Below are 139,832 nucleotides of genomic sequence, written 5' to 3'. Positions count from 1 at the left end.
CCACATGAGAGACCAGGAAGAAGCCCCTGGCTTCTGGCTTCGGATTGGTGCAGCTCCAGCTGTTGAGGCCATTTAGGGAATGAACCAACAGATGGAAGACCTCTCTCTCTGTCTCTGCCTCTCACTGTCTGTAACTCTACCTCTCAAATAAAAATAAATAAAATCTTAAAAAAAAAAAAAAAAGGAGCACACAGGAACCTGAAATAGTCTTTCCTTTTCAATATCTCTCTGGCGCCCTCTACTGACACAACCTTATTGTCACCAGCAAAGGAAAAATACTATTACAGGGCCCAGAATTACCTTTCACAGAGCATTCAAAAAGGGTGAGTTTGGAACTGAGGCAGTCCATTGGTAACTGGCACGTGAAGTTTATAAGTAAAAAGATTTATTGCAGGATTATTTGAAGTGGCTAAGATTTAGAAACAACTTGGGTGCTCTCAAAGGAGAATAATTGATTAAAACCATGGCACACCCATTCCGTGGGATATTGTGGGAAGTACTTTAATCTCTATCCACTGCTCTAGTGAGATTTCCTTTTTTATTTTTTTTAAGATTTATTTATTTATTTGAGAGGCCGAGTTGCAGAGAGAGGAAGAGACAGAGAGGTCTTCCATCCGCTGGTTTAATCCCCAAATGACCGCAGTGGTCACAGCTGGGCCGATCCAAAGCCAGGAGCCAGGAGCTTCTTCCGAATCTCCCACATGGGTGCAGGGGTCCAAAGACTTGGACCATCTTCCACTGCTTTCCCAGGCCACAAACAGTGACCCAGATTGGGAGTGGAGCAGCGGGGACTGGAACTGGTGCTCATACGGGATGCCAGCACCACAGGCTTTACCCACTATGCCACCACACTGGCCCTTGGAGGGATTTCTATGTGTTGGCCATATGAGATAAGAAAATTTTAGAGAAAACCATATAATTCTACTTGAGTAATGTGAGTGAGAATTAAATCCTTATGATTGATAGACGTGTTTGAGTATGGGGGAATGCACAAATGTAAAGGTGGTAGAAAGGAAAGGCACAATGTTAAAAAAAAGTTTCCAGGGGCCGGTGCTGTGGTGTGCCAGGTTAGGCCGCTGCCTGCAGTGCTGGCATCTCATATGGGTGCCGGTTTGAGACCGATGCTCCACTTCCGATCCAGCTCTCTGCTATGGTCTGGGAAAGCAGTAGAAGATGGCCCAAGTCCTTGGGCCCCTGCGCCCGCATGGGAGACTCAGAGGAAGATCCTGGCTCCTGGCTTTGGATTGGCGCAGCTCCGGCCGTTGCGGCCAATTGAGGAATGAACCAGCGGATGGAAGACCTCTCTCTCTGCCTCTCTTCTCTCTGCGTAATTCTTTCAAATAAATACATAAATATTAAAAAAAAGTTTCCAATGGAAGTACCGGTAGAAAATAATAGGAAACTAGTGCAAAAGTGAATTAAGCAAACCTGTTGCCAAGTGCTGCTTGTACTGGCAGGAAAATAGTTAACCTAAATGTTTAGCTACAAAGGGTTGATTGACTTAATTACAGCATGCATATGTGATGGATACTGAATAGTCACTGACAATGATGCAGCACAGTATACAGTGTTTAAGATATATATATATATTATATATATATGTATAGATAGATACATGAAAAAAGATGACAAGTGCAAAAACCAGAGCGTAAGTTCAGCTATGTGTTTATGTGCAGAAAATTACCCACAGGGATCCTGGAGATCGATAATGGCAGTTTATGATCATGAGATCATGGGTGTTAATCCCTCCCACTTTTTGACTTTCCACTCATTTTCTAATTGGAGTAAAACATACAGAAATGTGAACCAATGGTGGGGCACAATCGAGCGAACTTTCAGCACCTCAATGGGCTCTGGTGGGCGGGTCAAGAAGGAGCATTACCAGTGCCCTCGGGAACCCCTTCTGGAAACACCCTATCCCCCCCGGGAAATGATCCACAGCAGCGCAGCATGCATACTGTGGCCTGTTTCTGAAGTTCATGTACATGGAACCACAGGCTGTGTGCTTGTGTGTGATTTGTCTTGCTCAGTATTATGTTTGTGAGAGCTGCCCATATTTCTCTGTACAGTTGCAGCTTATTTAGTCTCAGTGGTGTGTGCTGTCCATTGCACGGATGTATCACAATTTATTCTCTGTTGGTGGACATTTGGGGCGTTTCTAGTCTGGAGCTATTATGAGTTGTGCTGTTATGAATCTTCTTGACACGTGTCTTGGTGACTATTTGTACATGTTTTTTGAGTATATTTCCTTATCTATTTAAGAGGTAAGGCGTTAGAGACAGATCGACACAGATGGACAGAGCACTCATCCACTGGTTCATTCCTCAAATGCCCTCAACAGCTAGGGCTGGCCCAGGGCTCAAGCCAGGAGCTGGGAATTCAATCCATGGCAGAAATGTTCCCATGGCAGAAACCCAATTGCTTGAGTCATTACCACTGCAGAAGCTGCAACAAAGTATAGAACACAAATACTGCCTTTTTTTTTTTTTTTTAAAGGATTTATTTTTGAAAGGCAGAGATATATAGATCAATCTTCTGTCCATTGATTCACTCCCCAATGGCCACAGCTGCCAGGCCCAGCTGAAGCCAGGAGACAAGAACTTCTTCAGGGTCTCCCACATGGGTGGCAGGGGTCCAAGGACTTGGGCCATCTTTTGCTGCTTTTCCAGGCACATTGGCAGGGAGCTGGATCACAAGTGAAGCAGCTGGGAGCTGAGCCAGAACTCATATGGTTCAAGCCGCCCCAAGAGACACGGCTGTCTTAACTGCTAGGCCAAACACCTGCCTCTCCTCCTTTGTTTTTAATGAGAGCAAACGTTTATTGAGTGTCTGCCATGGGTAACTACAGAACAGAAGGTTCTAAGAGCATTACATTTTAGTTTAATTCTTGTGATTCACGAGACTGGAGTTATTTCTCTCCATTTTGCAGTTAAGAAAATTAAGGCACAGAGAGATTCAACAACTGACTCAAAGTCACACAGCTGTATGACTCCAAACTGGGAATACTTAACTGCAATGTTGCAATTTACAGACCTGGGAGGGTTTTTAATCATTAAAACACTGGCCCCGGCACATCCCAAATATTTGATGACTAAAATACTGCCTGTATCCCATGTTGGAGTGCCTGGGTTTGAATCCTGCTCTGCTTCTGATTCCAGTTTCCTTCAGTGGTAATGACTCAAGTCCTTGGGTCCCTGCCACCCACATGGGAGACCCAGATTGAGTCCCTGGCTTCTGGCCCCGTACTGGGTATTGGGGCATATGGGGAGTGAAAGTGATGGAAGAGGCCGGCGCTACGGCTCACTAGGCTAATCCTCCACCTGCAGAGCCGGCACCCTGGGTTCTAGTCCCGGTTGGGGCGCCGGATTCTGTCCCGGTTGCTCCTCTTCCAGTCCAGCTCTCTGCTGTGGCCCGGGAAGGCAGTGGAGGATGGCCCAAGTGCTTGGGCCCTGCACCCGCATGGGAGACCAGGATAAGCACCTGGCTCCTGGCTTCGGATCAGCACAGCGCGTCGGCCATAGTTGCCATTTGGGGGGTGAACCAACAGAAAAGGGAAGACCTTTCTCTCTGTCTCTTTCTCATTGTCTAACTCTGCCTGTCAAAAAAAAAAAAAAAAAAAAAAGTGATGGAAGATCTCTCTGTCTTTTTCTGTGTTTCTCTGCCTTTCAAAACAGAGACTACACTGTCATCATCTTACCATCTATAAAGCTGTGCTTTTTCCCTTTAAGGAAGAAAAAGGCTAAAGCAAAAGGCCTTAATTCTGTTGTCTCCTAGAACTTCTTGACCCGAATTTAACTATGGACACGAACTGACTTTAGGGGAAAGTCCCTCCAGCCTGAGAAGAAGAGTGCTTGGGGTTTTACAGCAAGAATCACAGACGTTTGGGTTTAAAGGATACTGGGAAGCCGTGCTATGTGATCCCTTGGCCCCTGTGTCCCAAGGCCTCTGGGGATGGAGTTTCCTGCTCTAACCACTGAAAAACTGGACTTCGCGGCTTCCTTCTGTCCCCTCCCTGCTCCCAGAGCTGTGCTGCTCCCTCTTCCTTCTCATCCCCTCCAGTCTCTATCGGTCTTCTCACCGCCCCAGCCCCTAGAATGAAGCTATGAAGATTGGCTTTGAAGCCGCGACCACAGAAAGGGGCGTGCTGTTCCCAAAGCAGCACACTTCTGATCTGTGTGACGCCTGGCATGGGAGCAGAGCAGACGGAAGACCCCTCTCTGTATCCCTCCCGCTCGCTCTCTGTAACTCTGCCTTTCACACAAATAAAAAACAGTTAAAAAACAAGAAAGAGAAAGATTCAATCTTTAAAAATATGAACTAAAGAGAAATAAGTAATTAAGTAGTACAGATGATAAGGGGGAATGGCAAGAAGCATACAGTATTTTTTCTCTCTCTTTTTAAAAAGATTTATTTATTTATTTGAAACTCAGAGTTACACAGAGAGGAGAGGCAGAGAGATAGAGAGAGGTCTTCCGTCCGATGGTTCACTCCCAAATGTGCTAATCGGAAGCCAGGAGCCAGGAGCTTCTACCAGGTCTCCCACACAGGTGCAGGGACCCAAGGACTTGGACCATCTTCTACTGCTTTCCCAGGCCACAGCAGAGAGCTGGATTGAAAGCGGAGCAGCCAGGACTTGAACAGGCGCCCATATGGGATGCTGGCACTGCAGGCGGCGGCTTTTCCCACCATGCCACAGCACCAGCCTCATTTTTATCTCTCTTTTTAAAATTGATTTGAAAGGCAGAGTTATATAGAGAAATAGAGACACAAAAGAGGGAGAGAGAGAAATATCTTCCATCCACTGGTTTACTCCTTAGATGGCCACAATGGCCAGGACTGGGCAAGCTGAAGTCAGGAGCCAGGAGCTGCATCTGGGTCTCCCACGTGGGTACAGAGGCCATTTCTGCAGCTTTCCCAGGTGTATTAGCAGAGAGCTGGATCAGAAGTGAAGCAGCCATGACTTGGACCAGCGCCCATATGGGATGCCAGCACTGCAGGCAGCAGTTTAACTTATGCCACAACATCGGCCCCAAGTTCAAATCTTAAGAAATCTGGAAGTTCAGTATCATTTGACATAAATGTAAGAACAAATGTAATAAAATGAGCAACTTCTGACTAGATATGGCTTTAAAACATAAGCACCTTAATAAGTGTGGAAGCAATATTAGCAGAAACTACGATTTCCTTTTTTTTTTTTATCTTTTATTTAATGAATATAAATTTCCAAAGTACGACTCATGGGTTACAATGGCTTCCCCCCCCACACCGTCCCTCCCACCCACAACCCTCCCCTTTCCCACTCCCTCTCCCCTTCCATTCACATCAAGATTCATTTTCGATTATCTTAATATACAGAAGATCAGCTTAGTATACATTAAGTAAGGATTTCAACAGTTTGCTCCCACACAGAAACATAAAGTGAAAAATAATAGATGATTTTTGTAAATGATGATGAAATCAGATCAGACCTATTGTCATGTTTAATCCCAGTGAGAGTCAAGTTACGATTTCCTTTTGATGATTCCTCTTTTGAAAGGGATTTTTTTTTTTTTTTTTTGACAGGCAGAGTGGACAGTGAGAGAGAGAGACAGAGAGAGAAAGGTCTTCCTTTGCCGTTGGTTCACCCTCCAATGGCCGCCGCTGCAGCCAGCGCACCGCGCTGATCCGATGGCAGGAGCCAGGATCCAGGTGCTTTTCCTGGTCTCCCATGGGGTGCAGGGCCCAAGCACCTGGGCCATCCTCCACTGCACTCCCTGGCCATAGCAGAGAGCTGGCCTGGAAGAGGGGCAACCGGGACAGAATCCGGCGCCCCGACCGGGACTAGAACCCGGTGTGCCGGCGCCGCAAGGTGGAGGATTAGCCTATTGAGCCACGGCGCCGGCTTTGAAAGGGATTTTTTAGACCTCTCACAACATGAATGATAACAACAGGAATTGGCATGTGCTCAGTGCTCACTAGACAGCAGCTTTAGCTGTGGGAGCTGCGGGGCAGCAGGTAAAGCTGCCATTTGGGGCACCCGCATCCCTTCTTAGAGTGCTCAGAACATCTGCTCCCATCTTGGAGTGCCTGGGATCCAGCCTGGCTCTCCCACTTCCCATCCAGTTTCTTGCTAATGTGCCTGGAAGACAGCAGATGATGGCTCAAGTGCTTGGCTTCCTGTCATCCAGATTCCAGGTTTGGCCTGGTCCAGCCCCAACTGTGGGCATTTGGGGGAGTGAACCAGCAGTTGGAAGATCTCTTTTCTCAATTTTTTTTCCCTCTCTCTGTTTCTCTGCTTTCCAGACCAACCAACCAAACACACAAGATCCTAATGAAGTAACTGGATGTATTCCTATTTTCCTGATGAGGAAGCAGAGGTGGCAGATAAGGTGTTACTTCATGAGCTATCACATATTTAAGTGTTGGAGTCAGGATTCAAACCCAGAGCCTAGGTCCTGCGCACAGGGATTCATGTACCAGCCATAGCTACTGCTGTGATGGCCACCAGGGTGGCAGGGATTGTGCTAGGACCAGTAGAGAGCAAAGGGGCAGGGTGAGCCCGAGCGGGGTGGGGCTGGAATTCAGCCAGGAACCTGGAGCTAGGATTACCAGTTACAGCACAGCCATTACACTGGGATTTCAGTTAAACATCTACACACTTGAGTGAAAGCATGTCTCAAGCAAAACGCTGGTTCTCTGACATGCAAACTTGTGGAGTTCTGCATTTTGATTTGCCAAGCCCAGCAATCCCTATTTAGGAATCCAGGCTCTGATTCCAGCAGGGAAATTTACCCCGGGGCTGGGTAGGCCATCAGTTTCAGCGAGGGCCTGTGGTAAATCCAACCCCTGCCACTAGGCGGCAGTAGAGGACAGAGCAGAGCCCAGGGGTGGGAGGAAGAGGGGGAAGCGGTTCATGGTGTGTGTGTGGGGGGAGAGAAAAGCAGATCTGAAAAGTGCTTTAGATCCTCTTGCAGAATCTCGAATCACATCAGCAAAAGACAGGAACAGGCAGCTCCCAGAAAAAAGAGCAGTTTATAGATGACAAACAGACATGAAAAGATGCTTGGTTCTGCTGACTAAAAATAAAATGTCATTTTCTCTCTCTCAAATTGGCACATTTTATAGTATCAAAAAAGATTAATAATAATCGGTGTTGTGAAAAGTAGGAGAAATTGCTATGTAAGTGCAGACTGGTGCATCTTTGGATTAATCATCTTTGGATTATTATCAAAATAAGAAATACATATTGGGGGCCGGTATTCTAGCATTGCGGGTTAAGCCACTGCAACACCAGCATCCTATACTGGAGCGCTGGTTGAGACTGGCTGCTCCACTTCCTATCCCGTTGCCTGCTAGTGTGCCCATGGGAAAGCAGTGGTAGATGGCCCATGTGCTTGGGCCTTTGCCACCCATGTGGGAGACCCTGACTGGAGTTTCTGACTCCTGGCTTTGGCCTGGCCCAACCCTCGCTGTTGTGAGCATCTGGGAAGTAAACCAGCAGATTGAAGACTTCTTTCTCTCTATCTCTCCCTTTCTGTCTGTTACTCCGTCTTTCAAATAACCAATCAATCCATCAATCAACCTTTGGGGCCCACATGGCGGCAGGGCAGGTTAAGCTGCTGCCTGCACTGCCAGCATCCCATGTGAAACCTGTTTCAAGTCCCGACTGCTTCACTTCCAATCTAACTCCCTGCTAATGCGCCTGGCAAAGCAGTGGAAGATGGCCCAAGTATTTGGATCCCTGCCAGCCACATGAGAGACCTGAATGGATTCAGGGCTCCTGGCTCTGACCTGACCCAGCCCAGGCCATTGTGGCCATTTGGGGTGTGAACCAGTAGATGGAAGACGTCTCTGTCTCTGTCTGTCTTTCCCTCTCTCTCTTAACTCATCCATATCCAATAATAAAATAAATACGTTTTTAAGAAAAGACTTCATCCGTGATTCACCAGATTTACTTTCCCTTATATATGGACACATATGAAGATGTTTATTTGGTAAAAACAAAACAAATGGCCTTAAGGGAACTGCTTAAATAAATAACACCCAAGTATCTGGTTTTTGATGGCTACTTCGGTACTAAATGAGCATGCAGCCCTGGGGTGGGGGGGATGGGAACTCCAGTTCTAACTAGGTTAAGAAATAGTAGGCAGTGGAGTAGCTGTCCTCCAAGATGGCGCCTGATGGCTCCTTCCTGCTTCCTGTCGCGATGCCCCGTGGAGTTTTCCACCGCTTTGTGCAGGGTTGTTTTTGCACGGCCAACCGCACATGGCAGAAGTGAAGGAATGTCACTTGTTTATACACATTCTTGGAGCTTTCATTCTGGGAAAGCAAGTTGCTGTATTGTGTGTAGCCCTGTGGAGATGCAACGTGGCAAGGAACAGAAGCTTCCCCCAGCTAGGAACTGAAGCTTGCCACCAGCCACCAAGTGAGCTTGCAAGCCACCCCAATAGCGCTATGACGTGGCTGCAGCCCCAGGCGCCCAGCTGACAGTTTGCAGCCCTGGGAGAGACCCTGATCCAGAACCACCTGTTCTAATACACTTCTGGATTTCTGATCCAGAGAGAGAGAGAGAGAGAGAGAGAGAGAGAGAGAGAGAACTAAGCCTGCTTCTTAAGCTGCTAAATTTAGGAGTAATTTGAGATAGATATCATAAGTACCACTGGGTGAAATCTTACTCTGTACCTAAGCCTCCCTTCCAAGTGTTCAACACACTCTGTCCCATGAGAATTTTATGACACATTTATGAGGCAAGAACTATTAGTCCTGTTACCAGAGAAGCAAAGGGTCCTTGTCTTCGCCTAGAAAGAACTCAGGCATGAGACAGAGAGCAGTGGAAAGCAAAATAGCAAGGTTTATTAGGGTAGGGACATACGTAAGAATGGATGGGCACCTCTCCAGAAGGACCTGAGAGAGAGTGCACAGTTCACATTTAGGCTGGGGCTTTTAAGGGGATGGGTCTTGCCTTCCCTTTTCTTCTCTCCCCCTCTCCTTCTTCTCCTCCTGAACAAAGGACTTGTTGGATGTAAATACGAAAAATTCCTTTCTGAGTTTTTCCCATTGAAGTTGTCAGACAGGGGAAGCCTGACTGGCATCTCCGCACCTTAGAGGAAGGATGTTTATCAGGCCTGGTAGAAGGGTCAGGACCCCCTGGAAGGTCATCAGGATCTGGGTGGGACTTCGGAGTGCAGATACTGGGCTGCACCTGGAAGGTTATGGGGTGTCTTTGAGATGCAGATGCTGGACCGCTGTAGATGTCAATTCCTTAGGCCTTTGTCATACACACAAGCTCATTTCTGACTTCCTACCTAACAGTCCCATTTAACAGGGGAAGAAACCAAAGTTTAGTGAGAGTCCTGGAACACCACCATTCTGCAGAAAAAGCTCAGAAGAAGCACATCTGAAGTGTTAAGTAAAAGTATTACGAACTAGGTCTTTTAATCATAAATAATGTTTTTTTTTTAACTAAAACTGCTTTGGTATAATTATTAGAAACAATAATTTTATATGTCTTCAAAAAACGTACTCCTGAATGCACTCACAGTAGTTGTTGTAGTTAGCCATTCACGATAATACTTTCCATTTCAATTCTGGAGACTTTTTGCCAAAAATGACATTTTAAAATTTAGGCATGAATCGGCCGCGGCGGCCACTGGAGAGTGAACCAATGGCAAAGGAAGACCTTTCTCTCTGTCTTTCTCTCTTACTGTCCACTCTGCCTGTCAAAAAAAATTTTTTTGGCATGATTAAGCCAAGGTAGACTTTCTGGTAATGAATCGGCACTTTTCCTGTGTGTTTGTTTAAGTTTGTGGCAGCAGAATCACACCATCAGCAAGAACAAAAGAAAGGAAGAGGAAAGGTTGAGAGATTAAGCCCCTGTGAAGGCTCTCACAGTGTTCGGTTGACTTGCTGACCCAGGAGTGTGGCCTTGGCCTCTGGGCTCCTGGAATGGGGTCACTCTTATCTATGGCTTGAGGCTTTCTGACTTTACATTATGAAATGTCGTTGTCATCTCTATGGGCCCCAAGTAGGTACAAGGTGGATCTGGGTTGCTAACCCTGAAGGCACCTTGGCTATTAGTGTTGACTCTGTGATATGTCACTTGACCAGTGAGAGGAGAGAGCTCTCCTGGAGGGAGCAAAAATGATCTACACCCCTGCCCTGTCTTCTTCCTGTGCCCCTCTCTACTGTTACAAGAAGTAGCAGTAGCGAAAACATGGATTTTTAGAACCATCCAGACCTGATGTCAAATCCGGGCTTTGCCACTTCTCTGCTGTGGGGCTCTGTCCTCATAACTCATCTCCGTGTACCTCAGCTCCTTGTTTTCATTCCTTCAATCGCTCATGTATTCAAAACTATTTCTTGAAAACTTGTCAGGCACTGGAATTCCATGGTGAACAAGACAATGTCTCTTATCTCTGAGGGCTTTCAAGCAAGGAGAGTTGTTGGGAAACAGACAATAACTAGGAAAACTAATAAATAACGTCCCTGGGCAATGGTAGTAGGTCCACACAGACAATGAAACAGGGTAAAGTGAGAGAGCAGCCAGGCGTGCTGCTTATGTGGAGAAGGAGGTGGCAAGCTCAGGTTGACGATGCATAGGAAGCACTTAGCACTGTGCCAACTCAGAGAATGAATTATGGTAACAATTACCGAGTCCTTGCCATGTGCAAGACACAGCTCAGATATTAAGTCAGGTAATGACCCAGTCTTATAAAGACACAGAGGTACAGGTAGGTTGAATTTTTTGTCTAAAGCCTAGATTTCCCAAATGATAGAAGTGGGACCTTCTAGCCTCAGAGCCCATGCATTCTCTCTCTCTCTCTCTCTCTCTCTCTCTCTCTCTCTCTGTCTCTGCCTTCCATATCTTGGTTTCTGGAAGTTGAAGGGTCCCAGAGGAGGATAGTTTCGATTCCGTTGGAGGTCCGTGGGGATGGAGAGCAGTTGGAGCTACAGCAGCTTGCAGAGAAATGCTAGGGTGAGTCACCAGGTCACCTGCTGATGCCAGCACATGACAGAGTGGAGGATAATGGAGTCACGAGAGAATGGTGGGACGAGGGTGTCCTTGTAAGCTCAGACAGCCACAACAAAATAACCAAGACAGGGTAGCTATTTTCCTATAATTCCCGAAGCTGGAAGCCCTGGATCACGGTGCCAGCGTAACTGAGTTCTGGTGAGGGCTCTCTTCCTCACGCAGTATGTACCCGGGGCAGACTGCAAGCTCTCCCGTGTCCCTTCTTCCCTTGGCACTGCAGTCATGACCTCATCTGATTCTAATCACTCCCAAAGGATCATTTCTAAATATCAAACATTGAGGGTAAGGGCTTCAATACGTGAATTTTGGAAGGACCCAATTCAGCCCACAGCAGAGGGGATGGACAAGATCTATGGAATTTAGTCCCAGAATCTAGATGCACAAAGATTTCCCTGGGCCGGAGTCTAACAGAAATGAAACACAATAGGAAAAAAAACAAAACAAAACAAAACAAAACAACTCAATTCCTGAATTTAGATCCAAACAACTGTAAAGTCCAGGATAGAAGAACTGCAACCTCACTGAGGCAGTGGGACACAGTGGTCACAGAAAGAGCTGCCTCCGCTCTGGTCAAATGCAAACACTCTTATGACAACATTACATTTGTGTATCCCTCATAACGTAACTCTAAGATGCCTTAGGAAGCTTGTGTGGGGAACTCTACTCACTGCCACCATAAAGCAAATCCTGTCATCTGTGATCCTCTTCCCCAAGTATTTTCGGGCTGGTTTAGTTGTCTTGTTTTTTTTTTGTGGATTTTATAAAGCATTTATTATATATATATAAATTTTAGTTTTTTAAAAGATTTTTTCTATTTATTTGAAAGGCAGAGTAGCAGAAAGAGAAAGGGAGAGACATGCAGAGAGAACTTCCATCCACTAGCTCATTCCCCAAATGGCTGCAAATGATGGCGCTGGGCCAGGCCAAAGCTGGGAGCCAGGAGCTTCCTCCAGGCCTCCCATGTGGGTGCAGCTGCTTTCCCTGGTGTATCATTGGGAAGCTGGATGGAAACTGCAGCAGCCAGGACTCTAACTGGTGCCCATATGGGATGCTGGCATTGCAGGCATGGGCTTAACCCATTATGCTGCATCACTGACTCCCATTTTTACTTATTGATTACATAACTTGTCAGTGTATTTTGAAGGTCTTTGAATAGATATCAAGTGTCAAAGGGCCCAGAAAATCTATGAAGCAAAAATTCAAGATTGACAAAGTTAAAATTAGAACAGCCCTATGATGATTTTCTTTTAGACATTAAGGAATGATTGGGGACTGGTGCTGTGGTGCAGTAGTTAAGCCTCTGCCTGTGGAGCTGGCATCCCATTTGGGCACCTGTTCAGTCTCAGCTGCTCTGCTTCCCATCCAGCTACCTGCCAATGTGCCTGGGAAAGCAGTAGAAGATGGCTCAAGTCCTTGGGCCCCTGCACCCATGTGGGAGATCCAGAAGAAGCTCCTGGCTCCTGGCTTTGGATCAGTCCAGCTCCAGCTGCTGTGGAACCAGTGGATGGAAGACGTCTCTCTCTGTCTCTCCCTCTCTCTATCTGTAACTCTGTCTCTCAAATAAATAAATAAATCTTAAAAAAAACCAAAGGAATGATTGAATGATTGAAGCTCCGTGGAATATGGTTTGAGAACCACTGTCTTACCACACGACCTTCTCCGTTCTTATCCCCCTAACTGCTCCAACATGAGTTAGCTTTTCCCTTCTGGTCACAACATCCAGTTCTCCCAGCTCTCCTTCCTCCTTCCTCAACGGAGCCCCTGCTGGCTGGATGGCACTACAGCCAGAGTTCATCCATTGAGTTATTCACCAGGTATTTACTGATGCTTACTCTGGCTGGGCTCTCCGTGAAACACTACTGATACAATGGTGATCAGACACAAGCACAATTTCACCTCTTTTTTTATTTTAAAGATTTATTTATTTTGTTTGAAAGGCAGAGTTACAAAGAGAGGGAGAGGCAGAAAGAGATTTTCCATCCACTGATTCACTTCCCAATTGACTGCAACTGCTGGAGCTGCACTGATCCAAAGCCAGGAGTTTCTTCCAGGTCTCCCACGTGGGTGCAGGGACCTAAGGGCTTGGGCTGTCTTCCATTGCTTTCCCATGCGCACTAGCAGGGAGCTGGATCAGAAGTGGAGCAGCCGGGATTGATCCGGAGCCCATGTGGGATGTAGGCAGCGGCTTAACCTGCTACGCCATAGCGCCATCCTCGGGTTACACCTCGTATGAAGTTTATAATCTAGTGTGTGTGAAATAATAACATCATCTAATTAATTGAGCTCACAATTCCAAGTTGAGATGGCATCTAAGGGAGAACAAATTGTACAGGCACTAGGAGAGTAAATATTGAAGGCAGTGACTGTGGTGCTGTTATAAACAACAAGTGACGTCAACTTGATGAAGTCCAGAAAGTCATAGGAAGTTAATGAGTATAAGCTCTTATGATAAATACGTATATAAGGAAGTTAATGAGCATAACCTCTTATGATAAATATAGTCAAAATGCCAGTTTCCTACCACACACATCTCAAAAGAAGAAATTCTCTATGAAAACACGTATGGTCTTCCCCAGGTGGTCAGGCAATGGTCCTTGAAACCATTAAAGCTGACCTGTCATGTGATAGGGAAGTCCTTTGCTATTCTCAGTAAACAGACTTAGAAACTTCCTGGTCAGCTGCCCTAACAGATGGTGTGGCTTAAAGACATCTATTTTCTCATAGTTTGGGGGGCTGGAGGTGAGATCAGGTCCTGTGAGGGCCTCCTTCCTCGCTGTTTCTGGCACAGCGGGAGAAACAGCTCTGATCTCTCTTCCCTGTGAGCCCACACGTATCATTTTGGGCATTCCACCCTCAGGACCGCATTTCAGCTTCTTCTCCCAAAGGCCCCTTCTACATTGTCACACTGGGAGTCAGGGCTTCAACGGGGGGTAGAGGGGGACACAGACATTTGGTCCACTCAACTTTACACAGGATACCGAATCCATACAGGTTTGGCATACATTTAATGGGAACTGACATATCAATAGCCTCTATTGTTATCTGTCCAAGATATAACAGCCAGGTGACACTCTGTCACCTGCAAGCACCTGTGTTCTCCTTTCAAGCTTCCTCATTTAATGGGAAAATAAGGTGTGGAGCCTCAGGCTTCAGATACGATTTATGACCAAGGCTGATGAAGTAATTATTGGGGATTTATTATTATTTGTTTCCTCATATGTGACCTAGGGCACGTGTTGTGAGAACTAGAAGAGATAATACAGGTAGAGCATCCGGCACAGGGGCTGACATATGGCAAACACTAGAAAATATTTACTATTATGTTTTATCATTTTTAAAGATTTATTTTTTTATTTGAAAGGCAGAGTTACATAGAGAGAGAGATAAGATCTTCCACCCGCTGGTTCACTCCCCGAATGGCCACAATGGATGGAGCTGGGCTGATCCGAAGCCGGGAGGCAGGAGATTCTTCCAGGTCTTCCACATGGGTGCAGGGCCCCAAACACCTGGGCCATCTTCCACTGCTTTCCCAGGTGCATTAGCACGGAACTGGATCGGAAAGTGGAGCAGCTGTGACTCAAACTGGTGCCCATAGGGGACGCTGGCATCGCAGGTGTTGGCTTTACCTGCTATGCCACAAGGCCGGCCCCAATATTTGCTATTATTAACATAGCAAGCACAGGCGGAACTTGTAGGAAATTGAGACAGAAACGTGATCTTCATTTACATGGTTACTTGTCAGATGAACTAATAGTCTTGACAGTCGTCACCAAAGCAGGAATTCTTCTTGGAGGATGATTTGGCAATTTAATTGGAGAGTAAATTTATGACTCATAAGCATAATAATTCCCTTTGGTTTAATCATCATATTTCTAACAATTTGTTGTAAGAAAATAAAGGTGTGTACAAAGATTTGTGAGGAGGAGCTGGCATTGTGGTATGACCACTAAGCTGCCTCTTCTGATGCCCGCATGCCCCATGGGAGTGCTCATTAGAGTCCAGGTTGCTCCGCTTCTGATCCAGCTTCCTGCTAGTGCACCTGGGAAGGCAGCAGGCAATGCCTTCCCATGTGGGAGCTGGGGATGGAGCACTTGGCTCCCAGCTTTGTCCTGGTATAGCCCCGGCTGTTGCAGGCATTTAGGGGGTGAGCCAGAAGATGGAAGATCTCTCTGTCTGTCTGCCTCCCTGTCTTAGCCTGTGTCTGTTACTGTGCCTTTCAAATAAATAAATATTTTTAAACAGATGTATGTAGAGGATGTTTATGATAGCATTATTTATAACAGGAAAATAACTTGGATCTTTTGAAAAATGGTAAGATTAAGTAAATTATGACAAATTTACATTTTAAAATCTGAAACATGTCTTTAAAATAACTGGAAAGAAATATACCAAAACATCCAACTGTGACTACCTGTGGATTGGGGCACTGTAGTAATTCTTATTATATTATTTATGCTTTTCTACATATCCCAAAATTTTCATAACAAATATGTGTTCTATTCACAATCAAAAAGGGCTTTGATGGTCTCCCTGTCAAAAGTTTTCCCCTTAAGCTCTGAAAACGACGACCTTGGGACGACAAGATCCCGATAGCAAAAGGATCTACCTAAAACTTGTTTGAACTGGCCTCATGCCACCCTTTCACACTCCACTGCCACTACTCCACCTTGGATCTCCTCCAGCCTGCTCGGGGACTATTGCAACAGCTCCCTAATTGCTCTCCTTGCCCCAGGCCTGGACTGTGCCACCCCGGTTCTCCACTTCGGTGGCTGCCAGAACCATCTTTCTGTAGGCAAAATCTGATTGCACATCTCCCATCTGCACCCCTTCCAGGCCCGCGCGGACTTTACAACATCGAAACTCCTTGGCAGGGCAGGTCGGTCACCAGCTAGTCCTGAAACGCACACACCTCTTCCGGCTTCATTTCTCACGCTCTCCCCGGGGGACCCTGAGCTCCAGGCACACCCAGTCTGCCACGCCTCTAAGCCTTCGCACACACGTGCACCACCCTGGCGGCGGCGGCGGCTATGCGTTAGACGCCCCCTCCCCCACAAAGCCGTCTCCGACACCCACTCTGCAGGTGACAGGGTTCCCCCTGAGTACCTTTTTCTAGGCACGCACGTCATTTAATATTGACTCACAGGGCCTCTTCCCTCATCCGACGCCCCTCCTTCAAGGCTATTAGTTGCCAGCTGTTTACTAAGTGCTCACTGAGTGGCAGGCCGTGTTGGAGGCATAGTGTTTCCAGCGGCAGGCTGTTTTCTTCTTTGCCCCTGCGCACCGCAGCTGCTGCGTGCTGATTGGATGAGTGGCTCCATGAGTTATCTCTGCACAAAGGTTCTCAGACTTCACGTGCATATGAATCACCTGAGGAGCTTGTTAACTAACATTCAGCTCTCAGGGTCTCACCCTGAAGCGCCTGAACCATGCGCTCCTGGGTGACTTCAGGTATGCAGAGTGTTTAATAAGCTTCTCCAGTGGTTCTGACATACTCCAGAGTGTGTGAATGTGAGAAACTCCACTCCACTCTAGAAAACACCATTCTCCGTCATTCCAGGTATATATGACGTCACCCTGAATTTCAATTTCCTCAAAAGAAGAAAATCAGAGGCCGGCACAGAGGGTTAAGCTGCTGCCTGCAGAGCTGGCATCCTGTCCTGGAGCGCTGGTTCGAGTCCTGGCTTTGCCAATTCTGATCCAGCTCCTTGCTAATGCACCTGATAAAGCCCCAGGAGATGGGCCAAGTACCTGGACCCCTGCCACCCGCGTGGGAGACCTGGATGGAGCTCTGGGCTCCTGGTTTCAGCCTGGAAGAGGAACAGTGCAGGCATTTGGGGGAGTGAGCCAGTGGATGGAAGACATCTCCCTGCATCTGTCTGTCTCTGTAACTGGCTTTTAAGTAAACAAATTAAAAAAAAAAGAAAGGAAGAGAATCAGTATTTTCTCAATACTTGCTCAGTATCAGGTTCCTAGTAACTAGGTACCTTAAGTGCTTACATGATTTTCTCATTTAATTTTCATAAAAGTTCTCCGAGGGAACTACTTGTCTTCTCATTTATTTATTTATTTTTTAAATGGAGGCCCAGAAAGATTCTGTCACTTGCCCAGGAGAAACTGTTGTTGCTGGGAACCGAATCAGGAACTCAAGACCTCTGAAGCTGTTCGGTGACACCGGGCTGCCTCTTCGCACCTGCCACAGCAGGTGCCTCTCTCTGTGTGTCTCATTTCTCTCTCTGTGTGTGCGGGTGCCCACCTGCACCCTGGCGCTGGTCCCTGATCGTGGTTTCCCCAAGCTTAGGAGAACTGGGGCAAATGAAAGCCACGCAACTCCTGGGGAAGCTGTTTGTTCTTTGTGGATTGAGTTGCTGGCTCCTAGTTGCAGTCTGGCCCAGCTCTGGATGTTGTGGGCGTTCAGGGAGTGAGTCAGAGGCTGGGAGCTCTGTCTGTCTCTCTGCCCTTTCAGTTAAAAAAAATCAATGCAACTCTCTTCAATACAGTCTATTTAATTCATCGACCTCAGTTCTGAGATTATCATCCTCATTTTTAGGATTAAAGTGTCATTTTTTAAAGTAAATAAGTAGTGATGGATTTGATAGTTTGTTCCATCTTGAAATAGCCTTACTTGGGAAAATAAAAATACAGGCAATCCTAGTTCAATATCCAAGTTTTTTTTTTTTTAATTTAATTGGTTCTAGAATCCCAAAATATGGTAACAGCTGCTTTCACCACAATCCTGCTCCACAGCCCGAGCCTCTTTCCCAGGCTGGCATGCCCCGTGGCAGGTAGAGGTCCACCAGAACCCTTCTGCATGAAAAGGAGGCTCAGACGCTTGTACAGGGTACAGGGTGAGGGGTGTGTGTGTATTAGCTTTCATCACCACAATGAAACACTTCAGAGGGACGAACTTCACGAAGAGAAAAGTTCATTTCGGCTCATGTGTTTGGGGTTCCCAGTGCAAGATCATGTGGGCCCTGTGAGTTCAAGTTCTCTGGTGAGGCCAGAAGATGGCAATGGCAGTGTCAATGGCAAGGCAAGTGTGGAGAAGGAGCACATGGACAGCCAGGAGGCTGAGACAGAGGGTGGCCGGCGGGGGTTTTGTAACCAGCCTTCTCTCAAGAACTACCTTCTGGGAGCACCCCCTGGTGACCTGAGGGCCTCCCACTAGGCCCACCTCCTAAACGCCATAGATTGTTTCCACCTTCTTAGTATCATCAACGTGTGACTCAGGGTTTATCTGAATGAGTTCAGAGGCCACATCCCATTCAAGCCACAGCAGAGTGTGTGTGTGTGTATGTGTGTGTGATAATAACAGGTGGATTTTTTCAATCCTTGGGGAGAGAGGGATGGTGAACCTGCTGGGAGCCATCAGGACCAGGGACCAGGAGAGGAGTAGGGCCACAGTTCCAGCTCTTTTTCATTTGCGATTTAAACCCTAATGTAACCCACGAGTATTACATACTCCCAAAGCCCTCTGTTCTCAGATAGGAGGCAGGAAGTTGACCTGAAATAGGAAAACATTTGCAGAGGGCCAATGATGCAACACAAGGAATTTTTGCAACCTCTGCACAGGGTGGCTTAGCCTCACTCCTCAAAGGCCCAGCCAGCTCTTGCTGACTCGGTCTTCCTGGCCTTGGGAGGTATGAGGAAAGGTAGGCAAGGTGGTGGTGGGAGGCTGACACTGTCATTCTGTTGGCTGTCTGACAGGGAAGTTCTCTTTTACGTCCATGTCCAAGACACAGCCTGGCCCATGGGTGCCACTTAGTAGACACCATTTCCAGGGATGAGTCATGATGTCTGCCCAGAGCAAGGGTCTGAGCAGGGACATTATATGTCTGGGAAGACGGGTCTCTGTGGAGAAGGGCTAGGATGGTCTTCTCCCTCCTGGTGTCCCAAGACTGGTCCCCGGAGGCTGACATTAATGAGAGAAGTCCTGGGGCTTGAGTGCTACCTTCTAGGTGTGTCCTTCCTTCCTCCCTCCCTCCCTCCCTCTCTCTTTCTCTCTCTTTCTCTCTCTCTCTCTCTTTCTCTCTCTCTTTCTTTCTTTCTTTCTTTCTTTCTTTCTTTCTTTCTTTCTTTCTTTCTTTCTTTCTTTCTTTCTTTCTTTCTTTCTTTCTTTCTTTCTTTCTTTCTTTCTTTCTTTCTTTCTTTCTTTCACAGGCAGAGTGGATAGTGAGAGAGAGACAGAGAGAAAGGTCTTCCTTTGCTGTTGGTTCACCCTCCAATGGCCACCGCGGCCGGTGCACTGCAGCCGGCACACCGTGCTGATCTGAAGCCAGGAGCCAGGTGCTTCTCCTGGTCTCTCATGCGGTGCAGGGCCCAAGCACTTGGGCCACAGCAGAGAGCTGGACTGGAAGAGGAGCAACTGGGACAGAATCCAGTGCCCCAAACCGGGACTAGAACCTGGTGTGCCGGTGCCGCAAGGTGGAGGATTAGCCTAGTGAGCCGCGGTGCTGGCTGTGATTTTTCTTGAAAGCCATGCTGCTGCCCAACCCTAGACACTTATCCTGCCTGGCTTCTCCTGACTCCTACAAACTTCCTAACACAGAGATAGGAGCTACTCAAAGGCCTACTACCTCTGAGAGCTTTGGGTCTGGACAGGGTGGGAGGGCTGAATTGGATGACCATGGAGCCAGGACCCCTGGAAGCTTGGGTGTTGCGGGGTGGGGGTCACATAACTCTTCCTGTGGGAGACCACACCCCCTTAAAGGGATCCCTCCTGAACCATCTCTGGCATTGAGCCCCTTTAAGAGACTCATAGCTTGACAGCTTTATGGTTAGAGAAATCACTTGTTTTTGAGGCCTGAAGATGCGCTCATCAGCAGAAAAAAGAAGGCAGGCATCTCGTGGTGGGGGCTGGGGGCATTGTGCAGGACACCGCATGTGTGTTAACAAACTACATTTCACATTCACTGCTGTGGGGTATTTTATAGAAAATGAAACCAAGGCCCAGAAAGGTTAAACAACTCTCCAAGGCCACAAAGGAGATGAAGAGCTTGGAGTTACACCCAGGACCCAAGCCTAGAGGCTAACCGAGGAGCCCAGCATGTTCTTAGGGGCACGGGTCCACTTAGTATTTCAGGAAAGCCTAAGATGGAGCCCCAGCTGAGGATCTGGCAAGATGAGTTCTGAGAAAGCCTTTGTCTTTTGTTGTTGTTTTTAAGATTTATGTATTTGAAAGGCAGAGCATGGTAGGGAGAGGTCGGTGGAGAAAGAGAGAGAGAGAATGAGTGAGCAAGCTTCTATCAGCTGGTTCACTCCCTCAAGTGGCTGCAATAGCCAGAGTTGGGCCAGGCCAAAGCCAGGAGCCAGGAACTCTCTATTGGGTCTCTCACATGAGTGGCAGGGGCCCGAGTGCCTGGGCCATTGTCCACTGCCTTTGCAGGTGAATTAGCAAGAAGCTGGACTGGATGCAGAGCAGGTGGGACTCAAACTGGTGTTCTGAAAGGGCGTGCTGGCTTCACAAGCAGTGGCGTGACTCGCTGCACCACAATGCCAGCCCCTGTCATTTTCTCCAGTGTCCCTGGGAACAGACTGCATCAGTGGCCACGGTGGCTACTCCAGGGCTCACCTTACTGATCCAAGTGGGCTGCAGCACAGCAGACGCATTCTGGAATGAATGTCTTCAGGGGATGGATGACCTAGGAGTTGAAATTCCTGGGTGGACTCCTGGAAGCAGGAAGGGCAGGAGTTGACGAGGTCGAGCTGCACACAGATGTGGGCCATGGAATTGGCAGTCAGCAATGGACACTGGTCATGAGCCTCTGTTTTCAAAGCTTCTGACCCCCCGACATGGGGAAGCAGGATGGCTGTCAGTCACCCATTCTAGAAGGAGGGACAAAATCACAAAGCCACAGATGACCAGTGTGCTTGTCTACTGCTCTGGATGTGTCTGAGTCTTTCCTAGGGAGGATACTCGTGTCTGGACAAACCCAGGTGTGCCAGAGGCATCCTTAACATTTCTGTTTACCTGTGCGTCTGCCTCCTCCCTTGCTGTCTCCCCAGGGCTTGGTCTCATTCTTCTCCACTCCCTCACATATCTTACCCAGGTTATCTCTGGTTAATCACGTCTACTTGGCTTTCAGGATGGCTGTTGACTTCCAAGGTTCCCTTCTGGGCCTGAGCTCTAGATTGGTATCTAGCTCCTCTCCAATACCTTGACTTGGCTGACGCACATTCAGGTCACGTTTAACAACTCCACTTTCTCCCTGACACTGCTGTCAGGACAACGACTTTGTCACACTCTCTTCAGCATTTCTGGCTTCCTCTCCAGATAGAGGGTGAGGTGGGAGGGAATGAGAAGTGGAAGGGCTTGGGAGAGCTGGTTAGAAGTATTGTAGGGGTCTGGAACAGACATAGAGAAATTACCCAAGACCCAGCATCAGGTCAGGGATCAGGTAGACAGTTCAGAGCTGTTTGACAACTCCAAGTGGGATAAACAAGTGAGAGAAAGTATCCTATGGCAGAGCCATGGGGGTTGGGGGTGAGGGCAGTCACCGGCTGAGAAGCAGCAAGGCAAGATCGGAGTGAGGGTCGGTCACCATCTCTAACGTGTACTGCCCATGCCTTGGCAGGTAAGAGCCAGGAGTAATCAATCAGGGAAGGAAGAGAAGACAACTGACCTACTGTTGTCCTCTAGGTCAAGTCTAAATCCTTGGTAGAACATTCAAGACCTTCCCTGACCTGGCTCATGCTTCCTTTCCAGTTTGTTTTTCCTCTCCCTAGCTCACTCGAGCACTACAGATACCGCTCTCAATTCAGTGCACGCCCGCACACACACAACTCCCTCTGCCTTCATAATCCCCGATGTGTGCTCAGCGCTGACCAGCTCATGCTCCTAGATTTAGCCCCTGCTTCTTCAGCTGCTCCAGGTGCACTTAATGATTCTGATGTCTTTCGGATGTCATCTGTGATGTGCCCTCATAACTGAATTATTTCAGTTGCACAACTTGTTTACATGCCTGCCTCAGGGGAACTGTGAGCTCCATGAGGGCAGAGCTTACATAACATATATATATATATATATATATATATATACACACACACACACACACACACACTTATATAACATATATATACTTACATAACATATATATATACTTACATAACATATATATATACTTACATAACATATATATACTTATATAACATATTTATATGTTTTAAAACATTTACTTGGAGGGGTGGGGAAGAGAGAGAGAGAGAGAGTGAGCGAGCTCCATTGGGGTTCATCCCCAAATGCCTGCAATGGCCAAGGCTGGGTTGAACTGAAGCCAAGAGTCAGAAACTAAATCCAGGTTTCCCATAGGAGAGGCAGGAATTACACTGAATTTTGGCATCACTGATGTCACTCACGGTCTGCATTAGCAGGAAGCTGGAGTCAGGAGTTGGAAGTGGGTATTAAACTCAGGTACCGTGATACAACACGGGCATCTTAACCAGAATCTCACTTGTTAGGTTAAACACCCACCGCTATTCAACATTTTAAACTCCAACACCTAACACGGTGGCGCACACGTAGTAAGTGCACAGTGAACATTTGTTGGGTGAATGAATGTGTGACTGGGTTCACATTTGTACCGAGGAGACAGAAAGTATACAGAGAACACAATTATGTGACAAGGACCATAATAACAGGTCATTTTGGGTACAGAAAGGAAGGAATGCCATTTCTCAGGCAGCACAATTCTGTAATGTGCGATTCAAAATAAAAACAGAACAGTAAATAAAAATGTAGTTTTTGAGCAAACAAAAATTCTTACCCTTCTGGATGAAAATAGGATAAGCCTTTTCTTTTCGGAAGGGGGCAGTGCCTGAATCTGTCAGAGCACTGGCACACTCAAGATTTTAACTGAGAACTCAACGATGATTCAATGCATTGACTCTTGGGCAGGGCTAAAGAAGCCAGGTGTGGGTGAAGAGGCACCGAAAGACCAGCAATAGCAGGTGGAGTGGCTGCAACCCCAGGCCTGCAGGCAGAGGGATGGAGCCTGGAGCTGCAGTCACGGCGGATCCCAGCCAATCTCAGCCTGGCCCAGCAGGCTTCATCCGTGCTCTCCCATCCTCATTACAGCTTTGGCTCTCACTGGCTGAACTCAACCCAAAGCTGGAGCCCTGGTGATACAGTCCATAGAACTCCGGCTCCTAGGCAAGGTGGGGAAGGGCCAAGAAGGGATCTGGGCAGTGAGAGGGTAATGGGATGAGAACCAGGGTGCAGGGAGGATGCTTCAGTTTTGTGGTTGACCTATGTAGATACAGGGTTCTTCAAAAACTTCACAGAAAATATGTATCATGAAAAAATATGCATGGATTTCGATATTTTTGTAGCCAAAAAAATCTATCTTTTAACTCAGGTTTTTAATGAACTTTTTGAAATACCCTGATATGATTAGCTTGTCCATTGATTAAGCAAGCACTGGCTTGAACTCTGTGAAAGAAAATTCTAGGACCCATGTTTGTACATTTAGGCTTTTGTGTATGTAAGCTTATTAACATCTGTGCCACTGTACTGATAGGTCCAGGGTGAGGCTCCAGGCATATAGGTGTTCAGAAAGCTTCCCAAGTGAACATGAAGGCCCCACTGATACAGTCTGCATTTGCATTCCCATAGGTAGGCAACAACAAGGCCCAGAGAAATTAGCAATGGCATGGCACAGTCACTCAGGTGACCTCAGAGGGTGTGACTGGAAAACTGAATGGCTGTACCTGTCTTCTAGTCCAATTCCTGCATTTTCCTGATGAGGAAACTGAGGCTGTAAACATGGAGTGACGTGCCCAAGTATGCAATCACCAACTCATGGAGGAGGAGGCGTTAGTACCAAGCACAGAATAATTCTCTGGGCCGGTGCTGTGGCACAGCAGGTTAAGTTGCTGTCTGTGATGCCAGCATCCCATATGGGCGCCGGTTCAAGTCCTGGCTGCTCCACTTCTGGTGCAGCTCCCTGCTGATGCACAGGGGAAAGCAGCGGAAGATGGTCCAAGTGCTTGGGCCCCTGACCCCCATGTGGGAGACACAGATGAAGCTCTTGGCTTCGGTCTGGCCCATCCTCAGCCATCACAGCCATCTTGAAAGTGTAACAACTGAAGGAAGATCTCTCTCTTTTTTTTTCTTGTCTGTTTCTCTCTCTCTCTCTCTCTCTCTCTCTATAACTTAAATAAATAAATCTTTAATAAAAAAGGCACAGAATAATTCTCAATCCAGTGTTCTTCTGGGGCAGCACACTTTGTAGTGTGTGTGTGTGTGTGTGTGTGTGCGCGCGCACGTGCATGACAAAGCCCTGGGTACCTGAAACTCCTGGAGACCGCTAATTAGGGCTGGTCATCAGCTACCGCCCCGCTATTCCCATCACAGACCACTCACCCAACCTTTGGGATGTATCAGAAATCTCTGTCTCCAGGAAGCTCGGGAGGCTGAAATGCCCTGGAATCAGCAGCCCTTCCCTTTTCGCCATCCCACAAGACACGTCAGGGGTGGGCGGAGCCTCAGAGCTCACCCACTCACAGTACTCAGTGTCAGAGAGGGGAAGAGATTCAGCCACTCTCGGGGGATGCAAGTGGCAAGGCTGGGACGACATTCCAGTCTGGTTGGCTGCCTACCAGTCCACCCACCTTGTGTTTGGGAATACGCACGGCTTCAGAGGTGCTTATGCACCTTTAGTCTACTTAACGTCAACATTAAATCCTCAGGGCTGGTGCTGTGCTGTGGAGGGTAGAGCGACTGCCTGCAGCGCCGGCATCCCATATGGGTACCAGTTCAAGTCCTGGCTGCCCCTCTTCCGATCTAGCTCTCTGCTATGGCCTGGGGAGGCAGTGGGGGGTGGCTCGGGTGCTTGGGACCCTGGACCTGCATGGGAGGCCCAGAGGAGGCTCCTGGATCCTGGCTTCAGATCAACCTGGTCCTGGCCATTGTGGCCATTTGGGGAGGGAACCAGTGGATAGAGGGCCTCTTTCTCTCTGCCTCTGCCTCTCTGTAGCTCTGCCTTCCAAATAAATATTCCTGAAGTCGTACTTATGAAATGCATGAAGTTTGCATTCTTTAAATAAAAGGTTTCTTTGGGGGGCAGGGAAGGCCAGGCAATAAAGAGATTGAAGAAAAAAAAATCTTTAGAAAAATCATTAAACTCTCTTGATGTTTCTTCGGCAAAGTTACTCACACTTCTTGGGGTCCTTAAGGGTGCTCAGGTCTGCCTGTCACTCCTGTTTTGGTGTGTGTTACAGTTGTCTTCGAGTTGTGAAACGTATGTGCCTGAGGCCAACTGACTGTGTTTGTTTCTATATTAGGGTTCTGGGTCTACAGGCTGAGGCTTGCCCATACACGTGTCTGTTCTCACACTGAGGGTGTATGTCAACCGGCAGGTGTTGGTTTTCTGGCTGCGTCCTTAAGGTGACTGTGACACTGGACAGTCTTGTGTATGTGTGGATCTACAGGCCTCGTTTCACGTCCAAGGCTGTGTGCTTGCATCCAGTGAAAGCTGGGTGTAACTGCAATTGTGCCTCCAAGAACGGTATGTTCAAAAACTGAACGGGATGTTTTTGAATTTTGTTCCTGGGTATGAGAACATGTGTGCAACCGTGCATCCATGGCAGAAATATGTGTCTCCGCCAAGCCTGGTCCTCACCCAGGCATGGGGTCACGGTCACGTTCTGGGATGCCTCGGTACGGCCTCCCTCCCCGGAGGAGCTGGGCCTCGCGGCCCCGCCTGCTGGCCCCAGGGCACTCCTTCCCCTCTCGGGCTGCAGCCGGACCAGCCGGGCCGGCGTCGGCAGCCGGGCCCCGCCCCCCGGCGCCAGGCCCCGCCCCCCGAGCTCCGGCTCGCTGATTGGCCGAGGCGCGGGTGACGCCGCGGGGTTCATAGAACCCCGAGCGCCCGGCGCGCGGGAGGTATTGTCCACTACCCCGGCTTTGTTACGTCGTCTGCTGCTCACCTGGCCGCGGGCGCGTGCTGGCCGTGGCAGTTCGGAGCAGGGTCCCCGCCAGCCGCCGCCGCCGCTGCCGCCGCCGCCATGGTGTCCCCGGTCACTGTGGTGAGTGAGCGGGCGAGCGAGCCGGCGTCCCGGGCGGCCAGAGCCCACCCGCTTGGCTGTAGCGCTGTGACGGGCCACGCCGCTGGGGCCTTGACGGGGCAGGGGCCCTGCGGCGGCCGACGGCCCCTGGTGGGGCGGCGGGCGCTGGCACTGCCCCGGCCGCCGGACCCGCGGCGCCCCGCCCCCGCGCGCCCCCCGCCCGCGGGACGGCGGAAAACAGAGCACACGTGACTCGGAAGCGTGACTTTGTTGATCTCTGCGCGTCTGGCGCGGGGCGCGGGGTCGCGCGGGGGAGGCCCGGAGGGGTGGCAGACTTGGTCCTCCCGAGACTCCTGTTCTGACTTCGTGTCCGCCCCTTCTTCGTCTTAGAAACAGGTCAGGCTGTGGAGGGGCGGCCCCGAGTCTCAGCAGCGCTGCTAACGCGCTGGGGGAAGCAGGGTCCTTGTCTGTGGACACCCCCTCCTTTCCAGGCTGTCTCAACTCCAGCTTTTGTCTTGCCTCCCTGCCCTTTTTTAGAGCCGGGTTCCCTGGGACTGTCCAGACCTCCCAAGCTACTTCCTGCCTGTCGGTTTCTCTTGCTAGGACATAATGGGGCTAGGAGGGGCATGGAACCAACGTCAGTGCCCCCGAGTGCCGGCAGGTGGATGCAGAGGGAGCGGGGGCTGGGTCTCTGACCTGCCAACCTTGATGGTGGTGGTGGTGGGGGATTTCCATGGGAGGGGGAAGGCGCCTCTTCTCTGGCAGAACTAGGACAAGTGTCCACCCCAACCCCCCTCCTCAGGGTCTGATCCGGGAGTCCGGGTGTGTCCCCAGAGCACTGTGCCAGACAGCTCATCAGTCAAAGACACAGTCACTTTGGGGGCGGTGTGGGTATACAGGGGGACCCTCAGCTGCTCTGGTCCCCCAGAAAGGAGCTACAGGGGATCACAAATTCAGAATATCTGCAGCCATCCCCTCCTCCAGCTTGGACTGTGCCTGCAGTGCCCTGGAGTGAAACCTTCCTTTAGCTGCCCTCCCCCCTAATCCCGGCTGAGACCAAGTCAGCTGCTTTAACTTCCCCCTCTGAGTTCCCCACGGCCTCCCAGCCTGTCTGCTGGCTCCAGATCAGAAGCTGGACAGAGAGCCCTCCCCTCTTCCTGCCTCCTTGTTGACTAACTGGCCCTCCCCTTCTCCCCAACCCTGAAATATCTGAGTTTAGGGATGGTTTTGTTGCTCCCAATTTGTGAGTCTGTTTCTCGCCCCAGCATCTGAACACCTCTGCTTTCCTTTGATGCCTCTGGTCCAGGCGGGGGCAGGTGGAGTGGAGGCTGAGCAGCACAGGGGCAGAGGAGCGAGCCTGCAGCGTGGAGGTGGTTGTCACTGCCCACCCTCCCACATTCCTGGCGCTTACCTAGTGTTGCCAGAGGCCTAAGCCTGTGCCCTGGCCCCACTACTGAGGATCAGAAGTTGGCCACTCAGGGCGGCTCTGTGGTTTCCCGCTGAGTCCACTCCATTCCAGACAGCTGGAGGCTGACGCTGGCAGAGAGAGGGGCTAAAGGGACCCTGAGGAGGGGAGGGAGGGCATGGGAAGGGAGAAGCATCCTAAGGGCTGTTTTCTGCCGAGTGAGTGATCATTCCAGTTTAGCCCAAGAGAGGACATGGATAACAACAACAGTGGGGCCCTTCTCCTGCCTGACGAATTGAGCCTCAGGGTGGTTGATGGGTTTGCTCACACCCTGCGGGCTGGTTGGGGCAGGTGAGGCTGGGCTTTCTGTGTCAATACTGCTTCCCCGGGGTGGGGTGTGTGTGTGTGTGTGTGTGTGTGTGGTGTGTGCTGGGGTAGGCCCACCTCTGGGGTGGACACCTAGGCTGAGGGTGCTGGCTCTGAGCCCCACTACGGGCCTCTGAGCTGCCAAAGCTCTGAGTGCTGCCCATATCCCGTGTCCTCCAGGTGAAGAGTGAGGGACCCAAGCTGATGCCCTTCTTCAAGGCCACCTGCGTGTATTTTGTGCTGTGGCTGCCCTCATCCAGCCCGTCGTGGGTCAGCGCCCTCATCAAGTGCCTGCCCATCTTCTGCCTCTGGCTCTTCCTTCTGGCTCATGGCCTTGGGTTCCTGCTGGCCCATCCCAGCGCCACGCGCATCCTAGTGGGACTCGTCTTCTCTGCCCTAGGTGATGCCTTCCTCATCTGGCAGGACCAGGGCTACTTTGTGCACGGTGAGTGGCCCCAGTAGCTGCCTGGCCGGGGTCCTGGGGCTGGGGGCCAGAGGGTTTAGGGGGAGGGTCAAGGATTTGGAAGTGGGGGCTTTGACCCGGAAGGAGTCTGAGAGTTTCTGAGGTCGGGGACCATGGAAGCCCCTGTTGGAGGATGCCCTTGCATGTGATCTGGAGTCCTTGAGGGGAGTGGGGAGGTGTGGTCTTTACCCAGGCACCTTTCCCACCCTGTTACTCCCACAGTGAAGCCTCTGGGCAAACACTTGTTTACCAAGCCCGCCCTCAGCATCCCTCATCCCTTCTCCCAGGTCTGCTGATGTTTGCTGTGACCCACGTACTCTACGCCTCAGCCTTTGGCATGCGGCCACTGGCTCTTCGGACAGGTCTGGTGATGGCAGTGCTGTCAGGCCTGTGTTATGCTATCCTCTACCCGGGCCTCTCGGGTGCCTTCACGTACCTGGTGGGGGTCTACGTGGCCCTCGTCAGCTTTATGGGCTGGCGAGCTATGGCAGGGCTGCGGCTGATGGGGGCAGCCTGGCGTTGGACTGAGCTGGCGGCTGGCAGTGGCGCACTGCTGTTCATTGTCTCAGACCTGACCATCGCCCTCAACAAGTTCTGCTTTCCTGTGCCCTACTCGCGGGCTCTCATCATGTCCACCTACTATGCAGCCCAGATGCTCATCGCTCTGTCCGCAGTGGAGAGCCGGGAGCCTGTGGAAGACTACAGACTGAGCAAGGCCAACTGAGGCACCAGGGTCTGCTCACCCATTCCCCTGGGGCTGGACTCCAGACCCTGGGAACCTGCAGGAGCTGGATCAGGATGGCTGCAATGCCAGCCTGGGGCAGCAGGTACCACTTGGGGAACTTGCGAGTTTGAGGGGTAAGCCAGCAAAGGATCTCCCAAGCAAAGCTAGTGGTACAGGACAGTGCTGAGAGCTAAGAGGGAGCCTCACGCCCTTGCTGGCGCCAGAAGTAGACATCTCCTCGCCTCTGTCCCATCAGGATTGTCGGAGCCCCTGGAGGGTGCTGGTGCTTCTTAAGCCCCTCTTGCCCTACTGGGTGGAAGAGGCTGACTCCATCTCTTATGCCCAGGGCCAGTGGCAAGGCTGGGATCACCCCCTCCCACCATTTCTGGTCTGCACAGAGTTAAGGGAAAGATGAGGGAAACCTGGGCTGAGATGACTTGGGCCAATGGCACGAGTCCTTCTCACAGGTCCCTAACTGGGAAGAGTGGGTGAGGGTGGAGGCTCCCTTTTCCTGTCTATCCCTGTTACTTGAACAATCTCAGTCTCTAAGTAGGGTAGGTGGGAAGGTGAACTGGTGTCTGTCCCCGGTAGGTAGAAGAGGGAACTTCTTTGGTCTGGGAGCTTGGGGTCCCAGGGATTCAAGTTGTCCCCATCTCTCTGACAGGCCAGCCCAGAGCTCAGGCCCCACACCACCCCTTCAGACTTTATCCCTAGGGCTAGAGTGAACCATGCCAAAGGAAGGGGCCAGCCTGCGCGCGCGCGTGTGTGTGTGTGTGTGTGTGTGGTCTCCTGGCCTTCCTGTGTCTTTCTCTGCCTATGTTTCTGTCCTGCTGTCTGTCTGAGTCTCATAGGGAGAGGGCCTCAGGGAGCTGCTGAGCCTGGCTCAGAGAGCTGGGGTCCCTCCCCACAATGCTTACACTCTCAGTGCTTCCCTCTCTGTCCCTCCTGCACTGGGAGCAAGAGGAGGGGCTTCAATGACACTCTGGGTCTTAAGACTAGAGGCACAGTCAATGCAAGGGGAGCAAGGATGGGGCAAGCCCATCCTCTACTTCCCGTGTGAATAAAAATAAAAACTGAGGGCCGTTGGCTGCCTTGCTTGTCTGCCTGTGTGGCATGTGCCTGTTCTGGAGACGGGGTGGCGGCCCAGTGTGTCCTCACAGCCTGGGTCACGGTCCTGGCCAGTGCGTCTTGCTTGGCACCAGGCTGGCTCCCTGGCTCTGGTGACACTGTGATGGCTGGCGTGGGTCTCGCTTCCCTGCTCACATACATGGGTGAGGGTATGGTTCGGGAGGACGGGAGATGGGTAGCATTTGCCGTGATCCACGTTCGGCCTTAGGCATAGCCGTCCGACATGCTTGGTGATCCTCAGGTACCCAGTGTCCTCGACTGATGCCCGTCTTCTCCCTTCCCCTCCCCAGACCTGCCACCTGCTCTAAAGTGGGCCAGATTCCCTCCAGCCATCTCCTGGGACTCTGGGCTTAGTTGAACAGCTGGCCGGGAGGAGTGGGATTAGATGAGCTGATTCATACTTAAGCTTTGAAGCCCTGGCAAAAGAATGAGCTACCTCCATTTTTTTTTTTTTAAAATAAACAGGTAATACCCCAACCCAGAGGTAGAAAGTCTTGGGTGGCGGTGAACTTGCCATTAGTATAGGTGTTGCACATTTGTAGGGGAATGTGATAGTAGGAGACTCAACTTTCATACAGGCATTGGATGAAGCAGTGCTTTTCAAACCCTAGTTTTTATAGAGATTGCTGGTGGGGGCCAGCAAAAGAATAAGGAGAGGAGGAAGGCAAAAGAATAAGGAGAGGAGGAAGGCTCAAAAGATCCCTTGTCTTTGTTCCAAGTTTGGTAGCTTTGTCAAAATTTTTTAAAGGAAGGACTGTGGTACACAACTTAGTTTGAAACTTAGGGGACTGGTTGATGAATCATTCCCAGCTCTGCGAGTGGGAACCCCAGACATGAAAGAGGGAAAGTGCTGATCTTTTCAAACCCCAGAACTCTTGAACACAGAGCCTACTGGAGAAGAACTGTGAGGGAGCAGCATGGAGAGAAGTGTGAAGTCAGCAAGATTTGCTCCCGTCCCCGGAGGATGTCGGGAGGTGCCGTGTGGCTGTGGGGGAGGGGAAGGCAAGCCAAGGGCAGGCGACGGGGCTGCTCACTCCCCTGTGAATGGGTTTTTGGACCAGGATCTTGGGGCCAGGCCAGGGAATCCCCCTCCTACTGTGTCCGTCCCCTTGGTTCTTGCTGGCCAGCACCCACAGTAACAGGACAGGGTGAGCTCAGTTTATTGTCCTACCCTTCACTGAATGTTTATATTGACAGGGAGGAAAGTGGCCTCCCTGTACTGGGGCCATGCAGGGGCCAGGCCACTAAGCTCCACATCCTATCAGCTTCCGGATGCCTGGGCTGGGCTGGAGGCCACGTAAGGTGCTTTGATTTCTTCTGCAGACTCTGTTAATGGGTGCCAGGGTTGTCTTGTCATTTTTGTCTGAAAGAGCAAAGCAAGTATTCGTTAGTGTTAGGAAAACGCCAAAGTGCTAGTCTTGGAGTTACTCCCCAGGAAACAGACTGGACCTGGGACCCTCAGTCCTGGGATGGCCTAGGATTTGCCATTTTCAGCACTGAATGTTTGCCAGGCATCGTGCCAGACGCACTCCCATGTGCTGTCTAATTCAAGCCTCAGGGCCTCAAGGAACAGATGAGGGAACCGCCTCAGAGAGGTGGTCTGTGGAGATCCCGTGGCTTGTCAGTTTTGGAGCCAGGGCCCTGGGGCCACGTGCATCCAGTCAGGCCTGTCTTCCAGGGATCTCTCTAGCTGGGGAGTGAAAGCCCGGCGGCTCCCACAGTGTCTTCCCTGGCCCATTTCTGTTATGCAGCTCGGCAGTCACTCTGGAGGCATCATCATCTCAGTGCCAGATGCTTAGCTGAGCGCCTGAAAGACAGCAACAGGATCCGGTCCTTTCCCCCAAGGAGAGGCATCTGTAACCATGGAGACCATGGCCTGGAGGGTTCAGGGAGGGGCAGAGGATGAGGCTGGAGAGGTGGGGGAAAGGAGATCTTGGTTGGGCTTTTATCTTCAAGATCAGTGGAAAGATGGAGAATTTAAGCAAGAGGGAGCAAGGCTGACTGGCTTGTCATTTAGAGAATTCACGCCGCTAGCCTTGTAGCTGTGAAGACACTAAGCTGTGTGGGAAAGAACAAAGTATGTCCCCTGATGTGTGCACACAGGAGAAATGTGGCCTGTATGTGCCAGAGGGAAGTTTCCCTCAGTCCTCCCCCTACTTTGCCTGTCTCCTGTCTTTATTCTAGGCTGGTAGTTTATTTTTCTTTTGAAAGATTTATTTATTTTATTTGAAAGGCAGAGTTACAGAGACAGAGGCAGCGACACAGAGAGATCTTCCATCCATTGGTTCACTCCTCAGATGGCCACAATGGCCAGAGCTGGGCCGATCTGAAGCCAGGAGGCAGGAGCTGCTTTTTCTTCTTCTTTTTTAAGATTTTATTTATTTTTATTTGAGAGGTAGAGTTACAGACAGTGAGAGGGAGAGACAGAGAGAAAGGTTTTCCTTCCATTGATTCACTCCCCAAATGGCTGCAATGACTGGAGCTGCGCCAATCCGAAGCCAGGAGCCAGGAGCTACTTCTGGGTCTCCCACGTGGATGCAGGGGCCCAAGGACTTGGGCCATCTTCTACTGCTTTTCCAGGCCATAGCAGAGAGCTGGATGGGAAGAGGAGCAGGTGGGACTAGAACCAGTGCCCATATGGTATGCCGGTGCTGCAGGCGGAGGATTAACCTACTGCGCCACGGTGCCAGCCCCAGGAGCTTCTTCTGGGTCACCCACATGGGTGCAGTACTTGGGCCATCCTCCACTGCTTTCCCAGGCACATTAACAGGGAGCTGGATCGGAAGTGGAGCAGCCAGGTCTCCAACCATATAGGACTCTGGTGCCATAGGTAGCAGCTTTACCGGCTACACCACAGTGCCAACCCCTAGCCTGGTAGTTTTCAGTTTTGGTTACACATCAGAATCTCTTGCAAAATTTTGTTAATGTATAGATTCCCCCTGGAAACCTGTCGGAGAGACTGGGATTGGTGAGACTGGTTAAGGACTGATCATAAGTAACTTTTTTTTTTTTTTTAAGATTTTTATTTATTTATTTGAGAGGTAGAGTTAAAGACAGTGAGAGGGAGAGACAGAGAGAAAGGTCTTCCTTCCATTGGTTCACTCCCCAAGTGCCTGCAATGGCCGGAGCTGTGCTGATCTGAAGCCAGAAGCCAGGTGCTTTTTCCCAGTCTCCCATGCGTTGCAGGGGCCCAAGGACTTGGGCCATCTTCTACTGCTTTCCCAGGCCATAGCAGAGAGCTGGATTGGAAGAGGAGCAGCCGGGACTAGAACTGGCGCCCATATGGGATGCTGGAGCTGCAGGCGGAGGATTAACCTACTGCGCCACCACGCCGGCCCCAACAAGTAACTTTTTTAAAAGAGGTCTAGGCCCACCAAGGGTTTGCAAACCATAACTTTCCTGGGCATCACAAGCCCCCATGTCTGTAGGGGCCAGGCATATAGCAAGTGACATGAAGAGGAAGGGAGCGCAGGTGGCTAACTAATGTCTGCACTACTTGGTGGTGGTCAGATGAAATGCAAGATGGTGCCACCCGAATGAAGAGATGCCTAATGGCCCAAGAGACCGTGCTTTTGCGCCTCTGCCCCAGACAAGATGTGTGCCCCCAGCCCAGGCCCAGGGTGCCCTCACCATAGACGGTGAGCGTGCAGCTGCTGTGGTCCTTGCTCAGCTTGTTCTCTACCAGTGTGCTGTGCTCCTGCTGTCCTTGAGCGTGTGCAGTGGGGATGACCCAGATGCACACACCACTCCCGGAGCTTGGAGTTGGCCGTGATGTTGACATCGCTCTTGTAGAAAGTCACCATGGGACACGGGTTCCCAAGGAAGGTGCAAGTCATGGTGCAGTCCTGGTCACAGAGCACCTTGTGCGGCTTGAGCGGGGTCAGGAAGCCTGGTGCATGATGCCAGTCCTTCCGTTCATGGGGCTTCAGGTGCTGGACTACATGGGCAGGGAGGGGTGGGTGGTGAATGCACCTGAAGGCCCCACCCGCCATTGCATCTCAGAGCTTGGACGGTGCCCTGGGGGCCTCTCGGTGACCTGGGCCAGATTCCAGGGTGCCATCAACTCTAAGAGCTGCTTCCGCCCTTGTCCCTCTCCCGGTTTCATGACCTAAGGTTTGAAGAATTCCACTTTTCCCACCCCAGAGGTCCTAGATGGATTTCTTTCCAGTGCCAGTATCCCATACCCAGGTGTCCAACTGTCACCCTGTCACCCCCTCCAAGTCGCTCATAAGTCATTTCAGCTTCCACGGACCACAGGTCTCCTCTTTAACCCCCGCTCTCCACCATCACCCCCACCCACAAAGCCCTCCCCGTCATCCATCTTAGTCTCATACCTCAAACTACCAGAAAGTTACTGTCTCCAATACCCACGTCTCTTGCCGGTGTCAATGGTTCTCTGATTTTATCTTACCTCTTGGATACCCCTTGTGACCCATATGTCATCCCTACCATCAGGGCTCCCTGACTCACTTGGTCTCATTGACAAGCCATGTACCCTTGGAGTCCAGTGGGTCACTGTCACCAATTTCATTGAGTCACCACCCTAAAGTAATACTTCCTGCCTGGGAGCAACCCTGTCACGGGGCACTTGTTGCCACAGTGGACCAGGGGCAGGGCTTGGATCCTACTTCATGATGACGCAGTGGGCTCTCCATCCTGCACGTTGGGGCTGTGGTTCCAGGTCAGAGTCACCATGTTGGGAACCTCCTCAAACAACTGTAGGTGTGTAGGGGCTGTGAGAAATCTGGAGCAGCAGGAAGGTCCGTCAGGAATGCTGGTGGGGCCTAAAGTATTGTGTCACCACCCCAGCCACCTGCCGAGGCTGATGGAAGAGGAAGCAGGACACACCTTTCTTTGCATCTCAGGCAGGTGGTGCCACTCCGCCACTTACTATCCTGTTAACCTTGGGCAACTAAGTTACCTTTCCTGAGATCCATTATCCCACTTGCAAAATAGGGCTAACAATGGGTATGTTTTTAATAGGAATATAAAGTGCCTGGCATAGAGCTCTAAGTTCATCCTTGCCTTGGAGTTTTGAAGCTCTGTGATGAAGTTTGCAGAGGTCACCTCAGTTAAGGAATTCGTTTCCACCTACCCCTCCTACCCCTTACCCATTTTCTACTCTCTCTGCTAACCAAACTCTGCCTATGCCCCAAAGCCCAGCAGCTGTGACAGCAAAAACTAAAACAAGGGTTTTGTCCTAGTTCAGTGCCTGCAGGGCTTCTGGGCTTTGAGAAAAAGCGGGGAAACAACCCTCCCCCCTAGGCTGACTGGTAAAAGGAACTCAGGCAGCAGTGAGAGCTACATTTTGGAGAACATGCAGGGATACCTCCCAGAAGCCTCTGTCCACCATCTATAACTGTCACGTGCACATGGACATTGTAGCATGCCTCTACAAACTCATTCTGGAGCAAGATTTGATAGCCACCCAAGTCAGAGCATGTGGTGCTGTTGAGGAGGAATTAGGAGTGGCTTTAGCCCTTGGTGATAGTTTCTTCCCCTTGGTAGGGATGCCATCTTGCTACCAGAGCATGTGGAGGGGTGGTTATCCCTGGGTGGTGGTAGCAGATGGCATCGTTGGTCCTCCAGGACCATGTGGAGGGAGGCTCCTCTCCAATTGATAAGAAGTCTCCTGCCAGGTCCTGTGTCCAGGGTCTGGAGAGGGGCGCAGCCAGAGGCAGAGACCGCCATGCCTACAGTAGACATCTTGGGTGTGTGGAGGTCACTTGGGAGCCAGGGTCAAGAGCAACTCACAGAGAAGGCTGCGCAGATGCAGAGGGCTGTCCCATCGTGAGCCATCACATGACTCTTCATTCAGGCACTGAGGTCAAACTTGGGGGCCGCTGAGACAGAGGAGACAGAGTAGGGGCATGGCACTCTCTCAAGAAGACTCAGCTTTAAGCCTCCCCTCCAAAGTCTTTCCCAACTTTTCCTTTTCATAACGCTTCTATTGGCTATACAGACATTTAGCTGTCCTGTAACACCGTGAAAACACTGGTTTTCCCATCTGTCTCCTTCTGTTAGCGTGTAAGATCCCTAACACTTCCCTTAGCACACAGTGGATACTGTTTGGCACACAATATTTTTTTTTTAAAGTAGGAGAGCCCCTGTGGTTATGTCTAGCTTTGTCCAGGCACAAGTATGAATGATGTTTCCTTGATCATAGCATCACCCAGTTTCCCCCAGTGCAAACAGGAAGGTTTGGAGCTGTAATGTTGGGCCTGAACCCCCAACCCTCTGTGTGTCCTCACCAGGTGGTGCCATGGCACGGACCCCCTTGTCCAGCTCCATGGGGCCTCCAACCCAGCCTCCTTCACAGCCCAGATTTGAAAGACGTCTCAGTGAGGCCTCCCACTGTGTAGCAGGTGCCTGAGCTGGGGATCTTTGCACACTTAGATCATTCCTTACTGTCTTCAGTCCACATCTCAAGGATGTAGCTGGGGGGTGGGAGTCTCCCTCTACAGGCACCTGCCAGGCCAAAGAGATGTGCAGACCTTGCACCAGGCCTGGGGGTTCTGGGGTTGCACAGACAACTAGTCAATCCCCAAACTCATCCCCAATGAACACCAAGCCCATTTCCCACCTCCTGAACCCTAATGTTCACCGCTTCTGCCTTTGACTCCCCCAGTGGACACTGTCAGTTCCCAACCTCACCCATTCAACAGCCTCCAAATTCAGGACTCCTACTGACTCGGCACTTTTACCCTTAAAGTCAATATCCTCTAACTCCAACATACCCTGCACATCCAAACCTTAAACCAGTCATCTTCACCACATCCATTTATAGGTAGCAACCCTGCCTCACCTTGTAAACTCAACACCCTCCCAACCATCTACCCAATACCCCTACTCAGTCTTCTGCATGTCTCTACTACCTTTTTTTTTTTTGACAGGCAGAATTAGTGAGCGAGCGAGAGAGAGAAAGGTCTTCCTTTTCCATTGGTTCACCCCCTAATTGGCTGCTACGGCTGGTGTGCTGTGGCTGGTGCGCTGTGCAAATCCGAAGCCAGGAGCCAGGTGCTTCCTCCTGGTCTCCCATGCGGGTGCAGGGCCCAAGCACTTGGGTCATCCTCTACTGCCTTCCTGGGCCACAGCAGAGAGCTGGACTGGAAGAGGAGCAACCGGGACAGAATCTGGCGCCCCGACCGGGACTAGAACCCGGGGTGCAGGTGCCGCAGGTGGAGGATTAGCCTAGTGAGCTGTGGCCCAGGCCTCTACTACCTTATCTAACCAGAAGTACTGAAAGCTTCGCAAGAACTTGACCCCACCCTGTCTCCTGGCTGTCCCTGACTCTGCGTCTTTATTTGCTGTTTTTATCTTGGGTGTGAATCTTGGCCGTCTGGGAGGCTGGCAGCCTTTGGAGAGCGTAGACTATGGGATCACTCTGGAGACTATGGGATCACTCTCATCAGACTCTCCTCAGGAAGACATTCTCTTTCCACTCTGAATGGGCTAATTCCACTCTGTTGGGGCCTGGCAGTCCCATACTCACTAACAGGAATGTTGGCTACCACTGAGCTGAATGGCACACTGGGCTGTGCAGGGCCTGCCGTATGCACAGCTGTCATTCAAAATTCACATTCTGTGTCCTCCAGGAGACCATCTGCAGTACACTTGGTGCCTGAGTTAGGAAGGGGACATGAGGCCAGGGTCGTCCTAGAGGTAAGAGATGGAAAAGTGAGAAACCATAGAAGAGGAGGTCATAGGATGGTGTTTAACTCCCAAAGAGCTGAGAGTTGCAGGGGGTCCACTCAGCAAGAACCCCTGGGGTCCCTCCTGGGCATCTGTCCTAGGACCTCACCCCAGATGGGGTCCTAGTTGGCTGGCACCCACAGCTTATAACCTTTATTCTGTGCCCCACAGTGTAACCGAGCACTGGGCCCTGTCCTGGGTGGGGACATTCCATATGACAGTCACTGTTTCTTAGGTCACATCAGTCACCTGAGGCTGGGAAGCAAGACCAAGGGGCTCTGTAGGGCGCAGAGAGAGGGCAAAGGTTAGGAGGGGCCACACAGACAATTGCCTACCTCATGCTAACCTCTGGCCTTCCCTTAAAAATATCTGAAACCAACGATTCTTAAAGTGAGGAATAAAAAAAAAATCACTAAAGCTAAGTATCACTAGCAACTTATGCCTGAGTGTTCTCCCCAGGTATTCTAATTTAATTGGGTTGGGGTAGAGGGCAAGTATTAGCCTTTTTTTTTTTTTTTAAGAGTTATTTATTTATTTATTTGAAAGAGTTACACAGAGAGAGGAGAGGCAGAGAGAGAGGTTCTCCATCCGATGGCTCACTCCCCAGTTGGCCGTAATGGCCAGAGCTGTGCTGATCCGAAGCCAGGAGCCAGGAGCCAGGAGCTTCTTCCGGGTCTCCCATGTGGGTGCTTTCCCAGGCCACAGCAGAGAGTTGGATTGGAAATGGAGCAGCCGGGTCTTGAGCTGGCGCCTGTGTGGGATGCCGGCGCTTCAGGCCAAGGCATTAATCTGCTGCGTCACAGCGCTGGCCCCGAGGTATTAGCCTTTTTTAAGGACCCCAGGTGATTTTAATGTGTAGCCAAAAGTGAGAATCACCAGCTTAAACCTGTGTGACCCTTAACTCCCCAAAGCTTAGAGTACTGTCTCGACACACTGAGATAAGGGAATGCACACTTGGGAGGTGTGTAGCAAGTAATTAATTAGAAGTCATAATTAAAATGCCAGTGCCTGACGGGTTTTCTTTGAGAAAAGAATAGAGTGGTTTTAAGGTCCCTAAAGTAACACGTGTCACTTGGGTTCCAGATGATTTCTGGGATGGAGAAAGAAGTGGAGTGGGTGCCCTGGAATTGGCGCAGGTTCTGGGCACATCCAGAGGGTTCCTGGTCCTGTGATCGGACAGGAAAAGTTGAGCAAGAAGTGGTGTGGGGACCAGCCTGTCTCGTGGGGTTGGCTGGAGGTGATCCTGTGGAAGTCCCACAGACCAGCCTCTGAGCCCTGTGTGCTGCCCTAGCACCAGTCCCCTCACTGACCTTGTCAGTTTCCAGCGGTCACTCACACCTTCCAAATTGACTGCCACCACACGGAACCGGTCGGCTGGTCCCTCTGCGATCTTGGTGGTAGAGGAGTTGGTGACTTGCCATTCACCTCGCGCCTCCCAATCCAGGACTTCTTGCTGACTGCTGTCCGATCCACTCTGGAATGTGCCACAGGGCACCTGCTGTTGTCCTTTGGGGCCTTCCACTTCATGTGCACACGGTTACCTGAGAGCCTCAGTGACTCCGCTGGGCCCTGCAGAGCCGTGGCGAGGCCTGGGGACAGAGAACAGCTGCAGGACGTGGCTTCGGAGCAAAGGCACAGAATGGTCTCCTCCCACTCACAGGAGGGCTGGCCTGCCTGGGGCTCAGATGGAGTCTGGGCTCCTGGGCTCCCTTGCCCTTCCCTGTGTCCATCCCCCCTCTCCAGGACTCATCTGAAGAACTGGATCCTTGGCACCTGGAGCCTCCTGCCAGTGGAGGAATGGGTGGGTTGGAGACCTGGGGGCTGCTTGCTTTAGCTGACTCCCTTGTCCCCTTCCACACAAGTTCCCCTCCTCTGAGCGCTCCCTATACCAGGGACATCTGCTCGCACAGTTTGGCTTATGTCATGATTACACATGGGTCTCCCAGTCCCCGCTCTGCCGGCTTCTTCACTCCTGCACCCCCAGCACTGAGAGCACAGAGGAGGTGCTCAGTCATGCACCAAATTGAACTGAAACCGAACTCTTCCCACCCCACAGCTCGGTGTAAATGCAGGGGCAAGAGGTGGTTATGGTGGGTGCACTGGATGTCAACCACGTGCTCACGAAGGCCAGTCCCTCATTTCTTTCCTTATCCTGATGTTTGGATCCATCCCAAGTCCCTTTCCTACCTTTCTCTCCCTCCTTTTCTCTCCCATCTTATCTTATCCTCAACACTATCTTCCCTCCATCCCACTCCATTTCACTTGCAGTCTCACTACTCTCCCAACCAACCTCACCTCCATCCCTAAATCTCACCTCTTCCCCACCTTCTTTCCACCTAACCTCCAACCACGTCCTCATCTTCAAGGCCACAACAATGCTTAGGTAACACATTTGAAGGTCAATGTGTGCTATGTTCTTGGCTATATACTTTAGAGTCACTAGCAATATATACCAGGAAAGAACCCCACCCTGTTCCAGGTGGGAGAAAATGAGGCTTGGAGAGACTCACGTGAGTGAGGCCACTTAGGAATTTAGGAAGTGGGCTTCTGGCTACAAAGCCAGCAATCCAACCCCATCCTCAGCCTGAACTCCAACTGTCTGTCTGCTCCTCCCCACCAAGCCGGCCTCTACCCTGAACCTGCTGCCGTCACTCAGCCCAGCCCCCACCCTCACTCAGCACACTCAGCTGCAGAGTGGCAGTGGCTGAGCTGTGGTCATTCTTGAGCTCCAGCAGGACGAGGCCTCTGTCTTCCCTTATGCGATGGTGAGCAGCACCTGGTCCTCCCTGGGTTCTGAGGACACCTGTTCCTCCTCTGTCACCTCCGTGCCATCCTGTGCTATGTCACCTCGGGCAATGGCTTCACCCAGAATGCTACCTTGCTGTGGGCAGTGTGGCTCACCTTCACGGCCAGGGGTGCATGGCCAGAGCCTCCAGTACTGATGGGTGGACGGTAGGAGGATTTGTAGAGGGAAGGCTTGCCCCTTGCGGATGGAGGAGGAGCTAGGAGCATGAGGGCAGGCCAGGCTTGCCTAAGCTTAGTGTACAGCAGACTACCTGCAGTGAATGCCAAGGCTTTGCTCTGAATGCCCTTGGCCAGGAATGTGCACTTGCCCTTTTACTCCAGGCCCATGTCAGGGATGACCTTGAGCACTGCACCCTACTTCCCAATCTATACTCCCGGCAAGTCCGTGATCTGGGGGACAAGGGACAGGTATGAGTGCGAGCATGGACCAGGTCTACCTCTTCTGCCCCTTCCTGGCGGCCCCTGCCTCAGACCTCCTTGCCACACGCCACACGCCCTCCGCCTTCTCATCGTTCAGCACCATGCACAACTCGGCTCTTTGTGGACTCCCTGTGGCTGTGTGCATGTTGGAATCCCACTCTTCACGGTGGCCAGATGTTCTGCAGGGAAAAGGGACCATGAGCCAGATCAGGGTGTTGGGATGGAAGGGGGGACTCATGAACAAAGGGGCAGTGGTAATGGTTGTGGGAACACTCGGAGTGGCACGTCAATCAAAATCACATAATGAGCAAGTAGTTTGGCAATGGTCAGTAGATGACTGGGGGATGGCCAGGGGTGGGGGGACTGGAGGGAGCAGGTGGAGAGGGGGTTGGAGCAGGGCCAATGGCTGGGAGAATGGCAAATAGGAAGACTGGGAGATGGTGAATGGTGAGTCGATTAGTGGAGGACATCAGCAGGGACTTAGGATGCTCGACTGAAGACACACAGATGGTAGATGAGCCGGTGGTTAGTGGAGCTGAGATGTTTAGTTGTGGTTGTGTTGCTCTGTGAGATGCCCAGTCACTGGGGTGGAGGGTAGTCAGGGTTGGTGGGCAGTGGTTATGGTTGGGCAGTAGGGAATGGTCAGGATCAAGAAGCTTGGGATGAAGGGATGGCACTGTGGTGTAGCATGTAAAGCTGCTGCCTGCAGTGCTGGCATCCCATTTGGTTTGAGTCCTGGCTGCTCCACTTCCAATCCAGCTCTCGGCTAATGGGCCTGGGAATGCAGCAGAAGATAGCCCAAGTGCTTGGGCCCCTGCACTTATGTGGGAGACCTGGATGAAGCTTCTGGTTCCTGGCTTTGGATCAGCCCAGCTCGGGCCATTGTGGCCATTTGAAGAGTGAACCAGTGGATGGAAGGCCTCTCTCTCTGTTTCTCCATCTCTCTTAATTCTTCCTTTTAGATAAATAAATCAATATAAAAAAGTTTGGGATGATCAGCTGGCTGGGGATGGTCAGAATGTGGAAGGAAAGGAGGAAGTCAGGGAGTTTGGAGAGCCTGGAAGGTGGGGGATGATGAGGGTCTAGGAAGCGTGGATGCTCAGTGCATGGAGGCCTGGAGATGCTCAGCATTTGGGAGATGGGGAGGTTTACATTGGTCACGGTCTGGGGGATGGTTGGAGACAGTAAGGGGGCAGATCAGTGTCTGCTGCAGGGGAAAGCCTGGGTCGGGGATGGGTCAGTGGGGAGCGGCAGGAGGGACCCTCCACACTCAGGGTGCAGTACTGCTGTATTCACTGGGTGCCCCATCCACGGTGTCCTCGCTGCCATCGCTGAGCGGTGCATTGTCCATGGCCAGCTCTGCTCGCTTGCCCTCGTGGCTCGTGCTGTACTTGCCTTGTGTGCCAGCAGCTGCCTGTCTTTCTTGCAGTGAGTGTCACATCCCTGGGCGTCAGCTCACACTCGCACCATGCATGGCTCTCTTCTTTCACACGTGCATTTGGCAGGGCGCTCACAAATTTGATGGGGATGCCTGTGAACAGAAGGACAAGCACCTGGGCCTGCTCCTAAACCCTGGGACCCCTTCTCTGTGGCAGCACACTACTCTGCCCCATTTTGGCTGTCGAAAACACAAGAACTTGTGGTTCGAGTGCAACAGGTGACCCCCAGGGGTGCCTGACGGTGAGAGTCCCAGCCCTGCCCCTTGCTTGCCAGGTGACTGGACGTGACTCACTCACCTCTGCGAGTCTCCGTCTCCTTCCACGTGAAACAGGACAGCAGCTTCCACAGAACCACAGTCCAGGTCTGTAACTGGAGCCCTGGCCATAGCTGCCTTGTCTCTCTGAGAGCTGGGTCTCTGCACATGCTGTTCCTTCTGCCAGGAATGCTCTGTCCTCACTGTTTCTCTGAAAGCTGGGTTCCTTTTTGTTCTTGGTAAAGTTCAGACATCACCTTACCCTATATCTGACATCGCCAAGTGGTGCCCCTTCCTTGGGTTCCCACAGCCTCTCTGGCTGCCTCCATCACAGCGGTGATGGCTCCAAGAGCCATGGATCCCAGGGGTGGCTCACACAGGCAACACGGTCATTGCTGTTCTCCCGTGACGTAAAACCCCGAACCAGTTACAGTGGCAGACGTACTGTAATCCACGACATCAGAGCCATCAAGGCTGATCACTTCTTGGTCTGCAGTCTCTCAGTCAATCATAAAACTGCAGTGTGCCTTGACTGCTGCTCAGGAGCTGCTATTCCAGCTCCATTTTCATCCTTGCCTCCCCTACTGGATGAGGAATACCCATTGCACTGCCTTGCAGAGAGATGTGTGGGTGGATGAATGGATAACCACCCCCGTGGGGGACCCCTCAGGTCCTTGTCCAGTCACTCATGTTCACTAGGAAGCTGAGCCTAAGCCGGCCACTATCACAGACTCCGGCATCCCTCATCTTAGGCGTGGGGCACAGCCCATCATTTCATATTTGTAGCCCCTCTTCAGCTCCTGTCCACTGAACCTTCACTCAGAGTTAGGCTCCTTCTTGGAGAGACAGATATGGCTGGCTGGCGCTCTGTCACCTTCGGCGGCTTCATCTCCCTGCAAGCTCAGTGGTTCACCTGCAGCAGACAGAGGAGGGGCAGTCCCTGGGCTGCAGCCCTGGCCCCTCCTGAGGAGTAGGGTGGTGCAGGGTGGGACACTTAATGTGGCGCTGGCCACCTTCTGCCAGCAGTTGGAGGAAGGCACTATTTCTTTGATTCCACTTGCAAACTCTTCCCTGGTATCCCCTTCCATGGTATTCACATGGGTTCTTCCCCAGGAATGGTAAAAACAGATACCCCCCCCCCAACAGTTTTAGATATGAGCCAGCACTATTTTTGCCAATTTGGACATATTAATTCACCGAACTCTTGTATAGGCAGATTCTATTGGTTCCCATTTTATAGTTGGGGAAACTGAGGTCCTAAGTCGCACAGCTCATACTGAGCTGAGATCTGACCTTAGTAGTCTAGTTCCAGAGTCTGTGTGCTTTTTACAAAAGCATTCTTTTAAAATTTATTTATTTATTTTCATTTTTACTTGAGAGGGAGGGAGGGAGATAGGGAGAGGGAGGGGGAGAGAGAGACAGACACTGACTTGGAGAGAGAGCTTCTCTCTGATGGTTCACACCTCAAAAGCCCATAATAGCCAGGGATGGCCAGGCCACAGGCAGGAGCCTGGAACTCGGTCCAGGTCTCCTGTATGTGTGGCAGGACTCAAGTACATGGGCCTTCATCTGCTGCCTCCTAGGGTGTGAATTAACAGGAAGCTGGATCAGAAGCAGAGTAGTGGGACTTGAACCAGGCACTCCAGTATGGGATGCAGGCGTCCCATGTGGTGACTAGTCACCGCCCCTTCACTCTCAGCCATTATACTACACTGCTCCATGGTACCGATTACCCCATAGCTCTCTCCCTTACATCTCATTTCCTTCCTCCTCCCCGTTCCTCTCTCTGATATCCACCTAGACCCTAACCCCTGCCCATGCCTCTCCCCAACCCTGATATGTCCACCTCGTGCCCGAGATGTCCACACTCATACCGGGCACTGTGAGCTGCACCACGCTCATCCTCTCCTTGCCCAGCTGTGCTGCAGGTGCCGGAGTCACTCAAGCTAAGGTGGTAATAACCAGCAGGTACTTGGTGCTCATCTGCTGCATGTCGTACCTGCCCAGGGAGTCCCGGGTCCCCAGTGGCTCAGTATCCTGCCTTATGGAACAGGCAAGAGACTGATGAAGGGATTTAGGAGGACACTGTAGACCTCCCCACTGCCCAAAGCCAGCCTGAGCTGGAGGGTGCATAGTCTTCACTCTAAACATACCCAGAGGCTCCTACAGTCTGTCTAGCCTCCTCATCTGCTTGCTGGGGTCCAGGTCCCCGGCTCCCCCACAAGGCCAAAGTCCTAAGTGTGCATGAGTTCATCAGGTGCTTTCAGGACTGTCCAATGCAGCCTTCCAGTGTAAAGATGGATAGACTGAAGTGGAGAAGGAGGAAGGTGACTGTCTCAGATCACAAACAAAGAGGCGGAACAGCTAAGAGCAGAGCCCAGACCCAAGCCTCCTTCAGCCACCCCAGAAGCCCTCCTCTTGATGGGTGCAAGAAAGGCAATGGCTTGTGGATAATGCGGGGGTCTGAGAGTGGAGGAAGTGCAGAGAGGAAATGACACTGCCAGGTTGGGCCCCAGCTCGGTGTCCCCGTCCACCTTGATCTGAGTCAGCTTGACATTGGGTCCTTCAGCTCCATGATGCAGTCAAGGGCTACTGTGGTGTCAGTCCTGCTCTCTGTCTTCCAGGAGCTGAGAATCTGGATGGGCTGAGGTTGTGATAACAAACTGGCACATGTCAGGGCGTCCATAGCCTGCCCAGGCTGGCTCCATAATCCTGGGGGAGACCTGGGGTGGACCCTTCCCCACTGATCAACTGGGAGATTTAGGACAGGGATAGCATGGGAGGTAAGAAAAAAGCCCCCATTTGTGGAACAGGTACTAGGTACCTGGGCTAATCATACAGATTCTGTACTTCTAGGGAGATACTTAATATGAATTGGTTGAGTGAATGAATGAAAGATACATAAAAACAAATGCAAGTGGAAAGTATGATTTACATTTTAGAGATGAGGAACCAAGCTTAGAGGGAGATCCAAGGTCACATAACTAATGAGGTAGAAGAACTGTAGGCCTCCCAACTCCCAGGTCTGTGTGACCCCAAGGGCTGTAAGAACATTAGTGACAGGTGAAGAGAGGAGAGGTGGAAGGAAGGTGACTTGGGTTCCTTTCTCTCTTACTCAGTAAAAAGTTTGCCTCGGAGTGTGTGTGTAGGGGAGGGAGACCTTGTGCCAGGACACGCAGGCCCTGGATCCTGCCCCTGCTAGGCATGACTTCCACTTCTGCTCTCTTCTTCAGACCTGTGAGCTTAGTGAGTGACTCCGAGAAGCCAGTGAAATCATGTTCCCTGCAAACCTTCTCCAAGTCCTTCATGGGCACCTTGGACAAAGTCTCCAGCATCTCTTTCTGGTCTGTTAGCTCTTGTCTCTTCTTGGCAGCAGGGGAAGCCCTGGAAGAAGGAGGGGATTGGGCTTGCATTCAGCGCCTCCTCTGAAGACAGAGGGAGCCTGTCTCCCAGCCTTGAGATGCGCTTCCTCCGGGCATGGATTCTAAGGGTTCAGGGTTCTGTGGAGTGAAGGACCCGCGGCAGAGGGTCCTCCCAGCCTCACCTCTTCTTCAACATCTTTTTGAAATCCATTTCTTAAAAGATTTATTTATTTATTTGAAAGTCAGAGTTACACAGAGAGAGAAGGAGAGGCAGATATATATATATATATAAAGTATATATGTATACATATATATATTTATATATATATAGAGAGAGGTCTTCCATACACTGGTTCAGTCCCCAATTGGCTGCAACAGCCGGAGCTGTGCTGATCTGAAGCCAGGAGCCAGGAGCTTCTTCTGGGTCTCCCACGTGGGTGCAGGGGCCCAAGCACTTGGGGACATCTTCTACTGCTTTCCCAGGCCATAGCAGAGAGCTGGATCAGAAGAGGAGCAGCCAGGACTCGAACCGGATCCCCATATGGGATGCCGGTGCTTCAGGCCAGGGCGTTAACCCGCTGCGCCACAGCGCCAGCCCCCATTTTTTTTCTTGACCTGAGGACAGACAGAGGGAGTCTGGTCCTTGAGTGAAAAGGCTAAGAGGAGGGGGCTGGCTCACCCTCCGCCACCAGCAAGGACACCGTGTACATGGCCTGTGCATCTTCCTTGCTTGCCATGCACTTGTAGCTGTCAGAGTCATCCGAGGCCGGTGGTTCCAGCTGGACCAGAGGCAGGCCATGGGCGTGGGAGACGGAGGGAGCCACAGAGACTTTGTGAGAGATGGGCGGAGGGCTTTTGTTGTGGGTGGGGGTGCTGTGGTGGTGGTGGTGGGCTCCGTGTTGGCTGTATGTGTGGTGACTGAGCAGCCTCCATGACTTGGTTATAACTGCCGTGTGCGTATTATGTGTGTTTGCATCCTGATTGCGAGGCAGTAATGTCCGCTCCTCCTCTGACTCTCCCCCTTGGCTGTGAGCTCCTAGAAGGCAGGGGCTTCCTGATCTGTAACTCCCGCCTGCAGTTCCTGGCACTGGGCTGTTTCTTCCTTTAATACAACTTACCCCTCTGTCCCAGGCGCTGCACTGAGCTCCACAGGAAACGGTGGTGAATAAAGTAGACTTGGTGCCTGTGTGCACGGCCCTTGCCAGCCGGCGGGGCGCTTGGAAAGTGCTTGCGGAAAAATGAGCTTGAGTGAGCGGTGGCCACTAGGGGACCCCTGGGGGTGAGGGTCCAGTGGTGATGGGTCTTTGGGAAGGGAAGGAAGCAACTTCTGGCTGTGGGGGATGGCGGGGAGACCTTTGCCTTTCCCAGCGGGAAGTCGGAGCAGGACCCGGGCAATTATAGGGACAGGAGTAATTACAGGCTTGGGGCGGTTGCTGCTGCCCAGGCCACTTCTCTGGAAGTGACTCAGACGCTGGTTAGACCCAACCATGATGGCGACTGGCAAGACTTCTGGAGAGCGCCCCTGACCCTATGAGCTCTGTGACCGGGGCCGGCGCTCTGGCACAACTCGGCCCCGCCCCAACGCGTTCGTCTGGTCTCGCTAGCCTCGCTCAACCCCGGCCCCGCCCTCGTCTCTGCGACCCCGCCCTCAATTCGAGTCGCCTTCGCACTCTCTGCTCCTTCCGCCTCTCTGCTCCTGCCACGCCCCCAGGGCACCGACGGCCGGGTTCTCGGTCAGCGGTGTGGCTGCCTCCCCCGCACACCTGCAGGGCGTGCTCCCGGTTGATGCTGTCGTAGAGCATCGTGGCGGACTCCTCCTCCTCCTGGAGACGCTGCATTGGATCCCCTGGCCCTGGGCTCGGAACACGGCTTTGTCTCCGCGGTGAGCACGGGCTCACCTCTTGGCCTCCAGGCTGGCCGCTCTGCCTGCTCCATGTCTCCTCCCCGCCCCGGGCAGGGTAAGGGGCCCTAGGCCTTGCAGGGCGTTCGGGTGGGGCCTGGGACACCCGGGGAGCCACGTACCTTGGGCGCGGTGAGCGACTGCGACTTCTCTGCGAACTCGGGAACGCTCCGGCCCCGCAGGAGTGTCGGAGCTCAGGGCCGCAAGCTGAAGAACACCGTATCGCCGGTTCCTCTGTGGGGCGATGGAAGTCAGAATGGGCTCCAGGTCGGCGCGCAGCCCGGGGGTGGGGGACACGAGGGAGCCAGCTCGGTTTAAGGTTCGTTCACAGGGGCAGGGCCGGCTCTGGCCGAGAACCAACCTCAGCGCTGGTGCGTCGTTGTGTCATGGCAAGCCTCAACCACCGGGGGACGCCAACTCGTGTCCTCCTTGGTCAAATCACCTTAATTGGGTCAGGGCCCTGGGGTTCCTACCTTTTTGTTTTTCTTCGTTTAGAAAGAACGACACTTTCCTTTTGGGATTTTCTTGATCTCCTGGACTTCTTTCCTAGAAGTCGTGGTCCCCCAGGAGCATGAAGAGGGCCTGGCTTGGCCCTGCTTTGGGGAGGTTTGTACTTAGATCTCTGCTTTGGGGTGGCTCCCACTCCCTGGGGTGGGAGCTTTTACATGTGGGAATCTCCTTATCTGAAAGAGCATATCCAATGTGAGAATACGATTTTCTGTTTGGAAAACAGAAACCTGTTTTTGCAGCATAAATTAGGAGAATCTTCCTGGCTGGCGGGTTACCAGTGAACGGGAGTTGCTCCAATGCATGGTCTGGGGCTGTGCTAGGCTCCTGTCAGAGAGAATTTTATTTAATGCTCACGGCAACCCGCTGAAGTAGGTGCCTCTGTTACTTCCGCTAGTCTGAGGCAGTGAGATGGGGAGAAAATGTGGTAAGACGGCCTCACGGCCTGCTTTTCTTTTCTTTCTTTCTTTTTAAAGATTTATCTATTTATTTGAAAGTCAGAGTTACACAGAGATAGGAGAGACAGAGAGAGAGGTCTTCCATCTGCTGGTTCACTCCCCAGATGGTCGCAATGGCCGAAACTATGCCGAACCGAAGCCAGGAGCCAGGGGCTTCTTCTGGGTTTCCCACGTGGGTGCAGGGGCCCAAGGACTTGGGCCATCTTCTACTGCTTTCCCAGGCCATAGCAGAGAGCTGGATCGGAAGTGGAGCAGCTGGGACTAGAACCGGTGCCCATATGGGATGCCGGCGCTTCAGGCCAGGGTGTTAACCCGCTGTGCCACAGCGCTGGGTGCAATGGCTTGCTTTTCAATAGTAGCCAGAGCTCTGGTCTCCAGCAGGTAGTGTGCAGGCTGCTCTCGGCCTGCAGATGTCTTTTACTGGTCTATACGATTTTACAGGAAAGAAGGTTCCCACATGTGAAAGTGGAAAGATGTCACGTAAAAATCCAGATTTCTGTATTCTCAACCCTGGGCTCATTCCCATTTGGTGTCAGCGGCTGCCCCTTTGGGATGGGCTACACCCTCTCCAGCCCACCTCAGTCTTTACATTCCCTGACTGGACCTGCTGCTCAGTGGTGTTCAGCTCTGGTTGCACATTAGACTCCCTGGACAGCTTTAAAAAAATACCTAGTTCAATGGTCTGGGTGAGACTCGGGCATCACCGTCCTCCCAATCCCCATCTTACTCTGAGATACAATGATTCTAAACCATAGCTGGGGCCCAGAGCCAGTGCTATAGATCACTCGAGGCTGCGGCTTCCGGTCTAGATCATGACCTTGAGTTGCAGCTCTCCCACCTGCTCTGCCTCACTGGCCAGGAGTGGTGGGTCCCGAGTGTTTATCTGGCCTCGACCTTGTGCACAGAGAACTTTGAGGCACTGTCCCTCTGGGATCTGCGGGAAGGACTGGTCAGTATCCTGTCCGGAGGTCGCCTTTGAATCACTTTCCCCTAGAGACATGGTTGGAACAGCCTGCTCTGTTTCTCAGCTTTCCCTTGGATCTGCCCTCCCTCAAGGCGGGCCCCAGGGGATGAGAGTATGGGAGCTTAGGTCGCTTGTTTGTGGGTTCATCCTGTCTCCACTGGCAGCCCAAGTTGCCTGTTTCTGAAGCTGGAGCAGGGCGCGCATTACTCAGTGTGTGCACAAGGTGGCTGTCCACCTCCCTGCCCACGCCCCAAACTCCAGCACCAGAGATACAGTCCGTTGGCCTCTGGCTCTCAGCTCCTTAAGCAAATGAAGAGTTTCTCAATGCTTACACGTGTGAGTGATTTTTCCTCATCTGCCTTCACAGCCTGCTGGCTAAAGCTTTATCAAGTCCCAGATCGGAAGCGCAGGTTGCGAGGGGTTGCTGTTGCTTCTGCAGGCACCTGGGGCGCCCATTCCATGTAGCCCGTTGGAGGCCACTGAGGGGTGGACCATCGGGAGGAAAGGCGGTCCCTTCCCAAGTCCTCCCTCCACGTCCACTCGCGCTTGTCTGGGAGGAGGGCTGCACAGGGGTGGTAGCCGGGAGAGCTCCGTGGACACGTGCTCTTGCATCAGCTCCTGGCACTGCATGGTCTTCGTGGGGGCAGCAGGCATGGGCACTCACCTGCGAGGGCCAGGGAGAGCCTGGGTGCCTGAAAGACAAGAGTGGGGGGGAGTCCAGGGCTGTGCATATGTGTGTGTGTGTGTGTGTGTGTGTCAGACTGTGTGTGTGCTTGTGGACTTGGCAGATTGTGTGTGTGGACATGCAGATTGTGTGTTATGTGTGTGTGGACATGCAGATTGTATGTGTGTGTGTGGACATGGCAGATTGTGTGCGTGGACATGGTACATCATGTGTGTGTGTACATGGATATGGCATATCATGTGTATGTGTGTGTGTGGATGTGGCAGATTGTGCATGTATGTGTGTGTACATGGCAGATTGTGTGTGTGTATGTGTATGTGTGTGGACATGGAAGATTGTGTGTGTGTGCATGTGTATGGACTTGGCATATCATGTGTGTGTGTGCATGTGGACATGGACATGGCAGATTGTGTGTACGTGGACATGGTAGATCATGTGTGTGTGGACATGGTAGATCATGTGTGTATGGACAAGGCATATAATGTATATGTGTGGATGTGGAGATTGTATGTGTGTGCATGGACATATCATGTGTATGTGTGTGTGGACATGGCATTTCATGTGTATGTGTGTATGTGTGTGGACATGGCAGATTGTGTGTATATGTGTGTGTGGACATGGCAGATTGTATATATGTGTGTGTGTGTGTGTGTGGACATGGCAGATTGTGTGTGTGTGTGTGTGTGTGGGCACAGCCGATCTGGTGTGCAGGACAGGACGAGCAGTGGGCAGGCGGCAAGCCCCTGTTCTCTGGCCTTGTATTCACTTCCATCTCCTTTTCCTTGGTTGGGTACGAGAACCAGTAGGCCAGCCCCTTTACGGAGTAACCCCACCCCACTCCGTGGAGAGCGAGTGCCTGGGCTGTAGGGTGGCGACCTCCTTGCCGCGCCCTGACAGCGGGGCCACCAGGGGTCATGAGCTCCGTCAGTGCTGGCCCCTCAGGCACGAGGCGTGCAGAGTGGGGAAGCGAGCTGGATCCACAGGGCTGGAGAAGTGCTGGGGACCTGGCAGGGGTGTGGGTTGGGGAGGTTCAGGGGGACTTCTCCAGCTCTCTTGTGGTAGAAGTTTTGGTTCTCGCTGCTGCTGGGTGAGCCCCTTCTGAGCTGGGGCTCAGGGTCATGTGTGTGTGTGTGTGTGTGTATGTGTGTGTGCACACGCATGCTCAGGCACATGTGCACGTGTGGGCCAGCACGGCTCAGGAAGCAAAGCAACAGGTCTCTGTTTTCCAGGGACTGGGAGGGGGTCAGCTGAGGAGGGCCTGGGGATCTGCCACTGCACAAACCCAGGGGGCGCCACTCACTCCACACTATGTGGAGCATGCACAGCCTGAGCCACCTTACAAGGCCACCCTGGGGGAGGGGAGGAAAGTGCTGGCCCTCCCCCGCTTTCCCTCTCCGGTAGAGCGCCACCTCCCTCATCCCGGTGGAAAGAGGGGACTGGGGAGCGTGTCTGTTTCCTCCAGGACCTCCACCTGGGCTGCTTCAGCAGCTGTTCTCACCTCATCGTGGCAGCAGCCCCCACACGCCCGCCCGGCCCCTGACCAACCCATGCGGGGGGTCCAGTATTGCGTAAGGAGTGGCTGGTTCATCAGCAGCCCTGCCCTTGACCCTCTCCTGCTCTGAGGTTAAACCCTCCATCCCCTCCCAGCCAGCAGCGGCATCACGGTGACTTCTCTTCCATCCCAAAGGCAGGGAATGGGGACAGAATGGGAGTGTCCACAACAGGTGGAGCTGAGGGCACAGTCCCTGGGCCCCCTGGGAGGGACTCCTCTCAGCCCAGGCCACAATTGCTGTTGGGATCGAGGAGGCGGACCGGGGATGAGTGGGCTGGCCAACAGGGAGGGGCCTGGGGGAGTATCTCTTTGCCCCCGCCTTGGCCTCTCTGTCCACCTGTTAGAGCCGTTCCACACCTGTCCCCAAGGCTTCTCGTGGCTCGGGCACCTGGCTGGGTGGGGCCAGAGGGTAAGGATTCCCCCGGAATGTACCTGACTTTGGTTTTGAGTTTGCACTCGCTCCATACCCACAACCACCCCTAGGGGCGCTGGCGAGTCTGAGGGCCAAGCTGTGTGCACCCAGGCGGGGCAGCAGGGACACAGGGACGCAGGAAGCAATCACAGAGGCCCAGGGGGCGAGTTTTGCTCAAAATGCTCCGTTTATTGCTCTATTCAGTGACCACGAGCGAGTTATAAAAAGACACCAAATGTCTCGGTCTGCCGTGGAATAAATATTTAAGGTCAGCAATAAAAACAGGTGGCTCTAAGATAACACACGTTGCCAGAGTCATGCACGCCCTGCCGAGGGGCTCTCCATGGACGCACGGACACAGGGACGCGCAGAGCGGCACGCAGCGAGACTTCGGGGAAGGCTTTCCCACGTGGCACAGAACACGGCTCACTCACCCCACCCCCGGGGCACCCCCACCTCCCGGGCCTCATCCTGGGGTTGCCACCCCCACCTGTCCCTTGCCTCCTGAGAGCATCTGACGCCCAGAGGCCACCCTGGGATGCCCCCCCCCCCCCATCCCAACCCAGAGACCTCTTCCTTCAGGCAAGATCTCTCTGGAACTTCCCAGATCCCCAGGGACTACCCAAACCAGGTCCCAGTAACTGGGGGCAAAACAGTCTGCCTGCTGGGAGAAGTGGCTGTGAGGGGTGGGGGGCACACGGCAAGCCCCTGCATGGGCTGCCCGGGGTGGGGGGCTGGAGCTCATTGCCCCATCCCCTTTCCCGCACTTGGGAGACACAGTGTCCGGTACAGACAGCAGAGACGGAGACAGACAGGACACGCTGCGCAGGACACTCGGAGTGTGGTGCGGGGACGTTTGGGACCCAGCAGCGGTGGAACCGTCCTTAAAAACCGAGGCCCCGGGTCTGCGTGGTGTGCTCAGGCCCGGGGGCCCTAGGCCCGGCCTGGGACCTCCTCCCCCACCCTCCGCCCACTCCCCCGTATGTACAGTAGGAAGAGCTATGCTGGGGGTGGGCCAGGGGGGGAGCAGACTGGAGACAGGGAAGCGGGCGGGGCAGGGGAGGAGGCCGAGGCGAGGTGGTTCCCCGAGGACCTTGGAGGAGGCTGTGCCGGTCACTCTGGGGGCTGGCGGGACAGCTGCTTCTCGTAGAGGCTCATGACATGGTGCACGAACTGGTACTGCTCGTAAGTCTGGATCATGCCGCCCCTGGCCGGCAGAAGGCACGCGGCGGGGAGGGGGTCACCGGGAGGGTGCTCCTCCCCCACTTCGGCCCCCCCCCCCCCCGCCCCGAGGGCCTCACCCTTGTCTCCTTGTCAGGGACACAGATGCCACCACCCCCAGCCCCCTCTGTCTACTCACCCAGACCTCTGCCCGCCAGCCCCACGCATGCCGCAGCTTCCCCCTGCTGCCCTGGGGGCCCCCGCCCGCGGGCTGACCTGTCCTGCCGCAGCTGGCATGTGGTCTTCAGGATGTCCACCACGCCTTCGCGCCGCAGCTGCTGGCAGCAGATGCTGGTAGCGATGAAGCAGCCGGTTCTCCCGATCCCCGCGCTGAGGGCCAGGGGCACGGATGGGGTGAGCAGCAGGGCAACCCAGGGGCTGGGGGGTGGGAGGGGCTGCCCTGTCCCCGCGGGGCGCTGGAGGACCCACCTGCAGTGGACGACAATAGGGGCACAGCGCGGCCCCTCCTTCTGGGCTGCCTCCTCCACCTCTCGCACCAGGTGCAGCAGTGGAGGGGCCCGGTCTGGGGTCTTCTGGTCGGGCCAGGAAGTGAACCAGTAATGCTTCAGGCCTCGCTCTTCGCTCCCACTCTGTCCAGGACACAGAGGCCCACCCCAGACACCCGTGAGCTCTCCCAGCCCACAAACCAGCCTGAAGTGCAGCCGGGACTAGAGGAGGATGAATACGGGGTGTGGGGGGGAGGTGAGGGGACCCCGGCCCCTCCCAGCTCCACCATAGGGCCCAGAGACCAGACACAAGCCCCAACTGGGGGGGAGGGAGTTGGGCAGCAGCTTTGGCTTTGCTCTTGTCTTCTGCCCCTGAGGCTCCAGGAGCACCTGAGAGGGGCCCAGGGCCCCTTCCCCAGTTCATTCCTGTCTTTGGGTTCCTTATCCTAACAGCTGGCCCAGCCGCCCCTGAGCCTTGAGCCCCAAGCCCTTGGCCTCCCCTTGCTGTGCTCTGCTGCCCGCTCCCCGCTCCAGGCCCATTGCTGTCCCCAGCTTTACCCTGTCCACCCGCGGCCTCCACGGTGCCCTCCCCCGACTCCAACATCCTTCCCCCTCCTCACTGCCCTGGGGCCACAGCACTCAAATGGTCGGAGTCCAGTGCGAATCTGGACATGCTGCCCCTGTGTGCAAAGCCCTTTGCTTCCCCAAATCTGTCCCCTGAGGTCTAACCCCCATGTGCGGGTATGCATGCAGGGGTGTTAGGTTACGGGGGTGGGGGCCTCCTGAGTGGGATCAGTGCCCTCACGGGGGCCCCAGAGAGCTCCCACAGGCCTCTGTCACGGGGTGGGAGGGGATGTGACCAGGAAGCAGGCCTTCACCAAGACAGTGCTGGTGCCTTGGTCCTGCGCTCCTGGACCTCCAGGTCTGAGAAATAAACCCACTGTTTATTTGTGTTTTTTTTTTTTTTTTTTAATTTATTAAGCTGCTCAGCCTGTGGTGTTTGGTTATGGCAGCCTGGATGGAACAAGACCCCATCCATGGCTCTGGGAGTACGACCCAGTCTCCTTAGCGCTCAGTCTGGCAAACAAGACCCCGTGCAGGGCCTCCCCTTTCAGGAACAACCCCTGCCCCTGCACTCTTGCCCTTGGCCCTCCGGCATCCCTAAGGGCTGTAGATCAGGTTTCTGCAGGGCTTCCGTGTGCACGCACACACACACGTGTGTACACACATGCAGGCACACATTCCATCTTCCACGCCCGACTTTTACTCTTTTCTCACAATGCTCTCCCACTCTGTCCCTGGCCAACTGTCACCCTTCATTCAAGACCCTGCTGGGCAGGACCACTCCCAGGACGGGTGCTCTGCCTGAGCTGGCTGCCAGTACAGCGGGCCTCTGCACCCTGACCTGCTCTGGCCCAGTACTTCCCACCTGCGGGGTGCTTCGAGGGCAGAGTACGTGCTTCGGACAGCTCTGTGTTCCCAGAACCCACCCCAGACCCCAGCCCTGGGCGGATGCTTGTAACGGTTTATGGACAAAAGGAAATGACCCTCGAAACCCACGGTGCCCTGGCTCCTCCCTTACCAGCCCCCAGGAGCTGAGCAGACCCGGAAGCCCCCCCCCCACTCGTGCGTCTCTCTTGGGAATTTCTGTCCAGGAGGCCGTTGGGTCCCTCAGGTCCTTGGGACAGTTATCACAGGCCCTGCTCTGCACCTCCTGGCCCTCCCTGCCCTGAAGCCAGTCCTGCATCCCAGAGCTGCCCAGGTGCCCCTAGCACCGGAGCCGGTGTGCGTGTGTGTGTGTGGTGGGGTGTGTATGTGTTTGTGGGGTGTGTCTGTGGGATGTGGAATGTGTGGGGTGTGTGTGTGAGATGTGTGGGATGTGGTTGTGTGTGGGTGTGTGTGGTTTGTGTGGGGTGTGTGTGTGGGGTGTACGTGTGTGTGATATATGTATGTGGTATGTGTGTGTGTAGTATGTGTGTGGTATATGCGTGTTGTGTGTGTGGTGTGTATGTGGTGTGTGTGTGGGGTGTGTGTGTGGCGTGTGTGGCATGTGTGTGGTGTGTATGTGGCATGTGTGTATGTGCATGTGGTGTGTGGCGTGTGTGTGTGTGTGGGGTGTGTGTGTGAGGTGTGTGTAGTGTGTGGGGGTATATGTGTGTGTGTGTGTGTGGGGTGTGGTGTCTGGTGTGTGTGGGTGTGTGGTGTGTGTGTGGGGTGTATGTGGATGTGTGGATGTGTGGTGTGTGGGGTGTGTGTGGGGTGTATGTGGATGTGTGGATGTGTGGTGTGTGGGGTGTGTGTGGTGTGTGTGTATGTGTGTGGGGTGTGGGTGTGTGGTGTGTGTGTGGTGTGTCTGGGGTATGTGTGGCGTGTGTGTGGCACGTATGTGGTGTGTGTGGTGTATGTGTGTGTGTGTGGCGTGTGTGTGTGTGGTGGGGGTGAGTGTGGTGTGTGTGGAGTATATGTGTGTGGTGTGTGTGTGGTGTCTGGTGTGTGTGTGGTGTGTGTGGGGGTGTGTATGTGTAGGGTGTGGTGTCTGGCATGTGTGTGGCATGTGTGTGGCGCGTGTGTGGTGTGTATGTGTGTGGTGTGTGGCATGTGTGGTGTATGTGGTGTGTATGTGTGTGGCATGTGTGTGGTGTGTATGTGTGTGGTGTGTATGTGTGTGGCGTGTGGTGTGTGTGTGGCATGTGTGGGGGTGTGTGGCATGTGTGGTTTGTGTGTGTGGGGTGTGTATGTGTGTGGCGCATGTGTGTGGCGTGCACGTGTGTGTGTGTGGGGGCGTGGTGTGTGTGTATGTGTGGGTGTGTGTGTTGCATGTGTGTGTGGTGTGTGTGTGTGGTGTGTGGAGTATGTGTGTGTGGTGTGTGTGTGTGGGGGGTGTGTGTGATATGTGGCTGTGTCATGTGTTGGGTGTGTGGTGTGTGTGGCGTGTGTGTGGTGTGGTGTCTGGGGTATGTGTAGCGTGTGTGTGGCATGTATGTGGTGTGTGTGGTGTGTGTATGTGTGTGTGTGGCGTGTGTGTGGCGTGTATGTGTGTGGTGTGATGTGTGTGGCGTGTATATGTGTGTGGTGTGTGTCGCGTGTGTGGGGGGGTGGGGTGTGTGTGTGTGGGTGTGCGTGGGGTATATGTGTGGGGGTGTGTTTGTGTGTAGAGTGTGGTGTCTGTGGGGTGTGTGTGTGTTGCATGTGTGTGTGGTGTGTGTGTGTGGAGTATGTGTGTGTGGTGTGTGTGTGGGGTGTGTATGTGTGTGATGTGTGTGGCGTGTGTGTGTGTGGTGTGGTGTCTGGGGTATGTGTAGCGTGTGTGTGGCATGTATGTGGTGTGTGTGTGGCGTGTGTGTGGTGTGATATGTGTGGCGTGTATATGTGTGTGGTGTGTGTCGTGTGTGGGGTGTGTGTGTGTGTGTGTGCGTGGGGTATATGTGTGGGTGTGTGTGTGTGTGTAGAGTGTGGTGTCTGTGGGGTGTGTGTGTGTGTTGCATGTGTGTGTGGTGTGTGTGTGTGGAGTATGTGTGTGATGTGTGTGGCGTGTGTGTGTGTGGGGTGTGTGTGGGGTGTGTGTGTGTGGGGGGGCAGGCAGCCTATTGGAGTCGTCGTCCCGGGCTGGAGCGCCTTTCCCGAGGCGGGCTCCGTGCTCCGTGCTGTGTCCTCGGGCTCACAGGGTCCGCTCCCGGCGCCGCCTCGCTCCCTCCCACCTTCAGGACTGTTACGGGGAGCTCCTCCTTCCCCAACGCAGATCCCTCCACTTCGCAAACACGGAACCCACGAATCCCCCCCGATTCGAAAGGAACAGTCTCCTGTTATGCGATCCTGGAAGAGGCACCACTTCAGGGTGGGAGGATCCCTCCGCTCACTCTTCCGGGCTGTTCTGCACTGCTCATATGTTGCTGCCTTCCCTTTTCTTGCCATTTTCTGTAACCACAGCCTCTGTGCAGCGCCGCAGCAGCAGGGAGCGTCTGCCCTCTGGTGGACAGGGCCGGCACTACAGCCAGGAGCCCAGCCCAGCCCAGGTCTTGAAGGGACCGTTTCTAGGGCAGATCTCCAAGTCGTTAAGGAGCCCTCACTCATGAGGACCGTGCAGGAGGCTGCAGAAGTCCCCCCATCCACCCCTTCCCGGCCTCGGGCCAGCGGGCATTGTAAATGGCAGTTTACATAGAGAGAGTCCATCAGCAACGAATGTAGCTGAGCTCTAGGAAAAGCAGCTGAGGTTTGGTTTGGTCCTGCCTGGCCCCCAAGTCCATCTGCGCCTCCTTCGCCTCTACTTATCAGTAAATCCTGACAAAGGCCTTTGTTTCCGCTGCAGTGGACGGCTGCACCCTGTTCTCAGTGGAGTCCCCAGTGGTGCCCCTCGCTTCCATCCACCCAGCCCGGCCCCAGAGCTCACCTTGAGGGAGATGAGTCGCAGCCGGTAATCCTCAGTGTGGATGACCCTGTGCACGGTGATCTCTACGCCATCGTGCACCACCTGCTCCTCCGGCCAGTACTCGGTGCATTTCTGCAGGGGCCCAGATCAGGCTGCGACCCGCCCTCTGCCCCATCCCCTGCCACACCCCCATCCCTCCTCAATGCCCCTCCAGGGCCAGCAGGGGGCATAAAAACACAACAGGTCCCGAGCTCCACAATCTATAAGAACATGAACTCTATGGCTCGGCGTATGTATCCGGCAGTTGGAAACTGTCCTCATTCTTAAGGACTTCTATGGGGAGTCAATGAACCCGGCTGTCACGGGTACAGCCAGTGTTGGTCCTGGCCGGCTGGGAAGCAGCTGAGCATCACGGGCACCGGCGGTGGAGAGGCTGGCTCCAGGCTCCACCAGCGACCACATGGTCCAGCTCTGGCTGCTGTGAGCCCCGCCAGCCTCACAGGCCAGTCCTAGGATTCACGTGGGATCCTGATGCTTGGGACAGGACACAAAGCAGCGAGCACTTGGTCACAGCCCGGGGTCCCTACCTCGTTCATCTCCTCGATGTTGGTGATCATGACGATGATGGGCGCGTGCTCCTGCCACACCATGCGCCAGAAGTCGGCCACCGTGCTCACGATGGGGCCCTGCGTGGCGATGTACACCTTCTCCTCGCCGCCGTAGCCCTGTGGCCAGCCGAGCCCAGGTTGTCAGGCTTGGAGGCAGCACTCCCAGGGCCCAGTCCCCACACTGGGGCTTGTCCCGGGGCTGGCAGCAGCCACACTGGTTTGGCCGTCGGGATGGGGCTACGTACCCGGATGTAGTTGGCATTGATGTAGGAACTCAGAGGATCCTCGGGATCTGGCGAGCTCAGACACACTCTGCTGTGAGGGTCTGGGGTGGGGGAGGGAGCCAGGTGAGGCAGGGACCTGGGCACGGCCCACTCCAGGGCCCCACCCCTCTTCTGGGACCCAGGCAATTCTTCCTTCCCCCTGGCCATTAAACAAGGACCCCTCTTGGGGTCCATTTGGACAGGACAGGCGCGGCCTCGGGTAAGGAGGCAGTGGGAGAGGCCCTGTTGTGTGCCCGTGCCCCTTCAGCTGTGCTGCACTCCTTGCACCCCACGTTCTGGGGAAGAGAAAGCTACGGCAGGAAAGGGGTGACCTTCGGTAGAGATCCCCAACAGCAGGTGGCAGCTGCAGAGTGCGGATGCGCTGTCGCTGACCGGCTGAGACGAGACGACAGATGCGTGTGCACAGGGGCCCTCTCTCCCCAGTCTATTCACGTCAGTTCCCCGAGTGACAGATTCCCGTAACATCCTGTTCTTCCCGGGGTAGACTCTGCTTTGTTCCAGCTCCAGCCAGCCTCCCTGTAGTTGTCTGTTCTGGGACCGGGTGCGGGGTGGGCAGGGAAGCTAGCTGGGGGCCTGCAGCTCTGGGGCCTGGGCTCACTTTGGCACAGAGTCTGATCCCTTCTCTGGATCGAAGGCGCTTCTAGCGGGCACAGGGGGGCTTGCACAGGTGGTGGTCATTGCCAAGTCCACATCACCGAGCCAGAGAGCCTGGATGTGGGACGTGGCCCCATGACTCCCCGGCAGCATCGAGGTGGACAGTCTGCCCCGTCTCCCTGTGCCTCGCCTGCACGGTGGGGATGCTCTGTTCACCACGACCCCACATACTGTGTGAAGGTTAAAGGAGGCAACGTTAGTTAGCCGGGTAACTTAGACCAGTGTGCACGCAGCGCCGCACGGCGAGCAGCTGCCACACAGTTGCCATTGCTGCCAACTCTACCATTAGGCAACGGGTAAAGGAAGAGTCTGCAACACGGGCGGCGACGTGCACACCTCGCCTCTGCTGCCCTTTGCCTCCCGGTCCCACTGCCTGAGGTCTTGGCAGCACCGTGGTTGTCGTGCAGAGGGACACAGCAGGGCGGCGCGGATGGAGAGGGGCGAGGGGGAACTTCGGGAGCAGGTAGCTGTGCCTGTGTTTGGCCATCTCCCTTCCCCTGGCCTGCAGGACGGAAGTGGGCACTGCCCACCCCCGCCAGACACCAGAGCCTGCAGCGTGCTGGGCAGGCAGATGAGGAACATACGGCAGTTGAGCATTGGGGCTGCGGGAGCAGACTTGGCCCGGCTGCGTGGGCTTCCTGGAAGAGGTGGCTCCTTGGCGGGGTTGGCAGGCCCTTAGCCGGAGGAGCAGGGGATGCTGTTGTGTGGGATTCCAGTGCCCAGGGCTGGGCGGGACTCGTGAGAGGCGAGGCTGGACGGGAACGAGAGGCTACAGGGTCATCTAACCCAGGCTTAGAAAGCTGACCCTCAAGCCAAGGGCCACTCGGTGGCAGTGGCTGCGTCTGAGGGGGAGAGCGACTCGACCAGGGTTCTGCTGTGCAGCACTCCGCGGGCAGCGCCGGGAGGACAGGAGAGGGGAGCGTGGAAGTCAAGAGAGTGGACAGCAGAGGACCGCGATGAGCCGGGTGAGACGTGTCGGGGGTCACAAGCACGCCTGGCGTGTGCCCAGGTCTCTGTACGTGGCATCCCCTGCGACTGGCCCTGACCTTGTCACTTGGCGGTGAGGACGGAGAGGAGAAGCCGCTGCTGGGAGGTGTTCATCCACCACCCACCTACTCCCCCTCCTCCTAACCTGTCCACCTCTCCCTGCCCTGTCTGTCCATCTATCCACTCATCTGACTGACCATCTACCCACCCGTCCGTCTGTCCATCCACGAGCCACGCGCCAGGCACCGTTTTGGTGCCAGGCCTCCTGCTGGGTTACCATCATGCTGTGCACCTGTCTCTCCCGCTGCACCGGGGCTCCTTGTGCACGGTCTGTCTTATTCACATCTCAGCTCTTAGCCTTGAGAAACGGGTGCTGCCTCAAGGAGACCGCAGGGTGGCCAGGACCTGAGGGGCGGCCTCTGCTAAGCCTGCCCGGTCCTCCTCCCCTGAACCTGGCTCTGAGCGAGCAGGGTTAGCTTGTGCTGGACACACACAGGAGGTTGGGGCCTGGAAGCTAGGCCACGGCTGGAGTGGCTTGAGGCTCTCCATAATCCAGCGAGGACCAGGGGAGACACGGCCTGACTGCTGCCCTCCCCAGTGGGAATCCTGAGTGGCCAGCAGGGCCCTAGGTGCTAGGGGACCCGAGGCCCCCCGCCCCCCCCCCCCAGGCAGGGCTGGGAAGGGGAGGGCAGGAGGAGGAAGAGGTAAGCCGCCCTGAATAACGCACCCTGGCCTTAAATGGTGCTTTGTTGAACCGGAACTACCTAGAGACTCTGTATCCATAGCAACCACAAGTCGATATTTTAAAAGTTAAAAATAAGTCATGACATCTTACATGTTGTCGGAGATGCTGATGGCAATGCCGCTTTTTGAAAGCCTTGCTACTCCACACACGGAGTGGAGTTTATTTGCGGCGATTCGCTTTCAACACGTCACCCACCACCCCCGCCTCCGACCCCAGCAAGCCCTGGGGGCCCGGGCCCAGAACTTGGCAGGGGTGGCAGGCACACAGGGGCCTGATGAAAGTGACCTGGACACTCCAGGGCACAACGAGGAGCACGGGGTCACCTGTCTCCCACCCCAAGGGAGGAAAACCCCGCAGTGTCTTGCATACACTGAGTGACGGGGAGCTCACTCCCTGCAGAGGCAGCTCACTCCCCTGAGTGGTGGCTCTGCCTGTTAGAGAACTCACAATCTGAGCAAATGGAACACCAGACAGACAAGAGAGCCCACAACTGGGGTCACCAGGGCCCAGGTGTGAGACCCAGCTCTGTGCATCCTATCTGGGACTGTAAAGGACGCATGCGTCACCTCTGGAGCCCTAACCTTGTCTTCTTGACATCCACCCACTCTGTAGAGAGAAAGGATGCGGCCGCTTCTCAGTCCCCACGCACTGCCTAGGAGCTGCCAGGATCGCCTCCCTGTCTCTCTGGGTTTCCCCAGAGCCCAGCACAACGCTGGCCAGGCAGGGCAGGGGTCCCGAGAATGCTGCGTGGGAGGGGGAGCCAGCCTCTGCCCTCACCAGCAGGTGCCTGCTTCACTGCACCTCCAGTGCCCCGCCCCTTGTCCTCCAGCGCCCTGTCACCCATGCCACCCAGCTCCGGCCTCCCCGTCTCCCCAGGGTGAGGCAGAGCCTGCCCCAGGCCCCGGGGGCGGGGCGGCTACTCACTGGGCAGGATGGTTTTGTACCGGTTCTTCCGCACCAGCCCGGGGATGTCGTACTCTTTGGGATCCACAAAGTTCATAGGGATTTCCTGCAGGAGGAGAGTGTGGTGGTGTTGAGTGGCTGACCCCCGGACCGCTGCGCCCCCCACTTCCCGTCCAAGGGGTGGCCTGGGTGCAAGCGCTCCTCCAGCAAACCATCACTGTTACACCAGTTTGCAACGGTGCCAGACGCGAGCTGTGTGTGCAATGTCACTGCTGCTGCTTGGGAGCCAGCCTGGCATGCAGTAGGCACTCAATAAATAACTGGTAAATACAGATGGCGACAAGGAAAGGAGACACGGCCAATCAAGGCCTTCTCCCACACACTCTGTGCAGCAGCCCAGCTGAGTAGCCTACCCAGGGCATTCCTGCTAACACCAACCCCTCCCTTATCTCCTGGCCGTCTTAAAGGCCACCTCCCAGGGCCCCTATTGTGGTGTAGTGGGTTGGGCTGCTGTCTGTGATGCTGGCTGTGCACATGGGCGCCAGTTCACATCCTGGCTGCTCCACCACCTCTGATCCAGCTCCCTGCTGATGGCCTGGAAACAGCAGTGGAGGATGGCCCAAGTACTTGGAACCCCACCACCAGTGTGCAAGACCTGGATGGAGCTCCTGGCTTCAGCCTGCCCAGCCCTTGCTGTTGCAGCCCCTTGGGGAGTGAACCAGCAGATGGAAGACCCCCCCCCCCATCTGTACCTCTGCCTTTCAAGTAAATAAATATATCTTTATAAAAAAAAGTTTAAAAAAAGTCACCTCCTCTGAGAAGCCTTCCTGATTCTCCAGTGGGACAGGAGCCCTCTGAGCTGCTGAGGCTGCCTCTACATCTCCCATTCACTCTGTGTGTCAAGAACTCCTAGCTCAGTGTGATTCATGAATTGTGACCAAGGTTGCTAAAAGGAGGTGTTAACAGGGGAAGTGGGCTAAGCTATGGGAACTCTTTGTATTATTATCTCCTAATTTTTGTTTGGTAAATTTAAAACTATTCTCAAATAAAATGTAAAAAACTTAAACAAAAAAAGAGCTCCCAGTGTGCCCTTTGACCCCAGGACGTGCACTGTCTTGGGTCTGACCTCCCTCTGCCTCCACGGGTGCCAGTCTCCTCCTGGTTGCTGATCAGCCAGCCTCAGTTCTGCCTCCGGGTCGGCCTTCGGCTTGCTGGGAGCACAGGTTGCATCTGTCTCTGAGCCCCATTTCAAACCTAACCTTGACTCACAACGACGGGGCTGCTGCACTCTCCTGGGTCCTCTCAGCTCTTAATTGGGTGGGCAACCAGGGGTGTCACTTCTAGGGCCCCTCAGGGTCCGAGAGGAGGCAGCTGGAGGCTGTGGCATGGAGGCCAGTTGGAGAAGGTGACTGCGACTTGAGCCACAGCCCCCGTGGAGGCGATCAGAAAGAATTCAATAGTTTGAGCTTATATTCTTAGAACTGTATCTATGGCCTACGCTGACCCTATTAAAAACTAATGAAAAATTAAAATAAAAAACAAGGAAAATTCAAATCAAAACCCAAAATGAGATACCACCTCCTACCAGTTAGGATGTTATCATGAAAACAATAACAAAGTTAACGAGCATGGACAAGGAGATGGGAATGATGGGATTCTTGAACACAGGTGGTCGGAAAGCACAATGGAGTAGTCGCCGTGAGAAACAAATTAAACACAGACTGATCATATGGCCTACTGACTTCATCTCATTGTTCACTGTAGCACTGTTCACAATGGCCAATGTCAAAAACAATCTAAATGTTCACCGGCAAACAAATGTGTTCTAAAAAATAAAATAGGGGCCGGTGCTATGGCATAGTTAGGCTAAGCCTCCGTCTATGGTGCTGGCATCCCATATGGGTGCCAGACTGAGTCCGGGCTGCTCCACTTCTGATCCAGCTCTCTGCTGTGGCCTGGGAAAGCAGTAGAAGATGGCCCAAGTGCTTCGGCCCCTGCACCTGTGTGGGAGACCCAGAAGAAGCTCCTGGCTCCTGGCTCCAGATCAGCTCATCTCTGGCCGTTGTGGCCATCTGGGGAATGAACCAGCGGATGGAAGACCTCTTTCTCTCTGTTTTTCCTTCTCTTCCTCTCTGTAACTCTGCCTCTCAAGTAAATAAATCTTTAAAAAAAAAATGAAATAAAGGAATGGAATTCCAAAACAACAAGAAGAGTTTGAGCAACGCTTGCTGATGTTGGCCAGGAGTCCCCGAGGGTCCGGCTGTCTGTGGTTCGAAAGCCCGATTGTGGCCCACGGACTCAGAACCCCAGAGCACCCCGGGCGCCTGCCCGCTGCTCTGCATTCACTGTCCATCTCTCAAATCCAGACTACAGCCCTAGTACATTCACCCCCATTTTTCAAGTGGGGAAATAGGAATACAGCGGGAGCAGCTTGTCCACGGTGGCGGGAGAGCAGACACTGAGGTGAGGTTAACGTTCTGCAGATGCCGCGTTCTGGGCACTGTGTTCTACCTCCCAGCCAGGGGCATGACCGGGACGCCCAGAGAGGCCAGCAACTCGGGGTGGGGTGGGGGTGGGGACTCACAAGGAACTCCGCCTGCAGGAGGAAAGGGTCCAGGGCCTTTTCGTGCAGCTCGTCTGCTCGGAGGACGCGGGAGGCGCTGAGCAGGTACTCGTGGGCCGACTCCTCGCGGGGCGACACCAGGTAGCCAAAGCCCTCCTCGTTGCAGCCCGGCGTGCACATGTCCAAGGTCAGGGACACGTTGGAGCCCCTCCTGGAGGCACAAGAAGAAAAGTGAGCCTCGCAGCAGAGGGTGGAGTGGGTGGGATGAGGAGGGGGGATGGTCGGGGAGCGGGGGAGGCCAGGGTGGGCTTGAGGAAGAGGAGCGGGAGAGTGACCTGACCCACTGCACGCCACAAGGAGCAGGAGTCTCAGCCTGACCCCCCACATCCTGCCTCCTATCCTGGAGCCCCTAACCGACTTTTAAAAAGTTTCAGCCAAAGCAACCCCAACTGGGCTGCCCTGGGCTCTCCTCTGTCAGTGCAGGAGGCGGCTCCTCCCTGTGGCCTCCAGGGAGCTGAGAGAGAGAGAGAGAGAGAGAGAGAGAGAGAGAGAGAGAGAGGAAGAAACAGCTCCACATCCTCTATATCACGCCCTGGGCCCAGCCAGCCTTCATGGAGGCTGCCCAGGTGCCAGAGACCAGCAGGGGGTCCCAGGGGCAGCAAGGATGTCTACACTGGAGTAGCTGCACTGCGCTCCGTAGAGGGGGACTGAGCCCCCTGCCCCCTTCGCCCACACTGTCACAGTAAGGCGGGGGCAGAGCTGAGACAAAACCTAGGTTTTCTGACTCCTCATCTAGTGCTCATTCCATGCCGTCAAGTGGGTAACTGAGACTTGGGGTGACCTGGCTCTGGAAAGGGGGTGTCTGTATCTCCCAGGTGTGCTCTGTGGAGCACCACGCGATACTCCATAAAAACAGGGATCTTGGATGGAGAACTTGGGCAAACGCCACGCTGTCCCCTTGCTGATACACGCAGGCATGGCAAAGCCAAGGTCTGCAATGAAGAAGCCCACCCGGACTCACTGGCATGCAGGGCTGCATGAGCGTGCGCAGGGGTCTGCCCGCACACCTCTGTGTGTACACAGGAGGCGGTGGCACCTACGCGAAGCACTAGAACAGCACGTCTCCACTGGCTGAGATGTATGGCCAGCTCTGTCCTGGGCACCGGGAGGAGGTCAGAGTCAGGCACCCCTCCCCCACCCCGCCCCCACCCCTCCCACCTCTCCTGCAGACCCATGGCCTTGACGGTCAGTGAGGTAGGGTCAGCCTCAGGCTTGATGTCCATCACACAGTCAAACACGGGCGTCTCGGGCACGGGGTCCAGGTCCAGGAAGTCATCCTCTCCCTTCTCCTCCATCCACTCTGAGTAGGTGAAGGAGGGCTGGCGGCTCACCGACTGGCGCCTGTCCTCGGCGGGCAGTGGGGCGGGCGGCTCTGCAGGAGCCCTCAGGAAGTGCCACACCTAGTGGGAGGCACGTGGTGTCACAGATGGGGATCGGGGACAGTGCTGGCTGACCCCGGGGTTCCTGGGACGCCCACGGGGCGGGGTCTCCTGCCCCTCTGAGTGTCTGCAGCAGCCTTGCTCTCCTTGGGACTGTCGCCTGGACAGGAGGGCTGTCCCTCCACTCTCCTGCCTTGCAGCTCAGAATCTTCACGGGCTCAGGCCTTCTTGGTGGGCCTGGGGGGTTCCCAGAGCCACCTTCTCCCCAGCCCAGGTCACTGCAAGTCTCCTCGCTCCTGGAAGGGCCCACAAGTGGAAGGAGACAGGACCCTTGGCCTCACCTCACCCAGGTCAGAGGGCAGCTGGAGGGGGAGGGGGAACCAGGGCCTGAGCCTGGGGGGGTTGGTGCCTTACCAGGGGGGCGACGAGGAGCAGGCCCACAGACAGAGAGAGGAGCAGCAGACTGGGGAGCCCCCAGGCCCCAGCGCCCAGCCAGGCCTGCGGAACGGCGGACAAACAGGTCAGGGTGCTGGCGGTGGCAGCATTTTCCGCCTCTTCCAGGTGGCCAAACTAAGGTTCTGAACACCCATGTCCCAGGGCTTGGGGTGGGGAGCAGGCTGAAGAACTGCAGGGGCTGGGCTGGCAGTATCCTTCCGAACTTAGGGACAGCCCCTCTGCGGGTGGGAGAGTGGGATGGGCCCCCGACCCCGTCACCCCCCTTCCCCGGGGGCTCCCTGGAGCTTACTCACCGTGGCCCCCAGCTGCTTCAGGAGCGTGAGCAGGGAGGAGATGAGGTCTCTGGCGTTCTGCGACCACGCGTGGCCATAGCCGCTGAACCACAGTACCCCGCAGGCAAGCTGGGGCGGCCAGGGGAGCGGACTGAGCTCCGAGCGCAGGCACTCGCTCCCCAGCCCCCAAGCTGAGCTCACCTGTGGCCTCAGCCGGGCCCCTGGGGGAGGCTCCTGCACCTCGGGACAGCTGAGGGAAGGGGGTCCCCAGAGGAGGCCTCAGGAAGCCAGGAGAAAGCCCCTCCCAGAGGAGACCCGGTTGGGAATGTCACACAAAGGGAAGTCCTCAGAGACCTTCTAGAACCAGGGGGTTAGGGCTGGGGGTCCCGTGTGCCCAACTCCTGGTGTGAGGGGCTCAGAGCTCCAGGCTTCCCCTCACACCTGCCATGAAGACCCAGAGTTGCCAAGGGACACCAAGGACATCCCTGCCCTGCTGTCTCCCCAGGTGGCCACATTGGGAGGAAGCGGCGAGGCGGTCTCTCAGCCCACCCTGGCCACAGGCCCGGGTGAAGCCTGCAGGTCCTTACCACGAACTGGGCGGCAGCGAACAGGCCCAGGCTGCTCCTGACGGTGAGGGAGTGGCTGCCGGTGCCTGGAGGTGGCGGCTTCTGCGCTGGCTCCGTGGGCGGTGGGGGCGGTGGCATTGCCGTCGGCGAGTCAGGGAGCCCTTCCATCTTGTCCGGCGCCTCCATCACTACAGGGTCGGGGAGACCTGTGGAAGGCGGGACACGCAGGCCACTGAGCACGGCTGCTGTCCGCACACGGGGTGGCCACTCCTGGCCGCGCTGCCGTGGCTTCCTCTGATCCGATGCGGGATCAGTCGGTGCGGCTCCACTTCCCGCAGTCACCCTAGATTAGCAAGAGCGATATTCACCTACCTTCGTCAGAAAGAGCTAAGTGTGGGTGGACAGATTATTTCTCTTTTATTTCTCCAGTAACAGAGTTAAAATGGCAGGAGGTTTTTCAGAGTTAATACCGCTGTATTTACTCAGCTTCATTCTTTTCCATTTCTTAAGGAAACAAAAAACAACCACCTCAAACTCAATTGAAAAAAAAAAAAAAAAAGGGAGGGGGAAAGACACAGCAGGATCAGGCCATGACCCTGAGCAAGCCACCCACGCCTGCACTGGGGATTTCTGTCTCTTCTGGTCTGTGCTCCCACTGGGCTGGGGGGTGAGACTCTTAATGAGATCATGGCCACGTGACCCTGTCCCTCAGGCCTCCCCACCCCCAACACTGACGGGGTTGGAGGGGGAAGGCAGTTAGGGCAACGTGGAGAAAATTCTGGTGTAGCAGGGTAGGGGTCCCTTGTCTCCTTGGTGAGAATCACTCCCTGCCTACGTCTTAGTTTGTCCTCCTGGGAAATGGCGGTTGAGCTCCATCCTTGGCTTTCTAAAGGCACTTTACAGGGCCACTGCATTTCCCCAGGTGCACCAGGGGCTGGTGCTGTGTGCTCCGAGCCCCCGTGTCACAAGTGTGGTTGTCCTCGGTCTGTGCGCTGGGTCTGCTATGCTTATGTTAACAAAAACTCACTCCTAAGGAGTCTCAACACCACTGGCTTAGGTTAGAGGCCCTGGCTCTAGTGTGGGGACTGCAGGGATGGTCCCTGGGGAAGGGGGCGTCCCAGATGTTGGAAGGCCCTACTCAAACACACAGGGTTTAGTTTACGGCCAAGAAGAGCGGGACCAACAAAATGGCAGTGGACAGCTGGATAGCCTGGGAAGGGGCTGTGCACACATCGCCATGGCTACAGGAGGATGGACTTCCTTTCCAGCAGGATGGCAACAGAACCATGGGAGGCCAGCATAGCTGTTTGTCTCCGTGTTTGTGTGCTCACTGGACAAACATTTGCCAGGCCTCTCTCCTGTGATGCCAACAGCCCGGGGCCTGGAGACACCTATGTTTGTGGCTGGGCCCCGCTTCCCCAGCTGCTAACCTTGGATGGCTCCTTAGCTGCTGTGTGCCAACCAAACCCCCTGCAGTTCCCAGAAGTGCCTGCTGCCCCCGTGCTTTGCACAGGCTGTTCCCTCTGCCTGGGACGTCCCTCTAACTCCCTGCACCCCTCCTGTGCCTCCCCCATACCTTGCCATCTTGCAATCTGCAGCTGAAGTAGGTCCTGCCCTGCGGTACAAGAGGGAGCAGCCCAGGCCCCTCCTGCCTACTGCCAGCACCAACAACGCGTCTGTAACGTGCAGGGCCCTGTTCTGAGTGCTGCACGTGCGCTAATTTGTTTGCAAACCCTAGGAGGTTGGTACTGCTATTATCCCCACTTCACAGACGGAAGAGGAAGATGAGGTATGGAGAGGAGGAGAGAGATGCTCGCTGTCACCCAGCTACTAAGAGGTGGGTTCAACCCAGTGCACTCTCCATGGTCCGTAAAACGATTTGTTGACTATGGCCTTCCTGAACATCACCTTCCGACTCGCCTGCAAGCTCCCTGAGGACAGAGTGCTACCAGTGCTGCTCCTCGTGACTGCTTAGCCCGTCTTGAGCATGTAAGTCTACAACGGATACTTACTACGCCAGTGATGGTCTTACTCATTTTTCTTACCTGATAAATGGGGATAATTGTGCACACTCTAAAAAGCTGTATAAAGACTTCAGATACTAAAGAAAAAAACACCCGGCATGATGCCTAGTAGTTAGTGGGTACCCGATACATGGCATATTATAAGAAATGTAACAAGATCATTTTTAATCTTCAAAAGCCTCCCAGTCTTACGGATAAAACTGAGCAGTAAATATCTGGCTACAAAGCCACACGCTGGGGCTGGCACTGTGGCGCAGCTGGTCAGGCTGCTGCCTGCGACACCACATCCAGTGTTAGAGTCCCAACTGCTCTGCTTCCAACCCAGATCCCTGCTAAAGCGCCTGGGAAGCAGTGGAAGATGGTCCAAGTGCTTAGGCCCTTGCCACCTGCATGGGAGCCCTGAATGGAGTTCCAGGCTTCTAGCTTCAGCCTGACCCAACTCTGGCCGTTGCAGCCACCTGGGGAGAAAACCAGCGAAGGGAGATCCCTCTGTCCCTCTTCCTTCCAACCCAACTACATAAATCACATTTTTTTTTGACAGGCAGAGTTAGAGAGAGAGAGAGAGAGAGAGAGAGAGAGAGAGAGAGAGAGAGAGAAAGGTTTTCCTTTTTCCGTTGGTTCACCCCCTAAGTGGCCACTACAGCTTGTGTGTTGCGGCTGGCGCGCTGTGCTGATCCGAAACCAGGAGCCAGGTGCTTCCTCCTGGTCTCCCACGTGGGTGCAGGGCCCAAGGACTTGGGCCATCCTCCACTGCACTCCCGGGCCACAGCAGAGAGCTGGCCTGGAAGAGGGACAACTGGGACAGAATCCGGTGCCCCAACCGGGACTAGAACCCAGGGTGCCGGTGCTGCAGGCGGAGGATTAGCCTAGTGAGCCGCGGTGCCGGCCATAAGTCACTTTTTTTTTTTTTTATGAGATCTTCCTTCCTTTCCTTCCTTTCCTTCCTTTCCTTCCTTTCCTTCCTTTCCTTCTTTTCTTTCTTTTCTTTCTTTTCTTTCTTTTCTTTCTTTTCTTTCTTTCTTTCTTTGACAGGCAGAGTGGACAGTGAGAGAGACAGAGAGAAAGGTCTTCCTTTGCCGTTTGTTCACCCTCCAATGGCCGCCGCGGCTGGCGTGCCGTGGCCAGTGCATTGCGCTGATCTGAACCCAGGAGCCAGGTGCTTCTCCTGGTCTCCCATGAGGGTACAGGGCCCAAGGACCTGGGCCATGCTCCACTGCACTCCCGGGCAACAGCAGAGAGCTGGCCTGGAAGAGGAGCAACCGGGACAGAATCCGGCGCCCCGACCGGGACTAGAACCCAGGGTCGGCGCCGCAGGCAGAGGATTAGCCTATTGAGCAGTGGCGCCGGCTGCATAAGTCACATTTTTAAAAACAGCAACCACAGCATCAAACCGCAATGCACTTCACGACACACCAAGTGCAGTGGCTCCTCTGTGGGTGAGGAGAGGGCACCCCTGTGCTGTGAGGGGCACGGCTGCCGGCCCCCTGAGCAGTGTGCTCAGGTCCTCGCAGCAAGGTGAGGAAGGGAAGGCCACCATCATGTAGGAAGACAAGGGCTTCTGGTGTCATCAGGCTGAGGGCTGGCTGCTTGGCAGCAAATCTCCACCCCCACATGGTGGGTGCTGGATGCGGAGGAGGGGGAAGGGCTGCAGGCCAGGGTCGGCTGGGTTTTATGCACTGGCTCTGTGGTGCACGTGCTGTGGATCTGGGGCGATCCCTTCCCCTCTCCGGGTCTGTTTCCACTCCTATAAAAAGCAGGGCTTGAATTAGAAAGCAGTGCTTCTCGGATGCTCCTGACCTCAGAGGACAGGGACCATGGGCCTCACAAAAGTTGGCTCACACACGTGTGGACTCTGCTTTGTTTGAAATTCATGGGTGTTCAGCATCCTGCGCTACAGTGTATCTCAGCTTGTTTTACTATTACAGTGTTTTTGCCTCCCAAATCTTCAAATCAAATTTATGCTTCAGCAGATGTGTGACATTCACCTTGAGGCTTTGCCCTCGGGGGTACATGCACCCCAGTCTGCTAAGCATGGAACTTACCTGGAATAAAATATCATGCAACCATTCTAAATGACTGTGTAGATGAATATTTAATAACATGGAAAGAAATCTCGAAAGTTTGGATGAAGGCAAGGTTACAAAACAGTATGATTTCCCTGATGTTAAAACTAAGAAAGCAGAGGCAAGCACTTTGTCTAGCGATTGAAGTGCTTGGGTTCTATACAGGACTCTGACTCCAGCTTCCTGCCAATGCAAACCCTGAGAGGCAGCAATGATGGCGCAAGTAATTGGGTGGGAGATCAGCATCGAGTTCCTGGTTCTTGGCTTTGGCCTGGTCCAGCTCCAGGCACTGGAGAGTGAATCAGTAAACAGGATCTTTCTCTCTCTGCACCCCCCCTCTGCTTCTGAAATAAACAAACATTTCAAGAAAAAAAAGATGCAGAATAACTGATGTAAGATGAGGAGTTCATATGAGATAGTGCTTGCACTCTGGCCTCAGAGTCAGCCCTTAAGGCATTTGGATCTGGCTAAAAAGCCCATGACAGTTTCTCAGGCAAGAAAAACCAAGACACTGTGGCAAAAAAATGACCTAAATGAAAGATCTCTGTGAGTGAGATCCCAGTGGCAAAGACAGGCCATCAAAGAAGGAGGTACCTTTCTCTGAAGGGAGGAGAGAACTTCCATTTTGATTATGGCGTTGTCTAAATAAGGTCAGAGTTTGTGAACTAAAGAGGCTTCCATAGCCTTGGCAGCTCATGACAAGAGCCTTGGGTGATTACTGACGTCATAAATAAGAGTGTCAATTGTTAAATCAACAACGGGAGTCACTGTGCACTTACTCCCCATGTAGGACCTCTGTCCTTAATGTGTTGTACTATGTGAATTAATGGTAAAACTACTACTCAAACAGTACTTTATACTTTGTGTGTCTGTGTGGGTGCAAACTGTTGAAATCTTTACTTAGTATATACTAAGTTGATCTTCTGTATATAAAGAAAATTAAAAATGAATCTTAATGAAGAATGGGATGGGAGAGGGAGTAAGAGATGGGATGGTTTGCAGGTGGGAGGGTGGTTATGGGGGGAAAAGCCTCTATAATCCAAAAGTTGTACCTTAAAAATTTATATTTACTAAATAAAAGTTTTTTTTAAAAAAAGGATACACAAAAAATAGTGCCTCCTAAGAAATTAGGAATGGGTGAGAGGCTTTTTAGTCATCTAAGAAATTTATAATTTTGTATCATAATTATTTCCTACTTAAAAATACGTTAATAAAAATAAATATGTGAAAAGTTATCAGTATCACTAGCCATCAAGGAAATACAAATAAAAATTATAAAGAGGAAAAAAAAAGATAGTGCTTGCAAAGAGTAGACTCCAGCGAATGGCTGGCACACAGTAAGTGCTTCATAATTGCTGTACATGATAAATGGCAGGGACAGACCTAGGTCTTAGCAGCGCTCCTTTGGGGAAGGCTGAGATTGGAGGTGATTTCATTTACATTCCCTGAATTTCCTCCAATAAATATGTAGATATATACATGTGTATTTGTAGCGAGAGAAAGTATTTTTAAAATATTTCCATCTACTTGGAAGGCAGAGTGAAAGACAAAGAGAGTGAGGAGAGGGAGGTGGGCGGGGAGAGGTAGAGGGGTGAGAAGGAGAGAAAAAGAGCGAGAACCTTCAATGCCCTGGTTCCTTCCCCAAAGGCCTGCAACAGTCAGGGCTGAGCCAGGCCCTCGATCTGGGTCTCCCATGTGGGTGGCAGGGCCCCAAGCACTTGAGCCATCATCCGCTGCCTCCCAGGGTGCGTTAGCAGGAAGCTGGATGTGGGTGCCTAACCTACTGTGCTATAACGCCTGTGCTGAGGAAGAAATAATAGAGAGAGAGAGAGAACGGCCAAGTTCAGATGGTAGGAAGCGTCACTGGTATCCCCAGGCTTCAGGCCCTGACTCCCACCTGTCACAGCTGAATGCATACACTGGGATGCAAGGCATTGACAGGGTGTGCACAGCTCTCTGGGAACCACTGATCACAGCAGCTGCTCACAGGGCGAGCCTCTCTGATACTGCGTGGTCATCACTCCTGCGCGTCAGAGATGGCAAGTTAACTGCCTTGTGCGTCACAGGGGTGGGAGAGAAAGCGCAGGCTCATGGGGCCCTGTGCATGCATCTTCCAGACAAAGCGGGAGGTTTTCCTTTTTCTCTTTAAACCTCTGAGTAGCCGGCGGTCCTGGCGGCCAGGTGAATCCAGCCGATAGGCATTTACTGGGCGCCTAGATGTACGTCTTTCGGAGCGAGCTCTACTCAGAAGTTTCTCTGGGTCAAAAATCCGCTAGCTTTTCACCCGGGATGGTCTGTCTCCCAGCACACACCGTACTCTGCATACAATTGTTGGGGAGAAACTCAGAGCTTCCGTGAAGAACTGCTGGCCTCTGGGGTGGGGGGTAGGGACCCGTGACAGGAAGCAGTGGAAACTGCAGAGGTGGAGCCCATCCCTCTGATTTTAGTCTCTGCTCATTTTGCATGAGTTCAACACACATTTAGTGAGCACCAACTGTATGCCAAGTAATGGGAATGCATGATTGTTTCCTGCCATTCAAGAAGCGTCTACCCTGTGCCTTCTTTACCAAGCTCTGGGATTGCAGCAGGGAACAGCACAGTGGCCTCCTGCGAGGACCACTGGGGCTCCGGGCTCAGCCTTTTTTGGTGTCTTGTCCTATAGATGATGTCAACCCTTCTCCCTGCTCTGCCCTCCCTTCTGCTCACTCTCTGGTTCTGACAGCGATCACATCACCTCCCCGGGGCTGGCTGGCTGCAGCCCCCCAAGCATCTCCATGCAGGCAGTCGCAGGCGCTCTCGGCAGCCCGATGAGGTAGACACGGTATCATCGTGAGCCCCGCTTTGTCAGTGAGAGGCGGATGCTCATGTCAAGGGCTGGCGTGGCAGCAGTTCACAGCAAGCTAGCTGCTTTGCCACGCAGGGAACCGTGACTCAGAGCTGACAAGCGACTTCACCACGGGCTCCTCGTGGGCTCGGCTCTTGCGCAGGGTGAAGGGATTTTCCAGGACAGTGGTGTAGACAGGTTAAGGGCTGTGCCCCAGGAAGGGCAGACCCGGGGTTCGAACCCATGGCTTCCTGACACTCCTGGATATTTCCTTTTTCTTTCCCGCTTCTCAGGAAAGGGGCACTGCAGCAAAGGCAGGCAGGCTGCAGAGAGTCTGGCAGGGAGCGGGGTGCAGGGGGGTTGCAGCTTTTGTGCCTGATCTCCAGCTGGTGGGTCCCCTAAGGCTCCATGAGACGGAGGGATGGCAGAAGGACCGGAAGACAGGAGCCTGGAGCCCCGAGCCAAAGTGCTAGGGTTCCTGGGCAGGGTGTGCAAGGCACTGCACGCACTAGGAGCCCCCTCCTGTCACCCAGCTCCCAAAGCCCACCCTGAAACTCTGCAGCTTCTCTGTGCCCTGGGGCTGCTGCCGCCCGAGTTCCAGAACCATGGCTGCTCCTGTCGGTGACTCATCCCTCGAGCTCCCAGGCTGCCGGCATCCACCCCCCTCCCCCCCCCCCCGCCCGGAACTGAAGCCGAAGGCTGGCTCAGCCTGTTCCTGCTGACGTGAGGAGGGAGGCTGTGTCCCATTCAGCTTTCCTTCCCTTCCCACCGTGGCCGGGAGTGACCTCCCAGTCTGGCCCACACAGTCACAGGCAGCCCTGCCCAAAAGAACATCACACTCAGTCCTGCCTGGGCTGCCAGCACCACTGACCGTCGGAGCCTGGCAGGCCTTTCTGGGAGACCTGGGCCAGCCTGCTGGGCTCTCAGGCGGGGAAGCGGCCCAAGGAGCACAGCCGGTCACTGGCATGGCTGAGACGGCGGCTGTCACTGTTAACTTACATGTATGAGTGCTCACCACATGCTCTAACCGCTTTAACATGTATTAGCACATTTAACCCACACAACAGTCCTGGAAGCTGGGTGCTGCCTACAGATAAAGAAACTGAGGCACAGGGAGTTATGGCCCTTGACCAAGGTCTGTTAATAAGTGGGTAGAAGCTAAAACAACACTTAGGCCGTCTGTCTCCAGGGCCGACACTGTCAGCTGAAACACTGGGTGACACAGCTGGCCCTTCCTCCTGGCCTCAGAGCAGGCTTCCTTCACCTCATCATCTGGAGACGTCTCCAATGCCTCTACCTCCCCCCCCACCCCCTGGTCATCTGGGTGATGGTGTTGGGTTCCATGGCCTGACCCTGTGTCTAAAATACCACCATTAGGCATTGGTTCCTTGCTTATGAGATTCCTGTTCTCATCTCATTGTGAGGATGGGGGTGTGGGGTAGGGGTAAGGGGGTACCCTGGGCAGTTTTCTAACTCTGGGCAGTTTCTCAATGGTAGGGGGATTAACCAACAGAGGCGTGGTGGGGTGGGCTGCCTGCACTGGGCCACTCCTCAGTTGCTCTGAGCCAGGCCCTGGCTTACCTGAGTCTTACCCTGCTCTGTGCTCACGGGCATGCTGTGGGCTGCGGCACTGCCCCGGCTTACAGGCAGGGCCACAAAGGCACTGAGAGGGTAAGGGGCTTGCCCAGGGTGAGAGAAAACAGGAGGAGGCAGAACTGGGGTTTGAACCCAGGTTGTTGGGTCACTATGGCCCAAGATCTATGATTCTATAGAAAGGCCTGGAAACCCACAACGGGGATAGAGTGGGCAGATTTACCTACCAGGCCTGGTTTTAAGTTTTTTTTTTGGGGGGGGGGCGTGGATAAGCCTTGAATGCAGAGTCATGGGAAATGCAGTCCCAGGGGAACTAGGAAGGTTCTATGGGTGAGCGCACCCAGAAGGAAAAGGCAATTGGCTATTTCTGCATCATCAAGTCACACCCTCAGCACTGCCCTGGGCTCCGAGATGACAGCCCTGCTGGCCGCTGCATGGACTTCACCGGGAGAGGCTGGAGTGGTGTCCACGCACTTTCTGCCACATTTGAGGGGTGTGTGTCAAGCTATTTAGGAGCCACAGGGCATGTGCTGGGGACAGGAAACAGTCACCAAGCGTCTGCCCTAGGCCTGGTTCTTCACCAAGATCACCTCCTGCCTTTGAGATGTTTTCTGTCCTGACCCCAACTTTTGCACTGTCCCCACCACCCCACAAGACCGAGAGATGCACAGAAGCAGGCACACACTGGCAAGGTCTCGGCTGGCAGCAGGTGCATCTCGGAGGGTAAGCTGGCTGAGGGCAGGGCCTGTGGCCGCATTCCCCAGGCAGGCAGGAGGGGGCGGGCACAAGGACTCCGGACTAGAATGGGGGTGCTCACCATTTATCAGCTACATGACTTTCTGTAACTTAAAACGTGGTCTTAATTGTGCCTATCAATCCTTCCCTTTAATAGGAGGGTCTGTGTCCCCTCCCTGGCTAGTGTCCCTGAAGAGGAGAATGTGGCAGAAGTGGTCTTATGGCACTGTGAACCTGGCTTAGAAAAGTCTACGCAGCCTTTGCTGTGTCTCTTGGCACTATGGCTCAGGAAACGTAGAGCTGCCTGGTAAGAGATCTGGCTACCCTCGGACTGCCTGGTGATCAGAAGAGACCTTGATGATTGTAAAGTGACTGCTTACAAACATGGACTCCTTCAGCCTTGAGAACAACCACATGACATAGGTAATGGAACTGCCCTTTCAGAGAGAGCAAGACACAAGTACGAAGTTGAGTGAGTTGCCCAAGGCTCCCAGATGGAAGAGCCAGGATCCAGACCCAGGCAGTCTGGAACCAGTGTTGATCCTCTATTCTATTTACTTAATTTGGAGGAAGAGAGGTAGAGAGAGTGAGAGGGAGAGAGAATCCATCTGCTGGTTCACTTCCTAAATGTCTGCAATGGTTGGGGCTGGCCCAGGCTGAAGCCTAGATCTGGGAACACAATCCAAGTCTCCCATATGGGTGGCATGGACCCAATTACTTGAGCTATCACTGCTGCCTCCCAAGGTCCACATTAGCAGGAAACCAGAGTCAAGAGCAGAGGCTGGGAATCAAACCCAGGTCCTCTATGTGGAACATGGGAATCTTAAACACCAGGCCAAATGCCCGCCCCAGCATCCAGCCACTGTCCAAGGGGACTGGGCCTCTGCAGCTGCTTCTTCCTCTTCCCTGTCAGGGGAGGGCATCCTGAGAAGGAGCTTCCGCCCATCCCAGGACAGAGGGGCGGGTGCCATCCCAGAGTGGAGGGGACTTCTCCCCTCGGCCCAGTTCATCACACACTAGTTAGGAAGGCGGGCTCAGAAAGGCAGGATGGTGATCATGACCGCGAGAAGAGCTCTGGGAGCCAAGGGTGTCCAGCATTAGGTCTGGGGCAGGGGGAGGGGGCTGCACTGCTGTTGGCAGGCATCAGAGAGGCCGTGCCAAGGAGGTGGGTACACTGGGAGGTACCATGTTTGCACATGGTTTGAGTGCTCCCCAGTGGTTCATGTGTTGAAATTTAATCCCAGTTGTCCAGTATGAAGAGGGTGGAAACTTAACCTGACCGTGGTGTTTGGAGGTGGGGCCTTTAGGAGGTGACTGGGATCAGATCAGGCCACCAGGGTGGAACCCTCGTGACTGAATCCTGGTGGCAAAGTAGAGGGAGAGAGACCAGAGGACACTCACATAGGTAATCTGCCCCATACCAGGATGCCGTGCACCGCCTGTGGGCTCTGCCATTAGACAGGCAGGACCTCACCCTTCTAGAGCTGCAAACAAAATCACCTCCCTTCCTTATAGAGTTGCCCAGCTTCAGTTATTTCATTGGAGCCATGCAAATGGACTAATACAGGAGGAGGCAAGAATGGGACCCCCATCTGGAAGCTGAAGGTGGGCAGATTTCCAAGCAACATGGGCCATGTCTAGCATTGGACCCTAAAAGTCTGCACTGCAGTCCCTTCTGTCCACACAAGTTGCTCCTCCCCACCCCCACCCTACCCCTGGGAGGTAGCTTCTTGCAGTGGCCTGCTGTAAAAGGTTTTGGATGCACAGATTGGGGTTTGAAGCTGGACTTTGTCATTTACTACCTGTGCATCCTTGGTAGGTGACCGAATCTCTCCTTTGGAAAACAGAGACCCTAAAATTTGCCAGATAGGTTATAAGGCTATGATGAGGTACAATATGCAAAGCCCAGCCTGGTGCCTAGCCCATGGTGAAACCTCAATAAATGGAGCCAGCATTCAGATGAGGGAGGGATGGCGGGGGGTGGGGGAGGGAGAGGGAAAGGCAACACTAAGGGTCTCCCTTTCATCTGTCAGGTGAGCCCCCAGGGGTACAATGGGTGCTCCATCTGGGTGTGGGCAGGAGCTTTGAGACTGCTGGCTGGCAACTGGGGTCGGTGGATGGAGTGGGCATGGACTGGGGGTGGGTGAAGTGGGGCAGCTTTGTCTCTGGCAGTTAATTAAATCTGGAATGCTAACAAGCTTTCAAAACAAAATGTAGCTCAAGAACTCTTTGGATGAGATCTAATAAAATGGTTCTATGTGAAACTGCACACAGCTTTGTGGCTGGAAACAATGGCTCAGTTCTTTGTGCCTCTCTGGAGCGGAGGCCCAGAAGCACACGGGTGAAAAGGGTCAATAAAACTTGGAGGGTGCAGCACCCAGCCAGCTGCCCACACTGGGAGCTAAGAAGACAGGCAGCAGGGGCCCGGGGGCCATGCAGTACTGGAGACCCCCAGTGGCTGACACTTCAGCACAAGTGCCTACATGAGGGGAAGGCAGCTTAGACTTGGGAGCCCATCTTGTTCCACCCTCCATTTTATGGAAGAGGAAGCTGAGGGCACGAGTGGGACTAGGATCGGCATGCCTGTCTTTACTCTGATCCAGCTCTCTCTAAGCTAGCACAGGAAGTTGAACAGGGGCTGCCAGTGGGCGTCGAAGGCCTGAGGCTCCCTGGCAGTGGAAGGCGGGGTGCCGGCTTGGGTTTCTCCGTGGGTCCTGTTAGATGCTCTCAGAGGTCTAGGAAGGCCAGGGGACAGAGGTGACCAGGGGCTGTCCCAGCTTCCCCGCAGGACAATGCTGACAACTCCCAGCCTCCGGTGCCGCCGCCATCAGATGGCAGTGACAACCCAGGAGTCTTGCAAGGCGTTGGCAAGGTGTCAAGAGGCCTCAGTGCTTTGTCTGCACTGGGCTGTGCTCTGTGGCCTTTGCCCTTCTGTAAATTCAAAGAGTGGGGCGAGGGCTCTTTCAGCTCTAAAGACTCACTGCTGCTAAGAAACCTGAGCCTCCCCCCACCCCCACCCCCCCCCGCCTTTAGTTTAATTCAATGGCTTCCCTGTGATCTCAGGATAAAGACAGAAATCCTTGTCACGGCCAGAGAGAAGGGACCAGCATGCCCTGGCCCCTGCTCATCTTCCTGGTCTCCACCCACACCACCTTCCTCCCAGTTCTCTCTGTTCCAGCTTCTTCCACATCCTCTGCTGGAACCCATCTGGGGAACAGAAGCATCTGGAAGCCAGTGGTTCTGCTGTAGGGATGTAAATGCCAGAGAAATTCTCACCCAGAGCCCAACACAGCATGTAAGCCAATGATCCCTCCCTCGCCATCTGGGGTGGGGGTGGGCGTGGGATGGGGGGCACCCGCATACCCATCGCAGGGAAAAGAGGAAGTCCCACAGTCTGGGATGTATCTGGGAGTCCCAGGCAGCCCCAGGAGCAGGGGATCAGAGTACATGTGGCCCCATGGGAGGAGCTTAGAAGCAGTGCTGTGTGAAAAGAAAGATCTAACACAACACTGATCTCCTAGACTTATGATGGGTTATGAGCCAGTATACCCATCACAAGTTGAAAATAGTTTAAGTCTAAAAAACATTTACTACACCTAACCTGGGGCTGGCACTGTGGCGTAGTAGGCTATCTCCATCTGCAGTGCTGGCATCTCATATGGGAACCAGTTCATGTCCTGGCTGCTCCACTTCCGATCCAGCTCTCTGCTGTGGCCTGGGAAAGCAGTGGAAGATGGCCCAAGTCCTTGGGCCCCTGCACCCACGTGGGAGACCCGGAAGAAACTCCTCGCTCTGGATTGGCCCAGCTCTAGCTGTTGTGGCCATTTGGGGAGTAAACCAGTGGGTGAAGATCTTTCTCTCGGTCTCTCCCTCTATCTGTCTGTAACTCTGCCTTTCAAATAAATACATAAAATCTTTAAAAAAATTTTAAAAAAAGGATTAAAGCACACCTAAGCTACCCAACGTCACAGCACACTGTAGAGGATCGGTTGTCTCCTCTCACACCTGCAGCTTGCTGCTCCCATGTTGCAAAACCGTAACACGCCACAAATCATTGGCCTAGGAAAAGATCAAAGCTCAAAGACAGTTTCAACTGTATGTGGACCACTTCTGCACCATTGTAAAATTGAAAAGCTGAAAGTTAAACTATTGTAAGTCAGGGACCGTTTGCATGATACACATGCAAATAAAAATTATGACACAAAACATTGCCACCCATCCCGCAAGGGCACATAGCAACAGGAAATACACACCAAACACAGTAACTGCAGAGGGGAATAGCAGCGGGAGGCAAAAGAGAATCAACCAATAAGCAAGTGGAACCAGAGAGGGGCCAGTGCCCCGAGGAGCATGGTAGACAGCGCTCTGAAAGCCCCCAGTAACAACTGCCTCTCCTCCAAAGAAGCTTCAAACAAAACCACCGAACTGGAGGTTGGCTCACGCTCCAAAGGGAAGGGATGGACAGAAACCAGGAGCCTTCTTCCTTCCTGTCTGAGTCCTGGGCGGGGCGAGCTGGGGAGAGAGGCCACAGCTGCTGGAGGGCTAACACCCCCAGAGGAAGAGGCTCGTGCATTTAGCTGGAGCATAGCTGGCTGTCATGGCGACTCCCAACTCTCCCCTTCCCCTCGCTGGTTTAGCACCATGGCTGCCGAGTCACTCTGCTGGCTTTCTCCTGGGAGAGGGGAGGCCAGGCCTCGGTGGCCACCTCCACAGATTCTCCCTCAGGACTGGCCAGGCTCTAGTAGGACCCCTAGAGTCGGGTTAGCCTTGGGTGTTGGGCCTGCCGGGGTGAGCACCTGACCCCGAAGGGAGGTGACTCGACCCAGAGGGCACCCTCCCCCACCAACCACTCCTCTTGCTTGGCAAGGAGCAATTCCTATTTTGGAGCGGTCAGTCTGATTTTTTACGACTTGAGACAGCATGGAGAGACAGCCCGCTCCAAAACCAAGCAGAGAGAAAAACCAGGTCATCCACAGGCGCCACACTGAGGAAGGCGCTGGTTCCCATGTGCTGTGTTTTCTGGTATTTTTCTTTCTTTGCAGGTAAAGGTTTTTGTCCCCTAGATCATTCTGTACATAGGCACTTCCTGAGACTAAGTCTCTTTGCATAACAGGGATTTATAATGCTTTATATTTTTAACATTTTTGCTGAACGTGTAATACCTGTGCAACTTCATGGGACACTGCAGTATTCCCCCCCCCCCCCCACACACAGTGGACACATCAGGCGATCGGCATCTCCACCTCTCCACCTGCTGTCCACGTTTGGAGCCCACCAGCTCCTTCCCTGCAGCTTTTCAGTACAGCACCTAGTATGTTACCGTGATCCATGGTTGCCCCACTGGGCTATGGGACTCTAGAACCCATTACTTGTATCTGTGTTTTTCGGTTCCCTTTATCCAACCTCTCTGTCCTTCCTCCCCACCCTTGCTAGTCTCCAGGACTCACCACTCTAAGTTCCACGTGTGGAATCTGTCTCCCTGTGCCACTTACCATAATGCAGCGCTTCACTTTTAAGCAATCTGGTCAACATCCTCCAGGTGGCCCCCAATGACGCCCACCTCCTGGCACTCACAGCCCTGGGCAATCCCTCCCACGTGCTACCACGGATGGTCCGTGTGGCCAACAGCACACAGCCCACGTGAAGGCAGGAGACTCCTCAGATTAGGCTCTGGGACTGCCACTTCCCCCTTGGACTTTCTCTTACTGCCTCGCAGGTACTGCCTTGGCCCCCACATTCTGGGGGAGCCGGCTGCCACGTTGTGTGGTCACTTAGCCAGCCGATGCAGGGGCTGCATAGTGAGGACCTGAGACCTGTGGCCGACAGGCTGCAAAGAACTGATCGATGACTGCCAACAACCCAGGAGGAGGCTTGAGAATGGATGTTTAGTCCCAGTTGTGAGTAGCTCTGGGCGATGTCTTCGGATGCTGTGAAAGATGAAGCCAGAACCATGTGGCTAAGCCTTTTTCTTGGATTCCTGACTTACAAACTGTGTGAGATAATAAATTTCTTCTTAAGCTGCAAAGTTTTGGGACTAATTTGTTATGCAACAGAATAGAACCCAGGCAAGCAGTTTAAGCTTTTCCCAGACTGCCACTGAGGAGAGGTAGGTCTAAAAGGCTGGGTGTGGCCAAGCGCTGGCCCTGCTGCTGGATACCAGGACGGTCCAGTGGGCTTCTCAGACTGGCAGTGTGTGCCACTGGGCTGAGGGAGCGACTGAAGACCGATTCCAGATGGGTTTGTCTGGGATGGGGACATGGTCGAAGCTAGGTCATGTTCAACAGGGATGGGGGCCAAAGGATGATCTTGTTTTAAAGATCTGATGGTCACAGCCAAAGCCTGAGTAGGGCTGAGAGGAGGGAAGATGACGCTTGTCCTTGGAGGAGAGGTGCTATGTGCCAAGCCTCATCTTTGTCCAGGAAAATGGTGCTCCACGGGCAATTCAGGGCAGGTTCCTCATTTATATTTTATTATTTTTTGAGGTTGTGGAGGGGGAGCTGCTATCCAGTGGATCACTGTCCAAATGCCTGCAACTGCCAGGACTGGGCCAGGCCGAAGTCAGGAGCTGGGAATCCAATCCAGGTCTCCCACAGGGTGGCAAGGACTCGGCCACTTCAGCCATCACCTGCTGCCTTTCGGGAGAGAGTCAGCAGGAAGCTGGAACTGGGAGTGGAGCTGGGACTCAAACTCAGGCACTCCACCGTGGGATGCGGGAGTTCCAAGCAGCATTTTAACCACTAGGCTGAACACTAAACACCTGCCTCGTGCCTGTATTTTGGAAGGCAATGCAACCCTGGCTGACATACAGGATACAGCTGGTTCAGACAGCCTAGTTCCTTCCTTGCTGTTGACTCTTCCCTGGTCCAGTTCTAATCACACCAGCATCGGGCTGGTGTTGTGGCGTAGTGAGTAAAGCTGCAGCCTGCAGTGCCTGAACCCCATATGGACGCCGGCTTGAGTCCCGGCTGTTCCACTTCCGATTCAGCTCCCTGCTGATGGTGTGGGAAAGCAGTGGGAGACGGCCCAAGTGCGTGGGTCTCAGCATCCATGTACAAGACCTGGATGAAGCTCCTGGCTTCAGTCTGGTTTGGCCCTGGCAATTGCGGCCATTGGGGGAGTGAATTAGATGATGGAAGATTTCTGTCTCCCTCTCCCTCTCTCTCCATAATTCTGCCTTTAAAATAAATAAAATAAATCTTAAAAAAAAAAAAAGAAATAGCACTGGAGTCCTAATAAACAGTCTCACCTATTTCATTATTTTCAGAGTCATGTGAAATGCCAAAGTTTATAGCTGTAAGATGATTGGTGCAGGATCCCAAGGTTGAAAAGCCCAAATTCATTCATGTTTAGGGTTTCCGTATTCAACAACTAGAAGCCACAAAAAGTGACGAGTGCCTAGACTTCATGGTTTACAGACTCCACGCTCATCCCTCCTCTCACGGAATGCCGACGACTACCTCAAGAAGGCTGCTTTCCCACTTCACAGTTTGGGCGTCTGCTGGGCGGGGTGGAGCAGAGCCGGGCTTGTCCAAGCCCCTCGGTGAAGGGTGCTGCCCACAGCTGGACCCACGGAGCCTGATGTCCAGCACAAGGGCAGATCCTCTCAGCACCGTCCTGCTGTCCAGGAAAGCGGCTCCTGTCCTGGCCTCACATTTTGGAAGGCTCTGCCTCTATCCTTTCCCAGACACGCTCCAGGGAGCCAGAGGGATGTCCTCTGGTTAATTAAAAGCTGTTTATGTTTTAAGGATCCCAAACCCCAGAATTCCCTGCCCAAGCCTGATTCCAAGGTCCAATGGTCCCTTTTCTGATGGCTCCAGAGCTGCCTGCTACACTGCTGTGTGCATTCCAAGACTTGGCTGAGAGGCCTGGGTGCAAAAGGTATGTTTGGATCTCTGATACGTGGGCTGGGCTATGCCTGCATATAAATGTGCACGAGTGTCCTTTTGGTGTTGGACTAAGCTGGGGTGGGTTGGAGGCTGATTTTTCCTAGACCCTGTATTTTTATGAAGAACTCTGAGCAGAGTCAGAATTCTAAATTTAAACCTGGGTGCTGGCATTGTGGCACAGTGGGTAAAGCTGCTACCGGCAGTACTGGCATCCCATATAGGTGCTGGCTTGAGTCCTGGCTGCTCCACTTCCAATCTAACTCCCTACTAATGCACCTGGGAAGGCACTGGAGAACAGCCCAAGTGCTTGGGTCCTGCCATTCACGTGGGAGACCTGAAAGAAGCTCCTGGCTCCTGGCTTTGGTCTGGCCTGGCCCAGCATCAGCCCTTGTGGCCATTTGGGGAGTAAACCAGCAGTTGGAAGACCTCTCTCTCTCTCTCTCTCTAACTCTGCCTTTCAAGTAAATAAAATAAGTCTTTTTTTAAGTTTTTTTTTTTTTTTATTTGACAGGTAGAGTTATAGACAGTGAGAGAGAGAGAGAGAGAGAGAAAGGTCTTCCTTCCATTGGTTCACCCCCCAAATAGCCGCCATGGCCGGTGCCGCACCGATCCAAGCCAGGAGCCAGGTGCTTCTTCCTGGTCTCTCATGCAGGTGCAGGGGCCCAAGTACTTGGGCCATCCTCCACTGCCCTCCCAGGCCACAGCAGAGAGCTGGACTGGAAGAGGAGCAACCAGGACCAGAACCTGGCGCCCATATGGGATGCCGGCGCCGCAGGTGGAGGATTACCAAGTGAGCCACAGCGCCAGCCCCAATAAAATAAACCTTAAAATATAGATTTAAACCTGGCTTTTCAATTCCTTGATGAATATTTGTCAGGGTAGGACAGAAGATATATACAAGGGCACTTCAAAAAGTTCATTGGAAATTTAATTAAAAGCTGTTTATTTTGGTGTAGAAACTTTGTGACCTACACATAGCTTTTATAAAATACACATTTTCCAGGAACCTTGTGAAGACCCCTTGCTTATGATGGATGCCCATCTGTCTGCAATGGCTTTGGCATCAGCTGAGGACTGGACCAGTTGAACTCTTTCTTCTAGTTACAAAGACTTTTTTTTTTTTGGTGTCATCACTCATGCAGGCAACTTCTTAGAATATCAGAACCGTTTCTATCCTGGTGAGGAAAAAGTCCTCCCCATCCACTGAGCCCCCGGTTCCTGGCTGACTTTGCGAGCAGTCAGTATTCCTGCTTGTGGCCATGCAGGTTCTGCGAGGCCCAGGCCTGTGGCGGGCAGTCAGGAAAGGGCCACACTACCCACTCCCTGCTGAAGGCCTGCCCACCCTGGGCCGGATGGCCGAGCGCTTGGGAACAGCAACGCCAAGAAGTGCAGGAGTTTCTGTTGATGCCTCCACACCCTTGGACACTCATCTCCATCATTATTCACTACCACTGACTGTACACCACGTGATAAACACTTTACATCCATCAACTCTACATGATCTTACTATGTAACTACCCTTAGAGTGGAGAATTTGGAGCACGAGGTAGCGGGGTAATTTTCCTGAGCTCATGCTCAGCTGTGGAGCTGGGATTTGAACCCAGGTCGATCGGCCTCCCCACATCACCTCAAGGCCCAGCTAGATGGCTTCCTGCCTCCACACCTGTTCTGGTGTCTGGGAAAAGCTACCGTGTCCCAGCACTGGCCAGTGGGTCCTAGACTGGTACTTCTCAGTACAACGGGGTCACTGCAGAAGGCCACCCAACTAGTGTCCTTAGCACAGTCCAGTGATGTCCTGCCTTTCTTTAACTCTCCATTCTGGGCACTCACATGCCAGAACTCACCGTGTCATCAGCCAAAACGAATATCCTGGGATGTGCTAAAAATCTGGAACACAAGCAGAGCCGTCAACCCAACGAAGAAACAAACACCAACAGAAGTCAGGCTGCTGAGCGTCCACAGGCAGAAAGGACATCTCGTCGCTACCGCCGTACACAAGTCTAGCCTCTCTGTCCCTTTGGGATTCTGCACCTGCTTCCAGGCCAGTCTGAACAAGCACTAGGCACCGGGTTTTGGCGGGGGGGTGCTCTGGGAGAACAGGGATTAGCAGATGGGGGAGGGGGGACACGGCCCATGATGACTTGGTTAATTTGCTCCTTAAAATGTTTGACAGCAGAGTTCTAAAGACACAGACTGGGACCCTACTCATCCCCTTGGTTGCTTCCTCCAGGAAGCCTTCCCTGACCCATCATGATAGGGCTGCATCATCACTGCATCCTTCCATGGTGCCCTGTACTCTCTGAAGGCAGGGACCACGTCTGCCTACCTCTTCACTGCCTCACCAGTGCCTGGCAGGATACTCAATCAAACCCAACTGATAACAGGGCCAGGCTGCACTGCAATCGGCCCTGTTGGCTTCTGGCACACAACCTGTTCAGCGGTGTGGCGGCCCGGCTGGCGGCTGGCGGCCGTGAGAACTAGGACCTGCTCCTTCCTGCGGTCAGAGGAGTCGCTGCAGGATTAGGATAACAGAGCTTTCCTCAGAGCAGGCCTCCAACCTTTACATTATAAAGTGGCAGCCCGGGTGGGCAGGGGCCTCTTGCTGAGACCACCCAGGAGGGTGCACTTGATAACCACTTGAAACAGAACAGGGACCAGTGCTGTGGCATAGCCGGTAAAGCCACCACCTGCAGTGCTGGCATCCCATATGGGCACTGCTTCCAGTCCAGGCTGCTCCTCGTCTGATCCAGCTCTCTGCTATGGCCTGGGAGAGCAGTAGAGGATGACCCAAGGGCTTGGGCTTCTGCACCTGTGTGGAGCCCTAGAGGCTGCTCCTGGCTCCTGGCTTTGGATCGGCCCAGTTCTGGCCGTTGCGGCCATCTGGGGAGTGAACCAGAAGATAGACGACCTCTCTCTCTCTCTGCCACTCCTTTCACTCTGTGTGTATAACTAACTTTCAAATAAATAAATCTTTTTCTTTCTTTTTTTTTTTTGACAGGCAGAGTTAGACAGTGAGAGTGAGAGAGAGAGAGAAAGAGAGAGAGAGACAGAGAGAAAGGTCTTCCTTCCGTTGGTTCACCCCCCAAATGGCCGCCATGGCTGGCACGCTGTGCCGGTCCGAAGCCAGGAGCCAGGTGCTTCTCCTGGTCTCCCATGTGGGTGCAGGGCCCAAGCACTTGCGCCATCCTCCACTGCACTCCCGGGCCACAGCAGAGAGCTGGACTGGAAGAGGAGCAACCGGGACAGAACTGGCGCCCCAACCGGGACTAGAACCTGGAGTACCGGCGCCACAGGGGAAATAAATCTTAAAAACAAAAAAACAGAGTATCATGCCTAGAGCTGGGCTCTGGGCCTTTGAGACACCAGGATTTAAGGCAGAGAGCAGGCACCAGTGCCGCTAGTGTAAGAAGCTGGCTGTTCCTACCAAAAGGGCGATTGGCCTCCTCAGGCATAAACCCACACTCAAACCTCAGAGTGGCTGGGATGGCCAAGCTCCAGTCAGCTGCCAGCCACAGGAGACACTGGGAGTACCTTGTTCCCAAGAGTGGTGCTGTCTTTCAACTCGGGCCTGCACTACCTCTCTGGCCATGCCACTGCTCGCAAGGTGAGCAGTTGAGAGGCCCGGGAGATGCGCCCACCTGGAGCCTGTGACTCTCTGGCGTCCACGCCCACCTTTCCAGGCCTGGTGCTCTGGCTACAAAAGGACTCCACAATTCCTTGCCCGGTTGGTCTGAAGTCTACGTGGGTCTCTCTCTCCCAGGGATACCCTTCCGGGTAGAGACACTGCCTTCTACTTGCGTACCTTTAGGTTTGAGAGGCGGCCATGGGACAGCTGTTGGGGGAGAGTGGTGGAGCATGCCTGGGCACACAGACTAAAGTGTCCACATGCATGCAAGGGCCCTTGGAGTACCACACTGAGTGCTGGGGGCTGGTGTGTCACTAGGGGCCTCCTTTGTATGGGCCTGCCATGAGCCCATCCGCTGGTGACACTGAAAACAACACTTGGTGACGTTGCTCTGTTCCACGTACCAGCCACCACTGGAGTCTGCTGTTGCCTAATCTACCTCCTCCTTCCAACCTGTGCCCTCAGGAAAGCTGCTGCCCTGAGCTGGCCCTGTGCTGGTGCTGGCCAGGGAAGGAGCAGAGGCCCCAGCACTGGCTTCTTGCAAGGGTGAACACCACACACCACAAAGGGGCAGCGTGAGTCGGAATGTGCCAATGTGCTTGGGTGCTGGCGTGCAAGTGAGCAAGGGAGAGTGAAAGAGAAGGAGGCCGACCACACGACACAGCACACATGCAAGAGGGAGAAGACGGATGCGTGTGTGTGAACACCCATGGCATGCAGGAGGTGGCTGGGGAGCCACCCAGCACCTACACCAGTCCCTGGGGACTGTGTGGGTCTAAGGACCTGGAGAAGGAGAATATGGAGGCAGGAGCGCGCCTCCTGATCTGTGTGAGCGTGCATGAGAAGGAACAGGAGAGCGAGGCAGGATGGCCGACTCCAGGAAGCACGCGGGGAGCCTGGAGCAGAGAGCTGCACGCAAGACGAAAAAGACTTGGAGGTGTGTGTCCGCCCCCACGGGGCCCTGGGAGGCGGAGACAGGCCACGCGCCCGTGTGCTGGGATGTGCATGTGTGTCTGAGAGCACGTGCTGTGACAGGTGAGGACAGACACGCGTGTGTGAGCATGTGTGGGAGTGCCCTGGGTGGCGGGGGTGGGTTCGAGCTAGCACGGTTGGTCCTGCGGCAGCTGCGGGCTGCCTGAGGGTGTTGGCAAAGCCTGAGGATGTCCCCCCGCCCCAGGAAATCCCAATCTGAGAGGGCTGGATGACCTGCCCGGTGCTGGCTCAGGTCCTGGTGACCGTGGCGGGGAATGCGGGTCGTGCCGCCCCGCTGGAGGTGTGTGGGAATCAATGAGTCACTCAGGCATGGCTGCCTGCATCTTGTCCAGCGTGGGGAAGACAGTGGGGAGCAGAGACCACGCAAGGGCTGCCTTTCTACAGCATTGTTATGGAGTTTCTGTGGCGCTCATGGGCACATTCTAAAAGCCCAGCAGCACCCCAGCTCCCTTGGTCTATGCACCTCCATTTCTTTTATGTCCAAGTTGTGGCACAGGTCAGGGGCTCCGGCTGACAAACAGCGATTGGGAGTTTGCTCCACACCTCATTCAGGATCCTGTATCTATCATGCCAAAACCCCTCCCCCAAGGTCTCCCTGTCCCCTTCTTCTTAGCACTTACCACTGTTTGCCAAATCATGTATCACATACTTTATTTACAGTTTCCCTTAACAGCAGGTGTCTATATGACCCTTGCTATGTAGCAGGCACTGTTCTAAGCTCCTTGTTAATTCACAGCATCTTCCAATAACTTTATGCAGCACTTTATGAACCACTTTCTTCCCATTGTAAATGAGAGCTCCAGAGAGGTGGAGTCGCTTGGGCACAGTCATTCCACTGTAAGTGGCAGAGCCAAACAGGGGGTCCAGAGGCTCTGCTCTTAGCCCGCGTGTAACACCGCCCTGTAAGGGCAGCAGGTTTTCTCAGTTTGCCTCACTGTTGAACCTCCAGTGCCCACAGCAGTGCCCAGCACACGCAGATGCTCAATTCACAGAGAATGCATGAAGACCTAAGAGAAAAGATTCTGGACATGGAGGACGCAGGGATGAAATGGAGAGGTACTTGCTTTCAAAGAGCTCATGGTTCCACGGACCAGACAATCCCGCATCAGGATGGCAGCCTGGGAGTCCAGACAATTGCCCTGGTCTCGGGCAGGCAGGGATTAACAGAGGAAGGATTCAGACAGGGACAGGTGCAGGGACACTGCCTCCCTCCTCCAAACCCCTCCTGGGGGACGAACACACCGTACGTCTTCCTGCCTCAGTCCCCAGCACTCCAGAAGATGATGGAGACAAAACAGAGGACACAGGCTCTGGGGAGAGACTGCCTGAAGTCTGTCCACCCAACTCCAGCTAAGTGACCTTGGACGGGCTGCCTGGCCTTCCCAGGCATGGTCCTCTCCTACGGAAGATGGGGAGACGCAGCGGTACTGACTTCCTAAGGTACTGCATGAGGATGGCAACACGCGAGCTCCCCTGGAGGTGGCCAACACCCCTCTGCCATTCCATGCTGTTGGCTGGCTCTTGGGGAAGAGTGAGAGAGAGGGTCAGAATTCAACAGGATATGTATTACTGTAGCCCTCTGCTGTGGCTCCTTTCCTATTTCAAGAAGCAGCTCGAAGCAGAATTCGTCCATGAACCTTCATCGGGGCAGGGGTTATGACTGGTACATTTACCGCTATATGCCTAGCACCTGATACAGGATCTGAAACGCAGTAGGTGCCCAGTTGTTTGTTGAATGAATGACTGATTACATTTCTTTACTCCCTTGGGACCCCTGTGAGGCTGTTCACATTGCTGGTGTTTCCATTTACAGACAGGGACTGGAGGTCCAGCAAGGTTAAGTGACTTGCATGTAAGCACACAGCCTGCAGGCAGAAGAGCCAGACTCAGATACCACACCCCACGGTCTTTCTTCCCCACCAGGCTACTCTCTGCACGGCTCTAAGTCATGTCCTACTTCCCCTGAACTTTTTCCAGCCAGCAGGGCCGGCCCTGATTGTGGAATCATCTCCGAATTCTATGACTCACATCTGAATCACAGAACTGTTTAATAGTTGAAAGGGACTTTTGATGTCATCTAGACCTCCCACCCAGTGTGGAAATTTCCCCTGCCATGTCTGGCCAATACTTGGATGCCTCCGGTGAAGAAGCACTCGCTCTGGAACGCTCAAGTTCTAGGACAGGATCACTGGTAGAATCAGCAAGTTCTACAGCCACAGTTTTAGGTGTTGGGCTTGGGTCATTCTCCTAAGATACCAGAGTGGATCTGCGTCCCTTCTATGAGACAGTCTTTCAGATATCCAGAGGGCTCTCACATTCCTTCAGTGAATTTTTTTTCTGGTCCCCACAAGGATCCCAAGACCATCTTACTAGGCCATCCAAGGTGTTTTGCATGCTAGTACCCCCTACTGGACATGGGGGGAATTGCACTAAAGGGCTCACTGGTGAGGTTGTATGAAGAGCTGGTTCCTCAGGAGCCAGGGCACTGATACACAGTGTCAATCAAAGAACTGCTTATTTTGAAGAGTCACAACAGAGCAGTCACACCTGGTTGCTTTCAATGTCTATCTTCAACACTGTCATTCTAAGTCTCCCTGCCAGTCGCAAGGTTTCTGGCGAGCTACAGCTTTGGGACTTCTAAGTTAGAATCCAAAAGGATTCTGTTTTTAAACCACATATTTAGAAGGAGAGATACAGCAATGTATGCTGTGCTATAGGATTATGGTGATTTTTCGTTTCTTTTTTCCAATTTGTCTTTATTTCCTGGTATTTCTACAATGGACATTGTTATAAGAAGAAAAAATGATAGAGATTTTCTGAAAACGTCTTACCATTATGTCCCCCCACCCTCTTCCATTTATTCTTTCCATGATTTAACAACCATGACCTTGGTATTTGGTCTGTAACTGGCATTTGCCAGGCCCAGGAGCGCCTAGGGCACGTCTCCGTAGTGACCGCAATGGCCTGGGGTTCAGCCAGCAGACTCCCCGTAAATGTGCTCCCCTGAACTCAGGCAGCAGTTTCATACTCACAGCCAAGCTCGTCAACAGGGCTGACAGGCAGTTCTTCCCATCATCCACCCCACCCTCGGTCTGTGCAACCTCCAACCTTACCTCTTGAAGTCTGCCCAACACATCGTGGCCAGTGGCCATGTCCCTATCAGTCCTGGACTCCCCGGCCCTTCACCCATCTCTCCACCTCCTGCACACCCTTGGCTGCCTTCCTTCTGAGCCTGGGGAAGCTCCAGATGATAAAAGGACAGAAAGACCTCAGGGATGAGAAAGACGAATCTCCATCGGAATGCGTTCCTCTGGAGCAAGCTCATGGCTAACCAGGCTCTCCGCTAGCCCCAGCATCAGCCTGGGTGTCCTGGCTCTCCACTGGGAGCTCTGGGTGCTGGGAAGACTCACCCGGCAGCCTCTCACTGCAGCACATGTCCAGGGCCCCTCGCTCGGAGTCATCGGCAGCGTGGTTCTCTTTCTCACCCCTGCAGTAGAATGAAACATGTGAGAGGGCGCTGTTGAGCCAGGACCGAGACAAAACCCTGAGCACAGAGAAGGCGGCCTCCTCTCCTGCACTCTGTGTCTCTTTGAGTAACCTCACCCCATCTAGGGGACCCGAGGAAAAGACCAGCCCATGGAGGGGCCAAGCTGCAGAGCTGGGAGCAGAATCTTGCAGTGTTTTCCATGTGGAACCCGCAGCAGCACAACCACCACCATCATCCCCTCCACCATGGAAGGAGGGCTTAGCATGTGCAAATCACTTTACACATTTTGCCACCCTGAGTCCTCACCACGACCCCATGAATTAGGGATCATTAAACAGATTCAGAGGGGTTAATTAAGTTGCACAAGGTCACACAGCTCATTAGGGTGGAGTGGGCTTTGCAGTTACGATCTAGGACTCCAGGCTCATGCTTGTGAAGCAAGAAGTGGGGTCCGGGTTACACACAGTCCTGGGTCCAGCTCCCAGGTTCCTGTGCCTCAAGCAGTGCAAAGAGGCATGCACAACTCTTCTCCAGAAATAGCTAGGAAAATTAGTTTATGTATATATTGGATATTGTAAATATTGTCTTTCTGAAATCAGAACACCCTCTTTCTAGCCTATCAGGGCACGTTTTGGGCCTGTACTGGGGTCAAGCTTTTCTCCTTTACCCAGCAAGCTGGAACAGGGTTGCGGGAGATCCATCAGGCCCCATGAGGCATCTCCAGAGTGGACGTCTCGCGAGGGCAACCATGAGTGCACAAGGGTCCCCTTCCCTGGCAGTGGCCTGAAAGGCAGGCAGGAGCAGATGTGGCTCCATCTGTCCTTTGTATCTGTGACCCTTGGCAGGAGCTGCCTGATGCATAAAGTAGGCTGAGATGACCAGGTCCTTCCCCTCCACGTTTGAAATGCGTTCTGGAGGGTCTGGCATCTGCAGCCCTGGGTACTGAATCATGGTGGCCATGGTGCCCTGGAGGGCGGGGCCTCGGAGCTGCTTCACCCCTGCCCAAGCTGAGTCTTGACTGGGCAGTGTGTCCATCAAGGCCACGAGACACCCCCGGAGTCTGCCAATCAATCCCCACATTATAGCTAAGGCAGTGGGCCCTGACTTCTGTAAACTGGCAACCAAAAGAACCTTTTGTACAGACTTGCTAGCGTAATGCTTCCAAGAAGTACTGGAGCCAGGTGCCCTCTTTTTCCTTTGAAAAGATTTATTTATTTATTAAAAGCAGAGTGACGGAGGGAGAGAGTGAGGGTTCTCTTCTATCTGCTGGTTCACTCTCCAAATGCCTGCAACAGGCAGGGCTGGGCCAAGCCAGAGCCAGAAGCCAGGAGCTCCACGTGGGGCTCCCGTGTGTGTGGCAGGAACCCAAGCCCTTGGGTTATCTGCTGCCTCCCAGGCACATTAGTAGGAGGTTGGAGCAGAAGCATGGAACAGCCAGGATTTGAACCAGAAACTCAGACGTGGGGCGCAGGCATCCCAAGTAACAGCTCAAAACATTTGCCACTGTGGCAAAACATCCGCCCCCTAGGCTTGCTCTGAGGCCTGTTTCAGGTCCAACCACAGACTTTAAATAAGGAAGGGCAGACAGGCTGGGTTAAGGCTGACCCTTCTCAGTCGGGTATCTGCACTGTCAATTGGTATTGTGTTATTTTGTTTTTTGCTTGCTCCCAGTGGCAGGGTCTCTGGGAATCCCAGGTCCTGGAGCCCCGCTGTCCTGCAGAGAAAGGGCTGATCTTTCAGGGCAAATGCTGAACTTTAAATGCTCTTGTTAAAGGTCCCCTTTCTCCCGTTCCGCCATTCTGGCCCAAGCCACCATCATTTCCTCTCGTGCCCAGATTCCACATCAGTGTTTTGATTGGTTTCTGCTATCCACTCACATTGGCCTCCAAAACATTGCTCATGTGGCTCTAATACAAATGATGTATGCAGGTTGTTCAGTTTACAACCTGCACAAATGGTCAGAGCAGGCTTGACCTAGAATCGGTTCCTAAAAACTCAACATTTGTCACATAACCTTCCTTGAAAAAAACACTTTCACGGACGGCATCTATTAACATTTAGAACAGCAGTAACACTCCTCTGACATAGCTCTTTAGACCTGCTGTGGCGGGGCCCCCTTCTCCCTCCAACTTTGTCTCGTGTCCTTCTTCCCCTTGGCCTCTGCACCCCAGCCACAATGGACAGGCTCTTTCCTTCACAGTGCCTTGGTCCCTACTTTTATCTCTGCCTGGAGAGCTCCTCCAGTTCTGCTTCCCAGTACTTCTTACCTACGGAATGTGACACAGTTGGAAATTTCATTTATGCCATTATTTGATTAACATCAGTTTCAACCATTAGACAGTAAGCACCATGAGGGATGCACCCCATCTGTCTTATCTCCCATTGGATCTTTGGAGCCTACCAAGTACCTGGCTCATAGCCAGGTGTTCAACAAATGAATCCTTGTGGAATAAACGAGTTTTCCCTGACCTTAAAAAAAAAAATCAGGAACCTCACACAGAAGCTATCAACTGAGCTTCTCAGTGGGCAGGATTTATTAAGCTGCTGGGAGCCCAACTCAACAGCTGTTGTCCATAGCAGAAGAGAATTACAGATCTGGAAGGTACCCATTTTACAGGTGAGGAAGCTGAGGCAGAGAATGGGGCTGTGGCTTGCCCCGCATTGTGTATTGATTCGGGGGCCATCCATCCCCGACCTCCCGATCCTCTTCCCTTCCTTTGTCCTAAAGAGCACCCCAGCTGGAAAGCAGCCCACTGAGGGTGGACACCTGGCTGGGTGCAGAGAGGCCACCCAGGTATCCTGATACCTCTGGAAGGAGACCCATATATGACTCACACCTGCTTTCACACCTTAAAGCCTCCCAGGCCCCAAAACGTGTTCAGAATAGCTCAGTGCTGCATGTGTGCAGCAAACTCTATAAATATGCTTCCCAGAAAGTGACTAATTTCATAATCAGAAAAGCAGGAAGAGTAGCACCTCTTGACTGCAGAGGAAAATGGAGCGAGAGCGCACGGCTTGGCCCTGCAGTCGGAGGGCTTAAGTTTTCAAAGGGCACGGACAGCACTCGGCACTCGGGTTGGATGGAGAAGCCTGGCTCTCGCGGTCCTGCCCTCCTTCCTGCCTGACGAGACCAGTAACAGCAGCCTGCAGTGGCTCACTGCAGGCTCCTCCTCCTCCCTCTTCCTCTCCACCTCCATCAGCTTGACAACCAGGGGCAGAAACTGGCCCATGCCAACAGGCAGCACCTCTCTAGGCTGCCCCACCCCCACCTGCAACTGCTCTTAGAACTGGAGACCCCAGAGGAGGCAGCACTGGGAAATCACACAAGGGGTATCTCCTTCATGGATGGAGATGTCCTGGTGGTGAAGTAACTCCCCTAAGCCACTGCTTCATTCAGCCAACATTGGCTGGGCACGTCCCCAGGGCAAGGGGCAGAGTGGACCCAGGAAAACAGCACTGGACAAGCCAGGTCCTCCTCACGGGCCCTCAGCCTTCTCGGGGAGCCACACACACAAACAAGTGAAATTTCAGTTTAACTTGTGCCTTTGAGTAACGCTGGTCTCAACCACTCGACTGTAGACTACACGAGGGAAGGACCACCACCTGTTTCACTTAGGACTGCTGTCTTTGGAGCCTAGCGCAGGGCTGGGCTTACAGGAGGGTCTTCAACAAGGACTTGTGGAATAAGAGTGCTGCCCCGACATTGCTGAGAAAACACCAGGAACCTCACACACTATCACGGTCCGAGCTGCTGGGAACCCAACTCCGCTGCAGGTGGAGGATCGCAGACCTGGAGGGTCCTCATTTTACAGGGGAATCTGAGGCAGAGAATGGGGCTCTGCTGTAACGGAGGTATGCATGGGGAGTGCGCAGCTCAATCTGTGGTGAGGAGGAGGAAGGGGAGGAAGAGGAAGCCTCCTCCAAGGGAAGACAGGAGCAGAGTCTTAAAGGATGTGTCCAGTTGGCTGCGGGGTTGCCAGGGAAAGGGCTTCTCGGGCAGCACACGTAGCAAAGGTAGGGCCCGCAGGTTCAAGATGCAAGGAGCAGTTGGCACAAGATTGAGATGGAGAGGCAGAGGTGGGTAAGGCACACGGATAGAAGCTAAGACTCGCAAAAGCAGCAGCCTAGACATCAGGAGTCCTGCCCCCTGGTGGGGTGGCTCTTTGCCACTTGACCACGGTCACTCTGAAATGATGGGGGCTTCTCCACATCTGCCCTGGGCAGGGCAGGTGTGTAACAAGAACGGGCTGCATGGCATGTGTTGGGAGGGATGGACACTGGACACATCTGGAAGTGTCTCATCTGGTTCCAAACTAAATCTTTTTAGAACTGTGATAAAATTCACGTAGCATCAAAAGCAAAGCCTAGAGGTGAGAGCTGAATGGAGCAGTTGGTATTAACGGGAACAAGTGAGATGGAAAGGTAAATGGGGGCTCCAGTCAGGGTGTACAGTTCCGTGTGGGCATCTGGCCTGGTGATTAAGATGCCCAAGTCCCACAGTCGGGTAAATACCCAGCTCTTGCTCCTGGCCCCAGCTTCCTGCTAGTACAGACCTGAGAGGCAGTGGTGATGTCTCAAGTGGTTGGGTTTCTGCCACTGACTTGGGAGACCTCGATGGGGTTCCTGGTTCTCAGCTTCAGCTCCAGCCCAGCCCTGGCCACTGCAGGTATTTGGGGGGTAAGGCAGCAGACTGTTATCTCAAATTTAAAAAAACTAAAATTAAAAAAGTATACATTTGGCAGCATACAGTACAATTTTGTGCCACCACCATTATCTAGTTCTGGGATATTTTTATCACCCTATAAGGAAACCCAGTCATTAAGAAGCCACTCCCATTCTTCTCTTCACTTAGGTAGGACCTGGCAACCAACGCTTCCTGTCTTAGGATTTTCACAGAAGTGGAATCACACAGTACATACACTTATGTTTTCTAGATCATCCGCACTGGTGGCACAGAGCAGCATCTCATTCCTTTCCATGGCTGCATGCTATGGACAGACCACCTTTCATTTCCCCATTTTTCAGTAGACGGGCAGTTGGGTGGCTTCCATCTTTTGGCTATGCAAGCAGTGCTGTTATAAAGCCAAGTTACTCTTGTATAATCTGCTCCCAACAAGTTTATCACTTTGGGCAACCTTTCCTAGTCCGGGGCCCGAGGCCTCATCTATGGTAGAACTTCAAAAAGTAGAAATTGAAATTAAATTTACATTGGTGCGAAAAAAAAAAAAAACTTTCAGAATCTGTTGAGAGTTTTTTCATAAGCCACATTTTTCCTGGAACTTTCTGAAGAAGTATCGTAAGATGTTAAGCCTCTTGCAGCTTGAATGCTGTCACCTTCATTTCTTCCTGTGTGTGTGGGTAAGTGAAGGGAACACATGTTGATGGCTTCTCCATCAGGGCTGGGGGCTGGCAACCCAGCCTGGACCACCCATCCTCACTCCCAGGAGCTCTTGCTCAGTGGTGGAAACATAGAGCAGGCGGGTACCTGTGGGCCAGATGCAGTGTTCTAACAGAAGCCTGTCCAGGAAGGACCGGGGTGAGATGGGAGGGGGCTACCTTAGAGTGGATAGAGTGCCAGCTTTGCCTGGGACTTCTGCAGAGGCCATGCTGACTGGTTTGGTTAGGTAGGCACAGGAGCATGAATCTCCTTTCAAGGCGTGTGGGGAGTGAGAGGGGGCTTGGTCATGGACCCCAGGACTACTGGGAGGGAGGCTGAACCACCTCCAGCCGTCATGCCCTCAACCTTGAGCTCCACACTCCTGGACCCCTTGACACAGCCCTCCTTGCCAACAGAGCTCCTCCCACCCTCCTGGGAAAGCTGTGACTCCATCAGGCATCTCTGTGTGCTGAATCAAACCCGTCTACTCCCACTTCCTAGTCTTTGTCCACACTGTTCACTCAGCTTGAAATGTCTCTTCCTCTTTTGCCAAATCTCATTTGCTGTGGCCGGACTCAGGCATAACCTCTTCCATGGGGCACTCCCTGATTTCCCAGTTAGAATTAATCATCAAATCTCTTTTGTCTCCGGGCTCTCCCCCCACAATACATGCTGCTATAGTTAGCTGTTTGTGCACCTGCCTCCCCCACTGGCTTCCGAGTGCCTTGGGAGCATCCTCACCCCCTCTCCCACCTCTGCATCCCAGGTGTTCAGCAGGGGGGCCGAGCCTGGTGATGCACCCGTTAAAGATCAAACGGAAGGAAGTGGCCGGGTCTCAGGGTTGGTGGCTCTGGGAGGCCAAATTCTGGCTGGGAGCTTTTCACCCTGGAGGCGGCGGCTAGACAATGGTGAAGGTGACCAGGAGGAGGCTCACTGTGCCATCCAGGTTTTCATTAGCATGTCAGTGTGCTGGGAGAGATGACATGCCGGTTTCATGGAAAAGATAGTCAGGCTAACCACCTTGTGTAAATGAGTTATGTGTTCCAGAGCATGCAGGTGGAAGTGGCTTGTCCTCCTCAATGGTTAGGCTGCCAGGACACCCCTACCCCCATCTCCTGGCCTCATGGTTCACCCCCAAGGTGTCTAGATGGGGAAAGGTGCCACCTGGGGCCAGGGCAGCAAGTTTTCTCTGCAAACAGCTAGCAGGAGTAAAGAGGTTACCATCAGAACATCTAGATAGGGAAACTGAGGCACACAGTGGTTAGGTAACCTGGCTTAGCTCACAGTGTGAACAGTTGTTATCTTTCTCCTCCCTTGAGTGCCCTGCCTGTCCCTTGGCACAGGGAGGGCCCCAAGCCACAGCATGATCCCTTCCCATTTCTGCATCACACCCTAAGGCCTTCTGATAAGTCTCCTTTTTCACCTAAGTTATTCAGAGTCAGTTTCTGTTGCTGGCAGCCAAAGAAGCCAGACTGATGTGTGTGGCAAACTCAGGGAACAGATAGGCTCCGAGCCCAGGACTCCCAATGCTTAGTCCACTGTCCAGCCATCTGTCCTCACGTCTGAGCAGTCTGCACACTTGGGAGTGTTCTGGATTCCAAACACAGGGTCTGAGTGTTCTCTGCTTGAGACGAGCCCAGATGAATGAATGACTTCCCTTCTGTCCCTGCTCTGATGGTGGTATCTGGGGTGTGTGTGGCTGTAGCAGAGTCCCAAGGGAAGGGAACATGGTAGGGACTGGGTGGGCCCAACCTTGCTGAGGGGCTTAGGCAAGTTTCCACTCTTCATGTGGGTCTCATTCAAGGTCTGGGCCATTCATTTGGTCAACACACACATGACTACATACCATGGTGTGAGGTCTGGGGACACAAGGAGCTAGGAGCATCTCATGGGGGATGTATGTAAGAAAGTGGCAATGGCAACAGCAACAGAGTTGGCCCACGGGATGGGAGACTCCCAGGATGCCCTGGGAGCATGCTAATGAGGGAGAGGAGCCAGGGAAGGGCTATCTGCAGTGAGATGTGACAGAGGAGTGGGATGGGTGAGGACAGGTGGCGTGTTTGGGCAGAAGGGGAGCAGGAGAATGGGCTGGGACTTGAGAGAAAGCAGGAGAATGGTGTGTTCTCCCTCACCTGCTCCCTGTCCTCCATCCAGAGAGCTCCCTGGCTCCCTTGGGGGAAGGTTTGGTTGCAGGACTAAAGGCCAAGTTTCTGGAGGAGCTAGCCTTGGTTCTCTGCTCTGTGGAAGCTGGGGGAGGCTCTTGGCTGGGAGGTGGGGTGTGAGGAGTGTAGCAAGATCTCTGGGCCTAGGAAGGTGACAGAGCCAGTCCTTGCAGGATTGGTGCCTGGGGTGTGTCTGTGGGGGGGGGGGAGGGGGACCATGGGAGGATGCTCTGGGGATGACTCAGGTACATGGAGAGGGTGGATCATGGCCTCTGGGGTCTGTGTGACCCACCCAGGGCTCGCCCGACCCAGGGCACAGAGGTGACAGATGACGAAGGGGTATCTCAGTTATAACCGACATGGTTTCCTGGAAGCACGCCATGGCGGGCAGTGGCAGCAGCGGTGGGGGGAGGCACCCTCGGGAGCATTTCCTGCCAGCCAGGACTGACAAGGAGCTCTAACCCCGGGCTAATTTCATTGAAGGAACCTGATGAGATGACATTTCTCCCTCATCTGATAGGAGGGTTAAGAGAACCACGCATGCCAGAGCAGACTGTTGACCTGGGAGCCCACGGGAGAGGCAGCTGTGGCAATGCAGGTAAGAGGTGGTGTCTCCCAGCCCGTGCTGTGGCGGGGGGCTGCCTCCTCTGTAGGGCCATCTGCTCCTGCCGCCCTTGCTTTCAGACCACAGCCCCTCTCCATCCCTCCCAAGGCTGCGAGGCATGTTCTCGCCCTTCGTCATCGCTTACGCTGGCTCTGCCGCCTGCGATGCCATCACCTCTTTGCCCCCTCCTCTGAACCTGGCTCTGGCTTTCTGCTCCCTCTTCATCTTCAAATCCTAGGAAGCCTTCCCGGGGGGACAGTGTCTTTACCATTCTGAGCCTTAAATCTTAATCTCCCATTTGTCAATCAGAGCTGACAATCCCTGCCAAGCAGGGACGACCAGAGAGTGAGTGAAATGTGACGATGACCATGACGGTGCCTGATCCACAGCAAGCGCTCAGGAACAGTGTAAATGACCAATACGCAGAGAAACGAGCGTGGCAGTGGAGGGAAGCAGATGTAGATAACATGCAAATCTCAGAAAAGGGCCAGGAACCGCCTGTGGAAAGGGCAGAGGGCTCTGAACGGTGCCAGGTTGTCTGGGGGCAGCCGCAGGCTGAGCAGAGCATCTGGGCACTGTGCCCTCCCTCTCAGGGACAGCGGGAAGGTGCTGTCAGGCCCTGAGATTTTGCCCAAAGGCCCAGCGTGAACCGAGTTTACCTGCTGCCCTTTGCTCTCTGAGGCGCAGAGCACTGGAGGGAGGTGTGAGGAGCCCCTGCCTTCTGTAATTCTTACACTGGGTGGGACGGGGGCAGCAGAGACACAGAGAGGTTCTCTGCAGGCCTTGGTCACCAAGCTAGGGTTGGAGGAGCAGGGGCCAGTGTGCACGTGGCACTGACAGAGACTGGGGCCTGTGGCTGATGCTGGTCTCATCTTTGGGATGGGGGGGGGGTTGTCAAGAACCTGACTGTGTGGCGGCTCCATGGACTGTCCCAGACTCTCTCTCCTGGTCAGGTGGGTGAGGAGGGAGAGTGGGGAAGGCAGCATCAATCCCCAGTCCCGCGCTCAGGAACTCCTGTGAGAACAGGATTAACACCAGGAAGGGCCTGTCTCTCTGTTGAACACTTATCACATGTGCCAGGCAGGGCTCCGAGGGTCTTACGTGTGCTGGCGTCTCTGACACGTACAGTGGCCCTACTAGCAACATGCTCCGAAACTTGGATTTTCTAGTGGCGAAAATGGAGATTGAGAGACGTGAAATGATCAGCCCAAGGCAGCACAGCTGGAAATGACACCTCCCCTCCCCGCTACCCCAACCTCTCTTCCCTTCCTCGTGTTAACTTTGGTGGGAAGCATACGGTGCATACAGAAGAGAGCACACGTTATCACAGTTGCTCTCCGTGCTTTTCAAAGATCCTACCATGAATCTGTGGTAGCACTGTGATGACACCCATTCTGTGAGAGGAAGTAACAAAGGCTTCGTGGTGGGGGGAGGGGGAGATGTGACCCTGCCAGGCTCACACAGTGGGAGCCCGAGGGAGACTCCCACACCCAGGGTCCTATAGGAACTCAACGGTGTGGGTGTGGTCTGGACAGCCTACACTGGACCGTGACCTCAGGTTTCTTCCCTGAAGGGGCAACTGTGTCCAGAGCTGACCTTGGGAGGCTTGGCCTGGGTGGGGGTGTGGGATCATGGCAGTGGAGCTCCATCCGTGGAGTGTGAACAAATGCACTCACCAGCCCGGAATCTATCAGCCCTGGCCCCCACCACTGGCTGCTGTGTGACCCTGGGTCAGTCATTTCCCCATCTGAGTCTCAGGAGCCTCAAATGAAAAATCAAAGCGGATGGTGGTCTCAGCATCAGGGAGTCAGAGCCTTGATCAGCTGAGGCTGGCTAAAGGCTGCCCAACCTTCAAGTGGGCAGGGCTGCCCAGTCAGTGGGGAGGCTATGTCCAGCTGGGACGACTTGATGTTGAGGAGGGTCGTGAATGATTATGTCCACAAGATGAGCCAAGAGCAGGATTTGGGAGTTCAGGGCTCATGGGAAAGAACCCTCTCTTCTCCAAGACCCTGAGAGCTTCCAATCCTGCTCCCTCTCTCACCCTCCTGCCCGTCTGCAGTTTAATTTACACGGCGCAAACAGGCGATCACAAACATGAAGGTGTGATCCCACCTCCTGGGGGTGTTCCGGTACTCCCGTACAGCGAATACCCCTTCCTGTCTTGGAATATACTTTTCTCTCCACTGGAAACCACATTCCCCACCCTCTCACCCCTTGCCCACTTTCCCTGCCTGGAAAACTCTCATTTGCCCTTCAAGGATGTTCAAATGTCACCTCCTCCAGGGAATCAGGTAGAAGGTGGGGGGCTCCTTTTCCCATTCTCATCTCTCTGTACTGCAATTAGCTATTGACGCCTGGATCCCTGCCTTGCTTAGGGCTGCCTTTGCAAAAACCTGTGGCTTACAGTTCTTGCAGCTTCCTTTAACTGAGGGCTCACCATGTGCAGGGTACTGTGCCATGTGCTGGGCTTCCATTGTAACCCTGTGAGGTAAAGCCGGTCAGCACCCTCCTGGCTCACATGTGGACACGGCGACTTAGGAGAGACTGGGTCATTTGCTGAAGGTCACGCAGCTGGGAACAGGCAGAGCCAGGCTTCGCGCTCAGTGTATCTCAACCCCGGGCTCAGGCTTAATTCACAGGCTTAAACCTCACATAGGACTTCCTGCTTCTCCTGCCTAACACCGTCTGGCACCAGGCAGGTGTTCAAGGTATAGCTTTCAAAAATAAGAAAGAAGAATGAAAAGTGGGCTTCAGTTGGAGAATTTACAAAAGGCTCATTAAAAACATGAGCAGTAGTTCAATGGCCGGGCTTGGCACTCAGCTACCTGAGTGTGGATCGAGATGTTGGGCAAGGGATCGGCCCTCTCTGTGCCTCAGTTTCTACATCTTTGGAATGGGGACAGCAGTGTCTACGTTTCAGAGGTTTATTATGGAGGCGGATGAACTTTGTTGCCATCATCGTGTGTCAGGCTTTGCCTGTTCCCCAGTTAATACAGCCCTTCCCTCCCCATAGAGAGGTCCATGGAGACTTTGGGGAGAGTCTGATAAAACTGGTTCTTAAAAATAAAAAAAGCTGCATTGTGGTACTTGCCAATTTCCATGGTGCCCATCGCTCACTAGGCCTTATTTCAAGCTGTGAACATGAGCGGCACTGCAGCCAAGCTTGACGTAGCTCAGGAGTTTTGCTCAACCTCTCTGTGCCCAAGTTTCCTCCTCTGTATGGAGCAGCACGAGTACGGAACTCTGTTAGTACCTAACATTCTCACGATGAATAAACCCAAGACCCTCAGAGAGGCATATTGCACAGAGCACACCATGGAGACGTTGGCCAATGCCACTCTCACTACTGCTTGTCTGGCTCTGAGACTGGCCCAGGCTCAGCATCTGCTCTCCCACACCCTAGGTCCCGGCAGGCAGAGTTTTGGTTTTTGCACGTGAGGCCTCTGGATTCTTGCAGCATTCCCCTCTCCAGCTAGAACTGGACTAGAAGTCTGACCCAGCCTGGTCGCTTACGCACCTGTGCTGATAACACACTATTGTGTCTCTGGTCTCTGCCTGCCTCTGACGTCACCTCTAGACTTCCAGATGCCACTTCCTGGCCTAGCCCTGCCAGCCACTGCCTGCGCCTTATCTGAATCTTCCCTGATGAGCTCCTCTGGCACGCGCTCTGCACTTCATCCCTTGCAAAGCTCCTCCCGGAGGCTCAGAGCTAAGTTTGCACCCACCTGCAGCTAGGGAGGCCCCCAGCTGTGCCATATCCCACTATGGGCTCCAGGTCCACACCAGGGTCCCGGGGCCCAGCCCCTGACTTACCCCTTTTGTGTTCAGGCCTGAGTTTGGTGCCTAGGAGAGGCAAGGCAAAGATGGGGCTTGGAAACCTTGGCTTGAGGCCCCTTTGCCAGGGGGATAGAAAAGAATATTAACTAGGGGAGAAAATCCAGATAGAACCAGGACCAAGATCAAAAAAGGGTGGACCTCCTGAAATCACATTTTGAAAATAGCAGTAGCATACCTACTATGAGGCATTTGTCTTTCAGTACCTTATTTTATTAGACCCCTGTGACAAGCTTGTGAAGAAGACATTGTCCTAATTTCTAGATGCAACAGGCACTCAGGGTTAGGGGCTGACACGACAGCTTCCGCTCAGGTGGCTGGTGGAGAAGACAGGAATGGAGCCTGATTCTGGGCCCAGGATGGATCATCCTTTCCCTGCCACGTGCCAGTGGACAGCTGGAAGCCAGGGGCCCAGGGCAGGCTGTCCACAAAGGTCCTCCATCATGGGCTGAGTCCCTGAGTGACCAAGCGAGGTCCTCTGGACAAAGGAGCCATCCAGAGGCAGAGAGCCCGGATGAAATACTTTGCACGGCTGCCTTCTCCCCATGGGGCCTTGGGCCAGTGTCCTAAGCTCTTTGAGCCTTGATTCCCCCTCTGTAAGGTGGGAAGAAGGAGAACTGCAGGACTCTGGGGAAGACAGCAGAATGAGTGACCAGGACAGAGACTGTGAAGCGCCTTCCTTCCTCCCCTCGGCTGGCCTGGCTCAGAGCCCCGTTCCCTGTCTCTCTCCAAGTCACACGACACAGGAGATGCTCCTGCTCTTTGTGCCAGGCAGTGCCACCAGCTACAAAGGTCTGTTTCCTATTTCCCGGGGCTCTGTTCCGGTTCCCCGAGCTAATGAGAACAGTGCAGGATCGAGTCGCTTGAGGGTAAGAGGGGCTTCCCTAGCAGAAGCGCCTCGTCTCTCCTCTGGAGAGCTCCAGGCTGTTTCTAGGTCCCCTGAGTCAGATCCAGAGCCCTAGGGAAGGGTGGTAAAAGAATTGCAAACCCAGCTGTGCAGAAGCCCCCTTGCTCTCACCCAGGAAATCGCTCCGCCTGCAGCCACGCTCACTCCTGCTTCTCCGCTTTGCTCTCCCCTGCTCCTCTCCTTCAACTTTCAGGCTGAGAAGGGGCAGGGGACAGGCAGCCCGTGAAGAGAAGGATGGATGGCAGGCAAGGCACTATGCATCCAGCTCTTTCCTGTGCCCTTGCATTTGGAAGGGAGATGAGAAGGAGTGACCAAGGGGGAGAAAAAGAAGGAAGGGAGGAGTGAGTAGAAAGGAGTGAAAGGTGGGAAGGGTAATTGTGGGAGACTCAGCCCCAGGGTCAGTTCCAGGATTCAGGTCACCCTGGATTATGCTCTAAAGACTGGATTATGCATAACCCCAGGCTCAACAGACTCCTCTTTGCAAACCCTTGGAACTTGCCTCCTCCACGCAACCTTCCCTGATTGATTCTGCTCCGTTCCCCCTAGCCTTGCCTCTCTGAGCTTGAGGGGTTACACTTCCCATGATGCCATGGGGCAGAGGCCAGAAGTCTATGACTCCCTGGCAGTAAGCTCTGTCTACACTTATCATCTGCAGCCTTTTTTTTTTTTTTTTGACTACCTTTATCAGCACCAGAGAGTGGTCTGGCACACATTTAACACAATTATTGCAAACCTGGTTTGTCTCCAACCATGAGCCACAACCTGTTATAATCTTATGTCCTGTTACAGCAGGCTCATGCTGCATCTGTGCGGATTCACAGCTGACTAAGGCCCAGCCCCTGTCCCCCACAGGCTTCCAGTCCAGTGAGCAGAGTCAGGAGCATGTGAAATGTCCAGGGGGACTGCCTTATGGGTGTACCTGGGAGGCTGGGAGGCTGCAGGGAGCTGCCCTGAGACCTGAGGGGTGCAGGGGTTCACCAGGCTGGGGTGGTTTGGGGGCTGCATTCCAGGCAGGAACATGCAGGAGCAAAGGCAGACAGTGGTGCAAGGCTGTAGTGTTCTGGGAGGAGGGCGCACCTTGGTGTGGCTGCAGGGAGGGCAGGAGAGGGGCCCTTGTCCCACGGTGGAGAGCCGTGGGCCTTGGACTGGGACAATGATTGTAATTCCTTGGCCATTTTTTCTAAAGGGGAGTAAGACAGGTACTGCCATCCTTGTTGGCATTTAGAAGTGTGCTCACACGTGTGTGTGTGTGTGTGTTGGTTGGGGGGGGCAACAACATGGATGCATCTCAAACTGTATAGGACGCAAAGGGTCCTATACAGATGATTTCATCCCTATAAAAGTCAAGAGCAGACAAAGCAGGCAGGCATTTGGCACAGCTGCTGGGGCACTACCCAGGATATGCCTGTACCCCATATTGGAGTGCCTGGGTTTGAGTTCTGGCTCAGTTTCCAAGTTTTGCTCCCTGACACACACTCTGGGAAAGCAGCAGGCAATGGCTCAGGTACTCAGGACCCTGCCACCTACAGGGAAGACCTGGATTTGTCCTGGCCTCTTGACATCAGCCTGGCCCAATGTTGGCTGTTGTGGGCATCTGGCAAGTGAACCAATGGATGGAAGCTCTCTGTCTCTCTGCCTTTCAAATAAATAAGAACAGAAACTAAGGCAAAGCTCATCTACACCGAAAGAAATGGGAACAACCATGACCTATGCACTTGCAAGGGGTGACGTCAATGTTCCGTGTCTTGATCTCAGTGACAGTTAGAGGAATTCATCCAATTGGAATCTTAATGGCTATACATTTGACTACTTGTAAAGTACACCTTAAATATGCGTGTGAACATTTTGGTTGTTACAATGACTGAAGGGTGCTGCTGAAAAAATATATGGGGCATGGGGCCAAGGATGCTTTCCTAACAAGAACTCTGCCCCCAAAACACCAGGAAGAGTCCCTCCCGAGATTCCATTGTAGGGCATCCGGAGCCACGGCATAGCTGAACAAGCAGAGAGAATTGGTTACCTTGGTGCTTAAGGGAGATAGGGCTTTGGTGGTGATGGCAATCCACGGGGTCCAAGTGTCTACGGTTGGTGACGTGGAGCAGAAGACGGACATGTAGTCTTCATGGCTACTACTGGGCCTTGTATTTGGCCAACTGTAGCCCACTGGCCTGAAGCTGCCCAGGCAGAGGCAGGGGCCCCAGAAGGTTCCCCTAGGGCATCCTAGACACCACAGGGGTTGGGAGTAGGCCAGTGGAGGAAGTAGCAGACACAGCAGGTGTTAGAGGGACAAAGCAAGGCCCTACGCCCTGCTGGTCCTCCAGTAAGCACCAGGGATGCTAACCGTGGTCAGCTTCCTCTGAGCGCAGCCTCAGTGAGGTGGGCTTCCCTCAAGTTTGGAGTCAATGAAAGGAGGGTAGCTACTGCTGCACAAAATGATTTCCTGACATCCCAGGCTAAAGAGGAACACAGCAGACTTACACTAAAATGCTCACCTGACCCCTTCCTGCAGGTGCTCACCTGACCTCCACCTCCGCAGGTGCCTCTCTTGTGTCACCATAGCCCTCTGCTCTGGCAGCACCAGCTGTGTTCTGCTGCTGCCTAAGTCTGAATTCTGGCTTTGGCCCGTATTTGCTGTGTGTTCCTGGCAAGTGGCTTGGGCTCTCTGTGCCTCCCCTGCAAGCTGAGCATCAAATCATTCTTCACTGAACTGCTATGAAGACCGAGTCACGTGGTACGAGTCAGCGCTCTCACGCTCAGGGTGCACATCTGTCTGAACCACTGCTGCCAAGGTACTTGTCCGGCATCCACACGAGGCATAAGCCCTTCGCCAGCAGGGTCCTCGCGTGAATTGCTGAGGTCCTGCGTCCACCACGAGGCCCACAGCAGTAAATACTTGCACGCATGAATGAATTCCGCCCACGAAGATCTCTCCTGAGAGCTTTCTCTTTCCACCCACCATGCCTCTAAATCACCAGGGTTCTTCAGGAACGGAGCCTGGGCTCATTTGCATTCTCTTCTCTCTTCCCTCCTCTCTCTTACCTACAAGGCCGTGCAGAACCCACACAAAATTTACTTCTCTAAATCAGTGGCTTTTTCCTGGTCCCTTCACTCCTAAAGACGTCACTTGGAGGTCTTCTTCATGTGAGCTGGGCCTACAAAAATCCTTTAACAAAGCAGCCCACAGCTCCTCAAAAAAGGCAAACACAGAATCACCATAGGACCAGGCAACTGCACTGGTAGGCAGACACCCAAAAGAATCAGAGATCTTTGCATGGTGCTGTGAGGCTGGCCTCCTTGCCCATGAGGTCCCTCTTCTCCATCTTCTCCATCCTCTTCCTGCCACGGGATCTGAGGCCACAGCACTTGCATCATGACATCAGCCGGCTTCTGCCCACAGTCGACACTTTTCCCTCCCTCACCACCAGTAGTCCTGCCATTTCCTCTCGGGGATGCTGCTTAACGTACATACCTTCAGACTGTGATTAGAAAAGCTGTGTGCTCTGAGATGTTCATGGGGGACCGTGTCCAGCAACAAAGAAATGGTTAAAGTACGGGGATGCCGTTGAGGGTAAGAAGACGGGGTGGCATATATAGGCCATGACAAAATGTGAAGTGAACACAGCAGGATGTAAATGCACTGGTCGCAACTTCACGAGACACAGAGCTATAGAACCACAGAGTGCAACATAAGAGATGATGGTGAACGTGATGTCTAGGATGCGGTATTTGTTGCAGCTTTACAATTGTCGCCTGTTTTTTAAGGGCTGGCCAAAACCCGCAAGCAGGTGATGGGATAGGTGCACTGTCAGCACTGCCTTCAAGGGTGACTCCTGGTGCCACAGACGGCCTCCACGGAAGCCACAAATGCCCCTCTTCCCGAGAGACAGATAGAGGGGGAAGGGCACCTCATGTCGAGTCTCTAGACTGGCGGCGTCTCTAATGACTGCCATCCACCACCTCCTCACAGAGAGGAAGGGCAATTTAGACGCTTTGTTTTACCATCACAGTACCCAGATTTGGCTACGAATGGTGCATCCCCTGTATTGGCCTGAGGTTAGGAATTCCTAACAAGATGTCTGCCCCCTTACATTTATGCAAACTGGCTTTTCTGCATCCACTGGAGAGGGTGCCCTCTCAATCCAGCACGCCACACTCCAGGTCTGGGAACCTGAGTCCTGGTTACTTCAGGGGTGTCAAGGGAAGGAGGGTGCCTTTTGCTCTAGGTGCTTAGAAGGAAAGTCTTTCTTCAGCCTGCGAATCTAATGTCAGACACTAGTGGTCAAGGTCCCCATCTCCCCAGATACAGAAACGATGGCGATGACGAGGAATGGGGGGAGGGCGGATCTTATCCCACATCCTAGCTGAAGGCAACGAAGGGCTTCTTGGTGATAATGTTGTTCAAAAACTAAAAGCATTTTAATCTTTCTACCTGCCTTGGGATGACAGACCTGCAGTTTATTTTTTTTTTTTTAAATATTATTTTTTTGACAGGCAGAGTGAATAGTGAGAGAGAAAGACAGAGAGAAAGGTCTTCCTTTTGCCTTTGGTTCACCCTCCAATGGCCGCCACGGCTGGCACGCTGCGGCCGGCGCACTGTGCTGATCCGAAGGCAGGAGCCAGGTACTTATCCTGGTCTCCCATGGGGTGCAGGGCCCAAGCACTTAGGCCATCCTCCACTGCACTCCCGGGCCACAGCAGAGAGCTGGCCTGGAAGAGGGGCAACCGGTTAAGAATCCGGCGCCCCGACCTGGACTAGAACACAGTGTGCTGGCGCCGCTAGGTGGAGGATTAGTCTATTGAGCCGCGGCGCCAGCCCGGAGACCTGCAGTTTAGATGGCATTTGGACCAGGGGCTCATTTTGGACTGAGACTGTATGTCAACTTGCCCCTCATGAAGCCCAGCCTAATATCTGGCTCCCTCTGCTGGTGGGAATGTCCCATCTCCTCTGGGGCAGGACCACCTGCCTGCCTGCCTCATATCCCTCAGGACATGGGAGGAGTGCCACAGGGAATTACACCCTGACACCACCACCATCTTGCAGGCAGACAAAAATGTGGTCCCCTGGGTATCACAGGCCACAAGAGTCTAGTGCTTCAGGGGACCCAGAAACCCAAGCCCTAGCTCTCAGACACAGGGGAAACTGAGTTCAGGAAACAGGAAGAATCTTGTCCCATGTCACCAAATCATGAGTAATTAGGACATAGACACTTGATTCCCACTGGAAAAAGCACTGATATATTGCCTGTTAGGTCACACATATTGGCTGATAGGTCAGTTACAGTTTTGGCAAAGGGTGCCATGTATTTTGAAACATCCACATGGCTGCTGGGTCCACTATAACTCAGGCAAAAGCTTTACATGAGTAGCTACATTCTGGAGTTTTTCTATTCCCTCTGCTGGATCTATTTCAACAATTAATTAGGTGCCTGAAGAACTGATACTTCTATAAATATTTATCTATTCTTCCCCCCACTGCCCACTTTGCCTTTTTGGGAATCTGTGGCTTTACTGGAAGTTGATAATGCCTTGTCCTACAAATATGGGTCTCTGTGCTGGGGAGGGTTGCTTTAAAACGTCTATGAGGAAAATGGCTGAGGACATAAGAGTTAAGGGGACACTTTGCAAGGGCCCCAGAAGGTTGTGCATTTGTACTGGGAGATTAAAAAAGACCAAAAATGTTGCCATTTTAATTATCTTATGCTCATTGCAGGTACGTTCTACTAATCTCAGTCAATAGCAGTGTTTATAACATCAAGCCATACTGAATAAATTATGCAGATTTGACTCAAATTTTCATACTCGAAGCAACACATTCAAGTCATCTGAGCTTTATCATTTTGATCATACTACAGCTCACTATGCCATTCCTACACTATACTACCTTCATTTATTGGCTCATCTAAGCCCCAGACAACAAGGCCTATACTTAAATGGCCATTCCTGCTATTCATTCATTCAACAACTACTTAGTTGATCCACTGAGGAGAATCAGGCTTGGTTTGCAAGGCACAAAGAAAATAAGAGCACTTCAAAAAGTTCATGAAAAATGGATTTCAAAGCTAAGTTTACATTGGTACAAAAACAAATTTAAAGGCAAAGAAATCTCTTGTCCACTAGTTCACTCCTGAAATGCCTGCAATAGTTGGGGTTGGGCCAGGTCAAAGCTAGGAGCCAGGAACTCAATTCAGTCTCCTACTTGGATGGTGTGGATTCAATTACTGGACCTGCTGCCTCTCAGGGTGCACATTAGCAGGAAGCTCGACTTGGAAGCAGGGTTGAGACCAGAACCCAGGCCCTGCAATATGGGCTGTGGATGTCTTAAGTGCAGCACCGAACACCTAGCCATTGTGCAAAACACTTTTGAAATTTGTGCAAATGTGGGTTTTCAAAGAGATTAAAACATTTCTTAAAAATTATGCATAGATTGCAAAATTGTTTTACAACAAAATAAATTTTTCTTCTAATTCCATGTTTTTATGAACTTCAAAGAGAATAGGACTCAGACTCTCGAACTCATTAACACCACACAATTTGTCATTCCTTAGGCTACAAGCACTACAAGATTCCTGTTCTCCCGTACTGGCACACTTGGGGCTCGGCTCGCTGAAAACACGAAGCTATTCTTACCCCAGGGCCTTTGCATTTATGGTCTCTTCTTCTCAGACTGTGATTCCCTCCTCATTTTATTCAGGTATTTGTTCAAATATTCCCTCCTCAAAGATGATCCTATTTAAAATTTTAAAAATGTATTTTTCACTTTGAAAGAAAGAGAGATGAGAAAGACAGAGACAGACACACACACAGCAAGAGAGAGAGGAGGGGAGGAGGGGGGAAGGGAGAGAGGGAGAGGGGGAGGGGGAGGGGAAGAATATGAGAATAAGAGTTAAGGGGACACTTTGGAATGGCCCCAGAAGGCTGTGCATTTGTACTGGGAGAAGAAAAAAGACCAAAAATGTTGACATTTTAATTATTTTATACTCACTGCAGGTACGTTCTACTAATCTCAGTCACTCCCCAAATGCCTGAAACACCTGAGGCTGAGCCAGGAGCCAGGGACTCGACTCAGGTCACCCACAAAAGCGACAGGGATTCAAGTACCTGAGTATCACCTGCTGCTCCCAGGGTGCACATTAGCAGGAATCAGAAGTGGAGCCGAGACTCGACCCCTGGCACTCTGAGGTGGGACGCAGGTGTTTTACCTGCTGTACCAAATGCCCGCCCTGACAATGCTATTTAAAGGCAAGTGTCCTCCTCCACCCTTTCCTAGTCATGCCCATCCTGCTTTACCTTTCTGCAGAGCACGGCTCACCACCTGGAATATGTTCTCTTGGCTTGCGTTTCAGAGGCTGGGCAGGAGGTTGTCTTTCCCAGCATTGCATCCCTAGAGCTTAGAGCAAGCTGGCATGTGAGAGACAGACATTTATACATATTTGGAGAATGAATGAATGAATGGGCTCTTGACAGCTTGGGGTGCTCGGCGAGCCAGCTTCGCAGGAACGATCATTATGGTTCCCTGGCGGATTCAGGGCTTCCCTCCCACTCCTCCCCTCTGGCCCCCTGCTGGGCTTTCTCTGGGAAAGGCATGCTCAGCCAGTCAGCCTCAGAACCTTGCCATCGCCTTTCCTCCCTCCCTCCAGCACCGATATCTAATCAGCTGTCAATTTTGATGATACTCAGGCTTTTTGCTACCCCTTCTTATAAGCGCCCCTACTCCAGAACCTTATTATCTCTCACCTGGACCCCTGTCACGGTTTTAGACTGGGGCTCCCTGCCAGCAGGCTCTCTCCTTCTGTGTGTTCTCCATGGGGCAGCCACAGTGAGTTTCCCAATGGCAGCTTTGTTCATGCCTTCCCTTACTCAAATACTAAAGATCGACTCGTTAGCTCTGGACTCAAGGCTCCCAGCAACCACCTCTACCCTCCTAGCCAGTGTTCCTGCTCATCCTTTTTGGCTGCGGTTGGAATGACGCGCTTTCCAGTTTCTGTATACATCCTAGAAGTCCTCACTGCCCATCTGTCTGCTCAAGCCATTTCCATTCCTTGAAACACTCCTCCTTCCTTCCAGTGCACACATCTTTCAGACCTAGCTCCAGTGTACCTACCGTCTCCAAGGCACCACTCCCGATCCTCCATGAGAATCAAATCCTCCTGGCTCAACTCCTTCCAAGGGGTCATCTGCCTGTCTTTTAGGGTGAGCCTCGAGAAAGGACAGGCAATACGATGTTGAGGAAAGAGTTCAGAATCTGGACTCAGACCTTCTTAGCTGGAAGCCCATCCCTCTGATTCTGATACCCTTAAGGTATGCACCCTGAGATAAAGTCTCAGCCTCAACTTCCCCATCTGAAAAATGGGGTTGTAATACTATTGATAGCATGGGGGTGTTAAGAAGAATAAGTGACAGAGTGTAAGAAAAGCTTTGATACCACATAAAGATTAATTATTCAATCAATCATGCCAAGGTGCCAAAAAACTTAAAAACAAAAGTGCTGCTCCTTCCAGGGAGGTCTGCCGGGTGTCTCAGGCAGTCTGGGCAGTAAGTCCAGGAATAGGTCAGTGGGGGAGGGACTTGTTTGAGGGAGGAGGACTTTGAGGTCCTAAAATTGCACATTCTTGGGTGATCTGAAGAAGGGAAGAAGTGCAGGCCATAGGCATCAAGCTAGGGCCCTAATGGTATTAACAGCCACCAATCCCCGAGCTTTCTCTAGGCCATGGTCAGGCACTGTAAAAACACTCTCCATGCATCATCTCCTTGAGTCAGAAATTACTGCCTCACAGAGTGGGACAGGAAAACTGGGCGCACACCAGTTAGATAAAAAAGGGCTTCCCTGCATGGCAGAGACCCAGGGCCCAGCACTCACTATGAAGTCAGTGGAAATGGCGCTTCCTGGAGCAGAGTCCTGCAGGGACGCACGGGCTAGGGTGTCAGCAGCGGCTGCTGGGGGCTTGGCATGTGGTCACCAAGTCTCTGCTCCATGCTCTGCTGCTTTCCCCACTCAAGGGAGAAGTTCTTGAGACAAGCACCCCAGACCCTCACCGACGGAACACTGCCCTCCGGGCCAGCGATCCCAAGCAGCATCCAGCTCTGCTCCAACTCTGGCAACACAGTTGCCAGGGCCACGTCTCTGCACCAGGCATGGGGCTGAGCTCTGAGGGCTCGCAGCTGCCCCGGAGGCATCACCTGCAACCCCAGCTTCCCCCGGCAGCTTTGTCAGCAATACCCAGAGGCTACACTTAACAGATACCAAGAGGAAGAAGTGGCCGGCCAACAAGGACTTGGGGACATCCAGACTGGCGTGACGAAAGGGGTCTGGTTCAGTTAGAAAGACTGGGCCCTTGAGGAGGAGGGGAGAGTGACCAGGAGGGCATCAGGCAGATGAAGAGGGTGAATCTTTGGATGCCACATCATCTGGTCTCAGTGAGGACACTCCAGCTCAATGGCTCCTGGGAAAAATCTCATCTCTGGTCCAGGATTGCCTCACTCTCTCAATCTAAGTCCCAAACCTGGAGTGGCTGCACCTAAGACGGTTCTTCTTTGAGGCTGAATGAGGCAAATCAAAGGCCTTTTTTTAAAAAAAAAAAAAAAAAAAAGAGAGAGAGAGGGAGAGAAAAGCAAATGAATGGCACCTGGCTCCAGGTGGGGGCAGGGCTGGAATTACACTGTGGTAAATTCTGGGCTTGTGGGGTTTCAATGGGGATCAGATCTAACTGTAGACCTGTGCGCGCGGGAGGGGGGGGGGGGCTGTGAGTATGAAAGCCAGCGACCACAATGCAGGCTTTGTGACTAATTCTCCTGTGACCTTGGTTAAGCCACCTCATCTGGCCTCAGTTTCTCTATATGTGAAATAAAGGGACGAAATGGGTTCCTGAGGTTTTTAAGGTCCTGGGCCCTCTCAGCCACGTGATCCTGGAAAAACGTAAGCCCCCCAAGGCTCCTGGGCATTCTCCCGGGTTTTGCAGGAGCCTGGGCCTTCCCCAGGAAAAAAAGCGGCATGCTGGGGGAGGGGGACGCACAGGGCTTTTATTTTGGGAGTGGGTGGGATGCGAGTGGCCAAAGCTAAAGGGTTGGGGGAGGCGAAGCAATGGTGGTGGCGGCGGCGGGGGAGCTGCGGCTTGGGGAGGCCAGCAGGCTAGCGATTTCTAGGTCCCCCCTCCCCATCCCGGGGTTCAGACTCGAGAGGCGATGCAGCCCAGAGCCGCGCACTACCCAGGGCCGCAGAGGCTCGGACCCTGGACCGTCACGCTAGTCCCTCCCTGGAACAGCGCAAGAGCTTCGTGGGGAGTGGCTGCCGCTCCCTCCGGGCTTCCAGGGGCCGGGCCACCTCTCCAGCGTGGGGGGCCCCTCCCCCAGTCCGGGGGCGCCGGGAACCCCGTGGGGGCGTGGCGGGGGCGGACGCCGGCTCCAAGCCCCGGAGGGCTGGAGGAGGTCTCAGCTGCCAGGCTACCCTAGGAGGATCCCGCGCCCCCCGCCTTCGGGCGCCCCACACAAAGGCGCCGACGGAGGCGCAGCACTTACCGGCCAGAGCGGGCTCCGGGCGCCGGCGAGCTGGCGGGCGAGCTGGCGGGCAGGCTGGCGGGAGGATGTGCGCGCGCGGGTGCTTGTGTGTCTGCGTGTGTGTGTGTGTGTGTGTCCTTGTGTGTGCGCGAGAGTGTGTGTGTGTGAGAGAGACAGGGGCCGAGCTCTGTGCGTCTGCGTGTGCGGGGGCGTCCGTCCGTCTGTCCGTCCCGCGCTCCGTGCGCGCTCCCTCGCCCGTCCGCCCCACCAAATGCGCTTCAGCTGCGGAGTCGCTGGCGCAGCCGCGGGGTCGGTTCCGCACCCCCCAGCCCCGGCTCCGCCCCGCCTCCGGGCGGGCTTGCGCCGCTCCCCGGGAATTGCGCAGGGCCGGCGGGGCTGGGGGCGGGGAGCTCCAGCAGCGCCTGGGGGGCAAGGGGAGCCGGATCACCGACCCTAACCCCTGAATTCGTCTCAGCCCCACCTCCACCCCCGCAACTCTGTGCGGAGTCCTCGCAGGCGCCGCCCCCACGCCAAGGTTGCCTGGACCGGGAGGGCGGGGGCATGGGAGCACCGCATCCATTTCATTCATGATTTTCTCCTCCCTGGAGCCCCGGGTCGGGGCTGTGCGGCTACGGCAACAGCCAGAGGGATCCCCGCCTGGCCGTGCGCACCCAACCTGGAGGGGGACAGACTGGCAGACAGACTGGGGTAAGGGCCAGTGAGACAAAGGGTCAGAACGGGGGTGTGGGGGGGGGCGGTGTGCGGAGGGGTGCTGTGACATTCCCTGCACCATGCCCACAGCTGCGCACGCCGAGCGGGTCGGACACCGGGGCGCACGCAGTGCGGGGCATCCAAGACCCGTTCCGGGGCTCGGAGAAGGCGAATTTCCGCATTTCTCCCTGTCCAGTCCCTGGGGAGTGAGAGCGAGGCGGCTACCTCGCTCCCTCCACGGACTCTCGCCTTCCTGACGTGCGTCACGAGGAGGGGCGGGGCGCGCACCTGCCCTGGCTTTCTCCTGGGCACCAAGGGCTGGCAGGTGCAGGGAGCTGCCTATGCACCCCCCAATTCAACATTGCTCCCACTGGCACCCCGCTGGCTCGAGGTTCCCAAGACTCCTTCTCTACGGGGGCTCCTTGGGGCTTTGAGCAGCACACAGAGAGGGACCCTAAGCTCCATTTTTACAGCGGGACATGCAGGCAAGCCCCCGCCACGGCTGCCACCCTGGTTCCAGCCACTGGCCTCCTTAGCCTGGATTTCCTCAATGGCCTCTTTACTGGTCTCCCAGCGGCCACCCTCGGCCCCCTGCAGTTGGGTCTTCACACAGCAGTCAGAGCGATCCTTTCAAAACAAGTCCGATGGTGTTTTTTCCTTCTCTGGAAATCCTGCAATGGCTTTCCATTTCATCCAAGTGGGAGCTGAGCCTCTACAATGACCTGCGAGGCTCTGCATGAGCTGGCTTCCTTTTAGCTCTCAAACCTCACTTCCTATCACTCTGTCACTTCCCGGAGCTCTGGCCATCCTGGCATTTTTAATATATCACCAACACCAACATGGCACCACCCTGTGGTCTCAGGACCTTTGCACCATTAGTGTCTGCCCAGAAACTCTTTCGCCAGATAGTCTCATGGCTGGCTCCTTTACTGCTTCAAAATGTGTCTCTCAAAAGGAGATCTTCTGTGGCCATCTGATTTCTACTTAGAATTGCTGGCCTGTGGGTTGGTGTTTGGTACAATGGTAAAGGCTACACTTAGGAAGCCTGCACACCGTATCAGAGTGCTTGCCTCAGCTTCTGATCCAGTTCCAGGCTGAAGCCAGGAGTCTGGACCTCAATCCAGGTATCCTACCTGAGTGGCAAGGACCCAAGTACTTGAGCTTCCTAGGGTATGCATAAGCAGGAAGCTGGATCAGAAGTGGAGGAGCTGGGATTCGATCCAGGGGCTCTGATACAGGATGTGGGCTTGCCAAGGGGTGACTTAACCAGGGCAGTGCCAAACACCTACCCTGCCTTGTCTGCTTTTTAAGGTCTAAGGCAAATACCACTTCCTTTTCCATGTGAGGTAGTACAGAGACTGTCTCACTAATCAACATGACCTGACTGTATACGCTTCTCCAGCTCCAGACCAATCTGGAGTAAGGGACATCAGACCCTAACAGCAAAAGACCTCCTACTATCCGCAAGGGACTTTTCCAGCCTGTGCACAGGCCTAGAACAGCCCAGTACAACCATGATGACCTTCCTGGGGAGGCGCTGGAGAGCACCACCACCCATCGTGTTGAGCTTGCTGTGTGCAGAGAAAGCAACTGCACCTGGCCTGGTGCAAACCCAGTGTCCTGGGCAGAGAGGATGAGTCGGAGACAGAGAGGGCACAGCCACACTTCCCCAACCAGAAAAAAGCCCTGTTCTGCTCCCCTGGGGGAGTCAGTTGGTGGAACCTCTTCCCTTTGTGCTGTGTCCCTTGCATCTGAGCAGAGGCCCCAGTAAACCTTGTGTAGGTTGTATGTTGGCCTCTAGGCATTTTCTGCTGCAAGGGAGTCAGAGAACCCGGGATCGGTAGCACAGGGAACAGCCTCCCCTGCTGTTCCCAGGACTCTGCCCTCACAACTTCCGTCTGCCGTGATGGAGCTGTTGCTTTCCTTGTCTTTCCTCCCAGGTGCGCCATGAACCCTTGGGAGAAGAGGCTGCGTGTCCTCTCTCCTCGGCCCAGCACAGAAGGTCCCTTCAGTGCCTTGTTTGTGGGTCAAGGGCATCTGATTAGCCTTTGTTTATCTGGGGAGGGGCCCAGCTCATCTTCCTGTTATGTTCAAAGGAGAGGGGTGGAGGACAAGAAGGAATCTAATGTGAGATAACCAGGCCGTACTGCGTGGCTGTGGGCAGTGTTGGTGGCCATGTCAGCCAGCGCTCCGGGACGCACACCTCTCTCTCTGTCATAGGCTGAGTTTCCCCACATGGCTTCAGTGTGACTATGGCAGCTGTACGGATGCTTCAGCGGGCCCTGCTTTGTGGGTTTTCAGTGTACTGCCCTGTTTAAGCTGCATGGCAACTGCAGGAAGTAGATACTTGACGCACTCATGTTCAGAAGAGGAACCAGAAAGAACAAGTGACTTCAAGTCCCTGAAGTTTTTCAAATTCAGTTCTAACCAACTCCAAAGGCCCAGCTCACTGAACAGGGATAGCCTGGAGGATTGATGGAGGTGAGAGGAAAAAGACAGAATTAGGGAACCCTCTGCAACGTCAACCTGACCCGGCATCTTGCTGTATCTATTGGGGAGCCACAGAGCCCTGGTACCCTTGCTGGGAAGGGACAGCCTCCATTGCCTGTGATGTCCTGGGGTGGTTGTTAGTTGTAGCCTTTGCTGCTAGCTGTGTGCTCAGGGCTCAAAGCCCAGCCCTAGGTGTGGGAGGTGGGTAATGATGCCGATCTCAAAGGGCTCAGGGGAGCTATGTTAATGTATCTAGATGTAGTAAGGGCTCAAGATATGATTTTCCCCCTTCGCTTCTTGTAGTGGGCTCCTGTAAGGTAGGGACACAACTGAACTGCTCTTCTCACCCCGTTTCTGGCCTGTCCACCCTCAAATTGAAGAGTTCCATCTTCCCACAGTCCTTTGAGCGTTACCCTGGGGTGCCGTTCAGGAAAGAAAGGTAACAGTTATTAAGGGCTTTGGGAATGAGCTGTTTGCGTGCTCCCCTGTTTTCTTTGCTTGTAGCTGCACAGGAACCTCAGGCAGGCAGGCAGTGCTGTGGTTAACAGTGAGGAAGCCGAGGCACAGAGAGCTCCCAGGGCTTTCCGTGGCCCCAGAGCGCCCTCCGGAATGGCACAGTGAGAGTCCACTGGCGCTGTTCCTGCCGTCAGCAGCCTTCTCCCCCAGCTCCTTCATCGTGGAAAGTAACCCCTCGTTTCCCTTCTGCGATGACGAACAAGGAGAGCTGTGTGAGCTGTGAGTGGCGATGAAGTAGCCGTCAGGCTGGGAGCACCAGGAGCCTCATGGAGTTACTGTTGTGACTCATTCGCCCTCTTCTGACGGAAGGAGGAAGAAGGCTTGGGCAAGGAGGAGGAAGGGGCGAGAAAGATGGTCTGAGAAGCCCTAGAGTGCCTTGCTGGCGGTTTCTGATGGACTCTTAGAGTCAATATTTCTTGCTTTTGGCCTCACTTGCAATTCACTGTCTTGGTAATGAAATGTTCTGCTTCAGTGAAAATCCACCCCCCCCCAAATTTTTATTTATTTACTTACTTATTTATAGCTCACCCCAATCCACATAGGATTTGAGGTAGCTTACCACAGGAGCAGAAACCATAAAACAATGTTAAAATATCAATACAGATAAGGAAACAGGACAAAGGAAAATGTAAATAAACTTAGAGAGAGGAGACTAAAGCTCAATAATTACAGCTGATTTTTATTGAGTTCTTCCTGTGTGCACAAGAATTTGTGAACATTATTTCATTTAATCCTTCAAAGAGCCCTGTGAGGTAGGCACTGTGGGCATCTTCATTTTGAGGTGCTGGAGTGAACTGGGATTCAGAGAGGTGAACTCAGAGGCCCAAGGTCATTGTACTTGGGAAGCAGTGGGGCCAAGTTCAGCTCCAGCTGCAGGTTGGAACTCACACCCTTGACTGATGCGCTGTCTTGGCTCTCCAAGGCACAGAGGGTCACCAACTTACAGACCACAGGGACCTCAGCAGTGCTGTGCTGGGGCCTCAGATTTGGTTTTGGCCATCTGGCATGCCAAAAAGGAAGGGGAACCAGGCAGTAACATCAACTTCACATTTTTACCTAAGTGTCACTTTTTTATTTTGACAGGCAGAGTTAGACAGTGAGAGAGAGAGAGACAGAGAGAAAGGTCTTCCTTCTGTTTGTTCACCCCCCAAATGGCCGCCATGGCCGGTGCACTGCACTGATCCGAAGGCAGGAGCCAGGTGCTTCTCCTGGTCTCCCATGCGGGTGCAGAGCCCAAGCACTTGGGCCATCCTCCACTGCACTCCTGGGCCACAGCAGAGAGCTGGACTGGAAGAGGAGCAACTGGGACAGAACCGGCACCCCGACCGGGACTAGAACCTGGGGTGCCAGTGCCGCAGGCAGAGGATTAGTCTAGTGAGCCACGGCGCCAGCCAATATATTCTATTTTAATGAATTTATGACCATTTAACATTTTTGATGAATAATTTACTATATTTACTGTTTAAATATTTGTCTTTCCCCACTAAAATACAGGATCCACACGGGTGGGCATCTTTATCTGTTTGGGTCATTGATATAATACAGGTATCTGGGACAGTGCCTGGTGCACAGTCTGTACTCAAAAAGCTTTTGTTGAATCCTGGAATGCTTATTTCAGAGGGAAAGAAACATGAGCCAATACATCTCAAATGGTAGAATAGGTCATTTTTTTAAAAATAAAACTCTTAATTTTTATTTTTCTAAATTTTTTAAATTTTTAATTTTTTAAGATTTTATTTATTTGAGAGGTAGAGTTACAAACAATGAGAGGGAGAGAGAGAGAGAGAAGTCTTCCTTCTGTTGGTTCACTTCCCAAATGGCTGCGATGGCTGGAGCTGTGCCAATCCAAAACCAGGAGCCAGGTACTTCTTCCTGGTCTCCCACACCAGTGCAGGGGTCGGTCCAAGCACTTGGGCCATCTTCTACTGCTTTCCCAGGCCACTGCAGAGAGCTGAATTGGAAGAGGAGCAGCCAGGACTAGAACTAGCGCCCATATGGGATGCTGGCACCGCAGGTGGAGGATTAACCTACTGCACCACAGCGCCAGCCCCTACTTTTTTTTTTTAAGATTTGTTTATTTATCTGAAAGGCAGAGTTACAGAGAGGTAGAGAGAGAAAGAGAGAGAGAGATCTTCTATCCGTTGGTTCACTCCCCAAATGGTTGAAACAGCCAGAGCTGAGCTGATCCGAAGCCAAGAGCCAGGTGCTTCTTCTGGGTCTCCCACATGGGTGCAGGGGCCCAAGGACTTGGACCATCTTCTACTTCTTTCCCAGACTATAGCAGAGAGCTGGATTGGAAGTGGAGCAGCCAGGACTTGAAGGAATGCCCATATGGGATGCTGGCACTGCAGGTGGCGGCTTTACCTGCTACGCCACAGCACGGGCCCCAGCCATTTTTTTTTTTTTTTTGCTAGCTTATTCTTTCTTTTTTTTTTTCCCTCTCCCCACTCACTTCTTTTTGTGTGTGTGTATGTGTGTGTGTTTGCTTGTTTGTTTGATGATATCACTGTTTTTAAGGCCAAGTTACAGGCATAGTTACAGACAGAGAAGTCTTTCATCCACTGGTTCACTCCCCAAATGGCCTCAATGGCCAGAGCTGGGCTGATCTGCAGCCAGGAGCCAGGAGCTTCTTCCAGGTCTCCCACACGGGTGCAGGGGCCCAAGGACTTGGGCCATCTTCCCCTGCTTTCCCAGGCCATAAACAGGAGCTGGATTGGAAGTGGAGTAGTGGGGACTGCAGGTGGAGGCTTAACCTACTGTGCCACAATGCTGCCCCTTCCTGCCACCCCCGCCCCCCAAAGATTTGTACATAGTTCTAGCACTGAGCCTTAAGAGCAAGTCTTCAGGAAGGTTTTCTGATGGTAGATCCTTAGTGTTTATGTGGCCAGTGACCTCAGTGTCATTGTTGAAGCAAATGGATAAATGAAATTCATGAACTCAATTTTGGTGGGATCGTTCAACAAAAGCTGAGTATATCTACCCACACCTAAAGTAGCAAAGGTCGTTCTTCCAGGGGCCTGGGAATGGTGCCCAAGGACTTGGGATTTGGAGAGGCTGCCAGGGTGATGGAGATGGGAAAATTAAAAGCAGAGCTTGTGTGTGTGGAAGAATTGATTTAAGGGGAGAGGGCACCCTGCTGTCGCTTAGAGCTCACCTTTGGAGTTGTATTTCCTGGCTGCGAGCCCTGAGAGTGAAAAACCAAGGACAAGAGCAAGGTTTCTCAGAGGAGAAGCTTAGCTGAGAATAAGTACCAGGGTATTCACAGTGGGTGTATGCGTGTGGTATGATCTTCCCACAGGGGCTGCCCAGAGTCGGCCATGCTTCTGGGAGCTGCAGACACCAGCCCCTCAGCTCACAGTGAAGGCCAAGGTCACCTGGCTGCTGCTGATTCCAGCAAGGAACACTGGCCCCAGGAGTTGTGAAAATCAGATCTTTGTCTCTCTCATGGTCATTTTTCTGGGCGCCTGCAAAACATATTCATTAAGCAAATACTTCACTGGGGGTCTTCTCTGAGTTCTCTTGTGCTCCAGAAGTCTTGTACACATTGGAGAACAAATCACCTCCCCTGTGCTCATGGAACTTATATTCTAGAGGGGATACCTTGACAATGAACCAGCTTAAAATAGCAAATATCAGGAGGAGGTCAGTGCAATGAAGAAAAAGAAAAGACGGGGGTGATAAAGATCGAAGGCAGAGAGCTGCCACTCTCCATGGGTGTTTGGAGGTCTCTCTGAGGAGAGCTTGTTTGAGCAGAGACTTGGGCTGCAGGAAGGACCCATGGATTCGGCACCAGGGAGGAGTTCCTGGGCAGAAGTTCTCTTCTAGGCTCAGGAGGGTAGCAGACAGAGATGAGGTGGCAGAGGAGCACAGAATCAGACTGCAGGAATTGGGGCCTTAGTCTAATGTGCTGGAAGCTTCCAGAGGTTTCTCAGTGGGGGGAGTGATGAGAACTGGACGTGAACTGCAGGTATCTGGAGGGCTGGGGCATCACAGAAGCCCTGAGAGCCCTGGGTCCCCTGCTTTGGAAGGGCCCCGAGAGGCCGTGGAGCCCAGTGCTTCCCAACTGGCCATGTCTCAGATGCACCTGGTGAAGGGGACTCTACAAACCCTGGGTTCGGAGCTTCCCACCCCTGGCTAATCTAATTCTGTGGGACTGCGTGAGGTTCCCCTGTCTCCTGCCCCACCCCACGATTCTGCTGATTGGCTGGGATTGGGAGTTTAGGCGGGTCCCCTCTCCTCTGCCCCACCCCAGGATTCTGCTGATTGTTTGGGGTTGGAGACACCCAGCCTGGCCATGGCTCACACTTTTGAAAGAGGATACAGAGACCCAGGAAGGAGGAAAGGTTAATGGCTGACAAATCTCCAGACCCTGGAGCAGTGCATGGGCAGAGTAAGCCTCAGAAGCACCCATTGGTTAACACAGGCAAAGGGGGAAGCTCACAGAGCAAGGGGAAGGCTGAAGAACCAGGCTTGGAGAGGTGGCGGTGGGGACGCTCCAGAGCGTGCAGGATTAGGAGCATCTTTGCGTCCTGGACAGGCATCTTTCTGGGCATGTGTGATCGTCTGGCATTTTTCCTGCCTTCCTGTCGCTCACAATTCAAAGTGGAGAAGAGCTTAGTTCTGGCTGTGGGCTAGGGCAGGGATTGTCAGTCCCATCAAAACTTCACCCGAGGCTTCATCCAAAAGGGAATCTGGGGGTGTCACTAAAAGAGCACCTGGAGACGAGCACATTCCGCATCGCCTGGCACCTCGGACGGCGGTAGATGTCAGCCCTCATTGCTGTGATCCTGGGAACCGTGCTTGTTTAATAAATTCTTACAGAGTTTCAGGTACAGTTTCAAGCGTGTTTCAAATATTAACCCACTCCATCCCTACTTGAAGGCTGTGAGGCAGGCACTGAGGTGGGTCCCGAGCCAGGAGGCCTGAGAAGGGAAATAGCAACTAATGTCTTCCTTCTGCTCTTACGGTCCCAAACCTCGTTAACAACCCTTGTCTCATTGCTCCTCACAGCGGCCCATAAGGACAAGCGTGCTTACAGGGAACGAAGTGTGAGAGCTGCCACATGTCAGACTCGCAGAGCTAGGGAGGCCTTCGATTCATCTATTCACTCACTCACTCATTCGTCAAGTAGCCCATGGCCCTCAGAGGTCAGGCAGTGAACTCGCTGGTGAACAAGCTATAGTTTCCTGTAGTTCACCCATGGCAGGACAGCGTGTGCTGACAGTGGGGCATGAGCCTGGGCCTCGCCATAAAGAGTTTGGCTTCCATTTTGAGGGTGAGATGTTAAGATTTACAATTTTAAGCTGGCAACTTTTTTTGAAAGGCAGAATTAGAGAGAGAGGGAGAGAGAGAGAGAGTGAGATTGATTGATTTTTCATCTGCTGGTTCACCCCTCAAATGGCCACAACAACTAGGGCTGGACCAGGCTGAAGCTGGCAACCAGGAGCCTCTTCTGGGTCTCCCACATAGGTGCAGGGGCCCAGGGACTCGGGCCATCCTCTGCTGCTTTCCCAGGTGCATTAGCAGGGAGCTGGATCAGAAGTGGAGCAGCCAGGACTCGAACCTGCACAGATATTAGATGCTGGCATTGTAGATGAACTTGCTAGGCCACAGTGCTGGCCCCTGGGAACTTGGTTTTCTGGAGGCAGCTCTGACTGCAGTATGATGATGGGCTGGTGGCAGCTGATGCGGTGACTCAGGAGAAACACACAATTGCCTGGCTCAGGGCTGTTGGAGATGGAAGGAAGTGAACCGAGTTGAGAGATGAGGAGTGGGATTGGAAGGATTTGCTTTACTAGATGAGGATGGAAGAGGAGGGAGTTTAGGACGAGGGCAAGTGTGTGCAGTGGGCAGCTGGGTAAGGGGTGAGGCATGTGCTGAGGGGAAGGCTGACGGAGCTGATGGCAAACTCAGTCTTGGACACGTGGAGTTTGGAGTTCCGGTGGGATGGGGACACAGAGGACACAGGGCTTTGCAGGACCTCTGCCTTCTCATCCCGTGATCTTCCCCCGTGCCTTGCTGATCGAAAATCTCCATCTGCCTCAAACCCAGACACTGTCAGAAAATAACTCCACAGATTCCCCACTTCACCCCCTCACCTTTCACATGAGGAAGCAGAAGCCAGAGAGTGGTGGTTTCTGGGAGGTCCCAAGGCAAGTGGGGTTAAGGGGTGGGGCTGAGCTGACACTGAAGGCGGGGCTTCCCAGAGGAACCATCCTCCCATCTCACAGAATCCTGGGCCAGAAGCCACAGAGATCAGAGGCTGAATCCAGACCTCAGAAGAGTTCTGTTTGCTGTGCAACTAATTAAAATTAGATTCCACTGTTAAAAAAATCTGGGTCTATCAAGTACAAGTCCATATTAAAAAACCACACAAAATCTGGCAACTTCAGGCTCACATCCCTATGTGACAGTGCCCAAATGAAGCTGGGTAGCAGATGTCTCCTGAGACAGGGCACATGGGGCCAGTGCTGTGGCGTAGCAGGTGAGGCCACCGCCTGCAGTGCTGGCATCCCATATGGGTGCTGATTCGAGTCCCGGCTGCTCCACTTCCGATCTGGCTCTCTACTGTGGCCTGGGAGGGCAGTGCACCTGTGTGGGAAGACTGGAGGAAGCTCCTGACTCCTGGTTTCGGATCAGCTCAGCTCTGGCTGTGGTGGCCATTTGGGGAGTGGGCCAGCAGATGGAAGACTTCTCTCTCTCTCTCTTTCTCTCTGCCTCGCTTCTCTGTAATTCTGACTTTCAAGTAAAAATAAATAAATATTTTTTTTTCATTTTTTTTTGACAGGCAGAGTGGACAGTGAGAGAGAGAGAGAGACAGAGAAAGGTCTTCCTTTTGCCGTTGGTTCACCCTCCAATGGCCGCCACAGCCGGCACACCACGCTGATCCGATGGCAGGAGCCAGGTACTTCTCCTGGTCTCCCATGGGGGGCAGGGCCCAAGGACTTGGGCCATCGTCCACTGCATTCCCTGGCCACAGCACAGAGCTGGCCTGGAAGAGGGGCAACCGGGACAGAATCCGGCGCCCTGACCAGGACTAGAACCCGGTGTGCCGGCGCCGCAAGGCAGAGGATTAGCCTAGTGAGCGGCGGCGCCGGCAAAATAAATAAATCTTAAAAAATAAAGAGACAGGGCACGTCCAGTTTGCTACAGCCTCATTCTTAGCCCGCTTACAGAGAGCAAGTGTTACTGTTGTTTATTGTTTTTCTTAAAAGAAGTCACTCTTTCTGGTAACACACCTAAACTCTCTCTCACCTGCTGACCCCAGCTTGCTTCAGTTCCCTGGCCTTGGAGCATTTAAGTCGCTACCCCATCTCTTCCTTTCCGAACCACACATTCCTCCTATGCCAAGTGCAGTACTTGAATAAGGGGATTCCAAGGTCTTTTCTAGTTCCTGCTTCCAGGGCTCTCCAGTGTGCACCTCAGAAATGAGCTGTGCTATCAACAATGCTTCACTGTTCTGCAGCTGGGCTTTGAGGGGTCGCTCTCCCTTGATCTTTTTGTCCTTGAATTATGATTTATCTTAGCCCTGGGAAGAAAATGCCCTTTGTTTTTGGGAGTCTATCCTTCATCTTTGAATCTGAACAAAATGAGTACACTCCAAACAATGCAGCTTAGCTTTAGTTGCTAGGAACACAGCAGCAGGAGAGGCTGCCTGGAGACCAGACCATGGGAAAAGGCTTCCCCCTCTCCCTCCCTTCCTCCTTGTCTCTTTTCCTCTATTGTCTCCCCCTTCTCCTTTCTCCTCTCCTTCTCTTTCTTCTTCCCTCCCTTCTTTTTTATTTCTTCTATCTTCTTTTTCATTAAATATACCAAATCCATAACCCCTTCTATAAAGACCCATCTGTTTTTTTTAAAAAAAGATTTTATTTATTTATTTGAGAGGCAGAGTTACAGATAGAGAGGGAGAGACAAAGAGAGAGGTCTTCGATCTGCTGATTCACTCCCCAAATGGCTGCAATGGCCAGAGCTGGACTGGTCTGAAGCCAAGAGCCAGGAGCCTCTTCTGGGTCTCCCATGTGGGTGCTGGGACCCAAGCACTTGGGCCATCTTCCACTGCTTTCCCAGGCCATAAGCAGAGAGCTGGATGGAAAGAGGAGCAGCCAGGACTCGAACTGGCACTCATATGGGATGCCAGCATCACAAGCAGAGACCTAGCCTACTGCGCCACAGCACCAGCCCCCAAAGACCTGCCTTAATCCACCAATAGAGTTTAGGCTATCCTGAATCCAAAGGATCTTTTCTGAAGAGCACTCCAACCAGGTAAACAAATAATCAGTGAAGTAACCTCCTGCATTTCAATGCAGGTTCTGGAACCATATAGTTATTTGACCTGGGAAAAATAACTTATTTTTCTCCAGGACTCAATCTTCCCATTGATAAAAGAAGAGTGGAGAAGTGGTGGGCTCTTGTGGTTTCTTCTAGCCGTATAATTTTACCAGGACACTGCGAGGGACTTAGAGAGTCAGATGGCACCAGCAGAAAATTTATCTGCCACTCCAGACCTGCCTGGGACACCTTTGCCTTGGAGCCATACTATTGAGTTCTGGGTCTTTGACTTTCTTTGGTTCCCCTCCCCGCTGGCTATCCAGTAAGTGGTAAAGGAGAGATTTTTATCCACCCTTCTCATTGCATACAGGTGCCTACACATCTGCCTCGCTTGGGACACTTCCTTCTAACACAGCTCCAATATTGTAGAAATGGCTGGTCACAGGACCTTAACATCTCTGGTTGTTTAAGTCCAACGTTTCAAATTCTGCTGGTCCCCAGCTGCCAGGGAGAAGCGACGATTTAAGCAACACGTGCGCGCCCCCTGGTGATCAATGTAAAAATTGCAGATTGCAGAAAGGCTCTGTCATGAAGAGATACTGCATAAACCGTGCTTCTGTTTATGCACCTCAGCCGCAAGGTGGGATAAAGAATGGGAATAGATATTCTGTAAGGTAAAATACAGCGTACAATGGGAAGCCAGTTGTCTCTGAGCTTGTATTTCCTGTATTAGAGCTGACTCTTGCCCCTTTGATGGAATAGGTTTATTTCCAGAGACAATCACAGAAATGTAGAATCAGATATTGCAAGTCTTTCTTAGAAGTCTGGAAAATGAAGGGGTAAGATTTAAGTCACTCAAGTGAGCAAATATTTATTGATAATTTATTATTGCTTATTTATTGCATTGTTTCAACATTTGATTTTTAAAAGCTGCTCATTTATTTGTGTTTTATTTATTTGAAGGGAAGACAGAAGGAGAGAAGGAGGGAGAGAGATATTTTCCACCTGCTGGTTCACTCCCTAAATGCTTGTAATAGCCAGGGTTGGGCCAGGCCCAAGTCAGGAGCCAGGAACTCAATATAGGTCTTCCATGTAGGTAGCAGAGACCCAAGTACTTGAGCCATCATCTGTTGCCTCCTGGAGTATAAATCAACAGGAAGTTGGATCAGAAACAGAGGAGTGAAAACTTGAACCAGGCACTCTGATATGGGATGTGGGCATCCTAAGCAGTGTCTTAACCACTGGGACAAAAGCCTAGTCCTCCAGAAACTTGTGACAAGATGTGCAATTGGGACAAAGCAAAAATCCCATCCTTGTTTCAGTAACCTACATTTTGTTATGGTAATGACCTTCAGTATCCTTTTGTAACTAGAGGTACTAAGATTCGTCAATGCCAGGTAATGGTACTCTGATTTAACAAGAGTTTGCAACAGTGATTTGGGCCAGAAGCTCAGGGTCTAACGAGGTTTACACATCCCAGCGAAAGCAATTGAGAGCTCAGAACAGCCTCCAGCAGCACCATGGGAGCTGTCCCAGGTCCTGAAAGTGGACTACAAGGGAGTCTGGTTCAAGCTCTTCATTTTCCAAGGTACAGATGATTCTGGTTGTAGCCTGTGAGAAGAGGGTAAGGATCACAGACAGACAACAGGGATTGTTTATGCTAGTATTCACAGATCATCACAGCTATAGGACATCTTACAGATAATCTCTTTTAATCTCCTTATTTTAAAGACAGTGTCACCGAGACCAGGAGAGAAGTACCCTTCTGGAAAGCACAACCAACAGTTACTAGCAAATTGGAATAAAAAAATGAATTTTCATATATTGATAAATAAAAGAGGCATCATATAAGTGCAAAATGTGTCATTCCAACTTTGATTTGGATACCAAAACACAGCTGGGTGAAGGTAATGGGTTCTGGTGATCCAGGGAACAATAGGGTAACTGTAGCCTATGGTAAAGGAAGTAGAAGGGTTAAGTGTGTGATATGATTGGTTTATGCTGTGCTTATCTGTTGAAATATTGTAACATACCCCATAAGATGTATAAATATCTTATATTCATCTAAAATTAAAAATAAAAATATAAAATAAAGCTAAGATAGCATAAAGTAGAAAAACAGTAGTTATCTTTAGGAGGTGAGATTGCAAGGGTTTTTAATTTCCTTCATATACCTTGATGTATTTTAAAATATTCTACAACAAAAATGCATATTTATAAAAAATAAATATTATTAAAAAGAACTTGTATTTTCAATGATTCAAAGGAGCCAAATCAAACACCCAGTAGTAGTGCTATGTATGTATACATTTTCTTTTTTCACTTTTATGAATCTTCCCCATTTTATTTAATAGCTGTTGTTGATGTTGTTAGTCCCCATTATGCCATTATCCTTTCATTTTGGGCAAAGACTAGGATTACTCTTCTTTGGTCTTACAGTTGTTGTTCAATAATATGACTAACTCTGGCCAATGGTTTGTGACCCATGTGATCATTAGAAACAATCAGGGTTGCCTTAGGGCCAAACATTTAATTTGTGGTGGGAGTCTCTCTAGCAACTGTGAACTCTAAGCCTTTGTGAAGATGGCGGTGCTTTAGGATGGAAGCTGCCTGCACTGCTGAGCAGTGAATGTGGAGGACAGCTGCCCAGCCATGCTGTGATCTTTGCAGGAATAAGAAATCAACTGACTCTGTGTGAAGTTGCTGAGATTTTTGTAATGTTCATCAATACAGTGTAATCTAGTCTATTCAGACTCATATGGTCACATATTTAATTTATGTATTAAAAGGAATCAGGGGCCAGCTCTGTGGTGTAGCAGCCAGTATGGGTGCTGGTTCAAGTCCCGGCTGCTCTACTTCCCATCCAGTTCTCTGCCATAGCCTGGGAAAGCAGTAGAACATAGTCCAAGTCCTTGGGCTCCTGTACCCATGTGAGAATTCCAGAAGAAGCTCCTGGCTTCTGGCTTTGGATCAGCTCAGCTCTGGCTGTTGCAGCCATTTGGGGAGTGAACCCATGGATAGACGACCTCTCTCTTTCTGCCTCTACCTCTCTGTAACTCTGACTTTCAAATAAATAAATAAATCTTAAAAAAAGAAATCAATGCTATTTCACATTTAATCAATTGACTATATATATGCATAGTCTTAAATTTTTATGTCAGAATTTCAGAAACAATTATATATTACATTCTACTTATAATGAATAATCATCCTATGATTGGCTTAAAAACAAGATAATCTTTTTTCAGTTAGGAATATTGTTTTGTAATGAATAATTAACCAAATCACAGACTTATAATATTGGGAGGGACCCCAGAATTATTTTTAAAGATTTATTTATTTTGAATGGCAGAGCAAAGGGCTGGGGAGACACACACACACACACACACAAATCAATGTTCCATCTGCCTGTTCCATCCCCAGTGGTCACAACAACCAGGTCTTGAAGCCAGGAACTTCATCCAGGTCTCCCAAGTGTGTGGCAGGGGCCCAAACACTTAAACCATCTTCTGCTGTCTTCCTAGGTGCATTAGCAGGAAGCTGGATTGGAAGCAGATTTATCCAGGGCTTTAACTGGCACTGAGATATGGGATGGCAATGTTGTAAAGTTGGCTTAACTCTCTGTACCACAACACTGGGCTCAGAACCTCAAAATTTTATTTTATATATCCCACAGAGTCTCATATATATATATATATATATATATATATATATATATATATATAGTGTTGGAAGGTTTAGTTATACCTTTATATATAAAGGTATAACTAAACCTTCCAACACAAATGAATGGTTCCAAATCCTTCTAATAAAAAAATATCAGGAGAATGGAAAAAAAAATGAAACTCCTGGCCGGCACCACGGCTCACTAGGCTAATCCTCTGCGCCAGCACCCCGGGTTCTAGTCCCGGTTGGGGTGCCGGATTCTGTCCCAGTTATTCCTCTTCCAGTCCAGCTCTCTGCTGTGGCCCGGGAGTGCAGTGGAGGATGGTCCAAGTGCTTGGGCCCTGCACCCATGGGAGACCAGGAGAAGCACCTGGCTCCTGGCTTTGGATCAGTGTGGTGCGCTGGCCGCAGCGCACTGGCCACAGAGGCCACTGGGGGATGAACCAACGGAAAAAGGAAGACCTCTCTCTCTCTCTCTCTCCCTCTCACTGTCCACTCTGCCTGTCAAAAAAAAAAAATTGAAACTCCTAAGTCACATGTCTGGAGCTTCGGTTAAGAAAGTCTGAAGTAGAATGCAGGAAATGGCATTTTAAGGACTCTGCCATGTGATTTCAGTAATGGTGAGGTCTGGAACCTCTGGTCTAGAGAAAGACATTTACATTGCATTTATCATTACTGCAACTTACGCTTCACTAAAACTTTGTGTCCGTATGGAAATTGAGATCATGTCTGTAATTTTCAGGTCAAGTTCTCTAGAAGTAGATTCTGAGATGGGGATTCAAGTCCACGTGATATGTTAAGAAATGCTTTTGGGGGCCAGTGCTGTGGCTTAGTGGGTTAAGCATCCGCCTGCAATGCAGGCATCCCATATGGGTGCCAGTTTGTGTCCTAGCTGCTCCATTTCCAGTCCAGCTCTCTGCTAATGGCCTGGGAAAACAGTGGAAAATGGCACATGTGCCTGGGCCCCTGCACCCATGTAGGAGACTTAGAAGAAGCTTCTGGCTCCTGGCTTCAGATTAGCCCAGCTCCAGCCATTGCAGCCATATGGGGAATGAACCCATGGATGGAAGACCTCTCTCTCTCTCTCTCTCTCTCTCTCTCTCTCTCTCTCTTTTTCTCTCTATCTTTGCCTCTGCTTCTCTGTAACTCTGACTCTCAAATGAATAAATCTTTAAAAGAAAAAAATAAATGCTTTCAGGAGAAGCCTGTAAGGGCATGAAGAAAGAAAGATAAGGAAAGGTGAGAAGTGGAGCAAGAATATTATTTCAGCCAATTGTACCCTCAGAATGGTCTTTACAAATATCTTTATTAACAATAATTGTACACATTCATGGGCTACAGTGCAATATTTCAGTACATGAACACAATGTGCACTGATCAAATCAGAGTAAAACATTTTCCCTTCTTTGACAGTACTTCATGGTGTAGCTTTGAAGCACCTGTCTTCTGTTTGCTCGTAAAATATGCACTTGGTTATTGTGCACTGTATTCTCCCTACTATGCTGTTTAACATGAGGAGCTTATCCCTTTGATCTAACTAACTCTGGTTTGGTTCTTATTATCCAAACTTCCTCTAAACCCCATAATCCTCCCAGCCTATAGTGATCACTATTACACATTCATATTGAGTTTATTTTGGCTTCCACATATGAAGAAAAAGATGCAGTATTTGCATGTCTGTGTCTTATTAATTCCACTTAAAATGTTATTCTCCAGTTCCATCCATTTTGCTAAAAGTGACAGGATTTCATTCTTTTTTATGGCTACCAAATAGTCCATTGTGGATATATTCCTCATTCATATGAAGATGACACCTTTGTCGATTCTATATCTAAGCTATTGTGGATACTACAGAGGTAAACATAGTGGAGCAGGTATCTCTTCGATAAAATGATTTCATGTCTCTTTGATATATACCCCGTAGTGGGATTGCTGAATCATGTGGTGGCTCTCTCTATATTTTTTAAAGGACTGTCCATACTATTTTCCATAGTGGCTATGCTAATTTACATTTCCAGCAACAGTGTATGAAAGTTCCCCTTTGTCCACATCCTCACCAGCACGTGTTACTTTCTATTTTTAAATTATTATTATTTGACAGGTAGAGTTATAGTCAGTGAGAGAGAGACAGAGAGAAAGGTCTTCCTTCTGTTGGTTCACTCCCCAAATGGCCACGAGAGCCAGTGCTGCGCCAATCTGAAGCCAGGAGCTGGGTGCTTCCTCCTGGTCTCCCATGAGGGTGCAGGGCCCGAGGACCTGGGCCATCCTCCACTGCCTTCCTGGGCCACAGCAGAGAGCTGGACTGGAAGAGGAGCAACCGGGACTAGAACCCGGTGTGCTGGCGCTGCAGGCAGAGGATTAGCCAAGTGAGCCACGGTGCCGGCCATTTTCTTTCTTTCTTTCTTTTTTTTTGGACAGGCAGAGTGGACAGTGAGAGAGAGAGAGACAGAGAGAAAGATCTTCCTTTTCCTGTTGGTTCACCCTCCAGTGGCCGCCGCGGCTGGCGCACTGCGGCCAGCTTACCGCACTGATCTGACGGCAGGAGCCAGGTACTTCTCCTGGTCTCCCATGGGGTGCAGGACCCAAGCACTTGGGTCATCCTCCACTGCACTCCCTGGCCACAGCAGAGAGCTGGCCTGGAAGAGGGGCAACCGGGACAGAATCCGGCACCCCGACCGGGACTAGAACCCGGTGTGCTGGCGCCGCAGGTGGAGGATTAGCCTAGTGAGCCGCGACGCCGGCCTCTCATTGGGTTTTGATATGCATTTCCCTGATGGCTAGTGATATTGAACATTTTTTCATACATTTGTTGGTGATTTGCATTTCTTCTCTTCAGAATTGTCTATTTAGATTCTTTACACATTTCTTAACTGGACTGGTTGATTTTTGTTGTTGAGTTTTTTGAGTTACTGATATATTCTGGATCTTAAACCTTCATTAGTTAAGGAGCTTGCAAATACTTTCTCCCATTCTGTCAGATGTCTCTTCACTCTGTGATTGCTCTCTTTGCTGTGCAGATACAACCCCATTTATCTCGTTTTGCTTTTGTTGCCTATGCTTTTAGGGTCTTTTTTTTAAAAAAAGATTTATGTATTTATTTATTAGAAAGGCAAAGTTGCAAATGTATATATATATATATATATATATATATATAGAGAGAGAGAGAGAGAGAGAGAGAGAGAGAGAGAGATCTTTTATTTGCTGGTTCACTTCCCAAATAACTGCAATGGCTGGGGTTGGTCCAGGCCAAAGCCAGGAGCCCAGCACTCCACCCAGGTTTCCTACATGAGTGGCAGGGGCCCACATTCTTTAGTCATCTTCCTCTGCCTTCCCAGGCACATTAGCAGGGAGCTGGATCAGGAGTAGAGTAGAAGGGACTTGAACTGGATCTCTGACATGGGATGCTGGCGTCACAGGCTGGTGGTTTAACACACTGCACCACAGTGCCAATCCCTTAGCGCCTTATCCAAAAAATCATTGCTTACACCAATGTATTGAAGTGTTTCCCCTGTATTTTCTTCCAGAAATTTCATAGTTTCCAGTCTTATATTTAAGTGTTTGATCCATTTTTGAGTTGACTTTTTATATATGGTGAGAGATAGGGATCTACTTTCATTTTTCTAGATATGCATATTCAGTTTTTCCAGCACTATTTATTGAAAAAGACTTTTTTTTTTTAACTTTTATTTAATGAATATACGTTTCCAAAGTACGAATAATGGATTACTATGGCTTCCCCCCCATACCGTCCCTCCCACCCACAACCCTCCCCTTTCCCACTCCCTCTCCCCTTCCATTCACATCAAGATTCATTTTCGATTATCTTAATATACAGAAGATCAGCTTAGTATACATTAAGTAAGGATTTCAACAGTTTGCTCCCACACAGAAACATAAAGTGAAAAATAATAGATGATTTTTTTTAATGATGATGAAATCAGATCAGACCTATTGTCATGTTTAATCCCAGTGAGAGTCAAGTTGGGAGTTGATAGTTTCTATTCTTTTTTTTTTTTTTTTTTTACAGAGGATCAGTTTAGTATGCATTAAGTAAAGATTTCAACAGTTTGCACCCCCATAGAAACACAAAGTGAAATATATTATTTGAGTACTCGTTATAGCATTAAATCTCAATGCACAGCACATTAATGACAGAGATCCTACATGAGGAGTAAGTGCACAGTGACTCCTGTTGTTGACTTTACCAATTGACACTCCTGTCTATGGCATCAGTAATCTCCCTATGCTCCAGTCATGAGTTTCCAAGGCTATGGAAGCCCCTTGAGTTCTCCGACTCTTATCTTGTTTAGACAAGGTCATAGTCAAAGTGGAGGTTCTCTCCTCCCTTCAGAGAAAGGTACCTCCTTCTGAAAAAGACTTTTTGACACCTTTGTTTTTGGTGCTTTATGGGCTGATTTCTGAGTTTTCTGTTCTGTTTCATTGAAGTGTGCTGCTTTTTATGCCAGTACCGTGTTGTTTTAATTACTGTAGCTTTATTGTAAGCTTTGAAGTCAGGTATCGTGATGCCTCTGGTATTATCGTTTTGCTCAACATTTCTTTGGCTGTTCTGGATCTTTGGTGGTTCCATATGAATTTTAAGATTTTTTCCTCTCATTTTGTAAAGAATGTTATTCTCATTTTGGTGGGGATTGCATTGAATTTGTAGAATGCTTTAGATAGTATGGATAGTTTAACAATATTAATCTTCCAGTCCATAAATATGGAATATATTTGCATTTTTGTGTCCTCTATGATTTCTTTTGTCCATGTTTTGTAATTTTCATTGTAGAGATCTTTCACTTCTCTGATTCAATTTCTTTCTTCCTTTTTTCACATCCAAAACCAACTTTATTAAAAAGAAATATGTTGCTGGGGTGGCTAACTGCTGGCGTGTACACAGAGCAAGCCTGTGGCTGAGAGCAATAATCCAGTTATGCGCTGGGTTTATATAGCACAATCCAGGTAAGGGCCATGAGGAGGAGTGGAGCTGAGCTATCTTTCGCAGGCTTTTCCAGCTTGGTGGCTTTCCTCTCTGCAGGCTAGTTAGTTGGAAGAGAATACAGGGCTTTAGACTCAGCTGGACTAAGAATGCAGGGGCTAGGGAGTCCCCTGGGGGACCAGATCTGCTCTCCAGCAAGGAGCCAAAATGGCTCTGAGACCTGTGTCCTTCCTGTCAGTCCTGATTCTGAGTATAGCTAGGGAGTTGGGACACCAGTTTCTTTCTGGCTACTTCTGCTGCTACACGTCTTGATGCAGGAAGGGTATCTATACCCTGGATTGCATTGATTGAGGAGCAGTCTTGTGATGTTCCTGTGTGATGGCTCAGGACATAGCAGAAATTTGTTTCTACATATTTGATTTTTTGTAGCTATGGTGAATGGGATTTATTTCTTTATTTCTCTTTCATCAAGACCATTATTGATGTATAAAAATGCTACTGTTTTTTGGTGTGTTGATTTTGTAAACTGCAGCATGATGTTAAACACAGAAAAAATCTAAAGACTCAACCAAAAAAGCTGTTAGAACTGGTAAAGCCATTCAGTAATGTGGCAGAATATAGAATGAGTGTGATCTTGTGTAGGCTCTAGAGTGTAGATTGCATTGCAGAAGTGTCTCTCCTTGAGCCAGGGAGCTGGGCTCCGTCCATTCCCACACATTGGCTATAGGCAGACTGGGTTGGGGACAAGGTAAATTGTGAGGAGGTTCTGGTCACCCAAAGAGTTGGGTGAGTCATCTAACTTGTTGATGGCCTTGCAAGTGTGAATTGTCAGTAGGAATTCAGTTGGCAGCTGGAGGATGAATGTACCCAATTGCTAAAAGAGATCTTTACACTCCCAGAAGCCAGAATTGCAGGTGTGGGAAGCACAGATCTCCTAAAGGGGTCACTCAGAGTGATGGAGCATGGGCTACTGCTGCTTCCATCTCCTATTTCCTGGACCCAAATATTCTACACACAGAGGTTTCCACCAACCATGACCATTGGTATAAGGATACTTGGAACCTCAGCTACATCTCTAAGAGTCCACTTCACCACCGCCAGGGTAGCCACTTTGGATGACATGGTAAGATCAGTGGGTTCCACGTGCCCTCTGCTTTCCTCTTTGACACTTGGCCTAGGGCGGCTAGGACCGGCTGGCTGACAGTAGCAGGATCCTCTCTAGGTGGTTGTTTCCTGCTGCTTTTGCAGTGGACGCCCTCTGGTGGGCGTGCAGTGGTTTTCAGTACATTCAGAGCTGTGCAAATAAATACCATCGCATTCTTTTAGAACGTTTCCATCACCCTGTGCAGTTATTTCCAGTCCACACTCCTGTCCTCCTTTCTGCATCCTAGCCCTAGGCAGTCACTGATCTCCCATTGGTCTTCCTAGATTTGTTCAGTTTGGGCTTCACCTAAATGGAATAAGACACACATATAGTGTGTGTGTGTGTGTGTGTGTGTGTGTGTGTGTATATATATATATATATATCTTGTTTCTGGCTTACTTCACGGAGCAGAATATTTTCTTTTTCTTTTTTTGACAGGCAGAGTTAGTGAGAGAGAGAGACATAGAGGCAGAGAGACAGAGAGACAGAGAGAAAGGTCTTCCTTTTTCTGTTGGTTCACCCCCCAAGTGGCTGCTACGGCCGGCACATTGTGGCTGGCCCACCGCGCTGATCAGAAGCCAGGAGCCAGGTGCTTCTCCTGGTCCCCCATGCGGGTGCAGGGCCAAAGGACTTGGGCCACCCTCCACTGCCCTCCCGGGCCACAGCAGAGAACTGGACTGGAAAAGAAGCAACTGGGACAGAATCTGGCACCCTGACCAGGACTAGAACCTGAGGTGCTGGCGCCGCAGGAGGAGGGTTAGCCTATTGAGCCGTGGCGCTGGCCCAGAATATTTTCTTTCTTTCTCTCTCTCTCTCTCTCTCTCTCTCTCTCTCTCTCTCTTTCTTTCTTTCTTTTTGACAGGCAGAGTGGATAGTGAGAGAGAGAGACAGAGAGAAAGGTCTTCCTTTTGCCGTTGGTTCACCCTCCAATGGCCGCCGCGGCTGGTGCACCGCGCTGATCTGATGGCAGGAGCCAGGTACTTCTCCTGGTCTCCCATGGGGTGTAGGGCCCAAGCACTTGGGCCATCCTCCACTGCACTCCCTGGCCATAGCAGAGAGCTGGCCTGGAAGAGGGGCAACTGGGACAGAATCCAGCGCCCCGACCAGGACTAGAACCCGGTGTGCTGGCGCCGCAAGGCGGAGGATTAGCCTAGTGAGCCGCAGCGCTGGCCAGAATATTTTCAATGTTTATTTGTATAGTAACATGCATTTTTAAAAAATATTGTTTCATTTTATTTGAAAGGCAGATAGAGTAAGAGAGAGATGGAGAGAGATCTTCTGTCCAGTAACTGGTTCACTCCTTAAGTACCTGCAGGAGCCAGGACAGGGCCAGGCCAAAGCTGAGAGCCCAGAACTCAATCTATGTATCCCACATTGGTGGCAGGGACTCAAACACTTGCTGCCTTGTAGCATATGCATTTTTTAAAATATTTATT

General features: G+C 52.5%; 3 protein-coding genes and 1 long non-coding RNA gene across 8 annotated transcripts; 1 reads left to right on the top strand and 3 right to left on the bottom strand.

The window, feature by feature from the left end:
- Positions 1 to 11,865: 11,865 nt before the first annotated feature.
- LOC138849346 (uncharacterized) lies at positions 11,866 to 25,691 on the bottom strand. Its single transcript, XR_011388073.1, has 3 exons — positions 24,369 to 25,691; positions 20,580 to 20,833; positions 11,866 to 13,254 (listed from the first exon to the last, which is right to left on the bottom strand). It is a non-coding gene; the product is annotated as an uncharacterized lncRNA (long non-coding RNA).
- Positions 25,692 to 25,774: 83 nt separating this feature from the next.
- On the top strand, positions 25,775 to 30,070 carry TMEM86A (transmembrane protein 86A). 3 transcript variants are annotated; one of them, XM_002721367.5, is made up of 3 exons: positions 25,775 to 26,032; positions 27,963 to 28,227; positions 28,533 to 30,070. In XM_002721367.5, exons 1-3 carry the CDS (start codon positions 26,012 to 26,014, stop codon positions 28,967 to 28,969), a joined length of 723 nt encoding a protein of 240 aa, XP_002721413.1. In that variant the 5' UTR covers positions 25,775 to 26,011; the 3' UTR covers positions 28,970 to 30,070. The 3 variants fall into 3 exon arrangements, with proteins under 3 accessions (XP_002721413.1, XP_008273349.1, XP_008273350.1); XM_008275127.4 differs by lacking the exon at positions 25,775 to 26,032 and adding an exon at positions 26,257 to 26,407; XM_008275128.4 differs by lacking the exon at positions 25,775 to 26,032 and adding an exon at positions 26,275 to 27,767.
- A 915-nt stretch (positions 30,071 to 30,985) lies between these two features.
- Positions 30,986 to 50,552, bottom strand: IGSF22 (immunoglobulin superfamily member 22). The gene is given in 45 exon segments (XM_070060051.1): positions 30,986 to 31,082; positions 31,395 to 31,428; positions 31,431 to 31,460; positions 33,728 to 33,852; positions 33,854 to 34,069; positions 34,568 to 34,630; positions 34,632 to 34,830; positions 35,427 to 35,594; positions 35,597 to 35,648; positions 35,852 to 35,940; positions 36,349 to 36,399; positions 36,402 to 36,434; positions 36,437 to 36,545; positions 36,548 to 36,612; positions 37,590 to 37,718; positions 37,899 to 37,946; positions 37,949 to 37,981; positions 37,984 to 38,065; positions 38,772 to 39,202; positions 39,205 to 39,378; positions 40,464 to 40,550; positions 40,553 to 40,630; positions 40,633 to 40,704; positions 40,707 to 40,751; positions 40,846 to 40,984; positions 41,032 to 41,046; positions 41,079 to 41,167; positions 41,170 to 41,193; positions 42,276 to 42,290; positions 42,293 to 42,420; positions 42,422 to 42,579; positions 43,469 to 43,560; positions 43,563 to 43,600; positions 44,461 to 44,504; positions 44,655 to 44,744; positions 45,242 to 45,270; positions 45,273 to 45,536; positions 45,769 to 46,091; positions 46,252 to 46,285; positions 46,743 to 46,848; positions 47,833 to 47,885; positions 47,888 to 47,944; positions 48,092 to 48,203; positions 50,443 to 50,480; positions 50,483 to 50,552. Coding segments are annotated over 45 exon segments (4,428 nt in total).
- Positions 50,553 to 52,715: 2,163 nt separating this feature from the next.
- Positions 52,716 to 117,133, bottom strand: PTPN5 (protein tyrosine phosphatase non-receptor type 5). Of its 3 annotated transcripts, none has more exons than XM_070072573.1 (14): positions 116,684 to 117,131; positions 93,211 to 93,287; positions 68,079 to 68,263; positions 67,513 to 67,620; positions 67,178 to 67,261; positions 66,543 to 66,784; positions 65,346 to 65,535; positions 62,783 to 62,867; positions 59,434 to 59,513; positions 59,168 to 59,305; positions 58,602 to 58,712; positions 54,198 to 54,358; positions 53,985 to 54,098; positions 52,716 to 53,754 (listed from the first exon to the last, which is right to left on the bottom strand). In XM_070072573.1, exons 2-14 carry the CDS (start codon positions 93,233 to 93,235, stop codon positions 53,661 to 53,663), a joined length of 1,617 nt encoding a protein of 538 aa, XP_069928674.1. In that variant the 5' UTR covers positions 93,236 to 93,287; positions 116,684 to 117,131; the 3' UTR covers positions 52,716 to 53,660. The 3 variants fall into 3 exon arrangements, with proteins under 3 accessions (XP_069928674.1, XP_051689965.1, XP_069928676.1); XM_051834005.2 differs by lacking the exon at positions 116,684 to 117,131 and adding an exon at positions 97,841 to 97,925; XM_070072575.1 differs by lacking the exons at positions 67,178 to 67,261; positions 67,513 to 67,620 and having other exon boundaries at positions 116,684 to 117,133.
- Positions 117,134 to 139,832: the final 22,699 nt, after the last annotated feature.

This window comes from Oryctolagus cuniculus, chromosome 1 (assembly GCF_964237555.1).
Source record: "Oryctolagus cuniculus chromosome 1, mOryCun1.1, whole genome shotgun sequence".
Lineage (NCBI taxonomy): Eukaryota > Metazoa > Chordata > Mammalia > Lagomorpha > Leporidae > Oryctolagus > Oryctolagus cuniculus.
Note: the sequence above shows the minus strand (reverse complement) of the source record. Positions and strands in the feature narration are given on the sequence as shown.

Excerpts from the sequence above, each read along its gene's own strand:
- TMEM86A (XM_002721367.5), top strand. The coding sequence starts at position 26,012 with ATGGTGTCCCCGGTCACTGTG. Across the intron at positions 26,033-27,962 it reads TGGTGTCCCCGGTCACTGTG|GTGAAGAGTGAGGGACCCAA; the intron begins GTGAGTGAGCGG and ends CGTGTCCTCCAG. Across the intron at positions 28,228-28,532 it reads CCAGGGCTACTTTGTGCACG|GTCTGCTGATGTTTGCTGTG; the intron begins GTGAGTGGCCCC and ends CCCTTCTCCCAG.
- PTPN5 (XM_070072573.1), bottom strand. The coding sequence starts at position 93,235 with ATGTGCTGCAGTGAGAGGCTGCCGG. Across the intron at positions 67,621-68,078 it reads TCGCTGCCGCCCAGTTCGTG|CTTGCCTGCGGGGTACTGTG; the intron begins GTAAGGACCTGC and ends TGGCCGCCCCAG. Across the intron at positions 54,099-54,197 it reads CCTATTGTCGTCCACTGCAG|CGCGGGGATCGGGAGAACCG; the intron begins GTGGGTCCTCCA and ends CCTGGCCCTCAG.